Here is a 144,179-nt window from a genome sequence, read left to right as displayed (position 1 = left end):
ATATAGCCAGGTTCTGAACTGGGATGGTGCAGTGAGCTAAAAAAAGGTGTTGGATCTAGCCCTGATCTCTTGACTGGGTGAGAGTATTCTGCTTAATTCAGAAACTCTGTCCATCACCACCCCTTGTTGTTAAATATTTTGTCCACCCTAAGCGTGGAAGGGTATACTCAGATGTGAATCCCTTGCTCATTGCACCATCAGGATTCAAGCAAGCCGGGCCGACGACGGCTGAAATGCCAGAAACCGGTCCCGGGCAGCTTGTTTCCTTCCCAGTGTAAGAATTGGCTTGGTAGTTTGGTTTGCCCTGTTCCCATCATGCACTGGGACAGGAACAGACTAATTTGCATATAGCCAGGTTCTGAACTGGGATGGTGCAGTGAGCTAAAAAACGGTGTTGGATCTAGCTCTGATCTCTTGACTGGGTGAGAGTATTCTGCTTAATTCAGAAACTCTGTCCATCACCACCCCTTGTTGTTAAATATTTTGTCCACCCTAAGCGTGGAAGGGTATACTCAGATGTGAGTCCCTTGCTCATTGCACCATCAGGATTCAAGCAAGCCGGGCCGACGACGGCTGAAATGCCAGAAACCGGTCCCCGGAAGCTTGTTTCCTTCCCAGTGTAAGAATTGGCTTGGTAGTTTGGTTTGCCCTGTTCCCATCATGCACTGGGACAGGAACAGACTAATTTGCATATAGCCAGGTTCTGAACTGGGATGGTGCAGTGAGCTAAAAAACAGTGTTGGATCTAGCCCTGATCTCTTGACTGGGTGAGAGTATTCTGCTTAATTCAGAAACTCTGTCCATCACCACCCCTTGTTGTTAAATATTTTGTCCACCCTAAGCGTGGAAAGGTATACTCAGATGTGAGTCCCTTGCTCATTGCACCATCAGGATTCAAGCAAGCCGGGCCGACGACGGCTGAAATGCCAGAAACCGGTCCCCGGAAGCTTGTTTCCTTCCCAGTGTAAGAATTGGCTTGGTAGTTTGGTTTGCCCTGTTCCAATCATGCACTGGGACAGGAACAGAATAATTTGCATATAGCCAGGTTCTGAACTGGGATGGTGCAGTGAGCTAAAAAAAGGTGTTGGATCTAGCCCTGATCTCTTGACTGGGTGAGAGTATTCTGCTTAATTCAGAAACTCTGTCCATCACCACCCCTTGTTGTTAAATATTTTGTCCACCCTAAGCGTGGAAGGGTATACTCAGATGTGAATCCCTTGCTCATTGCACCATCAGGATTCAAGCAAGCCGGGCCGACGACGGCTGAAATGCCAGAAACCGGTCCCGGGCAGCTTGTTTCCTTCCCAGTGTAAGAATTGGCTTGGTAGTTTGGTTTGCCCTGTTCCCATCATGCACTGGGACAGGAACAGACTAATTTGCATATAGCCAGGTTCTGAACTGGGATGGTGCAGTGAGCTAAAAAACGGTGTTGGATCTAGCTCTGATCTCTTGACTGGGTGAGAGTATTCTGCTTAATTCAGAAACTCTGTCCATCACCACCCCTTGTTGTTAAATATTTTGTCCACCCTAAGCGTGGAAGGGTATACTCAGATGTGAGTCCCTTGCTCATTGCACCATCAGGATTCAAGCAAGCCGGGCCGACGACGGCTGAAATGCCAGAAACCGGTCCCCGGAAGCTTGTTTCCTTCCCAGTGTAAGAATTGGCTTGGTAGTTTGGTTTGCCCTGTTCCCATCATGCACTGGGACAGGAACAGACTAATTTGCATATAGCCAGGTTCTGAACTGGGATGGTGCAGTGAGCTAAAAAACAGTGTTGGATCTAGCCCTGATCTCTTGACTGGGTGAGAGTATTCTGCTTAATTCAGAAACTCTGTCCATCACCACCCCTTGTTGTTAAATATTTTGTCCACCCTAAGCGTGGAAAGGTATACTCAGATGTGAGTCCCTTGCTCATTGCACCATCAGGATTCAAGCAAGCCGGGCCGACGACGGCTGAAATGCCAGAAACCGGTCCCCGGAAGCTTGTTTCCTTCCCAGTGTAAGAATTGGCTTGGTAGTTTGGTTTGCCCTGTTCCAATCATGCACTGGGACAGGAACAGACTAATTTGCATATAGCCAGGTTCTGAACTGGGATGGTGCAGTGAGCTAAAAAAAGGTGTTGGATCTAGCCCTGATCTCTTGACTGGGTGAGAGTATTCTGCTTAATTCAGAAACTCTGTCCATCACCACCCCTTGTTGTTAAATATTTTGTCCACCCTAAGCGTGGAAGGGTATACTCAGATGTGAATCCCTTGCTCATTGCACCATCAGGATTCAAGCAAGCCGGGCCGACGACGGCTGAAATGCCAGAAACCGGTCCCGGGCAGCTTGTTTCCTTCCCAGTGTAAGAATTGGCTTGGTAGTTTGGTTTGCCCTGTTCCCATCATGCCCTGGGACAGGAACAGACTAATTTGCATATAGCCAGGTTCTGAACTGGGATGGTGCAGTGAGCTAAAAAACGGTGTTGGATCTAGCTCTGATCTCTTGACTGGGTGAGAGTATTCTGCTTAATTCAGAAACTCTGTCCATCACCACCCCTTGTTGTTAAATAGATAGATAGATAGGCAGATAGACAGACAGACAGACAGACAGACAGACAGACAGACAGACAGAAAGACAGAAAGACAGACAAACAGTTAGATGGCTAGATAGATAGATAGATAGATAGATAGATAGATAGATAGATAGATAGATAGATAGATAGATAGATAGATAGATAGATAGATAGATAGATAGATAGATAGATAGATAGATAGATAGATAGATAGATAGATAGATAGATAGATAGATAGACGGACCGATGGACCAACAGACAGACAGAAAGACAGACAAACAGTTAGATGGCTAGATAGACAGACAGACAAACAGACAATTAACTAGCTAGATAGACAGACAGACAAACAGACAGACAGTTAGATGGATAGACAGACAGACAGACAGACAGTTAGATGGCTAGATAGACAGACAGACAGACAGACAAACAGTTAGATGGCTAGACAGCTAGATGGCTAGACAGACAGACAAACAGTTAGATGGCTAGACAGACAGACAGACAGACAAACAGTTAGATGGCTAGACAGCTAGATGGCTAGACAGAAAGACAGACAGACAAACAGTTAGATGGCTAGATAGACAGACAGACAGACAAACAGACAAACAGTTAGAAGGCTAGATAGACAGACAGACAGACAAACAGTTAGATGGCTAGATAGATAGACAGACAGACAAACAGTTATATGGCTAGATAGATAGACAGACAGACAAACAGTTAGATGGCTAGATAGATAGACAGACGGACAAACAGTTAGATGGCTAGATAGACAGACAGACAGACAAACAGTTAGATGGCTAGATAGATAGAGAGACAGACAGACAGACAAACAGTTAGATGGCTAGATAGATAGATAGGCAGATAGACAGACAGACAGACAGACAGAAAGACAGAAAGACAGTTAGATGGCTAGACAGACAGACAGACAGTTAGATGGCTAGACAGACAGCCAGCCAGACAGACAGACAGACAGTTAGATGGCTAGACGGATAGACAGACAGACAGACAGTTAGATGGCTAGACAGACAGACAGACAGACAGTTAGATTGCTAGACAGACATACAGACAGTTAGATGGCTAGGCAGACAGACAGTTAGATGGCTAGACAGACAGACAGACAGTTAGATGGCTAGACAGGCAGACAGACAGACAGACAGTTAGATGGCTAGATAGACAGACAGACAGACAGTTAGATGGCTAGACAGGCAGACAGACAGACAGTTAGATGGCTAGACAGAGAGACAGACAGACAGTTAGATGGCTAGACAGTTAGATGGCTAGACAGACAGACATACAGACAGTTAGATGGCTAGACAGACAGACATACAATTAGATGGCTACACAGACAGACAGACAGTTAGATGGCTAGACAGACAGACAGTTAGATGGCTAGACAGACAGACAGACAGTTAGATGGCTAGACAGACAGACAAACAGTTAGATGGCTAGACAGACAGACAGACAGTTAGATGGCTAGACAGACAGACAGACAGTTAGAAGGCTAGACAGACAGACAGACAGTTAGATGGCTAGACAGACAGCCAGACAGACAGACAAACAGGTATATGGCTAGATAGATAGACAGACAGACAAACAGTTAGATGGCTAGATAGATAGACAGACGGACAGACAAACAGTTCGATGGCTAGATAGATAGACAGGCAGATAGACAGACAGACAGACAGTTAGATGGCTAGACAGACAGGCAGTTAGATGGCTAGACAGAAAGATAGACAGTTAGATGGCTAGACAGACAGACAGTTAAATGGCTAGACAGACAGACAGTTAGATGGCTAGACAGACAGACAGACAGTTAAATGGCTAGACAGACAGTTAGATGGCTAGACAGACAGACAGACAGTTAGTTGGCTAGACAGACAGACAGACAAACAGTTAGATGGCTAGATAGGTAGACAGACAGACAAACATTTAGATGGCTAGATAGATAGACAGACGGACAAACAGTTAGATGGCTAGATAGACAGACAGACAGACAGACAAACAGTTTGATGGCTAGATAGATAGAGAGACAGACAGACAGTTAGATGGATAGATAGATAGATAGATAGATAGATAGATAGATAGATAGATAGATAGATAGATAGATAGATAGATAGATAGATAGATAGATAGATAGATAGATAGATAGATAGATAGATAGACAGACAGACAGACAGACAGACAGACAGAAAGACAGCCAAACAGTTAGATGGCTAGATAGACAGACAGACAGACAATTACATAGCTAGATAGACAGACAGGCAAACAGACAGACAGACAGTTAGATGGATAGACAGACAGACAGACAGACAGTTAGATGGCTAGCTAGACAGACAGGCAGACAGACAAACAGTTAGATGGCTAGACAGACAGACAGACAGTTAGATGGCTAGACAGACAGACAGACAGACAGTTAGAAGGCTAGACAGACAGACAGACAGTTAGATGGCTAGACAGACAGCCAGACAGACAGACAAACAGTTATATGGCTAGATAGATAGACAGACAGACAAACAGTTAGATGGCTAGATAGATAGACAGACGGACAGACAAACAGTTCGATGGCTAGATAGATAGACAGGCAGATAGACAGACAGACAGACAGTTAGATGGCTAGACAGACAGGCAGTTAGATGGCTAGACAGAAAGATAGACAGTTAGATGGCTAGACAGACAGACAGTTAAATGGCTAGACAGAGAGACAGACAGACAGTTAGATGGCTAGACAGTTAGATGGCTAGACAGGCAGACAGACAGACAGTTAGATGGCTAGACAGAGAGACAGACAGACAGTTAGATGGCTAGACAGTTAGATGGCTAGACAGACAGACATACAGACAGTTAGATGGCTAGACAGACAGACATACAATTAGATGGCTACACAGACAGACAGACAGTTAGATGGCTAGACAGACAGACAGTTAGATGGCTAGACAGACAGACAGACAGTTAGATGGCTAGACAGACAGACAAACAGTTAGATGGCTAGACAGACAGACAGTTAGATGGCTAGACAGACAGACAGACAGACAGTTAGATGGCTAGCTAGACAGACAGGCAGACAGACAAACAGTTAGATGGCTAGATAGATAGACAGACAGACAAACAGTTAGATGGCTGGATAGATAGGCAGATAGACAGACAGACAGTTAGATGGCTAGACAGACAGGCAGTTAGATGGCTAGACAGACAGACAGACAGTTAGATGGCTAGACAGACAGACAGTTAGATGGCTAGACAGACAGACAGTTAGATGGCTAGACAGACAGACAGTTAGATGGCTAGACAGACAGACAGACAGACAGACAGTTAGATGGCTAGACAGACAGACAGACAGTTAGATGGCCAGACAGACAGACAGTTAGATGGCTAGACAGACAGTTAGATGGCTAGACAGACAGACAGACAGTTAGATGGCTAGACAGACAGACAGACAGACAGCTAGATGGCTAGACAGACAGACAGACAGTTAGATGGCTAGACAGACAGACAGACAGACAGTTAGATAGCTAGACAGACAGACAGACAGTTAGATGGCTAGACAGACAGACAGTTAGATGGCCAGACAGACAGTTAGATGGCTAGACAGATAGACAGACAGACAGTTAGATGGGTAGACAGACAGACAGTTAAATGGCTAGACAGACAGACAGTTAGATGGCTAGATAGACAAACAGACAGACAGTTAGTTGGCTAGACAGACAGACTGTTAGATGGCTATAGAGACAGACAGTTAGATGGCTAGACAGACAGACAGTTAGATGGCTAGACAGACAGACAGTTAGATGGCTAGACAGACAGACAGTTAGATGGCTAGACAGACAGACAGTTAGATGGCTAGACAGACAGACAGTTAGATGGCTAGACAGACAGACAGTTAGATGGCTAGACAGACAGACAGACAAACAGTTAGATGGCTAGATAGACAGACAGACAGACAAACAGACAAACAGTTAGAAGGCTAGATAGACAGACAGATAGACAAACAGTTAGATGGCTAGATAGATAGACAGACAAACAGTTATATGGCTAGATAGATAGACAGACAGACAAACAGTTAGATGGCTAGATAGATAGACAGACGGATAAACAGTTAGATGGCTAGATAGACAGACAGACAGACAAACAGTTAGATGGCTAGATAGATAGAGAGACAGACAGACAGACAAACAGTTAGATGGCTAGATAGATAGATAGGCAGATAGACAGACAGACAGACAGAAAGACAGAAAGACAGTTAGATGGCTAGACAGACAGACAGACAGTTAGATGGCTAGACAGACAGCCAGCCAGACAGACAGACAGACAGTTAGATGGCTAGACAGATAGACAGACAGACAGACAGTTAGATGGCTAGACAGACAGACAGACAGACAGTTAGATTGCTAGACATACAGACAGTTAGATGGCTAGGCAGACAGACAGTTAGATGGCTAGACAGACAGACAGACAGTTAGATGGCTAGACAGGCAGACAGACAGACAGACAGTTAGATGGCTAGATAGACAGACAGACAGTTAGATGGCTAGACAGGCAGGCAGACAGACAGTTAGATGGCTAGACAGAGAGACAGACAGACAGTTAGATGGCTAGACAGTTAGATGGCTAGACAGACAGACAGACAGACAGTTAGATGGCTAGACAGACAGACATACAGTTAGATGGCTACACAGACAGACAGACAGTTAGATGGCTAGACAGACAGACAGTTAGATGGCTAGACAGACAGACAGACAGTTAGATGGCTTTACAGACAGACAGACAGACAAACAGTTAGATGGCTAGACAGACAGACAGACAGTTAGATGGCTAGACAGACAGACAGACAGACAGTTAGAAGGCTAGACAGACAGACAGACAGACAGTTAGATGGCTAGACAGACAGCCAGACAGACAGACAAACAGTTATATGGCTAGATAGATAGACAGACAGACAAACAGTTAGATGGCTAGATAGATAGACAGACGGACAGACAAACAGTTCGATGGCTAGATAGATAGACAGGCAGATAGACAGACAGACAGACAGTTAGATGGCTAGACAGACAGGCAGTTAGATGGCTAGACAGAAAGAAAGACAGTTAGATGGCTAGACAGACAGACAGGTAAATGGCTAGACAGACAGACAGTTAGATGGCTAGACAGACAGACAGACAGTTAAATGGCTAGACAGACAGTTAGATGGCTAGACAGACAGACAGACAGTTAGTTGGCTAGACAGACAGACAGACAAACAGTTAGATGGCTAGATAGATAGACAGACAGACAAACATTTAGATGGCTAGATAGATAGATAGATAGATAGATAGATAGATAGATAGATAGATAGATAGATAGATAGATAGATAGATAGATAGATAGATAGATAGATAGATAGATAGATAGATAGATAGATAAATAGATAGATAGATAGATAGATAGATAGATAGGCAGACAGACAGACAGACAGACAGACAGACAGAAAGACAGCCAAACAGTTAGATGGCTAGATAGACAGACAGACAGACAATTACATAGCTAGATAGACAGACAGACAAACAGACAGACAGACAGTTAGATGGATAGACAGACAGACAGACAGTTAGATGGCTAGATAGACAGACAGACAGACAGACAAACAGTTAGATGGCTAGATAGATAGACAGACAGACAAACAGTTAGATGGCTGGATAGATAGGCAGATAGACAGACAGACAGTTAGATGGCTAGACAGACAGGCAGTTAGATGGCTAGACAGACAGGCAGTTAGATGGCTAGACAGAAAGAAAGACAGTTAGATGGCTAGACAGACAGACAGTTAAATGGCTAGACAGACAGACAGTTAGATGGCTAGACAGACAGACAGACAGTTAAATGGCTAGACAGACAGTTAGATGGCTAGACAGACAGACAGACAGTTAGTTGGCTAGACAGACAGACAGACAAACAGTTAGATGGCTAGATAGATAGACAGACAGACAAACATTTAGATGGCTAGATAGATAGACAGACGGACAAACAGTTAGATGGCTAGATAGACAGACAGACAGACAAACAGTTTGATGGCTAGATAGATAGAGAGACAGACAGACAGACAAACAGTTAGATGGATAGATAGATAGATAGATAGATAGATAGATAGATAGATAGATAGATAGATAGATAGATAGATAGATAGATAGATAGATAGATAGATAGATAGATAGATAGATAGATAGATAGATAGATAGATAGATAGATAGATAGATAGATAGATAGATAGGCAGACAGACAGACAGACAGACAGAAAGACAGCCAAACAGTTAGATGGCTAGATAGACAGACAGACAGACAATTACATAGCTAGATAGACAGACAGACAAACAGACAGACAGACAGTTAGATGGATAGACAGACAGACAGACAGTTAGATGGCTAGATAGACAGACAGACAGACAGACAAACAGTTAGATGGCTAGATAGATAGACAGACAGACAAACAGTTAGATGGCTGGATAGATAGGCAGATAGACAGACAGACAGTTAGATGGCTAGACAGACAGGCAGTTAGATGGCTAGACAGACAGACAGACAGTTAGATGGCTAGACAGACAGACAGTTAGATGGCTAGACAGACAGACAGTTAGATGGCTAGACAGACAGACAGACAGTTAGATGGCTAGACAGACAGACAGACAGACAGTTAGATGGCTAGACAGACAGACAGACAGTTAGATGGCCAGACAGACAGACAGTTAGATGGCTAGACAGACAGACAGTTAGATGGCTAGACAGACAGACAGACAGTTAGATGGCTAGACAGACAGACAGACAGACAGACAGCTAGATGGCTAGACAGACAGACAGACAGTTAGATGGCTAGACAGACAGACAGACAGACAGACAGTTAGATAGCTAGACAGACAGACAGACAGTTAGATGGCTAGACAGACAGACAGTTAGATGGCCAGACAGACAGTTAGATGGCTAGACAGATAGACAGACAGACAGTTAGATGGCTAGACAGACAGACAGTTAAATGGCTAGACAGACAGACAGTTAGATGGCTAGATAGACAAACAGACAGACAGTTAGTTGGCTAGACAGACAGACGGTTAGATGGCTATAGAGACAGACAGTTAGATGGCTAGACAGACAGACAGACAGTTAGATGGCTAGACAGACAGACAGTTAGATGGCTAGACAGACAGACAGACAGTTAGATGGCTAGACAGACAGACAGTTAGATGGCTAGACAGACAGACAGTTAGATGGCTAGACAGACAGACAGTTAGATGGCTAGACAGACAGACAGTTAGATGGCTAGACAGACAGACAGACAGTTAGATGGCCAGACAGACAGACAGTTAGATGGCTAGACAGACAGACAGTTAGATGGCTAGACAGACAGACAATTAGATGGCTAGACAGACAGCCAGACAGACAGTTAGATGGCTAGATAGACAGACAGACAGTTAGATGGCTAGACAGACAGACAGTTAAATGGCTAGACAGACAGACAGTTAGATGGCTAGACAGACAAACAGACAGACAGTTAGTTGGCTAGACAGACAGACGGTTAGATGGCTATAGAGACAGACAGTTAGATGGCTAGACAGACAGTTAGATGGCTAGACAGACAGACAGTTAGATGGCTAGACAGACAGACAGTTAGATGGCTAGACAGACAGACAGTTAGATGGCTAGACAGACAGACACTTAGATGGCTAGACAGACAGACAGTTAGATGGCTGGACAGACAGACAGACAGTTAGATGGCTAAACAGACAGACAGTTAGATGGCTAGAAAGACAGTTAGGTGGCTAGACAGACAGATAGACAGTTAGATGGCTAGACAGACAGACAGACAGTTAGATGGCTAGACAGACGGTTAGATGGCTAGACAGACAGACAGACAGTTGGATGGCTAGACAGACAGACAAACAGTTAGATGGCTATACAGACAGACAGAGTTAGATGGCTAGACAGACAGATAGACAAACAGTTAGATGGCAAGACAGACAGACAGTTAGATGGCTAGACAGACAGACAGACAGACAGTTAGATGGCTAGACAGACAGACAGTTAGATGGCTAGACAAACAGTTAGATGGCTAGACAGACAGACAGTTAGATGGCTAGACAGACAGACAGAAAAACAGTTAGATGGCTAGACAGAAAGACAGTTAGATGGCTAGACAGACAGTTAGATGGCTAGACAGACAGACAGTTAGATGGCTAGACAGATAGACAGACAGACAGACAGTTAGATGGCTAGACAGACAGACAGTTAAATGGCTAGACAGACAGACAGTTAGATGGCTAGACAGACAGACAGTTAGATGGCTAGACAGACAGTTAGATGGCTAGACAGACAGACAGACAGTTAGATGGCTAGACAGGAAGACAGACAGACAGTTAGATGGCTGGATAGACAGACAGACAGACAGTTAGATGGCTAGATAGACAGGCAGACAGTTAGATGGCTAGACAGACAGACAGACAGACAGTTAGATGGCTAGACAGACAGACAGTTAGATGGATAGACAGACAGTTAGATGGTTAGACAGACAGACAGACAGTTAGATGGCTAGACAGACATACAGTTAGATGGCTAGACAGACAGACAGACAGTTAGATGGCTAGACAGACAGTTAGATGGCTAGGCAGACAGACAGACAGACAGACAAACAGTTAGATGGCTAGACAGACAGACAGACAGGCAGTTAGATGGCTAGACAGACAGACAGACAGTTAGATGGCTAGACAGACAGACAGACAGTTAGATGGCTAGACAGACAGCCAGACAGACAGACAGACAGTTAGATGGCTAGACAGATAGACACACAGAGAGTTAGATGTCTAGACAGACAGACAGACAGACAGTTAAATGGCTAGACAGACAGACAGACAGTTAGATTGCCAGACAGACAGACAGTTAGTTGGTGAGACAGACAGACAGTTAGATGGCTAGATAGATAGAGAGACAGACAGACAGTTAGATGGCTGGATAGATAGGCAGATAGACAGACAGACAGTTAGATGGCTAGACAGACAGGCAGTTAGATGGCTAGACAGACAGACAGACAGTTAGATGGCTAGACAGACAGACAGTTAGATGGCTAGACAGACAGACAGTTAGATGGCTAGACAGACAGACAGACAGTTAGATGGCTAGACAGACAGACAGACAGTTAGATGGCTAGACAGACAGACAGACAGTTAGATGGCCAGACAGACAGACAGTTAGATGGCTAGACAGACAGACAGTTAGATGGCTAGACAGACAGACAGACAGTTAGATGGCTAGACAGACAGACAGACAGACAGCTAGATGGCTAGACAGACAGACAGACAGTTAGATGGCTAGACAGACAGACAGACAGTTAGATAGCTAGACAGACAGACAGTTAGATGGCTAGACAGACAGACAGTTAGATGGCCAGACAGACAGTTAGATGGCTAGACAGATAGACAGACAGACAGTTAGATGGCTAGACAGACAGTTAAATGGCTAGACAGACAGACAGTTAGATGGCTAGATAGACAAACAGACAGACAGTTAGTTGGCTAGACAGACAGACGGTTAGATGGCTATAGAGACAGACAGTTAGATGGCTAGACAGACAGACAGACAGTTAGATGGCTAGACAGACAGACAGTTAGATGGCTAGACAGACAGACAGACAGTTAGATGGCTAGACAGACAGACAGTTAGATGGCTAGACAGACAGACAGTTAGATGGCTAGACAGACAGACAGTTAGATGGCTAGACAGACAGACAGACAGTTAGATGGCCAGACAGACAGTTAGATGGCTAGACAGACAGACAGTTAGATGGCTAGACAGACAGACAGTTAGATGGCTAGACAGACAGCCAGACAGACAGTTAGATGGCTAGATAGACAGACAGACAGTTAGATGGCTAGACAGACAGACAGTTAAATGGCTAGACAGACAGACAGTTAGATGGCTAGACAGACAAACAGACAGACAGTTAGTTGGCTAGACAGACAGACGGTTAGATGGCTATAGAGACAGACAGTTAGATGGCTAGACAGACAGTTAGATGGCTAGACAGACAGACAGTTAGATGGCTAGACAGACAGACAGACAGTTAGATGGCTAGACAGACAGACAGTTAGATGGCTAGACAGACAGACACTTAGATGGCTAGACAGACAGACAGTTAGATGGCTGGACAGACAGACAGACAGTTAGATGGCTAAACAGACAGACAGTTAGATGGCTAGACAGACAGACAGTTAGATGGCTAGACAGACAGATAGACAGTTAGATGGCTAGACAGACAGACAGACAGTTAGATGGCTAGACAGACGGTTAGATGGCTAGACAGACAGACAGACAGTTGGATGGCTAGACAGACAGACAAACAGTTAGATGGCTATACAGACAGACAGAGTTAGATGGCTAGACAGACAGATAGACAAACAGTTAGATGGCAAGACAGACAGACAGACAGTTAGATGGCTAGACAGACAGACAGACAGACAGTTAGATGGCTAGACAGACAGACAGTTAGATGGCTAGACAAACAGTTAGATGGCTAGACAGACAGACAGTTAGATGGCTAGACAGACAGACAGAAAAACAGTTAGATGGCTAGACAGAAAGACAGTTAGATGGCTAGACAGACAGTTAGATGGCTAGACAGACAGACAGTTAGATGGCTAGACAGATAGACAGACAGACAGACAGTTAGATGGCTAGACAGACAGACAGTTAAATGGCTAGACAGACAGACAGTTAGATGGCTAGACAGACAGACAGTTAGATGGCTAGACAGACAGTTAGATGGCTAGACAGACAGACAGACAGTTAGATGGCTAGACAGGCAGACAGACAGACAGTTAGATGGCTGGATAGACAGACAGACAGACAGTTAGATGGCTAGATAGACAGGCAGACAGTTAGATGGCTAGACAGACAGACAGACAGACAGTTAGATGGCTAGACAGACAGACAGTTAGATGGATAGACATACAGTTAGATGGTTAGACAGACAGACAGACAGTTAGATGGCTAGACAGACAGACATACAGTTAGATGGCTAGACAGACAGACAGTTAGATGGCTAGACAGACAGTTAGATGGCTAGACAGACAGACAGACAGACAGACAAACAGTTAGATGGCTAGACAGACAGACAGGCAGTTAGATGGCTAGACAGACAGACAGACAGTTAGATGGCTAGACAGACAGACAGACAGTTAGATGGCTAGACAGACAGCCAGACAGACAGACAGACAGTTAGATGGCTAGACAGATAGACACACAGAGAGTTAGATGTCTAGACAGACAGACAGACAGACAGTTAAATGGCTAGACAGACAGACAGACAGTTAGATTGCCAGACAGACAGACAGTTAGTTGGCGAGACAGACAGACAGTTAGATGGCTAGATAGATAGAGAGACAGACAGACAGTTAGATGGATAGATAGATAGATAGATAGATAGATAGATAGATAGATAGATAGATAGATAGATAGATAGATAGATAGATAGATAGATAGATAGATAGATAGATAGATAGATAGATAGATAGATAGATAGATAGATAGATAGATAGATAGATAGACGGACCGATGGACCAACAGACAGACAGAAAGACAGACAAACAGTTAGATGGCTAGATAGACAGACAGACAGACAGACAATTAACTAGCTAGATAGACAGACAGACAAACAGACAGACAGTTAGATGGATAGACAGACAGACAGACAGACAGTTAGATGGCTAGATAGACAGACAGACAGACAGACAAACAGTTAGATGGCTAGACAGCTAGATGGCTAGACAGACAGACAGACAGACAAACAGTTAGATGGCTAGACAGACAGACAGACAGACAAACAGTTAGATGGCTAGACAGCTAGATGGCTAGACAGACAGACAGACAAACAGTTAGATGGCTAGATAGACAGACAGACAGACAAACAGACAAACAGTTAGAAGGCTAGATAGACAGACAGACAGACAGACAAACAGTTAGATGGCTAGATAGATAGACAGACAGACAAACAGTTATATGGCTAGATCGATAGACAGACAGACAAACAGTTAGATGGCTAGATAGATAGACAGACGGACAAACAGTTAGATGGCTAGATAGACAGACAGACAGACAAACAGTTAGATGGCTAGATAGATAGAGAGACAGACAGACAGACAAACAGTTAGATGGCTAGATAGATAGATAGGCAGATAGACAGACAGACAGACAGAAAGACAGAAAGACAGTTAGATGGCTAGACAGACAGACAGACAGTTAGATGGCTAGACAGACAGCCAGCCAGACACACAGACAGACAGTTAGATGGCTAGACAGATAGACAGACAGACAGACAGTTAGATGGCTAGACAGACAGACAGACAGACAGTTAGATTGCTAGACAGACATACAGACAGTTAGATGGCTAGGCAGACAGACAGTTAGATGGCTAGACAGACAGACAGACAGTTAGATGGCTAGACAGGCAGACAGACAGACAGACAGTTAGATGGCTAGATAGACAGACAGACAGACAGTTAGATGGCTAGACAGGCAGACAGACAGACAGTTAGATGGCAAGACAGAGAGACAGACAGACAGTTAGATGGCGAAACAGTTAGATGGCTAGACAGACAGACAGACAGTTAGATGGCTAGACAGACAGACATACAGTTAGATGGCTACACAGACAGACAGACAGTTAGATGGCTAGACAGACAGACAGTTAGATGGCTAGACAGACAGACAGACAGTTAGATGGCTAGACAGACAGACAAACAGTTAGATGGCTAGACAGACAGACAGACAGACAGTTAGATGGCTAGACAGACAGACAGACAGACAGTTAGAAGGCTAGACAGACAGACAGACAGTTAGATGGCTAGACAGACAGCCAGACAGACAGACAAACAGTTATATGGCTAGATAGATAGACAGACAGACAAACAGTTAGATGGCTAGATAGATAGACAGACGGACAGACAAACAGTTCGATGGCTAGATAGATAGACAGGCAGATAGACAGACAGACAGACAGTTAGATGGCTAGACAGACAGGCAGTTAGATGGCTAGACAGAAAGAAAGACAGTTAGATGGCTAGACAGACAGACAGTTAAATTGCTAGACAGACAGACAGTTAGATGGCTAGACAGACAGACAGACAGACAGTTAAATGGCTAGACAGACAGTTAGATGGCTAGACAGACAGACAGACAGTTAGTTGGCTAGACAGACAGACAGACAAACAGTTAGATGGCTAGATAGATAGACAGACAGACAAACATTTAGATGGCTAGATAGATAGACAGACGGACAAACAGTTAGATGGCTAGATAGACAGACAGACAGACAGACAAACAGTTTGATGGCTAGATAGATAGAGAGACAGACAGACAGTTAGATGGATAGATAGATAGATAGATAGATAGATAGATAGATAGATAGATAGATAGATAGATAGATAGATAGATAGATAGATAGATAGATAGATAGATAGATAGATAGATAGATAGATAGATAGATAGATAGATAGATAGATAGATAGATAGATAGGCAGACAGACAGACAGACAGACAGACAGAAAGACAGCCAAACAGTTAGATGGCTAGATAGACAGACAGACAGACAATTACATAGCTAGATAGACAGACAGACAAACAGACAGACAGACAGTTAGATGGATAGACAGACAGACAGACAGACAGTTAGATGGCTAGATAGACAGACAGACAGACAGACAAACAGTTAGATGGCTAGATAGATAGACAGACAGACAAACAGTTAGATGGCTGGATAGATAGGCAGATAGACAGACAGACAGTTAGATGGCTAGACAGACAGGCAGTTAGATGGCTAGACAGACAGACAGACAGTTAGATGGCTAGACAGACAGACAGTTAGATGGCTAGACAGACAGACAGTTAGATGGCTAGACAGACAGACAGACAGTTAGATGGCTAGACAGACAGACAGACAGACAGTTAGATGGCTAGACAGACAGACAGACAGTTAGATGGCCAGACAGACAGACAGTTAGATGGCTAGACAGACAGTTAGATGGCTAGACAGACAGACAGACAGTTAGATGGCTAGACAAACAGACAGACAGACAGACAGCTAGATGGCTAGACAGACAGACAGACAGTTAGATGGCTAGACAGACAGACAGTTAGATAGCTAGACAGACAGACAGACAGTTAGATGGCTAGACAGACAGACAGTTAGATGGCCAGACAGACAGTTAGATGGCTAGACAGATAGACAGACAGACAGTTAGATGGCTAGACAGACAGACAGTTAAATGGCTAGACAGACAGACAGTTAGATGGCTAGATAGACAAACAGACAGACAGTTAGTTGGCTAGACAGACAGACGGTTAGATGGCTATAGAGACAGACAGTTAGATGGCTAGACAGACAGACAGACAGTTAGATGGCTAGACAGACAGACAGTTAGATGGCTAGACAGACAGACAGACAGTTAGATGGCTAGACAGACAGACAGTTAGATGGCTAGACAGACAGACAGTTAGATGGCTAGACAGACAGACAGTTAGATGGCTAGACAGACAGACAGTTAGATGGCTAGACAGACAGACAGACAAACAGTTAGATGGCTAGATAGACAGACAGACAGACAAACAGACAAACAGTTAGAAGGCTAGATAGACAGACAGACAGACAAACAGTTAGATGGCTAGATAGATAGACAGACAGACAAACAGTTATATGGCTAGATAGATAGACAGACAGACAAACAGTTAGATGGCTAGATAGATAGACAGACGGACAAACAGTTAGATGGCTAGATAGACAGACAGACAGACAAACAGTTAGATGGCTAGATAGATAGAGAGACAGACAGACAGACAAACAGTTAGATGGCTAGATAGATAGATAGGCAGATAGACAGACAGACTGACAGAAAGACAGAAAGACAGTTAGATGGCTAGACAGACAGACAGACAGTTAGATGGCTAGACAGACAGCCAGCCAGACAGACAGACAGACAGTTAGATGGCTAGACAGATAGACAGACAGACAGACAGTTAGATGGCTAGACAGACAGACAGACAGACAGTTAGATTGCTAGACAGACATACAGACAGTTAGATGGCTAGGCAGACAGACAGTTAGATGGCTAGACACACAGACAGACAGTTAGATGGCTAGACAGGCAGACAGACAGACAGACAGTTAGATGGCTAGATAGACAGACAGACAGACAGTTAGATGGCTAGACAGGCAGGCAGACAGACAGTTAGATGGCTAGACAGAGAGACAGACAGACAGTTAGATGGCTAGACAGTTAGATGGCTAGACAGACAGACAGACAGACAGTTAGATGGCTAGACAGACAGACATACAGTTAGATGGCTACACAGACAGACAGACAGTTAGATGGCTAGACAGACAGACAGTTAGATGGCTAGACAGACAGACAGACAGTTAGATGGCTAGACAGACAGACAGACAGACAAAAAGTTAGATGGCTAGACAGACAGACAGACAGTTAGATGGCTAGACAGACAGACAGACAGACAGTTAGAAGGCTAGACAGACAGACAGACAGACAGTTAGATGGCTAGACAGACAGCCAGACAGACAGACAAACAGTTATATGGCTAGATAGATAGACAGACAGACAAACAGTTAGATGGCTAGATAGATAGACAGACGGACAGACAAACAGTTCGATGGCTAGATAGATAGACAGGCAGATAGACAGACAGACAGACAGTTAGATGGCTAGACAGACAGGCAGTTAGATGGCTAGACAGAAAGAAAGACAGTTAGATGGCTAGACAGACAGACAGTTAAATAGCTAGACAGACAGACAGTTAGATGGCTAGACAGACAGACAGACAGTTAAATGGCTAGACAGACAGTTAGATGGCTAGACAGACAGACAGACAGTTAGTTGGCTAGACAGACAGACAGACAAACAGTTAGATGGCTAGATAGATAGACAGACAGACAAACATTTAGATGGCTAGATAGATAGACAGACGGACAAACAGTTAGATGGCTAGATAGACAGACAGACAGACAGACAAACAGTTTGATGGCTAGATAGATAGAGAGACAGACAGACAGACAAACAGTTAGATGGATAGATAGATAGATAGATAGATAGATAGATAGATAGATAGATAGATAGATAGATAGATAGATAGATAGATAGATAGACAGACAGACAGACAGACAGACAGAAAGACAGCCAAACAGTTACATAGCTAGATAGACAGACAGACAAACAGACAGACAGACAGTTAGATGGATAGACAGACAGACAGACAGACAGTTAGATGGCTAGATAGACAGACAGACAGACAGACAAACAGTTAGATGGCTAGATAGACAGACAGACAAACAGTTAGATGGCTGGATAGATAGGCAGATAGACAGACAGACAGTTAGATGGCTAGACAGACAGGCAGTTAGATGGCTAGACAGACAGACAGACAGTTAGATGGCTAGACAGACAGACAGTTAGATGGCTAGACAGACAGACAGACAGTTAGATGGCTAGACAGACAGACAGACAGACAGTTAGATGGCTAGACAGACAGACAGACAGTTAGATGGCCAGACAGACAGACAGTTAGATGGCTAGACAGACAGACAGTTAGATGGCTAGACAGACAGACAGACAGTTAGATGGCTAGACAGACAGACAGACAGACAGACAGCTAGATGGCTAGACAGACAGACAGACAGTTAGATGGCTAGACAGACAGACAGACAGACAGTTAGATAGCTAGACAGACAGACAGTTAGATGGCTAGACAGACAGACAGTTAGATGGCCAGACAGACAGTTAGATGGCTAGACAGATAGACAGACAGGCAGTTAGATGGCTAGACAGACAGACAGTTAAATGGCTAGACAGACAGACAGTTAGATGGCTAGATAGACAAACAGACAGACAGTTAGTTGGCTAGACAGACAGACGGTTAGATGGCTATAGAGACAGACAGTTAGATGGCTAGACAGACAGACAGACAGTTAGATGGCTAGACAGACAGACAGTTAGATGGCTAGACAGACAGACAGACAGTTAGATGGCTAGACAGACAGACAGTTAGATGGCTAGACAGACAGACAGTTAGATGGCTAGACAGACAGACAGTTAGATGGCTAGACAGACAGACAGTTAGATGGCTAGACAGACAGACAGACAGTTAGATGGCCAGACAGACAGACAGTTAGATGGCTAGACAGACAGACAGTTAGATGGCTAGACAGACAGACAGTTAGATGGCTAGACAGACAGCCAGACAGACAGTTAGATGGCTAGATAGACAGACCGTTAGATGGCTAGACAGACAGACAGTGAAATGGCTAGACAGACAGACAGTTAGATGGCTAGACAGACAAACAGACAGACAGTTAGTTGGCTAGACAGACAGACGGTTAGATGGCTATAGAGACAGATAGTTAGATGGCTAGACAGACAGACAGACAGTTAGATGGCTAGACAGACAGACAGTTAGATGGCTAGACAGACAGACAGACAGTTAGATGGCTAGACAGACAGACAGTTAACTGGCTAGACAGACAGACACTTAGATGGCTAGACAGACAGACAGTTAGATGGCTGGACAGACAGACAGACAGTTAGATGGCTAAACAGACAGACAGTTAGATGGCTAGACAGACAGACAGTTAGATGGCTAGACAGACAGATAGACAGTTAGATGGCTAGACAGACAGACAGTTAGATGGCTAGACAGACGGTTAGATGGCTAGACAGACAGACAGACAGACAGTTAGATGGCTAGATAGACAGACAAACAGTTAGATGGCTATACAGACAGACAGAGTTAGATGGCTAGACAGACAGATAGACAAACAGTTAGATGGCAAGACAGACAGACAGACAGTTAGATGGCTAGACAGACAGACAGACAGACAGTTAGATGGCTAGACAGACAGACAGTTAGATGGCTAGACAAACAGTTAGATGGCTAGACAGACAGACAGTTAGATGGCTAGACAGACAGACAGAAAAACAGTTAGATGGCTAGACAGACAGACAGTTAGATGGCTAGACAGACAGTTAGATGGCTAGGCAGACAGACAGTTAGATGGCTAGACAGACAGACAGTTAAATGGCTAGACAGACAGACAGTTAGATGGCTAGACAGACAGTTAGATGGCTAGACAGACAGACAGACAGTTAGATGGCTAGACAGGCAGTTAGATGGCTAGACAGACAGACAGACAGTTAGATGGCTAGACAGGCAGACAGACAGACAGTTAGATGGCTGGATAGACAGACAGACAGACAGTTAGATGGCTAGATAGACAGGCAGACAGTTAGATGGCTAGACAGACAGACAGACAGACAGTTAGATGGCTAGACAGACAGACAGTTAGATGGATAGACAGACAGTTAGATGGTTAGACAGACAGACAGACAGACAGTTAGATGGCTAGACAGACAGACATACAGTTAGATGGCTAGACAGACAGACAGACAGTTAGATGGCTAGACAGACAGTTAGATGGCTAGACAGACAGACAGACAGACAGACAGACAAACAGTTAGATGGCTAGACAGACAGACAGACAGGCAGTTAGATTGCTAGACAGACAGACAGACAGTTAGATGGCTAGACAGACAGACAGACAGTTAGATGGCTAGACAGACAGCCAGACAGACAGACAGACAGTTAGATGGCTAGACAGATAGACACACAGAGAGTTAGATGTCTAGACAGACAGACAGACAGACAGACAGACAGTTAAATGGCTAGACAGACAGACAGTTAGATTGCCAGACAGACAGACAGTTAGTTGGCGAGACAGACAGACAGTTAGATGGCTAGATAGACAGACAGACAGACAAACAGTTAGATGGCTAGATAGATAGACAGACAGACAAACAGTTATATGGCTAGATAGATAGACAGACAGACAACCAGTTAGATGGCTAGATAGATAGACAGACGGACAAACAGTTAGATGGCTAGATAGACAGACAGACAGACAAACAGTTAGATGGCTAGATAGATAGAGAGACAAACAGACAGACAAACAGTTAGATGCTCATTGCACCATCAGGATTCAAGCAAGCTGGGCCGACGACGGCTGAAATGCCAGAAACCGGTCCCCGGAAGCTTGTTTCCTTCCCAGTGTAAGAATAGGCTTGGTAGTTTGGTTTGCCCTGTTCCCATCATGCACTGGGACAGGAACAGACTAATTTGCATATAGCCAGGTTCTGAACTGGGATGGTGCAGTGAGCTAAAAAACGGTGTTGGATCTAGCCCTGATCTCTTGACTGGGTGAGAGTATTCTGCTTAATTCAGAAACTCTGTCCATCACCACCCCTTGTTGTTAAATATTTTGTCCACCCTAAGCGTGAAAGGGTATACTCAGATGTGAGTCCCTTGCTCATTGCACCATCAGGATTCAAGCAAGCCGGGCCGACGACGGCTGAAATGCCAGAAACCGGTCCCCGGAAGCTTGTTTCCTTCCCAGTGTAAGAATTGGCTTGGTAGTTTGGTTTGCCCTGTTCCCATCATGCACTGGGACAGGAACAGACTAATTTGCATATAGCCAGGTTCTGAACTGGGATGGTGCAGTGAGCTAAAAAACGGTGTTGGATCTAGCCCTGATCTCTTGACTGGGTGAGAGTATTCTGCTTAATTCAGAAACTCTGTCCATCACCACCCCTTGTTGTTAAATATTTTGTCCACCCTAAGCGTGGGAGGGTATACTCAGATGTGAGTCCCTTGCTCATTGCACCATCAGGATTCAAGCAAGCCGGGCCGCCGACGGCTGAAATGCCAGAAACCGGTCCCCGGAAGCTTGTTTCCTTCCCAGTGTAAGAATTGGCTTGGTAGTTTGGTTTGCCCTGTTCCCATCATGCACTGGGACAGGAACAGACTAATTTGCATATAGCCAGGTTCTGAACTGGGATGGTGCAGTGAGCTAAAAAACGGTGTTGGATCTAGCCCTGATCTCTTGACTGGGTGAGAGTATTCTGCTTAATTCAGAAACTCTGTCCATCACCACCCCTTGTTGTTAAATATTTTGTCCACCCTAAGCGTGAAAGGGTATACTCAGATGTGAGTCCCTTGCTCATTGCACCATCAGGATTCAAGCAAGCCGGGCCGACGACGGCTGAAATGCCAGAAACCGGTCCCCGGAAGCTTGTTTCCTTCCCAGTGTAAGAATTGGCTTGGTAGTTTGGTTTGCCCTGTTCCCATCATGCACTGGGACAGGAACAGACTAATTTGCATATAGCCAGGTTCTGAACTGGGATGGTGCAGTGAGCTAAAAAACGGTGTTGGATCTAGCCCTGATCTCTTGACTGGGTGAGAGTATTCTGCTTAATTCAGAAACTCTGTCCATCACCACCCCTTGTTGTTAAATATTTTGTCCACCCTAAGCGTGGAAGGGTATACTCAGATGTGAGTCCCTTGCTCATTGCACCATCAGGATTCAAGCAAGCCGGGCCGACGACGGCTGAAATGCCAGAAACCGGTCCCCGGAAGCTTGTTTCCTTCCCAGTGTAAGAATTGGCTTGGTAGTTTGGTTTGCCCTGTTCCCATCATGCACTGGGACAGGAACAGACCAATTTGCATATAGCCAGGTTCTGAACTGGGATGGTGCAGTGAGCTAAAAAACGGTGTTGGATCTAGCCCTGATCTCTTGACTGGGTGAGAGTATTCTGCTTAATTCAGAAACTCTGTCCATCACCACCCCTTGTTGTTAAATATTTTGTCCACCCTAAGCGTGGAAGGGTATACTCAGATGTGAGTCCCTTGCTCATTGCACCATCAGGATTCAAGCAAGCCGGGCCGACGACGGCTGAAATGCCAGAAAACGGTCCCCGGAAGCTTGTTTCCTTCCCAGTGTAAGAATTGGCTTGGTAGTTTGGTTTGCCCTGTTCCAATCATGCACTGGGAGAGGAACAGACTAATTTGCATATAGCCAGGTTCTGAACTGGGATGGTGCAGTGAGCTAAAAAACGGTGTTGGATCTAGCCCTGATCTCTTGACTGGGTGAGAGTATTCTGCTTATTTCAGAAACTCTGTCCATCACCACCCCTTGTTGTTAAATATTTTGTCCACCCTAAGTGTGGAAGGGTATACTCAGATGTGAGTCCCTTGCTCATTGCACCATCAGGATTCAAGCAAGCCGGGCCGCCGACGGCTGAAATGCCAGAAACCGGTCCCCGGAAGCTTGTTTCCTTCCCAGTGTAAGAATTGGCTTGGTAGTTTGGTTTGCCCTGTTCCCATCATGCACTGGGACAGGAACAGACTAATTTGCATATAGCCAGGTTCTGAACTGGGATGGTGCAGTGAGCTAAAAAAACGGTGTTGGATCTAGCCCTGATCTCTTGACTGGGTGAGAGTATTCTGCTTAATTCAGAAACTCTGTCCATCACCACCCCTTGTTGTTAAATAGATAGATAGATAGGCAGAGAGACAGACAGACAGACAGACAGACAGACAGACAGACAGACAGACAGACAGACAGACAGACAGACAGACAGACAGACAGACAGACAGAAAGACAGAAAGACAGACAAACAGATAGATAGATAGATAGATAGATAGATAGATAGATAGATAGATAGATAGATAGATAGATAGATAGATAGATAGATAGATAGATAGATAGATAGATAGATAGATAGATAGATAGATAGATAGATAGATAGATAGATAGATAGATAGATAGATAGATAGATAGATAGATAGATAGATAGATAGATAGATAGATAGGACCGATGGACCAACAGACAGACAGAAAGACAGACAAACAGTTAGATGGCTAGATAGACAGACAGACAATTAAATAGCTAGATAGACAGACAGACAAACAGACAGACAGTTAGATGGATAGACAGAAAGACAGACAGACAGTTAGATGGCTAGATAGACAGACAGACAAACAGTTAGATGGCTAGATAGATAGACAGACAGACAGACAGACAAACAGTTAGACGGCTAGATAGATAGACAGGCAGATAGACAGACAGACAGACAGACAGTTAGATGGCTAGACAGACAGACAGGCAGTTAGATGGCTAGACAGACAGACAGACAGTTAGATGGCTAGACAGACAGACAGACAGCTAGATGGCTAGACAGACAGACAGACAGACAAACAGTTAGATGGCTAGACAGACAGACAGACAGACAAACAGTTAGATGGCTAGATAGACAGACAGACAGACAGACAAACAGACAAACAGTTAGAAGGCTAGATAGACAGACAGACAGACAAACAGTTAGATGGCTATATAGATAGACAGACAGACAGACAAACAGTTATATGGCTAGATAGATAGACAGACAGACAAACAGTTAGATGGCTAGATAGATAGACAGACGGACAAACAGTTAGATGGCTAGATAGACAGACAGACAGACAAACAGTTAGATGGCTAGATAGATAGAGAGACAGACAGACAGACAAACAGTTAGATGGCTAGATAGATAGATAGGCAGATAGACAGACAGACAGACAGACAGACAGAAAGACAGAAAGATGGCTAGACAGACAGACAGACAGTTAGATGGCTAGACAGACAGACAGCCAGACAGACAGACAGACAGACAGTTAGATGGCTAGACAGATAGACAGACAGGCAGACAGTTAGATGGCTAGACAGACAGACAGACAGACAGTTAGATTGCTAGACAGACAGACAGACAGTTAGATGGCTAGGCAGACAGACAGTTACATGGCTAGACAGACAGACAGACAGTTAGATGGCTAGACAGGCAGACAGACAGACAGACAGTTAGATGGCTAGATAGACAGACAGACAGACAGTTAGATGGCTAGACAGGCAGACAGACAGACAGTTAGATGGCTAGACAGAGAGACAGACAGACAGTTAGATGGCTAGACAGTTAGATGGCTAGACAGACAGACAGACAGACAGTTAGATGGCTAGACAGACAGACATACAGTTAGATGGCTACACAGACAGACAGACAGTTAGATGGCTAGACAGACAGACAGTTAGATGGCTAGACAGACAGACAGACAGTTAGATGGCTAGACAGACAGACAAACAGTTAGATGGCTAGACAGACAGACAGACAGTTAGATGGCTAGACAGACAGACAGACAGACAGACAGTTAGAAGGCTGGACAGACAGACAGACAGACAGTTAGATGGCTAGACAGACAGCCAGAGAGACAGACAAACAGTTATATGGCTAGATAGATAGACAGACAGACAAACAGTTAGATGGCTAGATAGATATACAGACAGACAGACAAACAGTTTGATGGCTAGATAGATAGACAGGCAGATAGACAGACAGACAGACAGTTAGATGGCTAGACAGACAGGCAGTTAGATGGCTAGACAGAATGACAGACAGTTAGATGGCTAGACAGACAGACAGACAGTTAAATGGCTAGACAGACAGACAGACAGTTAGATGGCTAGACAGACAGACAGTTAAATGGCTAGACAGACAGTTAGATGGCTAGACAGACAGACAGACAGTTAGTTGGCTAGACAGACAGACAGACAAACAGTTAGATGGCTAGATAGATAGACAGACAGACAAACAGTTATATGGCTAGATAGATAGACAGACAGACAAACATTTAGATGGCTAGATAGATAGACAGACGGACAAACAGTTAGATGGCTAGATATACAGACAGACAGACAGACAGACAAACAGTTTGATGGCTAGATAGATAGAGAGACAGACAGACAGACAAACAGTTAGATGGATAGATAGATAGATAGATAGATAGATAGATAGATAGATAGATAGATAGATAGATAGATAGATAGATAGATAGATAGATAGATAGATAGATAGATAGATAGATAGATAGATAGATAGATAGATAGATAGATAGATAGGCAGACAGACAGACAGACAGACAGACAGACAGACAGACAGACAGAAAGACAGCCAAACAGTTAGATGGCTAGATAGACAGACAGACAGACAATTACATAGCTAGATAGATAGACAGACAGACAAACAGACAGACAGACAGTTAGATAGATAGACAGGCAGATAGACAGACAGACAGACAGTTAGATGGCTAGACAGACAGGCAGTTAGATGGCTAGACAGAAAGACAGACAGTTAGATGGCTAGACAGACAGACAGACAGTTAAATGGCTAGACAGACAGACAGACAGTTAGATGGCTAGACAGACAGACAGACAGACGGTTAAATGGCTAGACAGACAGACAGACAGTTAGATGGCTAGACAGACAGACAGTTAGTTGGCTAGACAGACAGACAGTTAGATGGCTAGACAGACAGACAGACAGACAGACAAACAGTTTGATGGCTAGATAGATAGAGAGACAGACAGACAGACAAACAGTTAGATGGCTAGATAGATAGATAGATAGATAGATAGATAGATAGATAGATAGATAGATAGATAGATAGATAGATAGATAGATAGATAGATAGATAGATAGATAGATAGATAGATAGATAGATAGATAGATAGATAGATAGATAGATAGATAGATAGATAGATAGATAGATAGAGCTGAAGTTGCATCTAGGCATTAATACACAAGCATTGACAACGACAATGAACCTGCTTATAACTGAAAGTGCCTGTTCAGTGACTGGTGGATTTAGGTGCTCAATAACTCATCTTACACTCACTCTGTCACTCGTTCTTGAAGTTATGCATAAATTCGTTCAGTCACTGGCTCATTCTTGGATTTACCCAGTCCCCCACTGCCAATGAAACACAGAGGCAAAAGCAACATCAATATGCAACATAAACTAAGTAATAAAAGGGGAAAAAATAGACAAATGCTAACTCCTAAAGATGGCGGGAATACACGTGCAATAAAAAAAGGAAAACATTAAACTATGCAGCAGACAACCTTCTTGAAATGGTAATGTGCTTAGTGATCACTATTTTAAAGGTCTGATATGGCTGCCTCTCTCAATGTTTCAAAGCTTTTGGAACCGGAAAACAATGATAAACCATGCACAGTAACATTCCAAGGTGGCCACTGAGTAAACATCACACTGAACAGCCATCGTGGAATTGTATTGTGTAGAGTGTATCATTGTTGTATCAATTTAAGATGACTGGTATATTGCTGCTAAAAGTGGCATCCATCTTAGAACTGTAAAAAATGGTACACTGTGAATAATAACATTTCAAGTTTGCTGACAGGTTCAGAAGCAGTTACCACATTGGATATGGCACACTGCAGATGAAATGGATGGAAAGCAAGCAGCCCAGTAGTCCTGCATGGGGAGCTGTAGGATGGTTTAAAACATACAAAAATCAGAAGTTAAGAAATGACAACAGACCTACATCAGGAGAAAATGGAAACCTAAAGGAGTGGGCCACAGCCCTTGGCACTGAATCACACTACTTTTTAGCTGGATGTGCACGTCATCACTCAAACTACTGTCACTCACAAGGCAATACAGGCAATAGCTGATGTGGGCTGATCTAAAGCCACATTTACAATCTTCTTCCTCGAGGATATGTCAGAGGGGTAACCGGCACCAAGACACCAAAGAATTACAATGGTAATTCTTTGAGCATCCGTGTAATGAAATAACTGTCTAGAGGCTTTATCATGGTGCAATAAAAATCCACTCTTAAAGTCCTATTGGATTTAAAACGTTTTTCCCAATAAATCGACCTGGCCTACTGTCACTGTAATAAGTTGTCATGAGAAATAGCTCAGGACTATGGCATCTGAAATAACTTTTCCCAATGAACAAATCAGGTCTATACCTTCGACCAGCACACCAACTCAGGCCTACTGTAGTGAGCATAGACTTTCCCACAAGGCAGTCATCAGGCATACAGTCATAAAATTACAAATATCCACGAAATCACACTTGGGAAAAAATATATATAGCACTCATAAAAGGCCTAACAAGGATTTTCACTGTGAAAATCATCTATCATGGAGGTTTGGGGGGGTTCTGAGAGGGAAACCAGCACAAAAGCCATTGCTTCCCACGTTAATCTACTAGATTCCATGTAACCAAAAGCATACTGTGTACAGGCCTCTACACAAATGTAACAAAAACTACCCTCAAAGGTCTCCTGGCTTTAACATTTGCTTTCACAATCAATAATTCAGCCATACTACCTTTTCTGTAACCTTTCATAATAAACAGATCAGACCTATGGCATCCTACATAATGTTTGCCAAAGAATCAATAAGGCATATAGCCTTCATCGTTGGTTTGTCATCATAACCAACTTAGGCCTGGGGTAATAATCCTTTCCCTGCTGCTGTCGGCCAATGGCAGCACTACCTCCCCAGTGCTGCCGTCGGCGCCCCACCCGCGCACGAAAACGCCCGCACCGCGGCGGAATTACCACCGCGGTTAACGGGTTAAGCATAAGATTTTGTAAAAAGCAAAACAAGCACACATTTTCAGTACACACAGCCTGCCTATTCAAAAGCTTGCAGAGAAGAACAACTTGTGCGAGGAGCTTACGCCAAGCCGCCTGAAGCAAAGCCTAAAAAGTATCCATCACTTGATAGATGTTTCTAGCCTGGCTACCCGTTCTGTAGATGAGAACAGCCCAGCATCACACAAGGATAGATTATGGGTTCTCTTGAAATAGAGCAAGGCATCCTACATTACCAACCATGCCAACACCACATGTGCCGGTTGTAGACAACTGCTATGGAATGGTGTCAACCGGCAACTGGAAGCCCTCTCAGAGTCAGATGATGTGTTCAAAGCGGGGCTGTTAGTCTCTGACTAAAATGAACGAGGTGTTTTGTTTTCCTAAAACTGACATCCTTAAAATCAGCACTCCACAGAAGCAACAGGCCAGTTAATTTCAAAGCAATAACATAAAATAAAATGTAATAAATATAAATTAAATTAAATATCCAGCAAGAGAGGGCAGGTTGGTGTCTATCCTACTAGAAATATGCCAGTAACACGAATGTCGGAAATTATACCCTGCATTCTGAATCACAAACACTCTGAAAAGTTACCTCTGGTCCCAGGGATGGTTGAAATTTGAACATTTCAGTATTTGTGAGGATTTGATGGCATTTACCCTGGATTTAATAACATCGCGGATACGTACAGGATATGAATACTTTATTCTGATGCATGCTGGTGGATGTATTTCTTTTGGACTGCAATGGCATTTAAGCCACGTGGTTATCTGATATGGTAACTTGCCTCACCTGTGATCAAGGCTTGCCATAGAGCTGAAACTAGTTAGGACTAAAGATTTGGAAATGCTTGTTGCTACTTTTAAGTTTGAGAATAAAACTGTGTTTTTCCTGAGATGAGGCTTTGGCGACTTTGTTTCTTGTAGAATTAAAGTACAGGTGCTCCATTACCTGTTTATAAGTTGAAGCCACCCATCATGGATCCACAGCTCCTTTTAATGGAGTGGAGGGTGGGAGATATATATATATATATGTATATATATATATATATATATATATATATATATATATATTCAATGAAAAAACCATAGGTTATAGACCATATATAGTTAGGGATTTGCATTTACAAAACCATATTTTACTCGCACAAAACCATTGAAATTCCATATATAGTTAGTTGCACTAACTATATATCGCGCACCCGCAATCCACTGCTGATGATGTCACATATTACATCATTCATGACATGGTCAGTGACATCACTGATGACATCACTGATGACATCTCAAATGACATCACTGATGACATCACTGATGACAACATCCAGTGACTGTATGTTTCTGTAAAGTTAAAATATGTCTTACATATTGAAGAATGAGTGGATGTATAAGTGTCTGGATGAAGGATTTAGTAGGTGCATGACTGACTGTATGAGTGAGTGATTAAATGTGTCTCACTGAGTGCATGGGTTAGTGACTAAACTGTCTTAATTTGTGCATCATTATGTCTGTTGTTCTGTAAACTGTTGCATGTGTTGATAAGTAGCTATATGAGTAACTATATGGGTTATTGATTGGTTGCCCAAGTATTTGTATGGGAGACTGAGTGTGTGTGTGGGTGGCTGGGAGGTGTATGACTCTGTGCATAGATGTGTGAGCAGTTGATTCACTAGATGTATGGTTTCAAAAGTGCATGTGGAAACAGCTGTATGGGCGGTTGACTGTGTGCATGAGTGTATTGGTGAGTGAATGGATATCTCAGTGCTACATGTCAAAGTAAGTACATATGTAAAACACAGTACATGTGAGAGTTGACATATATAAATAACTGTGCATAAGAGCCAGTGAATGTGTGAGTGGCTGTATGGATCATTGTGAACTTGTATCAGGGATTGTATAAGAGAGTAAATATGTGTTAGTATATGTTTGAATAAGTAAAGTTTGTATAACTGTATAGTTGAGGAAATGGAGGTGTGATTGATTCTTTGCATGACTGACTAGGTGTGTGAGTAACTCCATGGATGAGTGACAGTCTGTGAGTGTCTGTTTACACTGATTGTATCTAAGGTTATATTAGAGTCTGAAGAGGTTCATCGTATTATCACATGAATTATATCATCAGTGATGTGATCAGTAATGTCAAATGAGATGTCATCAGTGATGTCATCAGTGATGTCATTTGAGATGTCATCAGTGATGTCATCAGTGATGTCATTTGAGATGTCATCAGTGATGTCATCAGTGATGTCATTTGAGATGTCATCAGTGATGTCATCAGTGATGTCACTGACCATGTCATGAATGATGTAATATGTGACATCATCAGCAGTGGATTGCGGGTGCGCGATATATAGTTAGTGCAACTAACTATATATGGAATTTCAATGGTTTTGTGCGAGTAAAATATGGTTTTGTAAATGCAAATCCCTAACTATATATGGTCTATAACCTATGGTTTTTTCATTGAATTTCAATGGTTTTTTAAATGCAAATTTCTAACTATATATGGTCTATAACCTATGGTTTTTTCGGTGAATTTCATTGGTTTTTTAAAAGCTAACATCTGTAGCTGTAAAATGTATTCTTCTTTAAATCCCAAAATATATTTAGATATTTATTGATAATTTTTTTTAATATTTTTTTCTTCGCTTCTAGTTCGCGAACTGGGAAGCTTTCCGTTAGCTCATCTTGATGCTGCGATCTAGTCCGCGAACCGGTCAACGTTACGTTAGCGGAACAGTGACGCGTCGCGGAAGCGCGACGTATCACGTTATCGCGTAATGCGTCTAAGTGCTCCGGACCGCGAACCGGAAGCGATCTGGGACGCGGCGCGCGCCGCGTAACGTAAGCGGAACAGGTCATGTGACTTGTTTATCAAACTTCTCATTGGTTCATTTCACTTTTGGTTTCCAAATGATGTATGACTAGGTCATGTGACCAAAAAATAACACTTTTCATTGGCTCAGAACTTTTGTTTTCCCCAAATCATGTAAACCCCTCCTTATTTCCTCACTCTGACTTTCATCTTGGTGAGAGAAAGACCATTTACCTGAAGTTCCACAATGGCTTCCATTCTTGCTGCAGCTGGTGCACCCCCACCACCACCTCCACCTCCTCATAAGAAGAGAGGACCACCTAGTCAAATTATGACTAACAGAGAGGAGGAAGAGGAGGAAGAAGAAGAAGAGGACAGAGAGGAACAACAATTTGTCGATGAGTTGCCCCGGGTTTCTAAACGAAAAACCAGTTTCATCTGGCAGTTTTTCACCATCCCTCCTGGATCAAAGAAAGTGAATGCAAAATATGCCACCTGCCTCATCTGTGATTACAGATTGTCGAGAGGCACAGAAAAGAAGTACAGTATGGGGAACTATACAATGCATCGTCACATGAGCAGGTGGCATCCCTTGAACTACAGCCGGGCTGAGTTAAGGGATCTTCAAGACAATCCGACGGCAACTCCTGTGGCAAGATCTACCTCCACATTGTCTTTGACGGGAAGAGAGGCACAAGAGACTGTGCCAAACATCCAACCCAACTTCCAGCATATGAAGTTATCTTGTATTTACTGTGGTGCTATGCTGTCATATTTTTGCTCCAGTTGAGCCGTTTTGAAAGCCTGTTTTTTGTTGTCTCCCCTCCATAAAAAACACAAAAAAAACATAAAACAGTTCTAAAAATACAAAAAAATCAAAAAATGTTCAAAAAAAAAAAAAAAAAATATAAAACAACAAAAACAAAAAAAAACAGTTCTTTTCAGAACTACCTCCCCTTTTAAACAAAATTGCTAGAATGTTTATCACTCTGGCAAGCTCTATTTCTTTTGGTTCGCTTCAAGTTCGCTGACCGGTTCGCGAACTTTAAGCGAACTAAAAAAATATTTTTTTTAAAAAAAGAAGAGTTAGTATAAGGGAAGTAAACAGAGAATAATGTAAAAAGAAAGACAGCTAGAGAGAGTAAATGAGAGATAGTGTCAATGACATCATCAGCAGTACATACCTTATAAATATGGCTCAAAACAACCTATGAAGCTCTAGCAGTACATATCCAGAAATGAAATTGATTTCTTAAATCGTTTTTAAAAGCAACATCTCTGTTTCAGCTTACATAACAGACCATAAAATGGGCTCCATGTACCACAATAACTTGTGTTACTGCATGCCAGAATGTTACACCAAATATGCAATTACAATTTCTCAAAGAAACAAATTCTATTTGTATATCACTAGAGACAAAACCACATTTTAAAAACACAGCTTTCTTCATCATTTTCTCCTTAAATCATACTATTCTCTATCTAAATTAAATAAATCTTTTCTCACCTTAGCAAATATTTTTTGAGTTTTGAAAACAGTCTGAGAAATACACCAAATTGTCTTCAGCAGAAGAAAAAGGATGCACTCCAAAGGCTGCAGCTATTGAAAGCACAGAAATACAGATATTCTTTTCACATATCTCTCATATTAGCCAATCATACCTCTTCCCTCACTTTTTTCAAATCAAAACCCTTCCCCCCTCTGCCCTGTCTGCCTTGTTTCCATAGCAACCACCTCCTGGAAGACCTCTCATGTTTGCAAATTCACACAACAATGTTTCAATTGAACTCTGAACTCTCACTGCACCTGCGTATCCAGTGCAATCTTTCATTAAATGTTTCTTCCTTGACCATTCAAATTACATCTTTCAAAGAACACATCCATGCACCCTAACTTTCTGTTTTCAGAAATGGAAATGCACCAATCACTGCTAATGAATCATTAGCATTGTAAATCCACAGTTTTTTTTCTTTAGAAACTCCTACTGTTTCAACTGCCCTTTCATTACCACACTTCATCTGACTGCAGAACAACCTTCTCCCACCATGTTTAAGGTCTGGATTGTTGGACATAGTTACATCCACTGGGCTCAAAGGTATGCTGAAAGCAGAAATTTACCTAACCTCAATTTACAAGATGTGGAAATTAAGTGGTTGGGCCAAAGAGGATTAAAATGTCACCAATTGATACCATTGGTGAAAACCTTTATGCATTTGCCTAAACCTGACCTGTTAATAGTGCACTGTGGAGGTAATGATTTGGGCACTTTGACAGGGGTAGGTCTGGAAATGCTTTTAAAGGACACCTTTGAGCAATTAATGGCACTTTTTCCTCAAACTGCCTTGGTATATTCCAATATATGCCAAAGACAGAAATGGAGGTGGTCCAACCAATTTTGTCCACAAATTGAGAAAGCGAGGAAGCATGTAAACAAATCTGTTTCAGCTTACATGAGAGACCATGGAATGGGCTCTCTGTACAACAATAACTTGCGTTACTACATGCAAGATATCTACAGAGGAGATGGAGTTCACTTCTCAGATGAGGGCAACAGAATTTTCATTCTGAATTTAAGACTGTGCATTGGTACCTACTTATAAGTACCTAAATGTACCATAAACCCAAAAGCTCTTCTCAGAGCTACCCTACATCTGATCACTCACAATTATTATTTTTCTCTAACTTTTTTCACTAATTTTCCACAAAATTCGCTCCCCGGAGCGCTACCCGGTTCGCTAACCGAAAGCTAACCTCGCGGAATTTTTTTTTCCGCACATATAAGCCTCCTCAGCCACGCTCAGAAAACCTAGGGGGTCAAGATAAGTCTACCATGACCCCTTCTACCCATTCTAAACATTATTTGCCCTCCATCTTGTATCTTAATGCGAACGAAACACAAAATGGTGGACTCCCGTGACGCTTAAGGTTCGCTAACCGGGCAGCTTCCCGGAAAGCGGTCCTAAAAAAAGGCGGGAAAGTAATTTACAGAAAAACGACTAGAGACACTCTCACCAAATATAGATTAGCTCATACTACATAACAATCCCTTCCATTCTCACAAATTTCATTGAAATTCCATTTAGCCATTTAGCCTGTAGACCTCTCCAAGTACCGTGAGGTAAATTACTTCACAAAACACATCTGAATTGTTGGAATTGACAACCAATGAAAATGTTACTTTCATTTTCTACTTTTATTACCTGACATTTAATTGGTTATATACCTGTATATATATAAAGGGAGAGAAGGAAACACAGCCATTTTGACTACTACTTCTTGTTGTACCTCCTATTTCAATAGCTTCAAAAAACTTCAACTTCTTTGTGAAGGTAAGTTATAATTTAATATATTGTGCACTATGACTTAATATAGTAGACTTTTTCTGCTAGATATACACTATCCCTCTGTAGTAGTAATGTATTTAGATAGACTTCTCTGTTATAGTTATCAATGGAGTAAGGCTTGTCTTGGTTAAATCACATACACTTTTTTATAGTCCTATTTCCACTCTCATACTATACACTGCCAAAAGATAAATTCACTGATAAAAACTGCCTATCTAAAATTAATCCCAACAGTGCCCTATCTCTACTAATATATATTTTTTTAATCCAAATTTCAGGCAAAATGGAAGGCGAGCAGCAAGTTTCTTTTGAGATGGACCTGGAAGAGAGCAGCCAGGAATTAATTGAACCAATTGACATGGAATTTATGGATGAAAGCTTGGATAATGAACTGCTGCAATGTGTCCAAGCAGTAGATCTCCTCCTTGCAAATGAGGACATTTTGCAACCTCACAGATTGCAAACAATATTTCAAGAAAATAATGACATTTCAGACACTGAAATGTTAGAAAGTTTAATAAATTATGAAAAAGAATCAAAATAAAAAAAACGCTTTAAAAAAAAGAAAACAAAAAAAACAAGAAAAACAACAAACAATTAACATACAGTATTAGAAAAGTCTTTCATTCTTTTATCCATAAAGTTCGCTGCCCAGAAAGCTATCCGGTTCGCGAACTTGGCGCTTACCACGCAAAAAAAAATTTTTTTTTTTGGACCCTCCTAGGCCCTTTTAAAACCTCCACATAAAACCTAGGGGGTCAACGAGGATCTACTATGCCCCCTTATGGTAATTTCCCCCTTTGTTTTGGCCTCCTCTTGTCTCTCGATCCTACCGAGAGACAAGATGGCGGCCGCTCCGGACTGTTTAGAATGTTGACAGACACCGGAGGGCCAATCAGCTTCTCATCGCAAAGTTCCGTTACGCGAAAGGTTCGCTAACCGGATAGCTGCCCGGAGCGCTGTTACAGATATATATCTTGATTTAAACGTTAATTTCTCAAAATCCACTGAAGCACATATATTGAGACCTAGCAAAGGCACATCAGGCTAACAGTCCCTACAATTTTGCCAAGTTTCGTGAAAATCCATTCAGCCGTTCGGGCTAAAAGTGAGTCCAACCGCCCTATGGAAATTAACATGGGAAAAAGGCGTTTTGGGACCCCCCTTTTTTCTCGGCCCCCCCTCCACAAAACCCCCCCAAATTTTCAAGGGCTGCTCAGAAACAAAATGTGCCATTTTCCTGAAAATTTCAGCCAATTCCGTCCACAAACGCAAAAGTTATTAGGCATAGAATTTTCAGAAATCCCATAGGGAAAAAATCCTAACTATATATACCTACTGGCGACCGCCAGTAGGTAATATATATATATATATATATATATATATATATATATATATATATATATGTGTATATATATATATACACACACACACACAAAGCTATACCTCTCTGAAGAGCTCTAATTAGAGAGAAACACTGTGTCAGGGATTGCTTTTATTCATTTCAAGTTGGCTTGGTTGGTATTTTACCAATTCGAAGCTGTAATACTGTGCTTGGAGTGATAAATGTTTTTTGTCATTTTACAGCTCAGCAAGGACAGCACTGTGCTAGTCCTATGCTTAAAAACTTTGCTGTAGAAATGGCAAATACTTTGTCCATTTCTATCTCGGCGTGGATAGCACTGTGCTAATCCTATGCTTAAATACTGATAGAAAAGCAGACATTTGAGGTGAGCAGATCTAGAGTGTCGCTGGTGTTGAGAGTGGTCTATACAGGAGCTGCTTTCCACCTAAAACTGAGAACTATCCAGAGTTCTCTGCTTCTTTTTTGCATAATTTATTCGTCACTCTATGCCTGAAAGGGAATTTCTTTGATTGATATATATATGTGACCAAGAGCAAGTGGTGCCCGAAACGCGTAACTAGGAAGCAATAATAAAAACTTGAATTTGCCTGCAGTTCCAGTGGTTCGTGGTTCTTTTCGTCGCTGAAGCAGTGGGCAATTTGTGCTGCGAGCGTACAAGGGATCGTGTGGATTTTATATATACATTCCAAGGGACCCATGGAGAGTGGCATGCATGCTGGCAGAGCAAACCAGCAAATTATTATTTGAATACACCACCATCAGCGCGCTCTCAGAGTGAAAACAATCCAGTCCGAAATAGATGTGTTAGAAGTTGTTTAATGCACAACGCATTTTGGCTGAAACAGAAAACAGTTTCCGACCGGAAGTTGTAAGTCTTTAAAATATAGGTACTGTGGCAGCCATCTTTGAATGTGTGTACACCCAATGTGGTATGGTATTACAATCCATAAGACACGCACACACCCGATTGTGTAGATTCGTAAACCTCGGGGTTTACGAATCTACACAGTCCCCGCGTACAAGAACCCAGATCCACATTTATTAGAACAATGGGCAGAATACAGTGCAGCATAATGTAAAGGGATGCTTGACATCCTTGTAAAGTTTACATGGAGCGACCGAGAAAAAGCTCTGGAGGAGATAGCGAGTCTAGAATAGGAACTCTCTAAGGATGCTGACAAAAGCAAACAAGAGGAACTGAGGGAACAGAAGAAAAAACGACTACAAAAGTATGAATTGAAAATACTGCAAAGAAAGCAGGAGATGGCTAGACAGACAGACAGACAGACAGACAGTTAGATGGCTAGACAGACAGACAGACAGACAGACAGACAGTTAGATGGCTAGACAGACAGACAGACAGACAGTTAGATGGCTAGACAGAAAGGCAGACATGTGGAACAGGAGCCCATATTACTATCGATGCCCAGGCTGCTGGCGCAAGTCGCCTCTTAGTTCCCATTCTGAATAGTTACCAAATAAAGAGACGGGCGCTGGGAACAGGAATCACAAGAACAGAGTTTATTACTCATGAGGAGAGCCTGTCATTTCAGACACGAAACAAGATGTCATCGGGAGATGCTCTAACAAGTGAGCTGAAAGATCGTCTTTTATACCTTACAGAACACTTAGCATTACAATCACAACATTGTGAAACACGGAAAAGACATCCCCATGATCCTCGTGTCAATCCTACCCCACATGTGTTCACAATAGGGACCCTTGACCTGCTGATAAGAGGGGAAGGCAATCACGCAGCTGAGTGTTCCGTCAACTTGTTAGGATGTGTGCGCCTGATCATAGCCCAGGGGGTGGGGTGGCCAGGATCAATAGTGGGTCCTTTGAAGAGGAGTGATTCCATACAATAAGCAGTAAACAGTATCTCCTGGCTTAGGCGATGACCTCAGACATGTGTGGACAGTCAGTCCCGGAGGGAGGGTTTACTAACAGAGGGGTTATTCATGAAAGGAAAGGAGGTGCTGGTCAGGCGCGGCCGTGACTCCCAAGGACAGGGTCTTGCAGAAGAAGAAGGTTTATGACTTGCCCGTGTGAGGGAGAAGGGGAGGGGGGAAGCCAGGGTGTGCACAGGGACAGAGTCGCACAGAGAGAGGTCTTATGACCCGTACATGAGAGAGCGGGGGCAGTCAGGTGCAGCTGGGGAGGGCTATGTCAGCTGAGGCGAAGGATGCCTCTTCAAGAGGAAACGGGGGGTTTGCGTGGGTCAAGCAGAAGGGTTGCCTTTCATGGCAGGGTCGCGCAGAGGGAGAGGGTTTCATGGTCTATGCATGTGAGAGAGGGGGGGGTTCAAATACGCGCAGAAGGGAAGCCGGTGATTCTAATGAGCGTGAAAAAGGCCAGGGTGCCTAGAATGGCTGTCATGTACATATGGGTACGGGCTTTTGCTGGCAGAGTGATGCGGTCAATAATTTATGGTATTCATGGTGCCCACAGGGAGAGGAGTGGGAAAGAAAAGGGGAAATGAACGTTGCTTATGTACATCAATATTTCGAATTTTCTACAGTCGCCCCTTTTTACATAGCAAAGTTCATATTCGTAATCGATGAGGGTACATATAAACAGGTGCGGTCGCAGAATTAGCATTTGTCAATACTAGCATATGGCATATAATCATGGACAGTTGATGTATTTGGCAGAATGCAGCACATAGGAGATTGCATTTGTCGAGTTCCTATCATTTCAAAGCACTACATAGCATAAATGTTTCTGACTTAAAAATGTGATCAATGAACATTTTGACCAAGTAGTTGAGGGCGGAATTCAGTTCAATACACAAGGTCTCTTAGTCACAGTGTCTTTTTAGCAGCGAGCCATCACTGGTAGGCTCTAGTCCGTGTCCTTTCGTTGGCGCTGTTGAGCACCGGCGGTGGAGCTATAGGTCCAGCTCGGGTCCATCCTTACGCGTTGCAGGGTGCGGTCAGTCCTCTGCTGTTAGACCACAGTCCTGTCCCCTAACCAATCCTTTTAGTGGCGCCTTATGCTCGGCACCCATATTCCTGCGGCATACCCCATTTCCACCTGGATGCTGTTCTTCCTTTCGACAAGAAGTCATGTGGAAAAGAGGGTGTGTGGTTTCGATAGTCGATGGGAGTGAGAGGGCGGAGTGGGGGCAGATTTTCCTGGGACACACCAAAGGGACCAAGGGAGCAAATGATAACAAGCAAGCAAGCCCATCAACCGGGCTTGAAGAGGGGGACGGAAGCTTCAGGCACGTGTGGGTAGGCGGACAGAGGGCTTCAGGGCAGCCTTTCATCCTTTCGTTTACCACATTGGAGAGTGCTGCCTCGTCCCGTATTCCTGTCGTGCTGGGGCTCCACCTTTGGTCGAGGTCGCATGTGTCCCATGATCTGCGGCCAGGCTGTGTGTCACGTCCGACCCTTCTCCTCCGGTGATCGTGAATCTTTGAATAGGTACAAAACAAGCTTTTAGAGAACTGGCAGAAGAAGACATCTATGCACGTGAATTCCTCCCTCAATCCTACGCACTTGGGAGATACGCTCATCGGTCACAGTCAGAGGTCTATTACCAAGCAGTGCATATGTCGGCATTCCTACTGAGTTCATGCCAAGTTTATTCATCGTCCCATTTATAACTCAAATGGGGTAAAAATAAGGTTCCCATCAACTGTGCATTTCATCAAATTCAACATTTCGGAACATTTCCCTTCAAGGCTGGCTAACCTTGTCAAACAGGGCAGGGGCGCTACCATCAAGAGTCAGGTAAAACAGGTTTTTCTCGAGGGACGACAGTTACTCATGGTCATCATGTTTATCTCCGGGACAGCAGCTGGGGTCTATCAAATGGGGCGGGGATGCTTCGGGCGCTCGCGCTTGGGTGCAAAAGGGGGTGGGGCAATCTGGGCATTGGGGGTCAATCTAGACGTTGGCGTTCGTCTCTGATGAACAGAAAAATTAAGGTGCCATTGACATACAGTTCCCCTATAAAAGGCCAGATTGGGGGACCTTAGTCATCTTACCTGTCCTTTCCTTCTCAGCCAATTCGAGTTCATTCATTTTGCAGGAAGGAGAGGTAGTAATATGGCGAGATACAATCATTTTAGTTACGGTCAATTTCGCTGAACACCTTCGCGTTCAATAAGTATCCAATCAGACTGGTGCCAGCGAGGCACGATTTTACCATAAAAAGGAAGAGGAAATAGGGAGACTCTCGTAGAGAGTGAGAGTCGTCCGCAATCTAAACGAGCCATTTGGTACACGTATGACATGTAGAGAGAGAGAGATAGAGACAGACAGACAGAGACAGAGACAGACAGATATAGGAAAAAGGGAGAAAGATAGAGAAAGAGAGAGACGTGTACAAAAATAGGTCATTTAGTGCGTTCACAACACAGAACAACAGGGGGTCAGGTGACAGAGAGACGCAACAGAGGGAGAACATAAACCCCTATAGTACACACACACACACTCAGACGAAGGAAGACAGTACATGTATTACATATATATAAGACATTCACGACAAAACAGAAAACAATTGTTGGCCAACAAGATCTATTTTTATATCCTACGTATCTTTACTATCCTATTTATCTACGTGCTTAGCTCTTTTTACCCTTCCCTCCTTTTCCCTCTCGCTTGTTATCTCTGCGAGCGTTCTCAATAGCCAATACTTACACCTCGGTTAGTCGATCAGAAATTAACCCGGTCACGCTATTTACCCATGGTTGGATCTTAAACCATTTTTCAGTTTCTTCCTTTGGTGGGAAGTTCTCCAGGCTGAGGCAACAGAGGGTATTGATCAGGAGAATAGTCAGACAGCTTGGTTACATCTATAAGAGGGTGAGAAGGAGGTGGTACATTTCGAACATCAACAACGTTTCTAACTTCCCAGACGGGTGGTGCCGTGGTAACCCTTACCCACACACTTTTCTTTGTCCTTTCCCTACCTAGTCAAACGTCTAGTTACATTATCTAACGTATTATTTCTAGTCAATTTTCGTCATACAGTACCCGTCAAGTTTCTATGTCAGTCCATCCTCCCAGTCGCTATGTTCTAAGGAGGAACAGTCATGTTTTAAGTCTACGTCTTTTTTAAAAACTTATCGTCATAAGGACTATGCACATATTCCCTCCTTCCCTTTTCGTCGGTGGTTCGATCATCGCTCTCCCACACTTCAGCCGACGTTCTGACGTGACCTGCAGAAGGGAGGAGAAAGAAGGGGTGGGGGGCAGCATTCAAAGCACATCAGCATGCAGTAGTCCGAAAATGTTTTTTCCTACCACATACTCGACCTATCTCCACGCACTGTATTTCTTTACCATCTCGGCGTTTAAGCCCAGAGGGACCAGTAATGTCAGATAGATAATCATCGACGATCTGCGTATCTACATGAGTTACTTGGTCGTAACCCCTTTTGTTGGGTGCAAGGGTGGCGGTCAGGTGGCATTTCTGTGGTGTCGTTTAAGGGCGTCTAAAACACTTTTCCGGCTGCCTGTGACACATAATGTAGCTGCTAAATATCGGGCCCTTTTTAACCTTCAGCCTTAATCATACTTATTCTTTGCTCACAGTAGTAATACATTCAAAACTCATTAATGCAACCGCTACAATTATACTTTCTTTTTCAAAATACCTTTAATAAAAAGTGTTGATGTACAAATACGGGCCTACAACCCAGTGGACCGGCCACGGAGCAGACTGGAACTGTACATAAGAAGAACGAAGTTGGTGGCAGTTCATTGCATAAAGTGCAGCAGTGCAATAAAATCGTATTAAACTTCCCTACAGAGCAAGCATGATGCATGTCAAGAAGTCAGTTTTTCAATTAATTCATTAATTCATTATCCAAATGCTCATTCACTGTCTAAATTACACCAATTCATTTTCCAAATCAAAATTAGTACCCACCCTAAGTCAGTTCATTGTCCAAACATATGATCAATATCTGTATTGCTTTCTTCTCTAAGCACATAATCACTATCCATCTTATCGACTTTCATTGCCCAAAAAGGCACACGTATCTCAGAGCATCAAGATTCGAGCAATCCGGGTGAACAGGGAGTTTTGAAAGTTTTGTTTCGTGTATCAGCGCCATTTTGGGCGAGGTCAGGCAGGTTCCAGCATAGTCAGAATGTCTCCAACGACTCGTGGTTGGACCAGAACCTTCCGTGGGTAGTTCAAAAAGTTTTGCGCAATGTGGTAACAGTCTAACAATATGGACCATCAGTCAAAAGAGGGGGGAGGGCGGCAACAATTTTTTCTACCGGGTCATTCCGGTGTTCCACCGGAACTGAACAAGTCTGTGCCTTGGCTGTATTTTAGCCATTTCCAAACTGAGGCTGGCGCTGGCAGGAGTGCGCCGATGTCGCGGTTCCCAGTGAGGGGGACGGGGGCGCCCATGCGGAGGGGTCGGGGGGCCCCCCGGCTCTCATAGAATCTTCAAAGTTGAGGAGAGAAGGCATGGGGCGTGTGCCCGTCCCGGGCGAAAGACCGCTTTTCGATGTGGACCCTCTTTAAGCAAGAGAGTTGGGGTGTCGTTGGAAGCCTCCACCTGGAGGGAGGTGGGGGAGGGTCGTTCGCGCCGCCTCCCCCTTCCAGCGACCCCGCGCCGTTCTTCGGCTCCAGCGCTTCGGTATTGGCCGTGCCGGCTATTGAAGATGGGGGGGGGGTCGGTGGCTGAGGCAAGACATCCCCCCCCTTGACATGTGGCGGGACTACCTGCAACTGTCCAGGCGTTGCCGTGTGGCTGGACTACCTATCACTCTCAAGCGTTGACATGTGGCGGGACTACCTGTAATTTTCAGGCGTGGTCATGTGGCGGGACTATCTGCAACTCTCAGGGTTGTCCGACCTCGCCTTGGCTCCGGTCCTCGTCGATGGCCAGATCAGGCAAGAGAGGGGGGTGGGGGGTGGTCGGTGGCCGAGGCAAGACAGCTCCCCCCCCCCGTGGCCTGCAGGGCAGCAGAAGAGGGGAAAGGGAGAGACCTCCACGATTCCTCGGGCCGTCCACCCTACAGCCTCCCCTTCCGACTGCGGCCAGCCGAGCCCTGCACGCATCGAGGCCTCGCCTTCCGGATGGGCGTAACCGCGGACCTGTTGCACTTCGGGAGCTTCCAGAATGGGGGTAGGTACCTATTGATTTGTATCTATTTCATGTGACCGTTATTTGGGCGTGGTGGGCAATGAGGCAGACATGTTTGGGGCAGGAATAGGCAATGGAGCCTAGCTACCTCGTGGCTGCCTAGGTGTCAAGCTTGTCTTCCCTCGCCATTTTTATGTTTCTTATTGCGGGTTATTTCTAACGTTTCTTATTTTATTTTTAGCGAAGTTGATAACTCATCAGTGGCCTACTGATTTCGCTCAACTCTTTTTCTTGTATTTTTATGCCATAACCTATTATAAGCTATAGCGACTAGTCCACACTTAATGAACATGTCCTTATTAGGTGTGCCCTCCAGTGGAGCTGGATGGTTCATCTCTAATAAGCGGTCCGGGCTAAACAGGCTACCAATCAGTGGGGAGAAGATAGGCATGACGGATTACAACGGGGACAAAAGTCTGCACTACCTATCTTATCACGGCGGGCAAAGACTAGACAGAATATTTCTATTCTCCGTTGTTTGCAGGCGGTGAATACCTCAAAAGAACCAATACCGAACACTTAAAGTACGGTCAATCAAACAATCAGTGGGGAGAATAAGTGGGTGCGAAAAGGTTTGCGTTACCCACTCTTTCTCTACCTGCAAAGAGAGACCTTGTTCTTCCCTGTTTGCAGACAAAGAATCTCCAGACAATAATCCACGAACGACAGTTCGGGAAACAGTGGGGGAGGAAGATAGGCACGACGGATTACAACGGGGACAAAAGTCTGCGTTACCTATCCTTCACTGCTTGCAAAGGTAGAGCCTGTTGTTTCTCCGTTTGCAGACGGTGAATCTCCAGAGGTACCAACAAAAGAGTAATACTAGTATTATCCAAATCAAACAATCATTTCACAATTTTTCGCATTTACGCGACCTTACCCGGACCGGACCGTGTGGGCAGTTCTTCGCCTTCCTCCTTCCAGCGCCCGATCGTTCTCTTACTCCATGATTTTACCGCAGCAGTCCTGTGGGATTCCAGTCAGGACAGTAGGTCACTCGAGAGAGGTCCGTTCAGAATCGGTGAAGTTCATTCAATCGGCAGCCGGACGAGGGCCCTCTCAAGGCAGGTATACTCCGATCGATTAGATGTTCACCTCATCGTCTGGATCTCTCTTACTGGACCTTATGTCACTGATGGACCCCGCGTTGGGACGCCAATTGTGGAACAGGAGCCCATATTACTATCGATGCCCAGGCTGCTGGCGCAAGTCGCCTCTTAGTTCCCATTCTGAATAGTTACCAAATAAAGAGACGGGCGCTGGGAACAGGAATCACAAGAACAGAGTTTATTACTCATGAGGAGAGCCTGTCATTTCAGACACGAAACAAGATGTCATCGGGAGATGCTCTAACAAGTGAGCTGAAAGATCGTCTTTTATACCTTACAGAACACTTAGCATTACAATCACAACATTGTGAAACACGGAAAAGACATCCCCATGATCCTCGTGTCAATCCTACCCCACATGTGTTCACAATAGGGACCCTTGACCTGCTGATAAGAGGGGAAGGCAATCACGCAGCTGAGTGTTCCGTCAACTTGTTAGGATGTGTGCGCCTGATCATAGCCCAGGGGGTGGGGTGGCCAGGATCAATAGTGGGTCCTTTGAAGAGGAGTGATTCCATACAATAAGCAGTAAACAGTATCTCCTGGCTTAGGCGATGACCTCAGACATGTGTGGACAGTCAGTCCCGGAGGGAGGGTTTACTAACAGAGGGGTTATTCATGAAAGGAAAGGAGGTGCTGGTCAGGCGCGGCCGTGACTCCCAAGGACAGGGTCTTGCAGAAGAAGAAGGTTTATGACTTGCCCGTGTGAGGGAGAAGGGGAGGGGGGAAGCCAGGGTGTGCACAGGGACAGAGTCGCACAGAGAGAGGTCTTATGACCCGTACATGAGAGAGCGGGGGCAGTCAGGTGCAGCTGGGGAGGGCTATGTCAGCTGAGGCGAAGGATGCCTCTTCAAGAGGAAATGGGGGGTTTGCGTGGGTCAAGCAGAAGGGTTGCCTTTCATGGCAGGGTCGCGCAGAGGGAGAGGGTTTCATGGTCTATGCATGTGAGAGAGGGGGGGGGGGGTTCAAATACGCGCAGAAGGGAAGCCGGTGATTCTAATGAGCGGGAAAAAGGCCAGGGTGCCTAGAATGGCTGTCATGTACATATGGGTACGGGCTTTTGCTGGCAGAGTGATGCGGTCAATAATTTATGGTATTCATGGTGCCCACAGGGAGAGGAGTGGGAAAGAAAAGGGGAAATGAACGTTGCTTATGTACATCAATATTTCTAATTTTCTACGGACAGACAGTTAGATGGCTAGACAGACAGACAGACAGTTAGATGGCTAGACAGACAGACAGACAGACAGCTAGATGGCTAGACAGACAGACAGTTAGCTGGCTAGACAGACAGACAGACAGACGGTTAGATGGCTAGACAGACAGTTAGATGGCTAGACAGACAGAAAGAGAGTTAGATGGCTAGACAGACAGACAGACAGACAGTTAGATGACTAGACAGACAGACAGACAGACAGTTAGATGGCTAGACAGACAGACAGACAGGCAGACAGTTAGATGGATAGACAGACAGACAGTTAGATGGCTAGACAGACAGACATCCTTGTAAAGTTTGCATGGAGCAACCGAGAAAAAGCTCTGGAGGAGATAGCGAGTCTAGAATAGGAACTCTCTAAGGATGCTGACAAAAGCAAACAAGAGGAACTGAGGGAACAGAAGAAAAAACGACTACAAAAGTATGAATTGAAAATACTGCAAAGAAAGCAGGAGATGGCTAGACAGACAGACAGACAGACAGTTAGATGGCTAGACAGACAGACAGACAGACATTTAGATGGCCAGACAGACAGACAGTTAGATGGCTAGACAGACAGGCAGACAGACAGTTATATGGCTAGACAGACAGACAGACAGTTAGATGGCTAGACAGACAGACAGACAGACAGTTAGATGGCTAGACAGACAGACAGTTAGATGGCTAGACAGACAGACAGACGGTTAGATGGCTAGACAGACAGACAGACAGTTAGATGGCTAGACAGACAGACAGACAGACAGTTGGATGGCTAGACAGACAGACAGACAGACAGTTAGATGGCTAGACAGACAGACAGACAGTTAGATGGCTAGACAGACAGACAGGCAGACAGTTAGATGGCTAGACAGACAGACAGTTAGATGGCTAGACAGACAGACAGACAGACAGATGGCTAGACAGACAGACAGACAGTTAGATGGCTAGACAGACAGACAGTTAGATAGCCAGACAGACAGACAGTTAGATGGCCAGACAGACAGACAGACAGTTAGATGGCTAGACAGACAGACAGACAGATGGCTAGACAGACAGACAGACAGACAGTTAGATGGCCAGACAGACAGTTAGATGGCCAGACAGACAGACAGTTAGATGGCTAGACAGAGAGAGAGTTAGATGGCTAGACAGACACACAGACAGTTAGATGGCTAGACAGACAGACAGTTAGATGGCTAGACAGACAGACAGTTAGATGGCTAGACAGACAGACAGACAAACAGTTAGATGGCTAGACAGACAGTTAGATGGCTAGACAGACAGACAGACAGTTAGATGGCTAGACAGACAGTTAGATGGCTAGACAGACAGACAGGCAGACAGTTAGATGGCTAGACAGACAGACAGACAGACGGTTAGATGGCTAGACAGACAGACAGACAGTTATATGGCTAGACAGACAGACAGACAGACAGATAGTTGGATGGCTAGACAGACAGACAGACAGACAGTCAGTTAGATGGCTAGACAGACAGACAGACAGTTAGATGGCTAGACAGACAGACAGACAGGCAGACAGTTAGATGGCTAGACAGACAGTTAGATGGCTAGACAGACAGACAGACAGTTAGATGGCTAGACAGACAGACAGTTAGATGGCTAGACAGACAGACAGTTAGATAGCCAGACAGACAGTTAGATGGCCAGACAGACAGACAGACAGACAGTTAGATGGCTAGACAGACAGACAGATGGCTAGACAGACAGACAGACAGACAGTTAGATGGTCAGACAGACAGACAGTTAGATGGCCAGACAGACAGACAGACAATTAGATGGCTAGACAGAGAGAGAGTTAGATGGCTAGACAGACAGACAGACAGTTAGATGGCTAGACAGACAGACAGGCAGTTAGATGGCTAGACAGACAGACAGTTAGATGGCTAGACAGACAGACAAACAGTTAGATGGCTAGACAGACAGACAGTTAGATGGCTAGACAGACATTTAGATGGCTAGACAGACAGTTAGATGGCTAGACAGACAGACAGTTAGATGGCTAGACAGACAGACAGTTAGATGGCTAGACAGACAGACAGACAGTTAGATGGCTAGACAGACAGACAGACAGGCAGACAGTTAGATGGCTAGACAGACAGTTAGATGGCTAGACAGACAGACAGACAGTTAGATGGCTAGACAGACAGACAGTTAGATGGCTAGACAGACAGACAGTTAGATAGCCAGACAGACAGTTAGATGGCCAGACAGACAGACAGACAGACAGTTAGATGGCTAGACAGACAGACAGGTGGCTAGACAGACAGACAGACAGACAGTTAGATGGTCAGACAGACAGACAGTTAGATGGCCAGACAGACAGACAGACAATTAGATGGCTAGACAGAGAGAGAGTTAGATGGCTAGACAGACAGACAGAAAGACAGTTAGATGGCTAGACAGACAGACAGGCAGTTAGATGGCTAGACAGACAGACAGTTAGATGGCTAGACAGACAGACAAACAGTTAGATGGCTAGACAGACAGACAGTTAGATGGCTAGACAGACAGACAGACATTTAGATGGCTAGACAGACAGTTAGATGGCTAGACAGACAGACAGTTAGATGGCTAGACAGACAGACAGTTAGATGGCTAGACAGACAGACAGACAGTTAGATGGCTAGACAGACAGACAGATAGATACATAGATAGATACATAGATAGATACATAGATAGATAGATAGATACATAGATAGATAGATACATAGATAGATACATAGATAGATAGATAGAGTTGAAGTTGCATCTAGGCATTAATAAACAAGCATTGACAACGACAATGAACCTGCTTATAACTGAAAGTGCCTGTTCAGTGACTGGTGGATTTAGGTGCTCAATAACTCATCTTACACTCACTCTGTCACTCGTTCTTGAAGTTATGCATAAATTCATTCAGCCACTGGCTCATTCTTGGATTTACCCAGTCCCCCGCTGCCAATGAAACACAGAGGCAAAAGCAGCATCAATATGCAACATAAACTAAGTAATAAAAGGGCAAAAAATAGATAAATGCTAACTCCTAAAGATGGCGGGAATACACGTGCAATAAAAAAAGGAAAACATTAACTCCTTCGCTGCGGCCGCAATTCCGCCGCAGCACTGGGGGCGAGCGGTGCTCGCATGCTCGTGACGGAGCCGCTCCGTCACGAGCCACGGTTACGCTGTGCTCATGACGGAGCGGTTCCGTCATGGCCCCACCCGCTTAATAGAACACGCCGCGCAGGCGCGGCGGCAGGGCCATGACGGAACCGCTCCGTCATGAGCACAGCGCAACCGCGGCTCATGACGGAGCAGCTCCGTCATGAGCATACAAGGGGTTAAACTATGCAGCAGACAACCATCTTGAAATGGTAATGTGCTTAGTGATCCCTATTTTAAAGGTCTGATATGGCTGCCACTTTCAATGTTTCAAAGCTTTTGGAACCGGAAAACAATGATAAACCATGCACAGTAACATTCCAAGGTGGCCACTGAGTAAACATCACACTGACCAGCCATTGTGGAATTGTATTGTGTAGAGTGTATCATTGTTGTATCAATTTAAGATGACTGGTATATTGCTGCTAAAAGTGGCAGCCATCTTAGAACTGTAAAATATAGTACACTGTGAATATAAACATTTCAAGTTTGCTGACAGGTTCAGAAGCAGTTACCACGTTGGATATGGCACACTGCAGAGGAAATGGATGGAAAGCAAGCAGCCCAGTAGTCCTCCATGGGGAGCTGTAGGATGGTTTAAAACATACAAAAATCAGAAGTTAAGAAATGACAACAGACCTATAAAAGGAGAAAATGGAAACCTAAAGGAGTGGGCCACAGCCCTTGGGACTGAATCACACTACTTTTTAGCTGGATGTGCACGTCATCACTCAAACTACTGTCACTCACAGGGCAATACAGGCAATGGCTGAAGTGGGCTGATTTATAGCCACATTTAACATCCTCTTCCTCGAGGATATGTCAGAGGGGCAACCGGCACCAAGACACCAAAGAATTACAATGGTAATTCTTTGAGCATCCGTGTAATGAAATACCTGTCTAGAGGCTTTATCATGGTGCAATAAAAATCCACTCTTAAAGGCCTATTGGCTTTAAAACGTTTTTCACATTAAATCGACCTGGCCTACTGTCACTGTAATAAGTTGTCATGAGAAATAGCTCAGGACTATGGCATCTGAAATAACTTTTCCCAATGAACAAATCAGGTCTATAACTTCGACCAGCACACCAACTCAGGCCTACTGTAGTGAGCATAGACTTTCCCACAAGGCAGTCATCAGGCATACAGTCATAAAATTACAAATATCCACGAAATCACACTGTGTTGGCAGCATCAAACCCTTTCCTCGCATCAATATTGTGGTGGAAACGCTATATTGATGATGTTTTACTAATCTGGAGAGGTAGCACTGACACTGTGCTTCAATTCCACGAGTGGCTGAATGCACAAAATGAATTCTTACGGTTCACCATCGAGACCAGCAAGGACAGAATTGCTTTCCTGGATCTCTCCATTTATACCACACAAACTGGTTTAGAAACTGAACTCTACCGTAAGCCCATGGCAAGGAATTCACTTCTTCTATACGAAAGCCAACATCCTAAGTCCTTGCGAGACAACCTGCCTGTGGGCCAATTCTTGCGCCTGAGGCGTAACTGTTCCACCACAGAAACTTTCAATACCCATGCCAGTGCTTTATCACAGCAACTGATACACAGACATTACCCTAAGAAGTTGATAAAGCGGTCATGGAAACGGGCGGCGAACAATAATAGGGAGGCATTACTTGAAGTCTCTACTAAGGAACCCCCGCAAGATCGATTAACTCTGGTCAGTACCTTCAACACCAAGTCTAATAGTGTGCAGAAAATCATAAGACGACATTGGCGGATACTCAACAGTGGAAAAGAGAAGATTGAATATCCCCTTTTTGCGTTCAAGAGAGCCAGCAGTTTGAGAGACTGTCTAGTACATACTCGACCTCGAGAACAAGTCATAGAGACAATTAGGGACCCTATGGGACCTACCTGCAATCAAAGGGCATCACCCGTGTGGTACTTGCTCGATGTGTGCCCTGACTTGCAGTGTCACTAGCATAGACATCGGTACCACTAGACCATGGGAATTGCGACAATTCTCCAATTGCAATAGTGAGAACTGTATCTACCAAATCACATGCCCTTGTAATGAAAAATACATTGGGATGACGACAAGGAAAGTAAGGACACGCATGTTAGAGCTCAAAAGCACTTTCCGGTGTAAGAAGAACATCTCAAAGCTGACACAACACTTCTTGGAGAAGAACCATGGAGAAACAGACTTCACATGGACTGTACTTGAGAAACCTTTCATACCATCACATGTCACAGACGTGACAAGTTTTCTTTTTCGGAAGGAACAAAAATGGGTGTTTAAACTACGTACAGATATACGGGGACTGAATGATGACATCCCCTGGCTGAGTCTGAAGTGAACCTGTGATTACCTTTAAAACTCCAATTATAACAACTGCATATAGACAATTAGATACTATCGGCATTGTATATAAGCAGGATCAGTACTTCAACTCTATTCCTTGTAGTAAACGCTTGGTTTTCTGAGTGGGGAATGCACTACATATAGTACTTATGGTCTCCTGTGCAATATAATAGATGCCACTATGGTGTGACACATAGCATCCACACTTGTGACACATGGAGAGGTGATGATACACTAGGTTTTTTTGAATGCCCTTTACTGTCCCCACTGATTTAACAGTCCCCATGATAACAAAGGACTGATGAAATAAAGGAACAAGGAATTTTCCCCTCGAGGGGTAATCTTTTTAAAGAGGTTCTGTGCCCGTGTTAACCTCAGGCCCCTATCCCTGTTTGCAGCCTTGATCACACCACATCACATTTACTTCAGAACTACAGGAGAGACAGTGATGACATCATCTTGTAGTCCTAACAACTCTCGCGATATCTCCGAGACTTAATCTTTCAGTGTTCCAGGTCATTTTGTCCTTGAATTGTGACTTCTAGGAAACTTAGCACACATTGAGTATGACAAACACGTCTGCTGATGTTCACAAGTAATGTGAGGGTGTGCTTGGAGTCTATGGCTGATGCGCTGCATGACGTTACTAAAACCAGGTTGAACCGGTTTTTGGCTCTGTGACACTAGGTTGGAGATGGCGGTGATCTTTATATGCACTGTTGAATTGTGCAATAATTTGGGCACGATCCCACCTTTTTTTGCTCAATAAATTGCCGAAATGAAATGATAACACACGTAATCGGACTACAAAAATGGACGCCATTACGTCATTTTGTAGTCTAAGGTATTATCGCGAGATCACGCGATAACGGCTCTTCGCTGATCGGTTCGCTCTGTGTAATTGTTTGAGTTTTTCATCAAACATACACCTAAGACGCTATATGCATGAATCTCTGACATCGCATACCAGATATTACTAAGCCAGAAATATAATAGAGAGACAGCGCTATGCACATGCTGTCTAACCTGATTGGTGGAGAGACCACCTTGTGACCATTAAAAAGGAAGGCTTTAGCTCGGTTCTTTGCCTCCCCCTGTCTCAGCCATTGCCAGAGACAACGCCGGACAGATAAGGAGCCCCTTCTTGGGCCTCTTTAGATTTTTCTTTACAAGCCTCTGTAACACACTGTTTTTTGACAGATGTACAGAGAGATACTGATCACTGCTGGTGTTTAGTGATCTCTTTAGCAAACAACCAATGTTTTATGTGAGGAGTAGTTGATGGGATTTTGCGGGGTGATGTCCCAGACAGCAAGGTCTCAGTAACATAAGTTTTTTTAAAGCAAGGGGGAGTAAATTCACTGGTACATGTAGGAATTAGGATTGCCTTGGATTAATCAGTCCTGCAGCCTATATTTAGTTCCAGTGTACTTTCCTCTTTCAGAGCGGGGTCTCACTACGCCTGAGCCAGGTCCAGGACGAGGTGAGGTCTCTTCCCCGGGCACACTGGGTGAGTAATTATATGTACTGAAGTTAGACATATATTTAAGACAAATCTAGTCCTTTGCTTACAGATGGTTTTCTCTGTGTTTTATTTTGTTTCTTCCTCTACAGATTTAATAGAATTACCAGGTGTCATGGAGGAGTGAAGCTACAGTATTTGGAGACTTATATCCTTTACTGTTTAAATTATATCACAGTATTTTTTCATTTGAGTTTTGCACCAACACTATTTTCGCAGTCGCATTATTATGAGAACAGAGGCCCTGATGAAAGCCTAGGGTCAAATTCCCGTTAAGGCTGAAACATGTTGGCCCCTATGCAGATATTTGTTAAACTGCAGGTGTATTGTTTTGCGCTGTTCCTTGTTTTTAGTCAGGAAGAGGTCTTGGTAGAATAAAAATTGGAATGAGATTCTCTATCCTATTTTAATATTTCACACACTTTTCTTTTTGCACTGCACTTACCCGTCTTATCAGATTCTTATGGTTGTCCAAGTGTTGGCATGTGCAAACTATGAGTCCGTAGATGGTACTATATTGTCTCAATGATCTAGAGACACTAGACCTAGGACGGAGGACCACATGAGAATCTTGATCATACATGATATTGATGGGAATCCAATATAGCTATTCACTTTGCTAACACAGGGTTAACCATCTTCTGGATGACGCCTTGAGCTAGTACTCTTACCAATCTGCGGTTGAGACAATAGCTCTATTCCTGATAAATGACTCAGATGTTAGACCCATAGGTTTTCTAGGTTGCTCGGATTCTGGTATATGGGGGATAAAACCTATGCAGGTCTTTAAATGTCCCTCAGGCCCTCCCCAATGATGTGTGTTATATATAAAAAATATATATAGCACTCATAAAAGGCCTAACAAGGATTTTCACTGTGAAAATCATCTATCATGGAGGTTGGGGGGGTTCTGAGAGGGTAACCAGCACAAACGCCATTGCTTACCACGTTAATCTACTGGATTCCATGTAACCAAAAGCATACTGTGTACAGGCCTCTACACAAATGTAACAAAAACTACCCTCAAAGGTCTCCTCGCTTTAACATTTGCTTTCACAATCAATAATTCAGCCATACTACCTTTTCTGTAACCTTTCATAATAAACAGATCAGACCTATGGCATCCTACATAATGTTTGCCAAAGAATCAATAAGGCATATAGCCTTCATCATTGGTTTGTCATCATAACCAACTTAGGCCTGGGGTATTAACCCTTTCCCTGCTGCCGTCGGCCAATGGCCGACGGCAGCACTACCTCCCCATTGCTGCCGTCGGCCATTGGCCGACGGCGCCCCACCCGCGCACGAAAACGCCCGCACCGCGGCGGAATTACCGCCGCGGTTAACGGGTTAAGCATAAGATTTCGTAAAAAGCAAAACAAGCACTCATTTTCAGTACACACAGCCTGCCTATTCAAAAGCTTGCAGAGAAGAACAACTTGTGCGAGGAGCTTACGCCAAGCCGCCTGAAGCAAAGCATAAAAAGTATCCATCACTTGATAGATGTTTCTAGCCTGGCTACCCGTTTTGTAGATGAGAACAGCCCAGCATCACACAAGGATAGATTATGGGTTCTCTTGAAATAGAGCAAGGCATCCTACATTACCAACCATGCCAACACCACATGTGCCGGCTGTAGACAACTGCTATGGAATGGTGTCAACCGGCAACTGGAAGCCCTCTCAGAGTCAGATGATGTGTTCAAAGCTGGGCTGTTAGTCTCTGACTAAAATGAACGAGGTGTTTTGTTTTCCTAAAACTGACATCCTTAAAATCAGCACTCCACAGAAGCAACAGGCCAGTTAATTTCAAAGCAATAACATAAAATAAAATGTAATAAATATAAATTAAATTAAATATCCAGCAAGAGAGGGCAGGTTGGTGTCTATCCTACTAGAAATATGCCAGTAACACTAATGTCGGAAATTATACCCTGCATTCTGAATCACAAACACTCTGAAAATTTACCTCTGGTCCCAGGGATGGTTGAAATTTGAACATTTCAGTATTTGTGATGATTTGATGGCATTTAACCTGGATTTAATAACATCACGGATATGTACAGGATATGAATACTTTATTCTGATGCATGCTGGTGGATGTAATTCTTTTGGACTGCAATGGCATTTAAGCCACGTGGTTATCTGATATGGTAACTTGCCTCACCTGGGATCAAGGCTTGCCATAGAGCTGAAACTAGTTAGGACTAAAGATTTGGAAATGCTTGTTGCTACTTTTAAGTTTGAGAATAAAACTGTGTTTTTCCTGAGATGAGGCTTTGGCGACTTTGTTTCTTGTAGAATTAAAGTACAGGTGCTCCATTACCTGTTTATAGGTTGAAGCCACCCATCATGGATCCACAGCTCCTTTTAATGGAGTGGAGGGTGGGAGATATATATATATATATATATATATATATATATATATATTTTTTTTTTTTTTTTTTTTTTCAGCAGACACTGAGGGAGCCGTTTCACGCCGAAACGCGTTTGTCTTTGATGGGGTGACGGGGGTCTGTCAATAAACCACGCAAACTACAGCTTCGAGTGCCGTCTGCTTTTCTTGTATACGAGCGAGCGTGCAGAAATATATATATATATATATACACACACACACACACAAAGCTATACCTCTCTGAAGAGCTCTAATTAGAGAGAAACACTGTGTCAGGGATTGCTTTTATTCATTTCAAGTTGGCTTGGTTGGTATTTTACCAATTCAAAGCTGTAATACTGTGCCTGGAGTGATAAATGTTTTTGGTCATTTTACAGCTCAGCAAGGACAGCACTGTGCTAGTCCTATGCTTAAAAACGTTGCTGTAGAAATGGCAAATACTTTGTCCATTTCTATCTCGGCGTGGATAGCACTGTGCTAATACTATGCTTAAATACTGATAGAAAAGCAGACATTTGAGGTGAGCAGATCTAGAGTGTCGCTGGTGTTGAGAGTGCTCTATACAGGAGCTGCTTTCCACCTAAACTTGAGAACTATCCAGAGTTCTCTGCTTCTTTTTTGCATAATTTATTCGTCACTCTATGCCTAAAAGGGAATTTCTTTGATTGATATATATATGTGACCAAGAGCAAGTGGTGCCCGAAACGCGTAACTAGGAAGCAATAATAAAAACTTGAATTTGCCTGCAGTTCCAGTGGTTCGTGGTTCTTTTCGTCGCTGAAGCAGTGGGCAATTTGTGCTGCGAGCGTACAAGGGATCGCGTGGATTTTATATATACATTCCAAGGGACCCATGGAGAGTGGCATGCATGCTGGCAGAGCATACCAGCAAATTAATATTTTGAATACACCACCATCAGCGCTCTCTCAGAGTGAAAACAATCCAGTCCGAAATAGATGTGTTAGAAGTTGTTTAATGCACAACGCGTTTTGGCATAAACAGAAAACAGTTTCCGACCGGAAGTTGTAAGTCTTTAAAATATAGGTACTGTGGCAGCCATCTTTGAATGTGTGTACACCCAATGTGGTATGGTATTACAATCCATAAGACACGCACACACCCGACTGTGTAGATTCGTAAACCTCGGGGTTTACGAATCTACACAGTCCCCGCGTACAAGAACCCAGATCCACATTTATTAGAACAATGGGCAGAATACACTGCAGCATAATGTAATGGGATGCTTGACATCCTTGTAAAGTCTGCATGGAGCGACCGATAAAAAACTCTGGAGGAGATAGCGAGTCTAGAATAGGAACTCTCTAAGGATGCTGACAAAAGCAAACAAGAGGACCTGAGGAAACAGAAGAAAAAACGACTACAAAAGTATGAATTGAAAATACTGCAAAGAAAGCAGGAGAAATTTGAAAGAGATGAACGTGATTACATGCAGGACAGGATTCTGACATTAGCTAAAAAATTCGACGGGCCCGGTAAAGAATTAATTAAGGAACATCCCCCCCCTACCCCCCCCTAGAGGGTTGAGACTTCAGAATCAGAGATTACCGAAAGTGAACAATCAGGAGATGACACAGCAACCGGGCCAAGTGAGAAAGTGAAGATCCCTTTTCACTTGGAGTTCAACCTCTGCCAGACGTGGCTCAGAGGGGGGAAAAGCAAGCCACCCGAAAAAGAAGAAGAACAAGGTGAGGTGGCTGGAAGGGGGAGAGGAAGAGGGAAAGGAACAGCATATGGAATACGCAAGAAGAGGGCCGCAAGATGGTACCATCATTAATCTGACAACTCAGATTTTAACTACAGCAGAAGAATCTGCACTTCGCCTGGGATTAACATTCTGTCCTAACAATCAGATGGAATTCACACAGACCTAGATTGATCTGTTCCAATTTGTCCGGAAAATCAAATTGCACAAGTTTTCCGGAAAATCAAATTGCACAAGTTTTTTAAATTGAAACCATCAATAACTGAAGCACGGCAGTTGAAATCAAAACCGCATATGAAGGACACCGACATCCTTGCAGCACAGGATCTCAGTGTGTTGGAAATGTTGGAGGAATTGTGCACAGAACAAACAAGTGTGGATACCCCAAGTACTGATGTAGTACTAAGAACCCAGAGGGTAGGCATCGAACAAGAAGCACCGATAACTGCCTTATAACCCCGTCGCAATTCAACCCACAAATGCCATATGATGCGATCAACTCCTTTTCTGACGCAGTTCTGAGTGATCTCATCAAGTTTCGAAACAACAATGAATACCAAAGTGTTAAACAAAAAAAGAACTTAACTAGGGAACAAGATACCATACTTTTGAATCTGAGTAAGGATGAGGACATAATATGTAAACCTTCAGATAAATGTGGAAATATTGTGCTGATAACAAGAGAACAATACTGCTGTGAATCATTGCTTCAACTTAATGACATGAGATACTACGAAAGGACTACTAAAGAACGGTATCAGGATAGCATCACCGAGTACCATAGTCTCATCAGTAAGTGGCGTGACAAACTGATGTTAGACACCAAAGAATTTCAATTCTTAAGGAACAGTGATCCAATCATACCTACTCTTTACCAACTCCCTAAAATTCACAAAGACCGAATGGATCCACCAGGGAGGCCAATTGTTTGCTTGAAAGGAGGATTGACTGAGAACATGTCCATGTTTATATATATCTTTCTCTTCCAGATGGTACTGCAACTGACATCATATGTCAAAGACACAAAATACTTCATCATTCAAATGAACAGCATTCAATGGCAACCCACATTTGTACTAATCACCTTAGACATAAACAGTCTGTACACATGTATTGTTCATACGCAGGGCATTGAAGATGTGAACTATTTTCTGAACAAGAGGCCATTGAAATTGATTGAACACAATGTAATGCTGGTCGATTTTATTGAATTCTGTCTGTTACATAACATTTTCTTATTCCAGGGAGAGTTATACAGACAAATCTCCGGAACAGCGTTGGGCACCTGCTTCGCCCCCAGTTATGCAAACTTGTTCGTTGGCTGGTGGGAGGAGCAGGTGGCCCTAGCTGGTGACAGGGCAAAATGGGCCGAATATGTGGTAGTCTGGAAAAGGTATATGGACGACCTCTTCCTTGTATGGAGGGGGTCGGTTGATCAAGCCAATGAGTTCATTCAGGATTTAAACAACAACAATTTAAATCTCAAATTTACCTATGAGATTAGTTCAGTGGCGGTGAACTATTTAGACCTTAGGGTATACATCAAGGAGGGAGTGGTAGAGACAGAACTATATAGGAAACCTACTGCCGGCAATTCCATCTTACATGCCAGCAGCAACCACCCTCCCGAACTGATCAAGAGTATACCTTATGGCGACTCCTTTGCTTAAGGCGAAACTGCTCGAATAACATCGATTTTGAAATAGAAGCCACAAACTGTATAACCAAATTTAGAGCCAGAGGGAACGAGCAAAACCTGCTGACTAGCACATACAAGAAAGTTCAGAAAATTCATAGATCAGAACTTTTGAAGGTGAAGGAAGGAAGCACCACTGGTAAGAGCGTTAATCAAGATAGTGGCCAATTTCTTATGATAACTACATACTCAAATGATGCCAACACATTGAGGAAAATGCTTAAAAGAAATTGGCATATACTCCAGACAGACTCAGTCATAGGGAAGGATATTCCCCCAGCACCATTGATTACATTTCGTAAATCAAGATCACTCAAGGACACTCTGGTCCAGAGTCATCTATCCCCTATTACCCCAAAACCAGGAACACTCAGATAGATGAAAGGCTTCTTTCCCTGTGGGAAATGTAGGGCCTGTGCTAGTAGTAAAAGAATCTTGAACTATAAGCTGAAAACCCACATTTTCCCAAATTTCTAATCTCCCCTCAGTACTTAGTTGGCAGTAGTTTCTGCTTGGTATAAGCGCCGTGATATCCCTCGGGATGAGTGTCGCGCTCTATAAATACCGCAAATAAATAAATAAAAATAATATTCCTGGGTTGAAAAAATAGAAAACCATTGATAAATTCATCACATGTTCAACATCCTATGTTGTATACTGTTTGGAGTGTCCCTGTGGACTGAGATACATAGGGAGCACTATAAACAGTGTCAAAATACGCATACTAGAACATCAATGGGCCATTGCCATCACAGATACGAATTATCCAGTGGCAAGGCACTTTGCCTGTAAACATCAAGGCAACAGAAAGTTGCTGCAGTATTTTGGGGTGGACCATGTGCCAATTATTCTGAGAGGTGGGGGACAGAGTATCAAGATTGCGCAGACTAGAATCGCATTATATAATCGATTTACAGACGAAGGCACCCCATGGGCTAAACAGTGGGGAGGAGCTTGTGGTGCATTTTGGGAGATAATTCCCTGAGATTCCTTGAACCTTGAATATTCGATAACAGTACAGTCACTTATGACCCTTCACTGTTAATATTGCACACTGTATATACAAACCGTCACTTACATGCTTTAAGATTTTTTTAGTCCTTTAAGAAGAAATTTATTTTTTGCATTGGCCGAAACACGGCGAGATCTTTTGGTATTGCGGGATTTGTCCATATGAATTGATGGACGATTGGCATGTCATGAAAAATATGGTCTGTCTTAGACGGAATTGGGCCGATACACGGCCAGATCTGTAAATGGAGGGTTAATTAGTTTAACTCTGGACCCGGGAGAGCAGTCCTGCATAAACCATAGGCAGCGCCGATACACGGCATTGTTTGTGATGAATTACAATATGTTATCATAATGCCTGCGGAAAAATGCACTCATTTTATGTATTGGCATGTATGGGTTGGATATTTAAGATATTGTCGTTTTTATGAATGACTGTTTTGACACAGAAGTAATGTGTTAATGTGAAAGCCATAATACAGACATAATGAAAAGAAGTATGTTAAGATGGCCGCCATGAGACATGCATTGTGATAGGTTCGCACACCGTCATCGAGGTTGTTTGGCGGGTGATGTAAATTAATTTAAAAAGCTTCCTCGCAGTGATTTAAGTTAACACTGACGAAGAAATTTCCAAAACGCGTCTGTTTGGTGAAGTTATTTGCTGAATAAAGACCTACTACGCTACCCCCTGGTAGTGCTTGACATTTTTGAAAAGCAAAGGAAGTCGACGCAGCATTGATATATGTGTGGTTGCAACAATAAACCATCCTTGCTGATTCCTGTGGTCCGTCTCCCTCGTTTGACGGCGTGCGCTGCTGCCTGAAACGCTGCGAAATCCGAGGAGGAGCTTGTATTTCATATTTCATATATATTTATATGTGTGTGTGTGTGTGTGTGTATACATAAAGGGTATATACATATATAGGGTATATACATATATAATAAAGCACTCATCAGCGATATAGAGGCCAACTTCCTCTTGAGTGCCAGTTCTTTCTGAGCTTTGACTTTCTTGTTCCCTTACACTGAGCTTCCCTTTTGGATGCCCTTTCTCCTCTGACTCCCTGTGTGAACCTGGGCTGCTCTGAACCCAATTTTTTATGACTTTGCCATCAGTCCTTGCCAGAGTTCTTAACACATACACTGGAAAGGTTATGATTTCTGGGCCCAGCCAGAGGCCCAAGTGATGCGTCGGTGGCTCCTTTTGAACCTCAGCAATTGGATGCAGACAGCAGTGCCTCCCGCTATTAGAGGAGTTTGCCTGCAATTCATGCAGTAGTATTTTGTTTCTTACTACAATGAGCCAGATATTGGCAATTGCTATTAAGTTGTACTGTTTTCATGAATTTTATGTAACCTTCCTGTAGTAATCAAGCAGAGAATAACATGTGCAACCCAAAGGAGTTTATTCCTCAAGCAAATTACTCCAGCACAGAATATCCTCCAGATCCTGTTCCCAAGTCTCTGGACATGTCTTGCTCTTGTCTCACTCTCCTCACAACACACTCTACCCTACTAACATACCAGCGAACATTTCAACAATATAATCCCACAGCGACCCAGATTCTTAACCCCTTGTATGCTGATGACGGAACCGCTCCGTCATCAGCTGCGGTGGCGCTGTGCTGATGACGGAGCGGTTCCGTCATGGCTCGCCCGCCGCTCATGCGCGGTGTGAATTTCGCGCCTGCACTGAGCTTTCTATTGAGCGGGCGGGGCCATGACGGAACCGCTCCGTTATAAGCACAGCGCAACCGACGCTGGTGACGGAGCGGTTCCGTCACCAGCATGCGCCCGCCGCGCTTCCGCCCTGCCCCCTTAGCACTGCGGCGGAATAGCCGCCGCAGTGAAGGGGTTAAAGTGATACACATAGCGCAGGATAGCAGAACACTACATTTCCCCTTCACCTCAGGTTGCTGTCTCAGGGGAATGTTATAGATAAGCACAGAATTTTCTATTATGCAGAAGCAAATGACTCTATACATACTCGAATATGCACAGTCTAGCTTCTCTATATCATCTTGGATTTTTCCACCTATGCGACAGCGGCAACAGATAGAGCAATGAAGCATCACCCTCATGGGCACATCCTCACTGCCATCTCCCCCATCAATGGAAGGAGGGAGGATGGGGGTGGGGAAAAAAACAATGGACGGATGAAGGATGGGGGTGGGTCAAACAACAATAGAGTGAGGGTGGATGGATGGGGAAACAACAATGGAAGGAGGGTAGGAGGGCAAATGGGGCAAGCAACCGGGTGGGAAAATGGGGGGAGCAACGGGGAGGGTGGGGGCCAGTAACAATGGCAGGAAGGTGGGCAAGTGGTGGGCAGTGGCAACGAAAGGAGGATGAACAGTTGGGACCCAATGTCAACAGAAGGAGGGCAGGCGGGTGGGGGCCAGCGACAATGGAAGGAGGGCAGGTGGCAGACGGCCAGTGACAACAGAAAGAGGGCGGGCAGCTACAGGCCTGCGACAACAGAAGGGCAGGCTGGTGGGGGCCAGCAACAATGGAAGAAGGGTAGGCGGGTAAGGGCCAGCGACAATGGAAGAAGGGCGAATGAGGGGGTCAGTGACAACGGAGAGAGGGTGGGCGAGTGGAGGCCAGTGACAATGGAAGGAGGGCAGGTGGCTAAGGGCCAGCAACAACAAAAGGAAGGCGGGCGACTAAGGGCCAGCGTAAACAGAAGGATGGTGGGAGGCTGGGGGCAACGATAATGGAAAGGGTGGCAAGGAAGGAGAGCAGGCAGGTGGTGGCAAGCAACAACACAGATGGAGGGTGACTGGGGGAAAGCTATATGGTTGAGAGAGGGCAGGTGCGGGCAAGCAATATAGTTGAGGGAGGGTGGGTGGAGCAAGCAATACGGTTGAGGGTGGCAGGTGGGGCAGGAAATATGGGTGATTGCAAGTAATATGGTCGAGAGAGGGCAGGTGGGGGCAGCCCACACGGACAAGGAATGGAGGGCGGGTCAACCCACACGAACCAGGTAGGGCAGGTGGGTGCACCCCACACAGACTGTGTCAACCCACACTGACCAGGGAGAGCAGGTGGGTGCAACCCACACAGACCAGGGAGGGTGTTTGGGGGCAACAAGGGAGGGCAGGGTGGGGGCAACCCACACGGACCAGGGAGGGCGGGTGTCGACAACCCACACGGACCAGGGAGGGAGGTTGAACCAACTCGGACCAGGGAGGGCGGGTGGGGGCACCGATACGACCAGGGAGGGTGGTGGGGTCAACCAGGGAGGGCATGGTGGGAGCAACCCACACGGACCAGGGAGGGCGGGTGAGGTCAACTCACACGGACCAGGGAGGGAGGGTGGGGACAACCCACACGGACCAGGGAGGGAGAGTGAACCCACATGAACCCAGAAGGGAGGGTGGGGGCAACCCACACAGACCAGGGAGGGCAGGTGGGGTCAACCCACACGGACCAGGGATGATGGGTGGGGGCAACCCACAGAACCAGGAAAGGAGGGTAAGGGCAACCCACACAAACCAGGAAGGGAGGGTGGAGGCCACCCACACAGACCAGGGAGGGCAGGTGGGGGCAACCCACACGGACCAGGGAGCGCGGATGGGGGCAACCCACATGGACCAGGGAGGGCAGGTGGGGGCAACCCACATGGACCTGGGAGGGCAGGTGAGGCCAACCCACACGGATGGGTGGGTGCAACCCACACGGACCATGCAACCCTCACGGACCAGGGAGGGTTGGTGGGGGCAACCCATATGGACCACGGAGGGTGGGTGGGGGCAACCCATATGGACCAGGGAGGGTGGGTGGGGGCAACCCACACTGATCAGGGAAGGGAGAGTTGGTGGTGCAACCCACACAGATCAGGGAGGGTGGGTGGGGGCAACCCACTCGTACCAGGGAGGGCAGGTGGGGGAAACCCCACACAGAACAGAGAGGGAGGGTGGGGGCAATTAACACAGCCCTCCAGGTAGGGGCAACCCAGGTGGACCAGGGATGGCACATGAAGCAACCCAAATAAAAATAGCGTGCCCTAGGAGGGTCCGTCCCGCTTAGCACTACCAGATTCCCATTTTCCAGGCAGCACAGCCCAGGGAGGGCGGGTGGGCGGCCAAGCAGCACAGACCAGGGAGTAAGGGTGGGGGCCAAGCACCACGGACCATGGAGGGCAGGTGGGTGTCAATCACCACGAACCAGGAAGGGCAGGTGGTGGGCCAAGCAGCACGGAGCAGGGAGGGCAGGTGGTGGTGCCAAGCAGCACAGGCCAGCGAAGGCAGATAGGGGTCCAAGCAGCACAGACCAGGGGGGCCCAAATAGCACCGGTCAGGGAGGGCAGGAGGGGGCCAAGCTGCACGGCCTGGGAGGGCAGGTGGTGGTCCAAGCTGCATGGACCAGGGCGGGCTGGTGGGGAGCAAAGCGCCACAGACCAATGAAAGAAGGTCGGGGGACAAGCAGCATGGACATGGGAGAGTGGATGGGGGGCCAAGTAGCATGGCCTAGGGAGGGCGGGTGAGGGGCTAAGCTGCACAGACCATGGTCCAAGCGGCAGTGACGAGGGAGGGCAGGTGAGAGACCAAGTAGCATGGACCAGGGATGGCGGGTGGGGGGGGGAAAGAAGCTACATTTGCGGGACTTTTTAATTCCCCACCCCAAATAGTCCTCCTAAGACCCTCTCTGTTACAAGTTTTCTTCTATCTCAACTCTACCAGTGCCAACAAGAGCTTCTTCTGCATAGACACACGAGACAGCATGTCCGACAAGAACATGTGTACATGTGACAGTCAACCATATTGCCTCCCTGGCACTGATTGTGGAGGCCTCACCCCCACAGTTGTGCAGAAATGCAAACTCAGACAGACCAGACGTGCATTCATCCACGAACTAGGCAGCCCAGAACAAGTGTTCACGCGCAGTCTGCCAACAACCTCTGAGTGGTCACACCTGTGGAGACCTAGTAACATGCCTTTTAAGACCAGGGGTGAACGCGTAGGTATTGAAAACATTTACAGGAATCATAGCCGACAGCAACCAACTACACCAGGTAAGTGCCAAACCCATTCCAAGCATACGGATTCCAGAACCCGAACTCTTATCATTCCAAAATTGGAAACGAGAAAGGACAAATGCAAAGCATAAAAAAAAACAAAGAACATAACAACAATGGCTATGGTTTGCAAAAGTAACGTTGGCCTGTATCTCTGTTACGTAGATGTAGAGGTTCCTAAGAAAACAATAAAGTTTGCGCTTCGCTTAACCTGATTTCAACTGCACATGTGAAATGTCCACCTATCAGAGCGCACGCCGTGGCGTCATTAATCATTGGTGAAGCTGTTGTCCATCTCCGCACAACGTGAAGCGTCAGTTCAGAATAGAGCGTCCCGCATGGCTGCAGCCCCCCATCCGACTGAGCGCATTCTTCTATTTTCACGTGACATTTCATAATGAGTTGTATCTTAAAATAGTAAGTCAGGATGAGACCTGTCTCTCGTCAATAATGTTGGGAGTTAATGGTGCAGGGGAGGGCTTAGTGGAAGATGCGCTTCTCCACTCACCAAGAGTTTCTCATTTACGAGCCAATATAATTTCTGCTTCTTTTTTTACTTTTTTATCCCTTCCATAGAAATGTGATATGTTTAGTTTTTGCAAAAGACTTTGATTCAATACCTCCTTTTTGTTCTCTATGTTACATAAAGTCTAACTTAGCGTGCTCACGTGCAGCCTGGCGCAATGAGATTTCGAAAACTTGGTGAACAACTAATTGCAAATGGTGAAACAATTCAATATGTTATGTACTAAATGCCCTCACCTGCATAACTTCCTACCCCTCTGGACATTTCCAAATCAGCAATATTTCAAAGGATGTGACACAGATGACCCACAAAAACTCAAAACATTCCTGATGCCCTGTTAGCCCTACTGCTATTGACCCACCATAAAACATCCTGAAGAGAACAGTGGTTAACAAAGTCGAAACATTTTCTCTTGTGAGCAGCACATAATTTTGTCAAATACTACTCTAATTGAACATAAGTCACAGTATTCTCAGCAAGTGGGGGTTCACCTGAAAATTGTGAGTTTTGTGTCACTTTCAAACTGTAGCAAGAACTAAAAAGTCCAATTTCCATCCAAGAAACAATTTCTTGCTAGTTATTTAGCACTTGCAAATAATATTGTCCGTTTGCAGGCAAAGATAGCTGGGATAAGTGGAAAACACAGTAAATTATTGGTAGATTAAAAAAACAAAGAATCTTCATGCACCCCTAATAGATCACTTGCCAAAGAGATTCTCCAGTAGGATATGTATGCGGGGTTATATCCATGTCTGATGCCATGAAAGCAGCCATTGTGTAGCAGTGCACTGTGTGCGTTTAAGTCTATATTCTCTCGCTCTCTCAGGAGCAGATTTACAAGCCCCTTGCAATACATTTGCGCCGCCATTGCGTCACTTCTGTGATGCAACGGCGGCGTAAACCATGCGCCACGTTGTGACTTATTTACAACGTGATGCATCTAGGCAGATGCGTCGCGTAAAGCACTGCGCCACATGAAACCTGCGTCAGGTTTCATGTGGGCGTTCCATCGCAGGGTGGGCGTTCCATCGCAGGAAAGCCTCATAAAAGTGACGCGGTGAAATCTACAAGATTTCACAGAGTCAGTTTTACGACGCAGCTGCGTCAAACCCTTACGCCTGCTTGAAGCAGGCGTAAGGAGTGACGCACCACATTAAGTATGGGTGTCCCCTGAGCATTGCTGGAGGTGTGTCGTGCTTGCGACACGACTCCAGCAATGCGCTTTCCTTACGCCACAAGATGCAACGTGCATCTGCCTATCCTTGTGCCACGGTGCGCAACATTGTAAATGCGACGCATCTGTGGTGGCGCAAGGGAAGATTTGCGTGTCTCATCTATTCTGACGCATCCCTGCTGATTTGCAGAGATGGGCCAGGCCTTGTAAATATGCCCCTAAATATATAAAAATATTTACATTTATGGCCATGTCTGAACTGGTGTGGCTGAGTGAACTAAAGAATGGTGATGGATTAAACAAAGATCAGTTGACTAAGAGGTGAGTGTTTGATTTGTTCAAACGCTCCGTCCATCATCCCCTTTTGTATCGCTTTGTTCGCCCTAAGTTGGCAGGGTATGCTCAGACGTGAGTCCCTTGCTCACTTGGCCACTGGATTCAAGATAGCTTGGTTGATGAGGATTATGAATCCGAAACCGGTCCCAGGATGCTTGTTTCCGGTCCAGGGAAGACATGGCTTGGCAGTTCGGGCTGGACTGTTCCCATGAGGCACAGGGTCAGACTGATTTGCATATGGCCATGTCTGAACTGGTGTGGCTGAGTGAGCTAAAAAATGGTGATGTATTAAACCCAGATCAGTTGACTGGGGGTGAGTGTTTGATTTGCTCAAACGCTCCGCCCATCATCCCCTTTTGTATTGCTTTGTTCGCCCTAAGTTGGCAGGGTATGCTCAGACGTGAGTCCCTTGCTCACTTGGCCACTGGATTCAAGATAGCCTGGCTGATGAGGATTATGAATCCGAAACCGGTCCCAGGATGCTTGTTTCCGGTCCAGGGAACACATGGCTTGGCAGTTCGGGCTGGACTGTTCCCATGAGGCACAGGGTCAGACTGATTTGCAAATGGCCATGTCTGTACTGGTGTGGCTGAGTGAGCTAAAGAATGGTGATGGATTAAACCCAGATCAGTTGACTGGGGGTGAGTGTTTGATTTGCTCAAACGCTCCATCCATCATCCCATTTTGTATCGCTTTGTTCGCCCTAAATTGGCAGGGTATGTTCAGACGTGAGTCCCTTTTTCACTTGGCCACTGGATTCAAGATAGCCTTGCTGATGAGGATTATGAATCCGAAACCGGTCCCAGGATGCTTGTTTCCGGTCCAGGGAAGACATGGCTTGGCAGTTCGGGCTGGACTGTTCCCATGAGGCACAGGGTCAGACTGATTTGCATATGGCCATGTCTGAACTGGTGTGGCTGAGTGAGCTAAAGAATGGTGATGGATTAAACCCAGATCAGTTGACTGGGGGTGAGTGTTTGATTTGCTCAATCGCTCCGTCCATCATCCCCTTTTGTATCGCTTTGTTCGCCCTAAGTTGGCAGGGTATGCTCAGACGTGAGACCCTTGCTCACTTGGCCACTGGATTCAAGACATCCTGGCTGATGAGGATTATGAATCCGAAACTGGTCCCAGGATGCTTGTTTCCGGTCCAGGGTAGACATGGCTTGGCAGTTCGGGCTGGACTGTTCCCATGAGGCATAGGGTCAGACTGATTTGCATATGGCCATGTCTGAACTGGTGTGGCTGAGTGAGCTAAAGAATGGTGATGGATTAAACCCAGATCAGTTGACTGGGGGTGGGTGTTTGATTTGCTCAAACGCTCCGTCCATCATCCCCTTTTGTATCGCTTTGTTCGCCCTAAATTGGCAGGTTATGCTCAGGCGTGAGTCTCTTGCTCACTTAGCCACTGGATTCAAGATAGCCTGGCTGATGAGGATTATGAATCCGAAACCGGTCCCAGGATGCTTGTTTCCTGTCCAGGGAAGACATGGCTTGGCAGTTCGGGCTGGACTATTCCCATGAGGCACAGGGTCAGACTGATTTGCATATGGCCATGCCTGAACTGGTGTGGCTGAGTGAGCTAAAGAATGGTGATGGATTAAACCCAGATCAGTTGACTGGGGGTGAGTGTTTGATTTGCTCAAACGCTCCGTCCATCATCCCCTTTTGTATCGCTTCGTGGAACTGATATGGCCATTAGATGATGTGATGAGAGTTTTCATAATGAAGAGTGAGATGGGGATGTTGAGATATTTATTATACTTGCTTGGTTACATTAATAAGTTGCCATGTGATATTATGAAGTTTGATTTTCTCACCCGTTTCCAATGAATTGCCATTCAGTAATTAATCATCTTTTCCGTTCGATGACTTATCTGTTAGAAATTTAAACTTTTAGTTTGATGATGAATCAGAGCCGCAGATTGATTGAATTGGGTGCATTTTTTCTCCATATTTGAGAGAAATAGATGTTTTTTTATAAACTACATCTTCCCGCAGGGCTAGCAATCACTGAAAGGGAATAGTGACAATATATATTGAATGGAAATGTGCATTACGTTTTGTAATGAAGACTCAAGTCAAAACACATCATGTTTTTCTGTTGGGGAGTTGTGACAATAAATTATTTTCTGGAAATCTGTTTGTCAGAGTGCTGTCTACTTAATTGGGGAGATACTTAGATAGTAAGATAGATAGATAGACAGATAGATAACACACACACACACACACACACACACACACACACACACACACACACACACACACAGACATGCAGAGTGTGTTATGCTATTTATTGCCACTGCTTAGTGTGGGAAGGCTATGAAGCACAAGATAAAGGTTGTGCTAAAAATTCCCCATACTGCAATAGTGTATTGGTCACATTGCAGAGTAAAAGGGTGTAGAATCAGACACGAAAGTGTGAGAAGATGGAAACAGGGTTCCTTTAAAGGTGCAGCAGTTACTTTTGTTAGCAAGGCCCTGCTAATCATCCCTTCCTGAGCACTGCTGTTTGGTTGATGGTGGGTGTGCATAGGAGTGAAGGAGGTTCTAGTTTGTTGTGTAAACAAAATCCTCTAGGCTGTATCTGGTGCTCATGTAAGCGTTCCAAAATCTGCCGGTCGAGTTTGTGCTATATAAAACTGAAAAAAACAGTGCCAACCTGAGCCTACAGTGGGCCGCCTGTGTGGCCCGACCGCACTGTGTGGATGGGGGCCCATGGCCACAGCGGACGGGCGGGACAGGTTACACGACCGGGAGAGGATTTTAATTACAACGCTCACCTCCTACATACGACGAAGCCACTAACGCCCCCCTGGGAGAGCCAAGATAGACATCAGCTTTTTGTCGAGCATGAAAGCTGGGTGGAGACCTGGGGATTTGTTTTAACACCCCTCCAGCTAATGACACGGGTGGACTTTGGTGCCCAGTACAGGAGCGCGGGAGCATTTAGACCAGGGATCATGTGTGTGCAGCAGTGGTGAAAGCAGGTGCAAATCCTGAAGATGCTTCTCCTTTTGACTGTCTGACTCCTTTTTCCCCTCTTGTTCTTCCTCCGTTGGGTCGGCTCCCTGGTTTTCTTTGGACTTGGCCCCCGTAACTTTTGGACTGGAACTCGTGTGCGCCCCGCCATTTTGGGACCCTCTCCTATTGGTGCTCTTGCCCTGGGTGCATCTTGCCATGTTAAGATGATTTACATCGATGCCCACGACCCGGGTCCGCCATTTTATTGATTCTTGTCCTTTCCTTTGGTCCCTTAGATTGCATCCTGCTGACCTTCAGACATTTCACTTACGCTTAACTGCCTTATCTCTTTCTCCCCCTCAGGTCCCCCTCTCTCCTCTCACCAATCTCAGCCTCCAACTCTTCTCCCCCACATACCGCTCTCTACCCCTTTTTATTTTAATTAAATTTAATTAAAACATTTTTTTCATTTCTCTTTTCCCTCTGTAAATATGTGATATATACTTGTCTAAGCAGAATCGCTGGTAAAATGGAATCCTGAGAACATCTACTATTTGAATATATATGTATATAGAGATAACTCTAACCACTAGTATATGTAGTAGACCTTTGTACTCACTACCATTCCTATGTGATTCTTAGAGTTTATCCATTTGTATCTCTTGCTTGAGTGACTTTACAACTTGTACATTTACATTTTTTTCTATTTGTATCTCTTCCCTGTGTGACTTTAAAACTTGTACATTTATATTTTTTTCCCTTTTGTATCTTTTATGTAACTCATGTAATCCTAAATCCTTATGTATCGCAACTGGTTCTTTTGTAAAGCACTCTGACACCTTCAGGTAATGTTCACGCTATAGAAAATTGCATTAAATAAAAAAATTAAAAAATTAAAAAGTTTCCTGACCAAGCTTCGTGTGCCTGCAGTCCAGTAGCGGCCCGCGGTGAGAGTGCTCCTGGGCGCTGATGTGGGGCAGGGGAGGGGAAGGGTGGAGGGCAGTAAACTACGTATTAGGTCCGAGTAGAGGTAAGTAAACATGTAAATAAATAAAACGAATTTCGTTGCACGCGCTGCATCACCAAACGCAATGCAGCGCGCGCAACGACATTTTGTTTTATTTATTTATATGTTTACTTACCTCTAATCGTCCGCAATCCGTAGTTTACTACCCCCACCCCGTCCCACGTCAGCGCCTGGGAGCACTCCCCCCACGGGCTGCTACTGGCCTGCACAGACAGCCTGAGAGTATGACCAACAGAGAGACTTCAACAGTACAACCCGTCGGCAGGAGTGGACTGATTTGTGCGGACTCTGCCAGTAGCTGACCACATGGTTGGAGGACCAGTGACCGTCAATGGTCAAAGGCTTTCTAGTGGATGATTTACTTGGTTACGATCTATTCCAGAATGTTGTACATGTAATTTAGAATGTGTTTCTTTGAACAATAATAGCCCATGCATGGAGTGTGTGCTGGCTCGGGGTTCAGTGCGCAATGTCAGTTGCTGGTCGTTCGTGACACGCTTCAAGTCGTGGATGAAGCTTTTGCAATAAATAATTATTTTACCATGAAGAGCGCCTCTTGAGTAATGACTGAGTGAATCATTACAGGCTGCTTGTTGTTCAGTTTGTGGGAATACATGGGCCTGATCTGCTAATTTGCTGGAACTACTGCATTCCTCAACCTGCTCCAGGAAAAGGAGGCCCTCACTATCCTGAGAGTCAAGTGTGTAAAGGGTGTATTTCAGTGGTGGCTCCGGAGTGTCGCCCTACTGCTTACAAGCAGTGGGGGAAGAGGAAACAATAACATGATAATAACTTCCAGTTATTATCATGTTATGTTTCCTTTGTGGGCGAGAGGGGGGAGGGGGTGCGGGGCTGCTCTGCTCACGGAGCAGGGAAGGAGCGGAGTGGTTGGCCCACTCAAGTGCGCAATGACTGTTTGGCTGCCCAAAGCATTAATGCGCGCTTCCCTGTTCTCCATTAAGACTGCATTACAGCCTGCAAGGAGAACATGCCCACCCCTACAGCCCCTGGCTGAGCGCCCTGTCACAGAGCTCAGACCAATCACAACACTCCATTGGTGGGTGGGAGCCTGGCTGCCTGCTTCCCGTTGAAGCGGACTCAGGAGAGCAGTCCCACCCCCTCAGATCAACACACCATCCCCGCGCCCCCCCCTACCCAGAGTCATTTGGCACCCTTTTGCAGTCCCATAGTAGGTCAAACCCACAGGACATCAGTGATGAGATACCGCAATCACCACAGTTGAGGCATAGTATTCCCTGCTTGTCCCGTGGCCCCCAAAAAGGTTTTAACTCAGCTATTAAAAGAACTGTAAGAATCTAGAAACTGAGATTACTCTTGAAGGAATCTAAAGTGTTTTCTTGAACTCCCGTCTCCCATGTTTCTGATATCCTTTTATTAACATAGTTCAAAAGCAAAAGGGTGGGTGTTTAAGACGAATCCAAAATCTTTCCTCCTCCTAAGTGCAGTGTGTTAATGATACTATTGGTCTTCTCTTATGAACAGCCAGAGACACCTGCTTAGATCAGGTGATACAAAGTTTATAGTCATTAAGCAAATGGCCAGAGAAGATGAAAGAGGACAGAAAGGAGGCAGAAAGATGACGGTCAATCCCGAAGCCTTAAGGATGCTTGATTTCCAATTTATTATGAGTACTTCACAGACTTTTATTGCAGCTATACTCAGTAGCGGCTGGCAGGGAACGAAGGTCGATGGGGCGTCACGCGGGGGGCATTACAATTAAATTTTTTTAAAGTACTTACGTTCTCACCAGGTCCGCAGCCGCCTCGCCTCCGTCGTGTCATATCTCGTCTCTACGGAACCAGGAAGCTCCCAGGCTCCCTCCCCTGACCAATCACAATGCTGCAATGCAGCGTTGTGATTGCTCTGAGCTCCATAGCTCGGTGCTCAGACGGGACCTGGGAGTGTTTGCATGTTTCTCACCAGGCTGTGTAATGTAGCCTGGTGAGGAACATGTAAAGTGCTCACTGCTTGGGAAGACCCGAGAGGGACATCCAAGCAGTCATGAACACTTTGGAGTGTGCAGCAACCACTCCTCCTCCCGGACGTCATGGGAGCACAGCCCTGCCCAACCTGGCCGGAAAAAAAATATTATAATTACAGAAATAGCTTCTGGTATTATGATTTTCTTTTTTTACACTGCTGAGTGAGCAGTGGGGCGACACTCCTCCGCCTTAGCGGAGGAGCCGCTGCTGGGTATAAACTTGCTGCAATAAAATTCAATACAATCTCAGATTCGAACAGGCTCATCTTCCTTCTCATACAGCAACATGATCAGGAAGGAGGTGGCAACTGGGCGTAAATGGGCTTGAATGAATCACTGTGCCCGCAGATTTTAGCATGTGCTCCTTGAAGGGAGTGACTGGCGATCGCGCAATAAACAGACCACGCAGTGTCAGCGTAAAAGGCCATTTTATTAGACCAGAACTGCGAATCTGTACATAACAATAAATCAACAATAACAGTAACAGCAAACCCCCACTCACACTTCCCCCCCCATTCGTTTCATTCAGTCCGCTTCATCACCAAGCCCTAGAGGCTCCAAACACCTTTCTCTTGCCCGTCAATCACCGTCTTCCAGCCCCCAGTCGTTGCAACATTCCATTCACGCTTCTATCCGTCCTATGCAAACTCCCCCCCCAAGGGATGGGTGTGCCCGCTCTTGACCCCCTTGTCCCTTCGAATCCTGCCTACAGCAGCTCTGGCCTAAACTGGCAACGCTATGGACCGACCCAACAAACCACCTCCAGCTGCCGGGTGGGTGGGTGGCCTTTTGAGCTCCCTCCCGATGGTGCAGGCGCAGAAAAGAGGAAGTTCCCCTCCTCCCCCGCGCTTAAATACCCACCCCCTAACTCCTCCCCTTCCCCTACCTGGCCTATCCCCTGCGCGAAAGACCCCGGGGGAAGACTAGTCTGCGACTCTGCTTTCCCCGGGACCCGGCATCGCGCAATAAACAGACCACGCAGTGTCAGCGTAAAAGGCCATTTTATTAGACCAGAACTGCGAATCTGTACATAACAATAAATCAACAATAACAGTAACAGCAAACCCCCACTCACACTTCCCCCCCCATTCGTGTCATTCACTCCGCTTCATCACCAAGCCCTAGAGGCTCCAAACACCTTTCTCTTGCCCGTCAATCACCGTCTTCCAGCCCCCAGTCGTTGCAACATTCCATTCACGCTTCTATCCGTCCTATGCAAACTCCCCCCCCAAGGGATGGGTGTGCCCGCTCTTGACCCCCTTGTCCCTTCGAATCCTGCCAACCAGTGAACCCCCTGTAGGGCGGTTCACTGCCCCACCCCCCACAGGGCTGCCTGTCCGAATCCCTACCATTCACTCACGGCGACACCAGATAGACTCGTTCCACAACTTGCTCACCACATCCCGCAACTCCATCATGTACCACGCATTGCCCAGCCGAGACAAGTGCACTCCGTCCTCCCTAAAAGCTAATGGCTCCTCCAGTCGAATCCCAGGATGTGCAATGACCTTAACGTCCCTGTCCGCACAGTAGAGTCTCATCGCCCTATTAAGTTTCCTCCGGGCCTTCTCAATGGCCCCATGTTTCACAGCCCCTCTCCACACTTTTCTGGGGACCAGCTCCGTCCAGGCAATGCAGGCCCCCGCCATCCTCGATTTCAAAACTTCCAAATCCCTTTGCATGAGTTGCAGCAATGCCAAACCAGACAGTTGCACCAGGTCATTTTCCCCCAAATGAATGATCAACAAATGCGGGCATCCCCTCTGTGGGACCATCTTCGCGAGCCAGGGCAGTAGTGGCCCCCATCGCATACCGCTCTTTCCCCACCATTTCACCTCGTGCAATTGTCCCTTCAGTCCCAGGTTACGGCCGTAAACCTGCTGGTCCGCATATTTGGAAGCCCAGTGCACGAAGGAGTGCCCAACGATCCAAGTCACCGTCCTACCGCCCGGGCCACCCACGCAACCTACGAAGAAAAAAATGTTAGAACAGGCAACAAAACAGTGCAACCACCAACAAACAAACACCTGCCTGGGACCGATCTACTTCCTCACATACCTCTCACAACAACGCGACTTCCAACGCCCAATCCTCTTAATCCAGTCCCAGGACCAACCCAGGCGGGCCGCCGCAGTCGCAGCCCCAATGCGAAAAGAATGAGTGCCGAAAACAGCCCGTCTATCCCCAAACGCCCCAAAGCCATACGCAACACTGCCAACAGCTGGCCAGCCGTCACTCTCGCACCAGACGCATGGCAAAAAATCTCACCACAGCGCTCACCACCCGTCCCCAAGAATGACATCCACTCCAGAACCGGGCAAACCGCCCCGCCAGACTCATTCAACCATACCCATTTGGCTTTGCCCATTTGATCCGTCTTCGAGCAACCCAGCCAAATCCCCAATCGCCCCGCATCCACGCGCACTTCCTCAAACAACCTACCCGCCCCCGGCCTCGTGCCCAACAGCTCAGACACCCGGAAAGCCCCAAAAAACATCCACACCATGCATAAACGAAAAAGGCCCACCTCAACCGGGTCATAACAGCATTCCGGCAACACCCCAACCAGCCGAACCAACAAGTCAAACGTCACTGCCTCTCGCAGCCGACCTCCCCCAGCCCCCCTCTCCCGACCCCACCCCCGCAACATGCGAGCCAAAACCACATCCTTGGTTGGGTCAAAACCCAAGAACAAAACACAGTAGAAAGAAATTCCTGCCAACTTCCCAGAGATCGTAGCCACAGTCAACCCCCGGTCCATGCAAGCCAACACGTAACCCCTCAGACCTTCCACCACAACCGACTCCCCGCTCACGACACCATCCACTGTCCAGCCCATGAAAGTACTAAATTCAGACCATGCCAGACGATAAGTCCTCCTCGTGGTCGGAGCCAACGAACCCTCCACCAGACCAATCATCCTCATTCCCCCAAGGCCCAGATGCCGGCCGGCAGCTCGGTCTTGCAGGCGTCCGCTCCCGGCGCCAGGTGTCGGAACCGCTGCCACTGCGAACGAGACAAAGCATCCGCAATGTCATTATTCGCCCCAGGGACGTGCTTAGCCCGAAACACCACATTCAGCTGCAGGCACGCCAACATGAACCTACGCAACAGCCGCAGCACTCACAGGTCCCTCACCCTCTGATGATTGACCAGTTCCACCACCGTCATATTGTCGACGTGAAAGAGCACAGACCTATTCCGAAATTCCTCCCCCCACACCACCAGAGCCACCAGCAAAGGAAAAGACTCCAAAAAGGCAATGCTCCTGCCTTGCTTGACCCAGTAGGCCGGCCAGCTCTCCGCACACCACCTTCCATCCCAGAAAACACCAAACCCCGCTGACCCACCTGTGTCAGAGTAAATTTGGCATTGCCAGACCGCCCTCTCTTCGTCAAAATCCAAGGACACCCCATTGAAATCCTGCAAAAAGGTAATCCATGTCCTCAAGTCCGTCCTCACCCCCAAGGAAATCCTCACTCTGTGATGCGGAAGCACTGCCCCCGACATGGCCATGCCGAGCCGCCTGCAGAACGTCCGCCCTGCCCGCACCACCCAATTTCCAATTTAAAACATTTATAGAGCGCAACGTGCACCGTACGGTTTCTTGGCGCTAGTGGAGGGTTCGGCAACAGAGGCAAAATAAAACCTGACGCAGAGAAGAAGGGGAAGTTACACGGAGAAGGCCTGTTTGAAAAGAAACGTTTTTAGGTCTTTGCGGAAAGAAACATAATGAGTGGCAGAACGAAGGTGGTCGGGGAGGGAGTTCCAAAAAGTGGGAGCTAGGGTGGAAAAATTGGTCCCACCCCACTTTTTGCGTTTAAAACGTGGGATTTGAAGGAGAGACTTGGAAGAAGAGCGAAGCTCTCTGGTGGGGACGTATTCTTTTACTAGAGAGGAAATGAAGGCGGGGGCAGTGCCTTGGCGGGCCTGGAAAACCATGCAGCCGGTCTTAAACAGGGAACGTTCCTTTACAGGAAGCCAGTGAAGCTCCCTGAGAAGGGGTGTGGAGTGGTGATAACGTGGGAGACCATAGACCAACCGGGCCGCCTGGTTCTGGACCATCTGGAGCCTCCGCAGGCTGTATGCTGGGATGCCGTAGTAAAGGGCATTGGCATAGTCCAGCCGCGATATCACCAGTGTGGCCATGATCAGCTTAAGTGCCTGGGGGGAAAAGAAGCGGGAGACAGTGCGGATGGTTCGGAGGGTGAGGAAACAGGAGGAGACTACAGAGCTGATTTGTGAATGGAGGGTGAGCTGGTTGTTCATTTTAACACCCAGTGTTTTGACCGTGGTTGAAGGAGTGGGGGCGGAACCAAGGGAGGAGGGCCAGAAGAGAGAGTTCCAGGGACTGGAAGAACCACTGGTGAGAACCAACTCGGTTTTATCCGGGTTCAACTTGAGATGGTTGTGGTTCATCCAGTCCCTGATGAATATCATAGTGGACTGGAAGTTAGAGACAGAGAGGGGAGAGGAGGAAAGGTCAAAGATGAGCTGGAGGTCATCCGCATAGTTGAACACGGTGACCTCCAGCTGCTGAAGTGCGAAAATGAGAGGAAAGATATAAAGGTTGAATAGTAAGGGGGAAAGAGAGGAGCCCTGGGGAACACCACACGTGATGGGGAGTGAGGTGGTCGTGAAGTCTCCTAGCCGGACTGCTTGGGTGCGGTCCCTCAGGAAGGAGGAAAGCCAGACCAGGGCTGATCCCTCAATTCCAGCCGCCTTGACACGGGACAGTAAGATGGTGTGGTCCACCGTGTCAAAGGCGGCGGAGAGATCGAGGAGTACCAGCGCCTGGTGTTTGTTATAATCCATACCCTTCTTGAGGTTGTCTAGGACCGAGACCACAACTGATTCCGTCGAGTGCCTAGGGCGGAAGCCGGCCTGGCGGGAAGCCAGTCCCCCATTAGCCTCTACGTGGGCGCTGAGTACCGCGGTGACATGGCGCTCCAGCACCTTGCCCAAAAAGGGCAGCAGGGAAATGGGGCGGTAGTTGGCTGAGATGGACGGGTCAGCGCCAGGCTTCTTTAAAATGGGCACTATGGTGGCAGATTTAAGCGCAGGGGTCACTACACCCTGGGCTAAGGAGCTATTGAGGAAAGTTAAGGAATCCCAGAAGCTTCTGCACCGCCCGCAAAGGGATCCGCCGTTCCCCCACAGCCCACTCCAGACATGCCAGAATCTCCTTCACCTTGGGCGCAGGCAGGCGCGCCAACCACTGCACCGAGTCCAGTTCAATCCCCAGGAATGTGAGGCAACAGCTGGGACCAGCCGTCTTCTCGGGAGCCAAAGGCACCCCAAACTGCAAGGCCAAAGCCTGGAACCGCGACAGGGCCCTGCCGCAATCCCCGGACTCCGACCTCCGCAGGAAGAGGAAATCGTCCAAGTAGTGGGTGATTGCTCGGCACCCACTGACCCGCACCAGGACCCACTGCAAAAAAGTGCTGAAAAGCTCAAACAGAGCACAGGAGATGGCACACCCCATGGGCAAAACTTTGTCCGCGTAGATGGCACCCCCAAACTGCATACCCAAAAGCGAAAAATCCGCCGGGTGAATAGGCAGGAGACGGAAAGCCGACTTAATGTCACACTTCGCCAACTCCGCACCCGGCCCACAAGTCCTCACCAGGCGGACCGCATCGTCCACCGAGGCATACAGCACTCTCGAGTCTTCTTCTGCAATGAAGTCATTCACCGATCGACCCTCCGGCCATGACAAATGGTGAATCATTCTGAACTCCCCCTCCTCCTTCTTCGGCACCACCCCCAACGGAGAAATGATCAGGTCCGGCAATGGCCAGTCAGTAAACGGGCCAGCCACTCTCCCTTCCGCCACCTCCTTCTCCAACTTTGCAGCGACCACCCCCGGCAACTCTTTCGCAGACCTCAAGCTCTCAGCCTAACGACGCTCCCTGGGACCCTGGTAGCCCACCTGAAAGCCCTCAGTGAACCCCCAGAAGAGCCGCACCGCGGCCTCGCGGTCAGGATAGCACGCGAGCCACGGGGCCATCGCCTCCACCCTAACCGGTGTAGGCGCCCTTCGGACCAGGCTGACCCCGCCCCCTCGCGTTACTCCATTGCTCGGAGGGGGTGGTGAGCGTGAGGCACTGTGTAAGGGCGTGTTTGCCGCCGCACTTCGAGCACTCGTGTTTGAACTTACATGGGTACCTGGAGCAGTACCCCCGATTGTAGCTCCAACACGCCCCCGTGGAGTAACCCCCAGGCTTGGACTGCTGACCTGAAACAATGGTGCTGGGCACTGTTCCACCCCCCGCCCCGCCTTGGGCGGGACGCGGTGGAAAAGACCGATACAACACCAGCAAACCACTGGCAGTGTGGGTAGACGCCGTCGAGTGCGAAGACGCCATCCACTGCATCCAAAGATCCTGGTCTACCTCACCCCAACTCTTCTCTGGATCCGCGCTAACCCTGGCCCGAAACTCCTCGTCGTAGCTTAACCAAGCAAACCCCCCAAACTGCATCTGGGCCTTGCGAATGACGTCCATGTACTTAAACAGCACAATCGCCCGGTCCAGATACTTCTGGCAATAAACACTGGCATAGATCAGGAAAGCCGACGTCCAATTATCCATAGTCACCGGCACTCTAGGCTGCCTCGTCAGCTCCCACTCCTCCTCCTTAGAGCCCTCCTTGGCCTGAACCTCCCGATGAAGTAACTTAAAAACGTCCACAAACTCATGTTTCCATATTTTTTCCCTCATTTTCTCCGACAAATGCGACCCAAGAGGCATAGCCAGCCCCATATAAGGCAGCTTCTTAGGCACCTTCACCCCTTTTTCCTCTTTGCCATCTCCTTTGTCCGTCTGCACCCCCAAAGTGACCGACTTACCATCCACCTTCCTACCATCCGCAGGTGGACCGCCGATGGCTTCTCCCCCTCCCGCACAGAACCGTCCCCCACACCCACCGACCGGCAGGTGCGTTTCCGGCCTTCCCCCCCCTGTGGAGCGTCATCCCAAGCTGCCCACCAGGCTCCCTCACCTGTGAGTGCCGGCGTCCGCACCCGGGGCCTTCCTCTGGACTCCGTCCCTCGGACCGCCACTGATCCGGCCTTCTTCTTCGACCCAGTCTCGACCTGCAACACACCAAGGTCGTTGTCTCCTGCTGCGCCGCCTACGCCTTCCAGGTCATCCCGCACCTCCCCTTCTTCCAACTCCTCACTCTCAGCACTGTAATCCAGCTCAAGCACCGGTTCCAGATCCACACCCTCTCTGACCACCTCCTTCACCGCACGCGTCACACCTTTCTGCACACTCCCTCGTCCATGCATCCCAGAAACGCCACGTGCCGAAGTCGCCCGATCCCTCGGTGGAGGGACAGCTGCCGCGGACTGCCCTACTGCTTCCGGCCTGCGACTCGGAGCCGTGTTGCGCCCCGCAAGGCCCCCCCGGGCTCTGCCGACAACCGCCGACTTTGATCCCCTCCCGCCCCTCAGGTCGCTCGAACCTGAGCGGGCCCCGGCACCATCGGGCCTCAAAGCCACCCCGGCCGTCCCTACTCCGGCCGCACCCCCCGGAGGGGGGGGCGGCCTGCCCTGCCTTCTTCGCCTTAGCCCTCCTGGCCTCTTCCTCCTGCCTCTCCGCCTCCCGTTCCTCCTCAGAGGTGGGGGTGGGCGGACCCTCAATCTCATGGCCCCAAACCGCACCCACCCTGGCACGCGTCGCCTCTGCCCACCTGACCTCCTGAATCTGCTCCAAAATCCGCTCCCGCGGGACCTCTCCTCCCAAGAAACGGAACCCCAGATCTGAGGGGGAGGGGGCGGGCAGTAGCCAAAGAAATCACCCCCCTGGGGAAAGAAACCCACCTGCTGGAAACCTTGCACCCAACCAGGCCCGCCCATGGGAACTAGAGCGGGGGACCCGCTCCGGCCCGCCAAAACCCCGGGCGCCACCGGCCCCAAAACGGCCGGGGTGCCCGCCCTGGAACCCCTGGACAAGTCAATGGGGGTCTCCTCCACTAGCTCCCCCGCCTCCCGCAATGCAACCCCAGGCTCGTCCCCCTGAAAAGCAACACTGGCAAGGTGGCCGACAGGCCCATAGGCCCCACTTCCACCCGGGGACCCAACCAGGACCAGAGCAGGCCCAGCAGGGGCACCCGCCTGCCCCTCCCCCTGCAAGGCGCCGTCCGGCACCGGCAGGGGCCCTTTGGGCGGAAGCGCGGAAGGCGCGGCCCTCACGGCCGATCCCGTGGCCCCAGGCAAAAACTCAAGCGGAGGGAAAGCCCGCGCGGAGGTGCTCCTGCGCTTCCCGCCCCTCGCCGGATCTTTGGGAACACCGACCCCCCCTCCTGACCTCAGACCCCCCCTCAGGGTCCAGCTCGTCCTCCTGGCAGGCGAACACCGCCGCCTTGACCCCGGCCGAGGCAGCACGTGTGCCCCTAGTGGCCCCCACCCACGCCTGTTCCATGACCCCCGGCCTAAGAAGGTCATCCCGGCCGGCCCTCGCAAGCAACAGCAAGGCCTCACGGACCTGCTCCGCAGACACACCAGACATCTTACCTAATCAAAACTGCCTACAAAGCGAAAAAGAAGAAACCCAGCTGCCGTGAAACAGCTCCGAACGAAATCCAACCTAAATTAGCACTAGGCCTCACAGAAACTAGTCCTAACTATCTCCTTTTGAGCTCCCTCCCGATGGTGCCAGGCGCAGAAAAGAGGAAGTTCCCCTCCTCCCCCGCGCTTAAATACCCACCCCCTAACTCCTCCCCTTCCCCTACCTGGCCTATCCCCTGCGCGAAAGACCCCGGGGGAAGACTAATCTGCGACTCTGCTTTCCCCGGGGCCCGGCATTGTGAGTATAAATGCTCTGCAAGATTCTAAAGGCCCGGTCTTCTAACACTGAAAGAGCAAGGAGCTATTCTTTCTTCAGGAGGGCACAAGGAAGATCTCTTTTCGAGAGAACAGTTCTGTTCTCCAAATGCACATTTCATAAAGCTTGTGCTTTTACCTGCCTTTTCCTCTCCTTCAGCCTTATGCCTGCCTTGTTTCCTCCCACTTTGGGTTTGGAACATTCCTACTTTTCACCCTCTTTAGAATCTTGTGTTCACACTGGCATCTGTCTCAGAACGGGGGAGGCGGGAGGGAGGGGATTGATAAATAAAAGAAATAAAAAGAAAAACGTAACTTCACATTCGCCGCCTCTCCTCCATCCTCTTAGATGAAGAGCAGCAGATGGCTGGTAGCACCGGAAGCATTCAGGCTCCCGTATTATCCTAGCCAATCACAACGCTGCATAAGCAGCGTCGTGATTGGTCTGAATGGCCTATTTGGTCACTCAGGCAGTACCTGGGAGTCTGGGCATGTTGTCCATGGGGCTGTGCAACACAGCCCCGTGGAGAACATGCTAAGTGCGCATGAAGGTTTGGCCGGCCCAAAAGGGCCGGCCAAACCGTCATGCGCACTTAGGAGTGCAAACCCCTCCTCACTCTGCTCTGACGTCACAGAGCACAAACTCGCCCGTACCTGGCTCTGAGTCCCACATAGAAAAAAAACATGATAATAACGTCCTGTTATTATCATTTTCTTTTTTGCACTGCTGAATTATCAGTCAGGCGATGCTCTTCCGCCCTAGCGGAGGAGACGCTTTGACAGTCAGGACCTCGTGGTACATCATTGTAGCCTGATGCTTGTGTACCTTTCTCTCTACTTCATCAATGTTATGGTATTTATCCTAGAAATGTGTCTTTGATTTTGACTGCATTTTAAGACGGACCCTAAACCTTAACGGGCCCCATCATGGAGAGGGGCCTGGACCATCGTCACCTAAGGAGCCGCTAGCTAAAGTTAGATACTTATATGTTTCACCACAGAGGACTAAGAGCACAACCTGACTCATTGTTTTCTTGATACCTCACTGCCAATGGCCACCCTCGAATACAACCCTTGTAGATTACTGCTAAGGAAAGTGAAGGAGCCTTGGTCCACTAGTGAAAGGGAAAAGAGATCCACAAAGATACCACATCACCCAGAGAGAGTGACTGAGCTGCTATGATCAGATTTAATGTAACTGAGTCTTTTCATGTTCATCAAATAATTGATTAACCAATCAATCAATCAATCAATCAATCAAGACACTTGTATAGCGCGCTACTCACCCGGAAGGGTCTCAAAGCGCTGGGGGGTGAGGGGTATGTTACTGCTCGAAAAGCCAGGTCTTGAGTTGCTTCCTGAAGGAGAGATGGTCCTGGGTTAGCCGGAGGTGGATGGAGAGAGAGTTCCATGTCTTGACTGCCAGGTAGGAGAAGGATCTTCTGCCGGCGGTGGCTCTGCAAATGCGTGGAACAGCGGCGAGGGCGAGGCTGGTCGACCGTAGTTGGCGGGTGGGCGTGTAGAAGGTCAGGCGGTTGTTGAGGTACTTGGGGCCCAGGTCGTGGAGAGCCTTGTGTGCGTGGGTGAGGAGTCTGAACGTGATCATCTTGCTGACGAGGAGTCAGTGCAGGTCCCTCAGGGGGCCGGAGATGGGGTTGTGTCGGGGGATGTCCAGGAGGAGTCGTGCGGAGGCGTTCCGGATGCGATTTCTGAAGTTTGGCTGTGGTTCCGGCATAGAGGGTGTTTCCATAGTCCAGTCGGCTGGTGACGAGCGCCTGGGTGACCGTCTTCCAGGTTTCGGTGGGGATCCATCGGAAGATCTTTCAGAGCATGCGCAGGGTGTTGAAGCACGATGATGAGACGGCGTTGACTTGTCGGGTCATCGAGAGGGAGGAGTCCAGGATGAAGCCCAGGTTACGTGCGTGGTCCGTTGGCTTGGGAGTGGTGCCCAGGCAGGGGGCTACCAGGAGTCGTCCCAGGCAGAGGGAGATGATCCTAGGATAAGAACTTCCGTCTTGTCTGAGTTCAGTTTCGGGCGGCTGTTCTTCATCCACTCGGCAACGTCTTTCAACCCTTCGTGTAGGCTGGCTCTGGCGGTGGCCGTGTCTTTGGTGAGGGAGAGGATCAGCTGTGTGTCGTTGGCGTAGGAGATGATGTTGAGGTTGTGTTTGCGTGCGATGGCTGCGAGGGGGCTCATGTAGACGTTGAAGAGGGTGGGGCTGAGTGATGATCCCTGTGGTACGCCGCAGATGACTTCGGTGGCCTTGGATCTGAACGGGGGGAGGCGGACTCTCTGGGTTCTTCCGGCGAGGAACAAGATGATCCACTCCAGTGCCTTCTCTTGGATTCCGTTGTTGCTGAGGCGTTGCACTAGGGTGCGGTGGCAGAGAGTGTCGAACGCTGCGGAGAGGTCCAGTGGTTGGCGCGGAAGCCGGATTGCGAGGGATTCGTTCGTCTCGAGGAAGGCGGCAAGCTGTCTGTTGACGGTCTTCTTGATGACTTTGGCAGGAAAAGGGAGGAGCGAGATGGGGCGGACGTTCTTGAGGTCGGTGGGGTCCGCTGTTGGTTTCTTCAGGAGGGCACTGAGCTTGGCGTGCTTCCATTAACCTATTTGTTGACCCCTCCATATCAGATAGCTGTAGTGCATGTGTGTATTGAGTTCCAAATGGGTATGCCCTACTGAGTCAGCTACAAAAATTAGATGTCAATACTCTTCAGAGAATGGCAGCAAGCCTGCAGAGTAAGATAGGAGTCAATATAGTGTGTATATGTGTGTGGACTAAGGTAAGTGTGTCTGTGTGTGCAGTGAACTCATATAGCCACCGGAGACACTGTGGAGTATATTTACAAACCTGTATCACCACAGGAACGTCACTTTCAAAGACATTCCCGTGGCGCTAGGGGCTTCGCCTTATTTACAAGGCAGCATTAAGCCACTTGACGTGGCTTAACGCTGCCTTGTATATAAGGCACCCTTTCACGCTATACTGAGCGTGAAAGGGGTGGGCAATCATTGTTGTGGTGGTCGTTCCGCAGCAACACCCATTGATTTTAATGCTGCCCCATATTTACAATGGTGGCGTGAATATGGCGCAGTGCCAAAATTAAGACCTGGCCTTAACATGGCAAAACGAGGAGAAATGCTTTATTTCTCCTCTTTTTTGATGTTTCTATGTGTGCTGCATTGTGCAGAACACATAGAAACAACAAAATGCCTTGAATTATTGTTTATGTCCAGGAAGGGGCCCCTTCCTGTACATAAACATTTAAAAAATGATGATTTGCAACTTCTATGTGTGCGTCATTTGTGATTGTTTATGTGCAGGAAGGGACACCTTCCAGCACATAAACAATCATTCCCTCAACGCACACACCCTTGCACATGGTGCAAGTATGCCTGCGTTGGCCCTACTCAGCCCAATTTAGTTCCAGCGCTAGGGGAAACACAGGGATGTGTCGTATCTTTGTAAATACGGTGCATCCCAGCATTTTCAGCATGGAGAAGCGTGGCATTAGCATTGTTTGCTTATGCTTCTCCATTCTGTTGTAAAGATGCCCCTAAGTGTAATATATTGAATAGCTCCAGAGATTGTCTGCACACACCACAAATACTTCAGCACACAACACTAGGACATGACTCTGCTCCTGCAACCCAGAAATGCCACCTAAGGGAGTGGGTGTCACGGGTAGGGGAAAACTACAATATTAGCATGTGTTTGTAAGCAGCTGAAGCAAGTTGAAGTGGCTAATAAGATTCTTACCCGTGGAGCTGTTGACGAGGACCTATATTTGTTTACTTCTTAGTGGCATAAAATGAGTGCTCATATATGTAAAGTAGCAATCCTAGGCAATCAACACAATCAATAGTACATAGATAGCACAATAAGTACAGAAAAATATGCAATATATGGAGAAATTAGGCAAAAAAATAGTCTAGTCCCTAAGGTAATATTACAATTCATATGAGCCCTTAGTGAAACATTAGGATTGTATTATTTTCCTTTTTTCTTCTCTGTTTTTTCTTCCGCCCTTTCCTCTATCTTTGTAAGGGTAAAATGCTAGCATTGTTATTTTCATTCAAGAATTGATTATGGGAATGTGGCATGTGACTGCTTCACTAAAGCTGAATCTCATGTTCTCAATCTTTATGTTTTGCACTCCTGCTATAATGATGGGCACTCAAATATGTGTTATTGTATAATATGCATATATGATATTAGATAGAAATTTAGGTGTTGTCTTACCAAAGTGCATATCGCCATTAGAATTGTTTATTAATTGTTGAATGTGGATTACCAATTTAGGATTTGTTTTTATTTATGGAAATGATGTAGTTGTGTTAATTTGATATATCTTTTTAAACATTTCTCCCCTAGAATACTGTGGCTATTCCTGAAGAAGGCGTTTGTGGAACGCTGAAACGCGCGTCGGATACACTATTGTGATTAATCTGCCACTTGTTCCTTTTAAATATTTTATGATTGTCCACTATAAAATAATTTTATGTATTATAATGGAATATTGTTATGAATTATGTGATTTGATTTTATGCCAATTAAAAATTGGTTATTTTTGCACTTTGGTATTATATATTTTTTTGCCTAGTTTCTCCATATATTGCATATTTTTCTGTACTTATTGTGCTATCTATGTACTATTGATCATGTTGATTGCCTAGGATTGTTACTTTACATATATTATTTCCCTGTCCTAGGAATCATTTTATTCATGGTTCAGGGGGTCCTTGTTTATTTCAATTATAAAATGAGTGTTCTTCATCAACTGATGGTCCACCAGTAGAAGGTAAGAGGGGTTTCCAAGGTCCATTTGTTTTACAGGCTGGTACGAATAGATATGGGTTTTTGCCAAGTCATGAGAGCTGTGCAGCTCCTAGCCTATGGCAGCACCGCCTAGAATAAAACTATAATAATGGCAACAGCTACTGTCTCGCTTGGGCCTGCTGGCTTATACGGGAAGCACTCTTGGTACATCTGCAGTAAGAGGTCTTTGTATCAACCAATCCCCATCAGAACTTAAAATGAATGTTATCGAGGATCATTATGCAATGAGTGAGTATGGGGTCAGTTTTTCAATATGAGTTTCATTGTTTTGCGTCAAGTCTTCCATGTGTGTATCCGTCTGGCAGTCTTCAGTGTCTGGGTCATGGGTACTCACAAACTTTCTCTCGGGGGCTAAATTTACAGTGTGGTTTAAAGCCGAGGGCCGCACCGGTGGAGACGGGGTCAGTGGGGGAGGGGGAAGGGGCTAGAAAGAAAAAAACTGTGACCATGAAGTTGAACACAGGCCCCTGCAGCTGACGCGTTCATCCACTGAGCCAACAGACCAGCATACACACACATCTCTCGTTCTCTCTCTCTCTCTCTCCCTATCTCTCCCTCCCTCTCCCTGTCTCCCTCCTTCTATCTCTCTCTCTCGCTCCCTCCTTCCCTCTATCTCTTTCTCCCTCTGTCTCTCTCCCTCTGTGTCTCTCTGTCTTACCTCTCTTTCTCTCTCTGTATCCCTCCCTCTCTTTCCTTCCCTCTCTCCGTCTCCCTCCATCTGTCTCCCTCTATCTGTGTCCCACTGTCCATCTCCCTCTGTCTCCCTCCCTCCGTCTGCCCTCTGTCTGTCTCCCTCTGTCTGTCTTCATCCCTCCCTCTGTCTCCCTCCCTCCCTCTGTCTCCCTCCCTCATTCCCTCTGTCTCCCTCCCTCCCTCCCTCCCTCTGTCTCCCTTCCTCCCTCTGTCTGTCTCCTCCCTCCCTCTGTCTGTCTCACTCCCTCTGTCTCCCTCTGTCTTTCTGTCTCCCACCCTCTGTCTGTCTGTCTCCCTCCCTCTGTCTGTCTCCCTCCCTCTGTCTGTCTCCCTCTGTCTGTCCCCCTCCCTCCCTCTGTCTGTCTCCCTCCCTCTGTCTATCTCCCTCTGTCTCTCTCCCTCCCTCTATCCCCCTCTTTCTGTCTGTCTCCCTCCCTTTGTCTGTCTCCCTGTCTGTCTCCCTCTCTCCCTTTGTCTGTCTCCCTCTCTCCCTCTGTCTGTCTCCCTCTGTCTGTCTCTCTCAGTCTGTCTCCATCCCTCCCTATGTCTGTCTCCCTCTCTTCCTCTGTCTCTCTCTGTCTGTCTCTCTCTCTGTCTGTCTGTCTCTCTGTCTGTCTCTATAGCTTTCTGTCTCTATCGCTGTCTGTCTCTATCGCTGTCTGTCTCTACCTCTATCTGTCTCTGCCTCTATCTGTCTCTGTCTGTCCCTGTCTCTGACCCTATCTAGCTCTGTCTGTCCCTCTCTCTATCTGTCTCAGCCTCTATCTGTCTCTATATGTCTTTATCTGTCTCTATCTCTATCTGTCTCACCTCACCCGGCTCTCACTCCCTGCTGCCCTCCCACCTCACCGGGCTCTCACTCACTTGCGCCCTCCCACCTCACCGGGCTCTCACTCACTGCTGCCCTCCCACCTCCCACACCCGCCGGGCTCCCACTCCATGCTCTGCCCTCCCACCTCCCTTACCCGGGCTCTCACTCCCTGCTCTGCCCTCCCACCTCGCAGGGCTCTCACTCCCTGCTCTGCCCTCCCACCTCACCGGGCTCTCACTCACTGCTGCCCTCCCACCTCACCTGGCTCTCACTCCCTGCTCTGCCCTCCCAACCTCCCTCGCCCGGGCTCTCACTCCCTGCTCTGCCCTGCCCTCCCACCTCCCTCACCCGAGCTCTCACTCCCTGCTCTGCCCTCCCACCTCACCCGGCTCTCAGTTCCTGCTGTCCTCCCCCCTCTCCCCTGTGTGTCAGCCTGGCTGACACAGCCTCCCAGGCACCCCAGTACTTCACAGGTCTTTAAACGACCATTTGTTTGTTAATGAGGCTTTGTTCACCTCTTAGCGCCCCTGCAGCTTCATTCTTGACTGTGGCTGGAATCGCCCGGCCCCCACAGAGCAGTCTCTCTGTTTACGCACTGCTGCTCCCCGAGGTGTTTGCTGAAGTTAAAAAAAAAGACGCAGGTGCGATGTGTCTCTAACTCCGCGGGCCACCACTGAAGGCATTTGGGGCCGCCACTGGCCCGCGGGCCGTACTTTGAGTACCCCTGGTCTGGGTCATTCTTTGCAATAGGTCCAGGCATCGCCATTTGTACCATGAGTAACATCCGTCTATGGGCTGACTCTTCCAAATCGAACTCTATGGTAAGCCTAGTTACTTTCAGTTAGACAACTTTACTTTGTGTATTGAATAAGCACATAAGCATAAGGTTAAGACCACACATCTTGGATTATTTACTAGACCTTGGATGGTATTTTTGAGATAGTTTGCCATTACAGAAGAACCGCACAGACGAAGATAAGAAACCATAGCACAATTATTAAAAAGCGATCTAATGGACTGTATTGTGGCTGCACTCTCATCTATACCCAAAGCAACATCTTGAATGCATGATGGTATTCCGCATGCGTTCAGGACGCATGCGTTCAGAACGCCATCTTCAGTAAAAACGCATCTTTAGGACGTCTTTGTTCAGCCTGCAAGTCGTTTTAACGACTTGCCTTAGGGTGGTGCTGGATGTCGGAATAGTTTCATTTACTATTCCAACTCCAGTCTGCGCATCAGTAGGGAAGGTGTTGGACTTTAAATCCAACACCATTTCACCAATGCGGCCCCTAAAAGCAAGTCTTTGTTACGACTTTCGTGCTGAACGAATACATGCTAATGCCGCATTCATGCTATTCCCGGTGCTGTGTTGGCACAGCGTAATTCCGGCTTGGTCCGAAAGGACGTTTCCCTAAAATCTTGCCAATTTGTTTAACTCATCTGTTGTCTCAACTGAGAATGATTCATTTGTAGATCTGGCTATTATGAGGATCCTTTGATTGTGTTAACACTATAAGTGTCATTTGTTTAGTAATAGGGGCTCTTCATCCATTGGTCTATTGTGTCACTCATATTTTTCTTTCGACTTCAAGAGCATGGGGCAATGGGTCAGCCCACTTCAGCAATTGGCTAACTTCACTGTGAGTGATGGCATTCTGCTTTTTCACGAGTAGCACACCCTCACCCAGGGCCAGCCGACTGCCACGGACTATTATGTGTGATTTGTGAGACAAAAAATATTTTTACTTTGAGCCACATATTTTTTGGGGATGGCTGGATGACAGTCTGGCAGGTCTCTTAACAATAGCTTTTTTGCAAAATCCATGACAAAACAAAACAAGCATGCGTGGCTTGGCGGGCGAAGATGGCGGTCGCAGCCTTGTAGAGCTCCCGCCGGCCCGGACTTAATTCGATCATTTATCCTGACCCCCGAGCCCACTGTTGGTACCCAGTGATTGCTTTCGATCTAGTGAAGTCTCCTGTCTACTTTGGTGTGTCGATCCTGCATTTCTTCCCTTCCTGCGATCGGAGGGAGGCGGCGGCGGAGTGCGGCCTGGTGGCCGGCCGGAGACCGGGGTCCTCGAGTTTCGCGACGCCTGGTGGCAGTTGCGACCTGGCGGATGCGGGTGGCATCCGCTACGCATCCCTTGGCTCACTTCTTTGGCCGCGATCGTCTGGAGATCGGGACGGTGCCAACAGCTCCTACCCATCGGCTCACCCCCTGGGTGACCAACGAGCGGTGGCGGTGAGGCGTGGCCCCGCGACAGTCTGGAGACGGGGTTCCTTGTGCCCCGAGGCGGCCGGTGACGGACTGGTGGACGGTAGTGGCATCCGATCTGCCTCTCCTGGCCCGGCCCGCTGGATACGGCTGCCCACAGACCACGGACCCACAGATTCTTCCTTTTGTACCTTGGACGGCTGCTTGTGGGGACGAGTGCAGGTGCGGCCTGTCCCGCCGGGGTGACGCCGGGACCTCGATTTCCGCGACACCCGATCACGGCGGCCGGCCCACATTCCTCTCTGGGGCCCCATCTGGGCCGTCCCGCTCAGGACTTGTGACAGTGCCCGAAGGTTCGAGGGTGGTGTCCGCCCTGCCCAGCGCTTGCCATGACCAGGGACAGAGGAGGTGGCCCGCCTAAACATGGCCCCATCGATAAATTCACCGGGACGAGTGGTGGCGCCGGGGCGGCCGGTGGCGGCGGCGGCCCCGGGCCGGACAATGCAGCTATACTGGCGGCCATCACCCAATCCCAAGACATGCTCGATGCCAAGATTGGAGCGGTTGGGGCGGATGTCACGCTCCTGCGCCAGGACCTCCGCAATGCGGTGGAGCGGATCGCTGGGGCTGAGACCCGTATCACGGAGACTGAGGCGGACATTGGTGGCCTAAAGAAGCGACTGGCGGAGGTGGAGAGCGTCCAAAAGACACTGGCGGCCCGCGTGGAAGATGCAGAAGGGCGCGCGCGGCGCAACAACCTCCGCTTCATTGGCTTTCCAGAGCGGTGCGAGAAGGACAACATTGAGCGGTTCCTAACCGGGTGGCTGGAGAGCTGGCTCCCCGAAGGGGCACTGTCTACGTGCTTCGTGATTGAGAGGGCCGACAGGGCTCTGACCCAGCGGCCACCGGAGGGTGAGCGCCCACGGCCAGTTATCGCTCGCCTGCTGAACTATCATGACCGGGATGTTATCCTGCGGGAGGCGAGGAACAAGGGCTCACTCGCCTTCGAGAATCATACTATCATGATTTTCCCGGACTACACGAAGATGGTGCAGCAACAGAGGCAATCCTTCATGGACGCTAAGGCTAAGCTTAGGGGCCTCAAGCTCCAATACTCGCTCCTGTATCCGGCTCGCCTGCGAGTAATATATCAGTCTCGGACCCATTTCTTCGATTCGCCGGAGGAGGTGTTCCGCTGGACCGATGAGGCGGTGCGACTCAGGCCCCATGCCCAGCCGGGGCTGGACCCGGGCAGGTCCCAGGGATCGTCGCCGGAGCGGACGGATCGCCCGAACAGGAAGGGCCGCCATCGGAGGTCTCGCTCCAAGAAAAGATCGGCTTCCGCCAGTGCATCGCAATCGGGTGGTGCCAGGGACTCGGAACACTCCGATGCGGGCAGCTGAACATTGCTGGGCCTACACGCACTTTGTATGCTGCATACTGAACTGCTCTGCTTTGGCTGGTGAGACTGTTTCATTCTGTCCTTGATGTGCCAGTCGGTTCCCATGTGAAGACTTCAGTTATTGCCATGGGGACGCAGTGGGGCTCGGAGGGTACCATTTGTGGGCCTCAGACCCTCACGGATGTGAGTGTTGTTGGGGGGGTGGTGTGTGTGTGTCATTGTGGGGTTGTTGGGATCCATTGGTATGGCGGGCCCTGGGTCCTCTGTTTTGGACCCGGGTCTCTCCATGCCGCGACAGATACTTCAATGTTTTCTGAGGTATTGGGGTGGTGGGTGTGGGGCGTGGGGGGGAGTTCTGGTGTTGCACTTGTTGGGGGGGTTCTGGGTTGGGAAGGGGGCGCTGAGTTTGCGGGCTGGGGGGGTGGGTCCACACATGTCTGAGGCTTTGATTCTTGTCGATTTGCGGGTTGCACCAGGGTGGGAGGGAGGGCCGGATTCTGGACTGTGTATTGACAATGGCTGATACTGCGCTTATGTCTCCTTCAAAGACCCTGCGGGTGGTGACATGGAATGTGCGGGGTATCCTGGATAAGATCAAGCGTGGGGCTGTGCTGCGGTGGGGGAAGAGGGAGATGGTGGATGTACTCCTGCTCCAGGAAACTCACATGCTGGGCTCCAAGGCCCTTAGCCTTCAGAGGTTCGGTTATCAACAGGTCTATCATGCTGGCTTTACGAGGGGATCACGGGGGGTGGCCATATTGATACATCGTAGGGTGGCCTATGTCCATGAGAAGCAATGGATTGATCCTCAGGGCAGGTTTGTCTTTGTTAAAGGCCTACTGGGTTCCGAGCCGGTGGTTTTTGGAAGTGTTTACGCCCCTCCCCCCCTGCAATGGGCATTGTCTGAGCGGCTGTTTGCGTTGTGGGACGAAATCCCAGAGGTCCTGACCGTGGTGGGGGGTGATTGGAATGAGGTCATGGATGTGGGCCTGGACCGCCTGAGGCGAGCGCATGTAGTGTCTGACCCCCCCCCCGCGGCTGCTCCCACCCGATTGTGTGCGACTGTGCGTAGTCTGGGCTGGATTGATGTGTGGCGGCATTTTCATCCCGCAGTGCAGGCCTTCACGTATGTATCGGCGGTGCATGGGTCCTTCTCGAGACTCGACTATCTGTTTGTACCGGGTGCCTGTCTGAGCCGTGTCAGGGACGCCACGATACTCCCCAGGGGCCTCTCGGATCATTCCCCTGTCCTGGCCACCGTGACCCTCCCCTCTAAACGGCAACCCTTTCGCTGGCGTATGTCCGCCTGGCAGCTGCAGCGGCCGGAGCACGTGACGCATTTACGCGAAGAGATCGATCACTTCTGGCGCGAAAACTTGGTGGGGGGTGTCGATGCCATTGTTGTGTGGGAGGCGCTGAAGCCTACGATCCGGGGCATTGATATAACTTGGTGTGCGGCCGCTCGGCGGGAGCGTCGGGAGGCCATTGTGACTGCCGCGGCCCGCGTGGAGGAGCTAGAGCAGCGTGGTCGACTCGGGGGTGACGAGGGCGTCGTGCGACAGCTCCTGCAGGCCCAGCAGACGTATTCCTCGGTCCTGTATGAGGAGGCCCGACAGGCGTGGCTCGCCACGCGCAGCAGGGTGTACCAGTGGGGCGATAAGTCCTGCACCATGCTACATAGGCTTTGCCAGGCGACTTTCCAGCCCCTAGAGCTGCCCGGCCTCGGTCATGACCGACCCGGATCGGTTGGCGGCTAGCTTTGCCCGCTACTACGAGGCACAATACGCTCCTCGTGACCCCTTGGTGGAGGGCGAGATTGCCTCATACTTGGACGACCTGCTCCCGCAGGCAGTCCCGGAGGAGACTAGAACGGCCTTGGAGGCCCCGCTTACGTCCGAGGAACTTGGGGAGGCCCTTGGCCAGTTGAATACTGGGAAGGCGCCCGGCCCGAGCGGTTATCCTGCCGAATTTTATAAAAAGTTCCATGTCCAGCTGGGACCCCACTTTCGCAACGCCCTGGAGGCAGCGCGGACTAGAGGTGAGCTGCCACCTGACTGGCGTCATGCCGAGATTGTAGTCTTTTTGAAGCCAGGCAGGGCGCCGGACCGGCACGACTCTTACAGGCCGATCTCCCTCCTCAATATCGAGGCCAAGATTTTGGCGAAAGCCCTGGCGAACCGCCTTCTGCCCCACATCGCCGACCTGGTCCACCCTGACCAGGCCGGGTTCATGCCGCGCAGGGCCACCCGGCATAATATCCGGCGGGCGCAGGCAGCGATCGACGCCATGGGTGCTAGGGATGAACAGGCCGCACTCCTCCTTGCGGACATGGACCGGGCCTTTGATTCGGTGAGTTGGGCGTATTTGTTCACCTTGTTGGCCCGCCTCAATCTAGGGCCTGTCTTCTTGTCCTATATCCGTCTCTTATACACCAATGTTACGGCGTCAGTCAGTGTAGCCGGTGCGGTCTCAGGGCGCTTCCAAATCGGACGTGGTACTCGGCAGGGTTGCCCGCTGTCCCCCTATCTGTTCGCCCTGGCCATGGAGCCCCTGGCGTCGCGGATACGAATGGATGCCCATCTACGTGGCTTTGTCTGGAACGATACCCTAACAGATAGGATCGCACTCTATGCAGACGACGTCCTCCTGTTCCTTACCGATCTGCGGCGCTCGGGCCCTCGAGTTTTGGAGATCATGCGGGGGTTTGGCGAAGTCTCGGGGCTTCACCTTAATCTGTCTAAATCGACCCTGTGGATTTTACATGGCGGAGTGGTTGCCGACCCTTGGGCCGCCGACCTGCGCGTGGCGACGGACGGCCTGAAGTATCTGGGTGTCTTCCTCTCGACCTCGCGAGCCGTGGCCTGGACGCGCAGTGTCTTGCCGGTGTGGGAACGGGTCCAGACTGATGTCAAAACATGGTCAAGGATGCCCCTTACAATCTTTGGGAGGTCGGCCATCTTTAAGATGGTGGCGCTACCGAGGCTGTTATACCAACTCCAACACTTCCCGCACCCTATTGGCATGGAGTGGTTCCGCCAGGTGAACTCTGTGCTGAGCCGCTTCCTGTGGGATGGCGGTGCAGCCAGGGTGGCCCTGAGGACGTGCTTTCTGTCCACATACTGTGGTGGTTTGGCCACATCCGACCTCCTCTCCTACTACCAGGCGTCACACCTACTTGTCCTTAATGACTGGTGGTACGGGGATAGGAGTGACCCGGCCTATGCCCTGGAGAGACATCTCATGGGAGATCGTACGCTCCACACCATTCTTTATTCGGCCCGTATACGCCGTGGGTTGCCGTCGGTAACTAAAGTGGTCTTTGCAGTGTGGCGGCAGTCTCTGCGCCGCATGGGTTGGTGGGGCAAATTAACGGCGGAAACGCCGCTGTGGCACAACGGCATGCTCCCGGAACTGGCGGCCCTGGCCGGGTTCGAGGGTTGGGAGGCTATTGGAATTACACAACTGGGCCAGGTCGTATCAGGCGCCACCCTCAAGTCCTTTGAGAAACTCCGTGTGGAGTTCCAGATGCCTCAGTCCCAGTTCTTCCGTTACCTACAGCTGAGGCATGCCCTTGCCCCGAGCATTGCCGGCCTCGACTCCCTGCAGGAGTTCAGCCCAATTGAGGCGAAAGTGTTTATGGGAGACTTGGGAGACAAGAAGGTCTCTAGGATCTATCAGTCACTTGTCATTCACTGCTCATCCACTCTCAGCTCCCTTCTGGAGGCGTGGGAGGTAGACGTGGGCGCCCTGGATGAGGACGATTGGAGTGAGGCGCTGGAATCCCCGCGCGGCACCGCTATTGCGGTTCGGCTCCGCCTGATACAATTCAAATACCTGCATCGTGCCTATTATACACGTGAACGTCTGTGGAAGGCTGGTTTGATTGCGTCATCGGAGTGCCTGCGCTGTGGGGAAGTGCCTGGCTCCCTGCTGCATACGGTGTGGTCGTGTGGTCGCCTGGCTGGATTCTGGAGGGGCGTATGGAGTTGCCTGGCTGAGGTCCTGGGCTGGGATCTTCCTCGAACCCACCGGCTAGGCCTGCTGCACATTATGGAAGGGGTTGGGGGCAACATGTATAAGCGTCATCTGTTGCTCCTGGGCCTGGTGGTTGCTAAGCGTGACCTGGCTCGGGCCTGGAAATCTGTGAGGGCCCCCCCCCCTGTCTGCATGGAAGGCTGGGCTGGACTACTTTATGGGTCTTGAAAAACCGGTCTTTGAGGCGCGGGGCTGCCCACGCAAACATTTCAAGATCTGGAAGCGGTGGGCCGACTACCGTGGCCTGTCCTTGGGCAAAGATGCTTAATAACTATATAGGTTAGACCGGTTACTGTTCCATTTATTGATTAATGATATAGCTACATAATTAATGCTGTAGATATATTAGCAAAGTGAAGGACTGGGCTATTCTAAGGCCCAGCGGTGCCAGGGTACAACACCTGAAACCTTCGTGGGTTACCTGTTCCGGCGTACAAATCACAGAGACATGGGACACTTCCTTCGGCGTCAAAGATCAGCGTTTATTTACTGCAGGGATACAGAAATCGCAAGAAGTACACAACGTGTAGGTTCTGAGAGACTGCTTCGAATTGCAAAAGTGGATCGCTCCTTTTATACACATTTTCATCATTGCACAACATGGCGAACAAAAGGTTACAACTCAGTTCCCACAGTAAATTTCAAAAGGGTTGCTTTCATGTATTCAGGAGCCCGGAAGCACAAGTTACTACTTGTGTAACGATATATCTGTAAGAGACATTAGTTAGTGATAGATTCCTTACCTTAGAATATCCCCAGGCGTCAGACTGGATCCGGAAATTTTTGCGTAGCAATACCCCTGCGCGCTGGTAGGCGTCGTCTGCGGCTCCGCGTCCGTCGTCGGCGTCGTGAGCGCCGGGATGACGTCATCGGAGTATATAGACGGCGCCCATGCGCGCTGACGTCAGTTCTGATAACACAGCTTTTCCGCGCCAGATACGCAGAGCCATGATAGAACTAACACTGGTGCCATGAAACTAGGGCCCTGAAAGGGGATGACCTTAACCCTAAATATCGGTTCGCAGAACGGGGAGGATGGGAGGGCGGTAAGGAATCTATCACTAACTAATGTCTCTTACAGATATATCGTTACACAAGTAGTAACTTGTGCATCTGAAAGAGACACGTTAGTGATAGATTCCTTACCTTAGAATAGATACCCCAGCAATACCAACCCCGGTGGTGGGTCTGCGAACCAATATCACACCAGAAAGTCCTGGAGGACGGAACGGCCAAAGAAGCCATCCCTCCAGACTTGACTGTCCAGGCAGTAGTGTCTCGCGAACGTGTGCAGCGAGGCCCACGTGGCTGCCTGACAGATGTCCTGCAGGGGGACACCGCGGCCCAGGGCAGTTGTCGTTGCCGTGGCCCGAGTGGAGTGAGCCCGCAATCCAGCCGGGGGCTCCTTCCTCGCAATGGAGTAGCATGCTTGGATGCACAAGATGATCCACCTGGAGATGGTCCTCTTGTGTACAGCCTTTCCCTTCTTCGCGCCCACGTAACCAACAAAGAGTTGGTCATCCACCCGGAATTGGCGAGTGCGGTCTAGGTAGTAGGAGAGCGCACGTTTTGGATCCAGACGGTGGAGCCTCTCCTCCTCTTTCGAGGGATGCGGAGGCGGAAAGAAGGTGGGCAAGGTGATGGACTGCCCGATGTGGAAGGCCGTGACAACCTTGGGCAGAAAGGAAGGCCGTGTACGCAACACCACCTTATCAGGATGAACAGACAGGAAAGGTGGAGAAGAAGAAAGAGCCTGGAGCTCACTCACCCTCCTGGCAGAGGTGATGGCAACCAGGAAGGCCGTCTTCAGAGTAAGGAGACGAAGAGGACAGTTATGAAGTGGCTCAAAGGGAGCACACATCAGATAGGTGAGAACAAGATTCAAGTCCCACTGGGGCATCACGAAGGGAACAGGAGGGAACATGTGCGTGATGCCCTTCAGAAATCTACTCACTATAGGGGACTTGAACAAGGAAGGCTGATCTGGTAGCCTCAAGAAGGCTGAAAGAGCAGAAAGGTACCCTTTAAGAGTGCCCAGAGCAGAGCCCTGCTGGGCAAGGGAAAGAAGAAAGAGCAGCACTTCCGAAAGGGGTGCAGAGAGGGGATCCACAGCCTTTGCTGCGCACCATGCCACAAATCTATTCCACCGGCAGGCGTATACCGACTTCGTGGAGGGACGCCTGGCTGCTAGAATGATGTCACAGACTTCGGGAGGCAAGTCAAATGGCCTCAACTGCCGCCGCTCAATCTCCAAGCTTGTAGGTGGAGACTGGACAGGTTCGGGTGCAGGACCGTCCCCTGCTGCTGCGACAGAAGGTCCTCCCGAAGAGGCAGACGAATCGGGGGATCGACTGACATGCTGAGTAGCTCGGGATACCAGTATCTTCGTGCCCAGTCCGGAGCCACAAGGACGACCTGGGCCCGGTCGCGCCTGATCTTCTTCAGCACTCTGGGCAGAAGTGGTATAGGCGGAAAGGCGTACAACAGGCCGCAGCTCCACTCGCGACGAAAAGCGTCTCCGAGCGAGTGCCGCCTTGGAAACTCCAACGCGCAGAACTGCTGACATTGCACGTTCTCTTCTGTGGCGAATAGATCTAACCAAGGCTCTCCCCACTGTCGAAAGAGACCTTGCGCCACGTCCGAGTTCAGACGCCATTCGTGATCCATCATGCACCGGCGGCTGAGTTCGTCCGCCCTGGCATTCAGAGAGCCTGCCAGGTGTTGAACCACCAGGGTCACGCCCTGATGTTCCAGCCACTGCCAGAGGCGCAGAGCCTCCTGGCAAAGGGTCCACGACCCCACACCGCCCTGTTTGTTGCAGTACCACATGGCGGTGGTGTTGTCGGTGAACACTTGCACCACGCTCCCCCTGACAGAGGGGAGGAATGCCTTCAGTGCAAGACGAATCGCCCGCAGCTCCAGAAGGTTGATGTGGAGCCGGGACTCCGCCGGAGACCAGAGGCCTCTGATCTCCGCCTCTCCCATGTGGCCTCCCCAGCCCTGGAGGGACGCGTCCGTCACAACTACGTGCTCCGGCTGGGGTAGAGAGAGGGGTCTGCCACTGACCCAGTCGCGGTCCGTGAGCCACCACTGCAGTTGCTTCGCAGTGCCCTCCGAGATCAGGACATGATCGGACAGGTTGCCCTGATGCTGGGCCCACTGAAACTTCAGGTCCCACTGCAGAGCCCGCATCCGCCACCTGGCGTGACGCACCAGAAGGATGCAGGAGGCCATCAGTCCCAGAAGCCGCAGCGTCAACCTGACCGAGACCCGGGATAACGGCCTGAAGACAGGAATCAGAGCCTGAATATCCCGAACCCGCTGCTCGGGTGGGTAAACCCGAAACTGCGCCGAGTCGAGAACCGCTCCGATGAAAAGGAGCTTCTGAGAGGGACACAGGTGTGACTTCGGCACATTGATGGAAAACCCCAGCAAGTGCAGGAGGTCGGCCGTAGTCTGGAGGTGGGTGACGACTGTCTGGGGCGAGCCCGCCTTCAACAACCAGTCGTCGAGGTAGGGGAAGACTGACACCCCTTGCCTGCGCAGATGGGCTGCGACCACCGCCATCACTTTCGTGAACACCCGTGGGGCGCTGGTAAGGCCGAAGGGGAGCACGGTAAACTGAAAGTGCTCCAGGCCTACCGTGAACCGCAGGTAACGCCGGTGGGCCGGCAGGACGGGGATGTGGAAATAGGCGTCCTGCAAGTCCAACGCTACCATCCAGTCTCCTGGGTCCAGGGCAGCCAGGACCTGAGCCAAAGTGAGCATCTTGAACTTCTCCGTCCGGAGGAAGCCGTTGACGTTCCGCAGATCCAAGATAGGGCGTAGGCCCCCTTTGCCCTTCTTGGGTACCAGAAAGTAGTGGGAATAACAGCCACGTCCTACTTCTGGCCCAGGAACGCGCTCGATGGCCCTCTTGGCCAAGAGGGCCGAAACCTCCTCTTGCAGAAGTTGCAAGTGATCCCCCGACACACGGTGGTATTGAGGTGGCATGGATGGAGGGGAAGACTCGAAGGGGAGGGAGAAACCCCTTCGGACAATTTGCAGCACACACCTGTCCGAAGTGACTGTATGCCAGTGGGAGAGGTGATGGCGAACCCTGCCTCCCACAGGCGTCACATGGGCCTGAAAACTCGGACTAGGAAGGTTTTGAGGCGGGGGCTGCTGAGGGAGGTGTGGACTGGCCTCGCCGCTGGCCCCGACCACCGCCACGGCGGTTCCCACGGCCGCCACCGCGTTGCTGAACATTCTGCGGCGCGTGGCTGACGGTCCGTGGTGGGGCGCCCCTTCCGTGGCCACGAAAGGAGCGAAAGGCACCCGATTGCTGGCGTGGGGCCGTAAGGCCCAAGGACTTGGCCGTGGCCCTGGAGTCCTTAAAACGTTCCAGCGCATGGTCTGCCTTGTCGCCGAAGAGGCGACGGCCATCAAACGGCATGTCCAGGAGGGTGGCCTGGACATCGGCCGAGAAATTGGCGGACCTCAACCAGGCGTGGCGTCGAACCGCCACCGTCGTTGCCATCGCCCTGCCCAGTGAGTCCGTGGTATCCAGCCCACACCGGATAGAAAAGCGTGCCGCATCTCGGCCGTCCGCAAGGGTTTGGCTGAGTTTAGCCCTGACCTCCTCAGGGCATTGTGGCAGCACCTCCGCAACCGTGTCCCACAGAGTGTGGGTGTAGCGGCCCAAGAGACAGTTGGTGTTCACTGACCGGAGCCCTAGGCTCACAGACGAGAAGACCTTCTTCCCGAACTGCTCATATCTCTTGGATTCCCTGTCGGGCGGGGCCGACGGGAATGCGGTCTGGGAGTTGGAGGCCTGGATGACCAGGCTCTCGGGGGTGGGGTGGGTGGACAAAAAGCAAGGGTCGCCCGGTGCCGGGCGGTAGCGTCTGGCCACGTTCCTATCCACAGGGGGACCTGTGGCGGGCTTGGACCAAGTGCCCAGCAGAACGTCACACAAGGCCTCATTGAACGGCAGAAGGGGCTCCGCGGAGCCGGACTGCTGTTTGAGGACCTCAGTGAGGAGATTAGTCCTCACGGCCGCGACGGGGAGCTCAAGGTTTAGGGCCTTAGCTGCCTTCGTCAACACTACACTGTAAGCAGAACCCGCCTCCGAAGCCACAGTCGGGGGCGACGTAAATCCAGTGTCTGGCGAGGTGTCAATACCACTGGCCTCCCCAAGCTCATATGTCCAGTCCTGATGAGACTGGCAATCACGTGCCAGAGGGTCCTCGGACCCCTCCCATTGCTCCTCGTCACCCGGCTCCCGGAGACCAGGATTAACAGCCAGGGCCTCCTCGTGGAGATAGAACTCTCCGAAGGCCGACGGAATCGGCGCCCAGCGGCGCCCCTCCGACACCTGAGTAGGACCGTAGGAAGCATTGGGGTCGGCAACCACTTCGGCTGCCGGGGACGACACCTGAAGGGACGTCGCCGGCGAGGTCGTAGGGTCGACCGGCGAGGTCCCGGATTCGGAGCCGGATCCAGCGAGGTCGCGCGGCGCCGGGACCGAAGTCGCCAGCGGCGCCGGGGCCGAAGCACCCGACGTCGTCGGGGCCGAAGCGCCCGACCCGGAAGGACCTCCAGACGGAGCCGATCGGCCCGAAGGCGCCACGGGAACCGACTGAGGAGGGAGGGCCCTCATGGCCATGAGGTACCTCTCGACCTCCTCCTGCGACGCGCCGTGCCCAGGGACCCGAAGGTGTGGGGCAGGCGGCGACGCTTGCGACTCCCGCGGAGCCGCGTGGGCGGTGTCGCCCGAATCCCCGGTCGCATCGTGCGAGCGACGGGGCGGGTCGGAGGACCGATGGTGTCGCTCCGACCTCTCATGCCTCTTACCTGAGGACTTGGAACCAGACGATCGGTGTCCACTCCCGGAACGTCGATGACTCCGACCTCGCGACCTGTCCCTCGACCTCCCGTGGGACCGGGACCGGGACCTGGAGCGGCGCGGGGCCGACTGCCTCAGCTCGAGACGCTTGCGGGACCGCTCCCGCCTCCCTTCGACGTCAGGGCCCGGCAGTCGGAGCAGGTTCGATCGTCGTGGTCGAGGCCTAAGCACTTCAGGCACCGGCGATGGGGGTCCGTGACCGACATGAGTCGGCCGCACTTCGAGCAAGGCTTGAACCCGGGCATCCCTGGCACCGATATTCGAGAATCGACTAACTAGAGGATCAAAAAGATCAAAAAAGTTTTCAGTCAAAAAGTGACTGGGGGTAGAGCTTCTTCCGGATCTGCGCTAGCTGGCGCGGAAAAAAGAAGAACTGACGTCAGCGCGCATGGGCGCCGTCTATATACTCCGATGACGTCATCCCGGCGCTCACGACGCCGACGACGGACGCGGAGCCGCAGACGACGCCTACCAGCGCGCAGGGGTATTGCTACGCAAAAATTTCCGGATCCAGTCTGACGCCTGGGGATATTCTAAGGTAAGGAATCTATCACTAACGTGTCTCTTTCAGATCATAATTACAGTAGCATTGCCGGTTCCCAACTGTGAAAGTACGTCATCTCACCATTAGGTACATTCCATTCTGCCTGTAAACGAGTTAGGAAAAGAGACAGAAACAGGTGCAAGGAAGACAAAGATAGACAACAGATTGAAAAAGAGTGTAGGGGGCAATATCGAAAGCATGATTGCAGGATCAAAGGATTCGTGCCTAATGCATGCACGACTGAAACAATAGACCAGCACGGCAAGATGAGCCTCGAGCGGAGCCATCTGCCTTTGCTGTGTCATCCCCCTCGTCATAAAGACACCCTCAAAGGAACATGTGTCTTCCGCCAGAGCTTGGGAATCCCAGGGTCACGAAGCGGACAGTGTCCGTTCGCTGACTACTTGAGGGCAAGAAACAAAATGGATGCCGCATCTAAAATGGAACCCGTGGGTTCAGATGGAGAAACCCACGAATAAGACGAACGGTGCAAAGTAGTGTAGCGAAAACGCGTACACCCACTAAACTCGTCATTTGCGGTTCATAGATACCAAACTCGTCCATATTCGAACAAGTCAAAAACGTCATTACGATTCTTACAGAACCTCAGACGCTCCTTTTGCCCTCATGTAGGCAAGCACTAGTCGAAATCAGAATCGATCTCGATATTCATCAGATCGTTCAGATGTTGCTGCAACATTATTCGATCCATCAATGCTTCTTTGGTAACAGATGGCCGTCTTATACACGTTGTAGCACAGAGGCCACATAAGGCAGGACCACACTGCACGCAAAGACAACAGGTGAACAGAAACGCTACAACAACCCCTACAATCATCAGAATCTTCCAACCCCACGTCGACATCAGGCCCCAAAACCATCCTAGTAGCGTCCAATCAGCTACGTCCACGTGTATGGACTCGGAGATCTTATGCAACTTCGAGATAGCTTGATATACAGTTGGAGCGTTGTCAGGAATGAAAATACAGCAACTCGAATGGATCACCTTGCACACACCACCTCTATCTGCAAGAACAACGTCTAGAACCATACGATTCTGTAACGTCATAAGCCTATCCGCCTGAAGCTCTGCTGTCAGATTACCAAGAGCACTTGCAGTTATGTTAGCAGTCGATTCTACCACACGAGTCAACTGTCTCAGGTTCTTACTATTAACCATAGGTCCCCAAAACGGAAGGAAACCTTTAAAGAAGTCTCCTGCTTCTTGACCGGCAGTGTCCTCTTTGCTAATAACGCCTCTCACAACTCTAGTCTTGTGATAGTCCGAGGCAACCGTGAAAGTCGGTGGCAAAAGATTCGCAATATAACAGGTGCCCGAGAAGTCACGGGGCAACCACGTATATGCGCGATCATAACATACAAAGTAGGTACCCTTGGCAGTCAGGAAAACAGGGGAAGAGAGCATTGGTAAAACATACGTTTCAGTACAAGCACTATTCCCAAGCTGAGCTCGCGGATTTCGACCAAGTCCTTGCAAGCAAAAATTACCGAGGTGGGGTACGATCCAGATCGGAGACGAGCTCTTAAGCTGTCTATCACCCACTGACATACTATACTCAGCCTCACTCAGATCCTTGTATGCTCGCACCTCTTCCTCCGGAATAAGCGATGCATCAAAAATATCTCTATCCAAGTCAGCAATCGCTATTGCCAAAGTCTTATGGTACGGGCCGGGACCAAGGCCTGCTGAGCGTGGCTCTCGATGGGGGTAGGAATCTAGTGCACTACGGAACATAGTTTGGAATGTCGAGCTGACCCCTGGGAGCTGTAAGGAAGAACCAAATACGGAATACCCTTATCCATGGTATGTGGCATTAACCCACACACCCAACAGTTAGTAATATTCATCACCAACTGATGCTGATGTAGGAGCTGGACAAAGGAGTTGTTCATGAATTCCGCACGTCTAACCTGTTCATGTTGGGGCAGAGGATGAAAGGAATGTGGAGAAACAGTGGGAATAGAATTCAGTTTAGGAGAAGAAGTAGGTGAAGTGGAAGGCAAAAACGACTGTATTCCAAAATACACTCCACCTTATGTAATTTCGATCTTTGAGCCGGCATCCTCTCTACTTCCGACAGCTTAGAGAACTCCATCCTCTAAAAACCGTCCGTAACGTTCTTGACGCACTTCGTTCTGAGTAGCGATTATCAATTCCCAGGAGTTCCCAGGAATCGACAAAAGTAACCGACCTAGTGTCAGGAACCTGCTAAACAGAAGGAAGTACCCGCACAGCCCTACGGTCAACGCGGATGAAAGGTTTTCTTAAACAAACAGTCAATTTAATACAAGTCTCCTAGCTGTACAAAAAGAGGATTACACGTGAAAAGAACTCAATAATAAAAGATGCAATTGTTCATAATGTTTGTAGCAACAGTAAGGGGGTATTATGAACTCAAAAACGAAAAAGGGATTTTTTATTAGTCTTTGTCACGTGAACGAAGGAAATATCGACTTCTTCCAGGTCGAGTCCGCTCTTCAAATAACTGTTCAGATGGCAAAACAGTGTTCGATCGTTCTGATGACAGTTCAGACCTCGAATTCTCCAATGCTGACGGTTCAACAGATGTATCTGGCTGCAATCAATTGTCTCCTACAGGTTGAGCATCACTAAACGGCACAAAACGTAGAGGGGTCTCTGTTTCCGTTGCGGCAATTCCAGTTCTGATCCAGTTGTCTGCTGGCAAAGGGATTGGGACTTTCTTGGTGTGGGTGGCATGCACCCAGTTCTTCCTGCCTTCCAACCGAACAGCAGTCCTTGTCGCCAGCAGAACTTGAAATGGTCCCACAAATCTTGGCTCCAGATTACGCTTTCTCCCAAAGTTGCGGGTGACTACCCAGTCACCTGGTTGGAGCCGATGTCCAGGACCCTCTGTCTGTGCCGGTAGAGCTTCAAAGACCTGTTGATGAATTGACCTCAATTTAGCAGTCAGATCATAAAGATAATCAATCAACATTGGATATTCGAGACTATCAAATGCCTTAGGCCTCGGGACTCCCCAAATGTTCGCAGGACGGCCGAACACAATCTCATATGGGCTAAGCCCTACTCGAGAGTGCACAGTCGTCCTAGTCGACAAGAGAGCTAGAGGCAGGGCATCGGGCCATGACAAACCAGTCGTAGCTTGAATCTTAGCAAGTTTCAGTTTTAGAGTGCCATTGTACCCTTCCACTAAACCTGCTGACTGGGGATGATTGGCGCTATGGAATTTCTGTTGTATTCCAAGGCCCTTACACACACTCTTCATCACACTCCCCACAAACTCACTTCCGTTATCCGACCATACGATCCGTGGCATTCCATACCGAGGAAAGTATTCCTTCAGTAGGACTTTCGCTGTGGACAAGGCAGTATTATCTTTAAGAGGATAGGCCTCAATCCATCTGGAGAACGTGCAAACCACAACCAAAACATATTTCAGGTTATTGCACCTCTCCATATGGATGAAGTCCAGTTGGATAACCTCAAAGGGACAGGTAGGAGGAGCAAAATGGCCAGGTGGAGTGGGGGTGCCCTTGCCAGGATTATACATCATACATACCATACAATTCTTAACCACTCTCTCAGCACACTTAGCAATACCATCATTCTTCCATACAGGAGACAACAACTTACATATACCTTTCGCGCTAATATGTGACAAGCCGTGAGCCATAGTCACAACGGCTAGCACATATGCATCCGGTAACATCCACCTCTGACATTCCGACAAATCAACCCAACATCCATGCGCGTCTAACTTTCCCGTGCTTTCTTTCCACTTAGTCTTTTCAGTTTCAGTGGCCTCATTCTGAATAGCTTTCACGCTCTCAACAGTGTCCTCACACATACCAGTCTCCGTCGGCCACCTCACTGAATTCGTAACGTACATTCGGGTTGCAAGATTCTTAGCTGTTTCCTTAGCAATCTCATCCGCAAACGCGTTACCACGACCAACATCATCCGTAACCTTTCGGTGCACGCTGCATTTAATGATTGCCACCTGCTTAGGCAATGTAAGTGCGTCCAAAAGATCGTTCACGAGCTGTCCGTGTTGGATCTTCGTACCATGCAATGTCATAAATCCTCTTTCTCTCCACAATCGACCAAAGCTATGTGCAACGCCAAATGCATATTGACTATCTGTAAACACATTCACTCGCTTTCCTTTAGACAAAACACACGCTCTTGTCAACGCAATCAACTCTGCCGCATGCGCTGAATTCTGACTCAATCTCGCAGTTTCCACAACTGTACTTAACGTCACCACAGCATACGCAGTCGTCACATCACCATTCGGCAACTTGAAACATGAACTATCAACATACAAAGTACCATCGGGATCTGCAAATGGAGTGTTTTTTAGGTCAACACGACCCTTCATTTCTTCTTCGGTTCTTAGATAACAATCATGTGGTGGTACATCATCTGATTCCATATTAGTCGGAAACAGAGTCGCCGGATTCAGCACATTACAACGCTTTATTTGTATTTGACTTGCCAAAAGTGTCAACTCGTAACCAGACAACCTTGCGCTCGTCAAGTGTTGAGTTTTCGTTCGATTCAAGAGAGTGTCAACTGCATGCGGAACCATCACCGTAAGCATATTATCCATGACCAGGCCTGCAGATTGCCGGATGGACACCGCAGCTGCCGCTGTCGCTCTTAGACAACTCGGCAATGCTCTAGTTACTGGGTCCAAGGTCGAGGAAAAATATGCACATGGACGCTGCTTACCGCCAAATTGTTGTGTCAAAACACTCAACGCACAACCCTCTCTCTCGTGAACGTATAGTGTAAACAGCTTACTGTAATCAGGAGTACCTGACACAGGAGCCGAACACAACGCATCACGCAATTCAAAAAAACTTTTCTGACATTCTTCAGTCCATGGCAGAGGAGTCGGAACATCCTTGCACGTGAGGGCTAACAATGGCTTCGCTAGCAATGAAAAATGTGGAATCCATTGCCTGCAGTATGACGTGATACCTAGAAAGGCACGCACATCTCTCTGAGTTGTTGGCACAGTCATTCGAGCGATCGCTGCAATTCTTTCCTGGGTCAACCTTCTTCCCTCCTTTGACAAAAAGTGACCTAGATAGGTTACTTCTTGACAACAATACTGTAGCTTAGAAGGTGACACCTTGTGATGTAAGTCACATAGATGCTGTAACAGCGATACTGTTGCAGTTTTGCAAATCTGCTTAGTGTCAGCAGCCACTAACAGATCATCAACGTACTGAATCAAGGCCGCACCAGCCGGTAACACAAACGCGTCAAGCTGACTCTTAAGGGCTTGGCTGTAGATCAATGGACTCTCACAGTAGCCCTGAGGAGCACGTTTAAACCTGAAGCTGCGACCACCTAATGAGAAGCCGAATAGATCTCTGCTTTCCTCAGCAATCGGAATGCTAAAGAAAGCATTCTTCAGATCGATTACCGAGAACCAAGAGGCAGAGGCTGGAATCAGAGTCAGCAAAGCTGTGATGTCAGGCACCACAGGAAATTGTGGAATCACAATTTTATTTACCTCTCTCAAATCAGTAACAAAACGGTACACAGGAGGTTTGGATGAATCAGTTAATTTCAAAATAGGTAACACAGGACTATTACACATATTTCCCCGAGTTTCCTCAATAACATCCTTTTTGATCAAGTCATAGATGATTGCCAACAGCGCTCGTTCACCATCAAGAGAGATACGATACTGGGGGATACGTGGTAATCGCACATTCGATTTCAATTGGACAACATAAGGTGATATGTCCAACAGGCCCACGTCATTGGGACCTGTTGCCCACAAAGACTCGGGAAGAGAACTCAATTCCGGTGGGAGCTTATCAGTTGACAAGTACATAGGAGAGATCACTCTCTGACCCAATGTAAGCTCCACTCCCGCAGGAGAACAATACAGAGTCGCATATAACCGTTTCAACAAATCCAGGCCCAAAAGATTCTCACCACAACCAGTAGTTAAAATCAAAGGAGCCTCTAGCTCACGCGGCCCAATTGTAAGGGGCAAAGGGCTAGAAACTGGATTGCTAACCGGGGCGCCAGAGAATCCAACGGAAACATTCGTTAAGCCAGACAATGGTGCGCCAGGGAGTTTCGAATGCATGATGGAGATTTTCGCTGCACCAGTGTCCAACAGAAAAGGCTCAACTACGCCCGATGTGGCAACTGCGACGTAAGGCCCTCTCTGATCAACCGGAACTGATACTACTCCCTCTCTTTGTCTGTGGCTGTCCTAGTAATTACCATCATCAATGTCATGCTCGACATAATAGTCGTCCACATGATACTGTGCAGATCTACCTGATGATGAATCGCGCTGATCAAAGCAATTGTTCGAGTCTGACGAAGTAGTAGAACGCTCATTCTGATTTTGAGAGACACCACGACCTCTACCACGAGATGCCTGTTGAGGACCACTACGACCTCCTCGAGCCAAAGCGCCATTATTTCGGTCACGTAAGACCGGACAATTAAACTTCAAATGGCCCTCACCCCTACAATATGCGCATTGATTGTACCCAAGCATAGATCTCGGTGTAGAGGAGTCAGTACGCGACTGAGTCCTAGAAGACTGTGATTGTGACCTATTTTGCTGATGTGAGTCATTTTGATTCGAGCGCGGAGGATACGCTTGCTGTAACAAAACCTTAGTTTTAAGATCCTTCGTTTTCTTATCTGCACGATCACTTTCTTCTTTTTCTCTATTTTTGTAATATTGAGCCGTGGCTAATATTTGAGCAGTGGCAGAAACAGCCCACGAACTTTCGGAATTTTTCAATTTGTTGCTTAGTTCAGGCAACAAATTTGACACAAATTTATCAACAAACAGTCGCTGACCTCCCTCAGTGCTCATGTCCTGACCACTATGATCGATAAATGCCTCCTCGAACCTGGTAAAGAAATCAGAGACACTCTCGTCTTTCTTTTGCTTGCACGCAGACAGTTTATCCCAGTTAACTCTCATTGCGGGCATACGTGTCTTCATAAGTGTAATAATCCTCTGGGGCAGATCCATAATGAGCTGTTCAGGCTTAGCCCCACCAACTTGTCGTCCGTCAGCCGCCGCAAGAGCAGCCCAATCACCACCCAACTCAGCTACGTGATTCTCTTGACGGATTTTTGCCCAAATTGGTTGAGGTACTACGTTACCGAACAACATATCAATATCGGCGAGATTCATAATAGAAGCATCCACTAATTGGGATAACTCCTTATAATAACCTGCCGGATTTTTGCGGGGGTCAGGCAAAGATTGTTTCACCTGCAAAACTTCTGATCGCTTCCATGGGAGGTGTATCCAAACTCTCTGGAAGTGTGGCCAAATTGCAGGGTTAGCAGCGGGATTACCTGGCATCCACACCGGGGGAACTTCTCGCATGGGATACTGGCCAGGTTGTGCCATCCACTCCTCGTTGTCGTCATTAAACAATACTCGAGGTTGCACTGTAGATCTAAAGGATAAGAGACGCTCTAAAGCACGTCGAACATTACCACCCACAATCATACCGTTCGAAAACTGATTCTGGAGTTCAGTCATCTCGGACGGCGCATTGTCTACCTCATCATTATCCCACTCCTCTCGTAAGCATTTACACATTTCCTCAAACACAAATCTTTGTGTGGGCTCATTAAACTGAGAGAACGTGTCAAAAACTATGTGCGGGGTGTACTTAGCAGGATGCCTAATCCATTTACGCGTCATTTTTACTAAAGTCTCACTTTCCCTACCACCAGGAATTTGACTTCGTCTCTGAGAGACATCAGAAACATCAGACCCAAGTATCGGTCCAAATGGAGAGTAAAGATTAGCCACAGCATTAGGTATGCGACTACGGACAGAAGGAGAAGAGGAGAGAAGTACAGGGGCAACAACATGAGAACTGAACGTAGGAGCAGTAGGAGCAATAGGAGTAGCCAAGATAGCAGAAGTAGCAGGAACAACAGACTGAGAAGGTATAGGCAGTGGAGCAGTAGGAAGAAGGGTAGGTAAGGGAGCAGGGACAACTTGAGGAACAAGAGGATTCGGAAGGACAGGACCAACGGCAGGCTGACCAGCAGCTGCCGGAACGACAGGTTGAGGGACAGAAGGAACCACAGGGGCTGTAGTATCCTGTGCGTATGGAGGTGGTGATTTCAGTAGATAGGACAGCAAAGGGTCCTCTACCACTTCCTCTCCCTTTTTATCAGAACTTGACGGTAAAACCGGATAACATTTATCCACCGCCATATGATGCAGTCTAGCAAAAACTTCCTTTTCCTTCTCGTCTTTGTCTCGCTGATACTGTTCTGCATTTCGCATCACCGTAATAATACCTTCTCTCTTATTTTTCTTAAGCTGTTTGATTTCTTTCTGCTTGGCCTCTTTGCGCCATAACCGAAAGGAATCAAACATGGCCGGCCTAGCTTTCCTTTTAAACAATTTTGCTTCAAGATTGTCCAAAATTGCAGTTTTGAAACTACCATGGGGTGGCCAACTAAGGACACCATCATCTTTAGTGTAACGAATCCAATATTCATTATATACGATAGGGCCTACTCCGTGGCGACTATAGAGCTCATAAATCGGAGTTCCGACTGGAGGTATCGGACATGAGTCCTCCAACCGGGAATCCGCACCGCAACATTTAAGGAAACCAAACAAAGTACTACGGCCAGGCATCGTGCACACTAACCGAGTTTACAAACTTCAAGGGTTATCGAATTACGATGTCCTCGCAAAAATGCAAGACCCTCGGTTTTTGGCAATTGCAATCGTCAAATAAAAACTTCAACAACTAAGAACCAACAACTAAGAACCACAAATGCAATGGAACCATGCAAACAACCAAGTTTCAACAACAACAACCAAGGTTTCTGGGAGCGACCCACAAATACTTAACTGAGTGAACAATGGCGTCACCAGGAAGGCCCGTCTATCGTCTCGCTGTACAAAGGACTACGCCAGGCGCCAAAACAGGTCGACAGTCAGGGCATCAGTCCGTCACAGCCGTCAGGAGGCGGGAATCTTCGCGGGAAAAGTCTTCGGGCCACTTATTTCGACAACAGGATCGATGAAGCGGGGTGCACCTTCCCTCGGAGATTTCACACGAAGTTCCTCACGATCGTCGGGCTTTGGACCGGTACTGCTGATGTCGCCCTACATTGGGCGCCAACTGAAGGACTGGGCTATTCTAAGGCCCAGCGGTGCCAGGGTACAACACCTGAAACCTTCGTGGGTTACCTGTTCCGGCGTACAAATCACAGAGACACGAGACACTTCCTTCGGCGTCAAAGATCAGCGTTTATTTACTGCAGGGATACAGAAATCGCAAGAAGTACACAACGTGTAGGTTCTGAGAGACTGCTTCGAATTGCAAAAGTGGATCGCTCCTTTTATACACATTTTCGTCATTGCACAACATGGCGAACAAAAGGTTACAACTCAGTTCCCACAGTAAATTTCAAAAGGGTTGCTTTCATGTATTCAGGAGCCCGGAACATAATTACAGTAGCATTGCCGGTTCCCAACTGTAAAAGTACGTCATCTCACCATTAGGTGCATTCCATTCTGGCTGTAAACGAGTTAGGAAAAGAGACAGAAACAGGTGCAAGGAAGACAAAGATAGACAACAGATTGAAAAAGAGTATAGGGGCAATATCGAAAGCATGATTGCAGGATCAAAGGATTCGTGCCTAATGCATGCACGACTGAAACAATAGACCAGCACGGCAAGATGAGCCTCGAGCGGAGCCATCTGCCTTTGCTGTGTCATCCCCCTCGTCATAAAGACACCCTCAAAGGAACATGTGTCTTCCGCCAGAGCTTGGGAATCCCAGGGTCACGAAGCGGACAGTGTCCGTTCGCTGACTACTTGAGGGCAAGAAACAAAATGGATGCCGTATCTAAAATGGAACCCGTGGGTTCAGATGGAGAAACCCGCGAATAAGACGAACGGTGCAAAGTAGTGTAGCGAATTAGCGTACACCCACTAAACTCGTCATTTGCGGTTCATAGATACCAAACTCGTCCATATTCGAACAAGTCAAAAACGTCATTACGATTCTTACAGAACCTCAAAAGCGATAGGTTAAAATTCATCATACATGGCACAGTTAAACTACAAAATTAGGAAGCCATAGGAGACACAAGTGGGAAGGCTGTGGAGCAGGAAATAATGTTAAATGACAACATATAATGCCCATGTTTGGAACACTCAATCAGATCCCTAGGTCTCACTCGAAGAGGACACTGTGTACAGTAGGTCCTAGATGAAGATGGCTGATCTGCTGGACCCTCTTGATAGGGAAATTAAAGTTCCTTCTGATAAGGGGCGATCTTATTCAAGGATGCGAAGAGGGAAAGAGACCAAATCCCAAAGAGGCGCTGGGAACTTTGATGGTGGCGAGACAATGTCGGGACTAGGGCTCGTTTTGGGGGTACACGCGGGTGGACGGCGTCCACCCACTCTTTTCACAGGGTGGACGGCGTCCACCCTAGCAAGAAGTTGAGCCCCACTCTAAAATTTGCAGAACTCGTCCCGGTGTAAGTTTGAGATACCTGGATTCATTCAGCAGCGCCTGCTTGTTATTTGCTTTCCTTCCCAGCAGCAATGTGAGGACAGGGAGTGGGGGGGGGGGGGGGGGCGGAGTCCTATTTGAGACTCCACCTGGGCCATAAGATAGGCAAACTTAAGGGCCCATTTGGCCTTCTTTGTCCAAGTATCCAGGCTGGGGGCTGCCTGTAGCCTCACACCTAGATGTAAATGTAGAGGAAGGGAAGCAAAAGCAGCAGTTTGTTAACACCTCAAAGGCGCATAAGAGAGGCACGATTTTGACTTTGTTCGGACCCCCGTACCTAATAGATATTCATGCACTGTAAGAATGTCAGATGCGTTACTCTGTCCTAGTGCAGAATAACAATTTAAATACCAGTATTTTTTATATATGTTTTACAGCGCTATTCATCACAATGCCGGGTGCCGGATCACTTTACCGCAAGCATACATATTATATTGTCAATAAATCACAAAAGTTTGTAAATCATTGTACAGGATGTGCTACATAAGACAGTGATGGTTACTGGGTGTAGGAGTCACATATCATCCTTTATAGCTCACTGCTATACTAGAAGGATTACAATGCAACTGCATGTAACAAAAGGATCTCTGTGTTCAAAGCAGTAACCTACTTACCTATCTACATAAAATAAGATCTGCTATCTGCATGTTACATGATGTGCTTTGCAAGAGGCGCATTAGCCCTGTATGCTACTTTAAGTCAAAATTAGTACTAGACAAAAACAGATAGTTCCATCAAATGGGTTAACCACCAGGCAGCAAAAGCAATCACATGTACATGGAAAGGTGCTGCACATGGAATATTAAATCTGGTGGGGTAGGCTGGCAGCAGAGTTTGTTTTTCAATCCTTGGGTAAAGGAACCTGTTGCTCCTTGATGTCACTTCCTGTGATGTCACTTCCTGCAATGCCGCGGGCCGTGATGTCACTTCCTGTGATACTAACTAACTTGGAGAGTCCCCCACTTCTTTTTTTAGGACTTATGCCCTGGTCGGGACTGAGTTGAGGTGTGGCAACAATGGTTTATGCAACAAAGGTGGTGCCAGTAGCCTCAGGAACTTGTGCATGTCAGCAACTCCCCTTTTTCCAAAAGCAATGCCGGCTCCCGCACGAGACGGGCAGCTGGCTGGGACCGCAGTATATTGGGGCTACCACTGAGGTCCCCAACATGAGGTGAGGCTCCGGGGGATGGGGGTCGCCGGGCCTGAAGTGACCCAGGAGGGGGGCCACTCGGCCCCCCTCAGTTTATTTAAAAAAAAATTAATTGCCAAACCCTGGGGAATGGGGTTCCTGGGGCCAAAAATGGCCTGGAAGGGGGGCTGCTTGGCCCTCCTCCCTTTAAAAAAAAAGGAATGGCCAAGCCCCGGGGAAGGTGTCCCCGGGTCCCAAATTGGCATCAGTAGGGGGGCCACTTGGCCCACACTACAATAAAAAAAAAGGCTATGTATGCCCCAGGGAATGGGGTCCCCGGGGCCGAAAGTGGCCCAGGGAAAGGGGGCCTCGCGGCTCCCCACCTATAAAAAAGTTTCTAAAAAAAAGAAACCGGCAACTCCCGGAGGCCACTTCCCCTCTCTGCAAACGCGCGCTCTGGGTTGCGGTATAAAGTCCTTGTCTCTACTGAAGGTCCCTGGGGCCAACTAGGCCACCAGGGACTTCCAGTAAGCCCCCACCCTGGGATTGCTGAAAGGTGGTATGAGGCCACGTCCCTTTTTACACCACTCTGCAAACGCGCCTCTTGGCGCACTGCTGGTGGGGTGATGAGGTCCCCTTGTGTCCTGAGGACCTCAGGACTAAAGTGGACTTCATCCCCCAAGCAGTAGTGCGCCAGGACGCCCGTTTGCAGAGTGATGTAAAAAGGGGGCGTGGCCTCTGACCACTCTCAGCAATCCAGCTGTGTGGGGCTTTTTAGGGGTAAAAAGAGGGCTAGTTGGTCCTCTAGGGACCCTCAGGAGGCAAGGTGACTTAATTCCCCAACCAAGAGTGTGCCAGGAGCCGCGTTTGCACTGTGGTGGAGAAAGGGGGTCGGGCTGTGTACGCCTCTCAGCAATCCCACTGTGTGGGGCTTACTGGAGGTACAGGTACGCTGGTTGACCCCTAAGGACCCCCAGCAGCGAAGGGGACTACACTCCTAGAGCGTGCCAGGGAGCGCGTTTGCAGAGTGGTGGGCAAAGGGGGCTTGGCCTGCTATGAAAACTTAGCAATCCTGCTTTGCGGGAGCTACTGGAGGTAATAGGAGGGGTAGTTGGCCCCCAAGGATGTCCTTGGGAGGCAACTACCCCTCCTATTACCTCCAGTAAGTCTCACGCAGTGGGATTGCTTAGGGGCTTTGGGAGGCCACCCTCCCTTTCACCACCACACTGCAAACGCCCATCCAAGCACACTACGGGTTGGGGGATGAAGTCCACTTTACTCATAGGAGACTATGTGGGCCAAGTACCTGTAAGTCCTACGCAGAGGAAATCTAAAGCGCTGGTCGGAGGCCCAGCCCCCTTTCTACACCACTCTGCAAATGTGACTACTAGTTAAAGAAGCATTTGCAATGAAATAGATCTCACATTTGCAAGAGTTAGAGCTATTTGCGTTGTAAATGTAAAAGTTTTCTACGAATGTTTTTGGGAGTGGACTGGATGTATGTTGTGTGTAGTGGACAACAACATCCTAGACCCATCCCAGTCCGGATTCAGACAAAACCACAGCACCGAGACAGCCCTCATCGCGGCCACAGATGACATCAGGCGCCAACTAGACAACGGCGATACTTCTGCCCTCATTCTCCTGGACCTGTCAGCCGCCTTGGACACGGTCTGCCACCGCACACTAAGAACACGCCTCCAAGAAGCCGGAATCCAGAAGAAGGCCCTGGACTGGACCACGTCCTTCCTCTCCGGCAGAACCCAGCGAGTCCGCCTCCCACCCTTCCGCTCCGAAGCCACTGACATCATCTGCGGCGCACCCAAAGGCTAAGCCCTCAGCCCGACCCTGTTCAACGTCTATATGGCCCCCCTCGCACAAGTGGCCCGCCAGCACAACCTGAACATCATCTCATACGCCGACAATACCCAGCTCATCCTCTCCCTCACCAAAGACCCACACATCACCAAAACCAACCTCCACAAGGGAATAAAGGCTGTTGCTTAGTGGATGAGAAATAGCCGCCTGAAGCTGAACTCAGACAAGACGGAAGTCCTCATCCTTGGCCCCACCACCTCTGCGTGGGACGACTCCTGGTGACTGCCCACTCTGGAAACAGCTCCAACACCGACGGACCACGCACGCAACCTAGGATTCATCCTTGACTCCTCCCTCTCCATGTCAAAACAGGTCAGCGCCATCTCCTTCTCCTGCTACAACACCCTCCGCATGCTTCGCAGGATCTACAAGTGGATCCCGACCGAAACCAGAAGAACGGTGACCCAAGCCATTGTCAGCAGCAGGCTGGACTACGGCAACGTACTCTATGCAGGAATCCCGGCCAAGCACCTGTGACGTCTACAACGCATCCAAAACGCCTCTGCCCGGCTGATCCTCAACATCCCCTGCCGCAGCCACACCTCCTCTCACCTGAGAGACCTGCACTGGCTCCCCGTCAACAAGAGGATCACCTTCAAGCTCCTCACCCACGCACACAAAGCTCTCCACAACACCGGACCAGCCTACCTGAACAACAGACTCAACTTCTACACCTCCGCTAGCCAGCTCCGCTCAGCCAGGCTCTCCCTCGCCGCCGTCCCGCGCATTCAACGAGCAACCTCCGGTGGCAGATCCTTCTCCTTCCTCGCCGCCAAGACCTGGAACACCCTCCCTACCCATCTGCGGCAGACCCAAGACCTGCTATACAGGGAATTTTTATTGGATACCCTCAATAGAGTGAGGAAAATAGCAAGAAAAACTCTTCTCACTACTGAGAAAAGGAGAAAGAAAAATTAGGTCAATGACGGAAAAAACTGTTTCAGGATGATCACTACCTTTTCAGATAATGCCAAAGATTTAAGATCAATTATGAAACGTAATTGGCACATCTTGAAAGCAGACAACACAATTGGAGGAGACATTCCAGCTGCCCCTTTGATCACCTTTCGAAGGGCACGATCAATAAAAGACAACCTGGTGCGACGCCATCTGGATGCAGAGAGCAAGAAACTAGGAACCCTAAGGGAGCTTAAGGGTTTTTATTCGTGCAGTAAATGTAAGGCCTGTGTGAACAGCAAACACACATTGTCGTATGAGGTGGCTGGTCTACCGAGAGCTAAGACCATCACAAAATTTCTCACATGCCATACCAACTATGTGGTATATTACCCCACGCCTTACCCGCCATATGCTTCAATGCCCTCTGGCAGATGTTCCTCTAGAGCTCCATACACGACATTGCTTCTGACTAACTGTGACCCTCTTGCTGGGACGGCTATGACACGTATACATTATTATGCACACCTCTGCTCACCTAGTATGCCACACCAGATCACCACCACTTATTCTGCTATGTAGACATGAATTGCCTCTTAGTTACTACATTGTTGGGACGTTTTGTTAAGCTGTTCTGGACATCAAAGGAGAAAGAAATTTTTCCCCCCCAAAAAAAACATTGTTCTACTGCTGCTCAAACAAAAACTATGTGGTATATTGCCTACAGTGCCCTTGTGGCTTATGCTACATAGGTAGTACCCTTCATTCCATGAAAATTAGAATCCTGGAACATATGAGTGCAATAGCGAAAGCTGATGTCAACTACCCAGTAGCTAGACATTTTGCTGAGAAACACAACAGCAATAAGGACCTATTTTGGTATTATGGGTTAGACCAGGTTCCATCACACATAAGAGGGGGAGACAGAGTCAGGAAACTCCGAAGGCTGGAATCGAGATGTATAATAGATCTGGGAACTAAGGGCCAGATGTAGGTAAATTAGATTTACCGATTTTTAATTACCGATTCGATAATTAAAAATCGGTAAATCTAAAGGGTGGATATGTAGGTATTTCCAGATGTGGAAATACCGAATCTGTAACAATCAGTAATTACCGATTCTGTAAATACAGAATCGGTATTTCCCATTGATTCCTATGGGCTTTGAAGCCCATAGGAATCAATGGGAAATACCGATTCTGTATTTCAAGAATCGGTAAATACCGAATTTTGCAAGGGTGCAGGGGTTGTCACTTTGACACCCTCTGGCACCCCACGAATAGGCATGTGCGCCATGTGGCACACAGACATGCCCTAAGGCATGTCTGTCTGTCACATGGCTAGGTGTGCATGCACACATGTGCATGCACACCTGAATTCGGTATTTTACCACACAATAGGATTGTGTGGTAAAATACCGATTTTGTAGGGCCTTTGGGACTCAGAAGAGTCCCACCTACATCTGAGATTTACTGAATCGGTAAAAATACCGATTCGGTATTTTACAGAATCGGTAAATTTATTAATTTACCGAATCGGTGAATTTACTGATTCTGTAAAATTGTGCCCCTACATGCCAATTCTTGTATACCGGTCAGTAACGGACAAAAATTCCGATTTTCGGCCGTTACCGACCGACCGACCTACATCGGGCCCTAAGACTCCAAATTGACTAAATATGAGTGAGGAGATGACAGTTCATTTAGGAGACTAGAGAAACTGTGATTTTGTATTTAATGTCTTGAATGTTATCTGTTAAAGTATTTATGATTGTAGGTCACATTTTTTAATTTGATGTTGTGGTACATTCAGTAGGATTCGCCGATACACGGCTTAATCATTAGTGTACATGATAACTCTAGCCGATACACGGTATGAATGAGTATGAAAACATTACATTGTTTTTCATTGAATAACCGGCACAAAGTTTAAAGTGGTTTTGTGAGTCTGTTTGGTGAACGTTGATTAAAACAAGTGATTTACTTGAAAATCATGTCACTGTTACCATCAAGGTAAATCGATAAAGTTGCATTGTACAGTGCTAAGATGGCCGCCACTGAATGAACTTGTTAGTCCTTCTATGATTTTCATGACAGTTGTAATCATGTGACCGCTATGTTGCCAAGCTTAAAAAGAGTATGCTTCAATGGCGTTTAATTGATGAAATACTAGACTAAGCCATAGGCAAAACGTGTAATTTTTCATGTTCTGCGCCCGAAATGATGAAATAAACCTATGATGGCTATAGCATAACCCAGTGAGTGCCTCTTTCTGGACCTTAAATTGGTGGGAAACTGAGCATTATATATAAATATCAATGTCAATGATTCCAACCTCATCTTTAGTGCTGATATCAGTAAGACCGACATCAGCTTCTTAGATGTGCAAGTGAGCATAGTCAACAGTATTATAACAACAAGCCTGTACAGAAAGAGCACAGCAGGCAATACTATATTGCACGCTCATAGCTTTCACCCGGGTCATACTATCAGATCCATCCCCAATGGGGAGTTCCTTAGAATACACAGGACGTGTAGTTCACTTGAACAAAGGGATTTCCATCAATCGGAAGCTATGAGAAGGTTGGAAGCTAGGGGTTACAAGTCTAGTGCCCTCAGATTAGCGATGAACAATGCCAACAAACTAGACAGAACAAGTCTCCTGCAGGCCCCATCCAATGCTATGTCCACAGTTGAAAACCATGAGGGTAACAGCAATGCTCTAAGATTGATAACTGGTTTCAGCCGGCAGGCAAGTCAAATTTCCAAATTAATCAGAAGGCAGTGGTCGGTTATACTTACTGACCCTATTCTGAAAGAGATTATGCCCAACAAACCAGAAGTGACCTACAGGCGGGCGTACAGCATGAGAAATGCTTTAGTGTCCAGTTCACCTGAAACAGCAAAAAAGGAAGATTGGTTGTGCAAATTTGGCACCAACACAAAATCATACACGACACCATTTGATGACAAACCTATCAATATAAAGGCCCACTATACTTGCAAAACTGAGTTAGCAGTATATGTACTCACGTGCTCGTGTAATTTGAGGTACGTTGGTAGCACGAAACTACCAGTGCACCAACATATTCTACAGCACCTGAGAGCAATAGTGAACTGTGACAAAAGTTATCCAGTAGCCCGCCATTTCGACCAATTTCACAACAGAAATCTATCCAATCTGAGCTATTTTGTAATAGATGCGGTTAGAACCAGCAGGAAAGGTGGGGACTATGAAAAACAACTAAGACAGATGGAGTCCCTGTACATAGTTCGCCTCAACACTAAGATCCCGGGAGGTTTGAACATGGGAGAAGATTTGAGCACCTTTCTTTAAATTATGGCATTTGTGTCACTTTGTCATATCATTTGGGCTAATCTACAGATTTAGTCCGGCTGCCCTTCTTGTATAGCTTTTAACATCTTGTTGCTAAATGATAGTTGCTTTTTTCTTTTCCCTACATACCACTGTAACCATTGAAAGCTAATTACTCCATTTTATTGTCACTCCATAGGGAAGTCGATAGTCTGTGGCAGGGACTAATGGCTTCACCATGTGATAAACTATATATACCATCCTGTGTTACAAGTGAGCAATAATGGAACTTTATGCGTTAGCATATTTTAATGTAACTGAAACGGTTTAGTTAATGAATTTTGTTTCCCATACCCACTGATGTCTTCCTGTTTATTCAAGTAGGACATCCCAGCACTCCCTCACCTTTAATAATTTTATTTGTATTCTTGCTAGCGGTATAGTAATACATTATTTTCAACTTGTTATATATCGATTGTGCCCAAGCATTGATCCCCATCTCAATTGTATGAACCCAGTGAAAAGAACGTAATAACAGAAGACATGACATGCCAAGTATTGAGGTTGTGATACCCTATGGAATCTCTATTCTTTAAAATTTTGTTTTTAAAAATAATGACAACTGTAAGCAGAGGCATAAGTGACCAATTGTAAGGAATTGATTTTAAATTTGTGTATATATATGAAATACCAATATTGGATTGTAATCGTATTTGTACGGGTAATATGTTGCGTATTTGCACAGAAAATAATCTTGCGTATTTGCACAGTTAACATTTGCACAGTAACGGTATTTATGCACTTGCACTTTAAATCAGATTATTCCTTTCATTCATATGCCTTTGTCGTCAATAGTAACCAATGATTCCAAGAAATTGCTATTACCTCAAATCACTGAATAACAAAGTCGTGTTATGTATGAATATAACTTTGCACCATTCCAAAATGGCCGAACTAATAGCAACGTATATTAACAATGGGTCCTTACTATAGTCCTCTTTTTAGTTCACTGGACTGCTTGAGGAGGTTTTGGCGCGATGTTGCAATTAACCAATGTATTATTTAAATGAATTGTGTACCGCTTACCCGCTGACAGTGAGCAAGGGCGTTCACGCCCGAAACGCGTCTGTTTGGCAGTGTGTTGCACCTCTGCACTTTAAATGCAATAAAGGAAGAAGAATATCCTAAGTAAGTCTGGCTGTGGATTTATTCACCTGTGTCTGCGCACTGGGTTTGGTGCGAAAGGCGTCGCACAAACTTTCCGGTTGGAATTTATATATATATATATATATATATATATATATATATATATATATATATATATATATAAACATATTTAAACTTTTTAGAAACACTCAGTCACTGGATGATGTCATCAGTGATGTCATTTGAGATGTCATCAGTGATTTCACTGACCATGTCATAAGTGATGTAATATGTGATGTCATCAGGAGTGCATTGCGGGGACTAACTGTAACAGCCGAATTTCTCTACTTTTGTACAAGTGAAATGTCCAACTAACTATAACGTCCCTGAAACCTATGGTTTTTCAATAAATATATATATATATATATATATATATATATATATATATATATATATATATATATATATATATATATATATATATATATGTTACCTACTGGCGGTCGCCAGTAGGTAGTTATAGTTAGGATAATTTTCAATGTTAAATCTCAACATTCTATTTTGAATAACTTTGGCGCCGGTTGACGAATCTGCCTGAAATTTTCAGGAAAATGGTCTCATGGCGGTCCGGTCCTTCCCTGAAAGTTTGGGGGGGATTCGTCAAGCGGGGGCCGAGATAAAAGGGGGGTCCCAAAACGCGTTTTCCCCATGTTAATTTCCATAGGGCGGTCGATTTCACTTTTAGCCCGAACGGCTGAATGGATTTCCACCAAACTTGGCAAAATTGTAGGGACTGGTAGCCCGATGTGCCTTTGCTATGTCTCAAGATATGTGCTCCAGTGGATTTTGAGTAATTAAGGTTCAAAAAAATATATATATCTATAGCAGCGCTCCGGTAAGCGCACCGGTACGCGCACCGGGCGCGTCACGCGACTTGCGCGGAGAAAGCTGATTGGCTCTGGGGGGTCTGTAAACATTCTAAACAGTCCGGAGCGGCTTGTGTCTCGTTAGGATCGAGACACAAGAGGTGGCCAAAACAAAGGGGGAAATGACCATAAGGGGGCAGAGTAGACCCCCCTTGACCCCCTAGGTTTGATGTGGGGGCCATAAAAGGGCCCCACGGGGCAAAAAAAAAATAAAAAAAAATTTTGATTTTCGCGGGGTGAGCGCCCGGTACGCGCACCGGGCGCGTCACGCGACTTGCGCGGAGAAAGCTGATTGGCTCTGGGGGGTCTGTAAACATTCTAAACAGTCCGGAGCGGCCGCCATCTTGTGTCTCGGTAGGATCGAGACACAAGAGGTGGCCAAAACAAAGGGAGAAATGACCATAAGGGGGCAGAGTAGACCCCCCTTGACCCCCTAGGTTTGATATGGGGGCCATAAAAGGGCCCCACGGGGCAAAAAAAAAATAAAAAATGTTTTTGATTTTCGCGGGGTGAGCGCCCGGTACGCGCACCGGTAAGCGTACCGGGGAGTGTACCATGGGGAAAAAGAATGACAGTTTTAAAAGTAGCTGATTAGAAAAAAAAATGTTTAGTTGTTTTTTTTATATATACACATACATATATATAAATGCATATGCACATATATATATGCATATATGTCTATATGTGTGCGTGTAGAGAGAGGTAGAGAGGTAGAGGTGTAGAGGTAGAGAGGTAGAGAGGTAGAGAGTAGAGAGTGAGTAATAGAGAGTAGAGAGTGAGTAGTAGAGAGTAGTAGAGAGCAGTAGAGAGAGTAGCAGAGTGAGTAGTAGAGAGTAGTAGAGTGAATAGTAGAGTGAGTAGTAGAGAGTAGTAGAGAGTGAGTAGTAGAGACTGAGTAGTAGAGAGTAGTAGAGAGTAAGTAGTAGAGTGAGTAGTAGAGAGCAGTAGAGAGTGAGTAGTAGAGAGTGGGAGAGAGTAAGTAGTAGAGAGTAGTGGAGAATATTCCAAAGTTTGGCACAGCACCACTTTCACAATGAGTCCAATCAAATCATATCACTTAGAGTACTTATTGAAGCGCTGAATCTTGGTGTATATTCAAATGCTTTTATTTTCCTTAAGTTTATGTACCACAGCCAGCCGAAACGTTTCATTCTGTACAACAGAACTTCTTCAGGGCGTTCTTATTTCCTTCAAGTTATGTCGGTATCCCGTTGTCATATAACTAGATATTTCTTCCAAATGTTAGACGAGACATAAGTATATTCTTATTAAAAGTGACTAGGTATCAATTTTACCCACACAATTCGGGCAGACTTGAGTAATTTATAGCATCCTCAAAGTCAGTCTTTCAAAAATTCCAAAGTATAGGACATGATAATCCAAATCCAAATGTTTCTCAAGAAAAGTCATTTACAATCGTTCGGAATATCGGTGTTTGGGCAGATATGATCCAGGGACCCCCAGTATGCAAGGGGAATTAGTCCCCCCTCTGCAAAGGCGCCAGTGGCCTGCATTGCAGAGAGGTGTAACAAGGGTGTGGCCTCATTACACTTCTCTGCAATGCAGCTCCCTCGTGCATACTGGAGGCTCCTGGTGGACTAGTTGACCCCAGGGACCCCCAGTATGCAAGGGGAATTAGTTCCCCCTCTTCAAACATGCACGGGGGCTGCGTTGCAGAGAGGTGTAAAAAGGGTTGTGGCTTCATTACACCTCTCTGCAATGCAGTCCCCTGGCGCATACTGGAGATTCCTGGTGGGCTTTCAGGTCTTATATAGTTAGGAATTAGCATTAAAAAAACCTTTGAAATTCACTGAAAAAACCACAGGTTTCACACCAGTTATAGTTAGGAATTAGCATTTAAAAAACCTTTGAAATTCACTGAAAAAACCATAGGTTTCACACCAGTTATAGTTAGGAATTAGCATTTAAAAAACCTATTAAATTCACTGACAAAACCAGTTATAGTTAGCTGGAAATTTTACTGATATAAAACCAATGAAATTCCACGTTATAGTTAGTTGGACTCACTATAACTTGCGCGTGCAATGCACTGCTGATGACGTCACATATTACATCACTCATGACATGGTCAGTGACATCACTCATGACATCACTGATGACACCATCCTTGTGACATAGTGACAGACCTCCTTTCACTGTAATGTAACCCTTGAAACACATATTCAAAAATAGAAACTGAAATTTTTAAAAAAATGGAGATACCCATATCAGTTACAACAAGCAATTCAGTAATTCCACCATCTATATGCACATCCAGTCATTCACCAACAGTTCTATATAGTCACTCATACATATACTCACTTATCATATGAAGTGATACACCTATACATCCTGTTACACACCGACAGTCATCCAAAAGTTACTCACACACATACTCACACGTGCAAATAAACTATTGAACATCCATTTATTTGAATATAGAGTTATACACACACTTCCACCTTACTTGTATTGAAAATTACACATATTTATTCTCTTAAACAATCACTTATAGAAACACATACTTATTTAAACAGGAACTCTTACAATCTCTTACTCTCACATATACTCACTTATATACATCAATATTCACATATACTAGATTAAAACATATGTAGTTACTGATAAAGACACTAGTGAGACAGTCATTCACTCACTAACAAACACATATACACACTCATCCATCCATACAGTCCTGCACATATGCTGTCTTCAAAACACATACAAACAGCGAGTCAGTCACTCATGCATCTATGTGCTAAGTAATACCCCCACCAAACCATATAGACACTCATACTGATACTAAGAGAAACATCTAATAACCCATATACATACGCATGTAGCTACTTACCAACACATGTAGCCACTTATACACAAAGTGAAACAATAATATATATATTTAAATATTTAAACATTACTCACTAATATTTATTTTTCAGAAAGACACATATTCACTGGATGGTGTCATCAGTGATGTCATGAGTGATGTCACTGACCATGTCATGAGTGATGTAATATGTGACGTCATCAGCAGTGCATTGCACGCGCAAGTTATAGTGAGTCCAACTAACTATAACGTGGAATTTCATTGGTTTTATATCAGTAAAATTTCCAGCTAACTATAACTGGTTTTGTCAGTGAATTTAATAGGTTTTTTAAATGCTAATTCCTAACTTTAACTGGTGTGAAACCTATGGTTTTTTCAGTGAATATATATATATATATATATATATATATAGTCACTCGATAGTTAGGGTCACCAGAGGTAGGAATTCCTCAGAACTTTGCACCCGTTTGACTAATCTGCACAAAACTTTGCATAACCATTGCACCTGTTACATTGGTGAATGATTGAAAGTTTGGCGGTGCTTGGTGATGGGGGTGCAAATAGAAAAAAAATTGGGGTCCCAAAACAAATTTACTCCAATACATTTTACACAGACTTTTGTATTTCAAGCAATGGATGAAAAACTTAAATTTCACAGCAATGTGCATTTACCTATGTAGATGATTCTTTTTGCCATTGCAAATGATGTTATGAAGTGGTTATGAAGTTATAAGGGACAACAACCTAGTGATATCTGTGTAGCACAATACTACTAAAAGTAGCAAGGAAGCCCAAAAAAATAACTCAACTGTATATGTAAAGTTTCAGATTTAGTACATTAACAACTGACAGACCCATTTATGGTCACATGCTAATTTAAACCTACAAAGAAATGATTACCAAATAGAATTTATCTTAATCTACATCAGTATTCTATGCCTCACAAAATAAATGTGTGCCAAACAAAAGCCTTCTTCCTAATGTACCCCTGTGTAACAAAATGAAAAAGTGACCTAGAAGTGAGCTGCACAAACTAAAGCTATTTTAGGAAAAAAAATATTCTCAATTTTTGTGTCAACAAGACTGACTTTGGGCTTCATATATAGCACAACCCTACTAAAAGAGGAAAGCCCAAAAAACAAACTAGACTGCATATGTAAAGTTTAAGAATTACTATATGAACAACTAAAAGACACATTATTATGTAAACAAATGTATAACAAAAACAATAGACTAAAAGAAAGAAAGAACATTAAATCGGATTGCCACTCTGTATTTATGGTTAGTATTACCACAGGTAGAAATTCCTTGGCTTTTAGCTCCCTAAAGCTTTCAACTGGTTTGACGGATCACCGCAAAACTTTACAGCCCTTTAGCATTTTCTGCATTTTGAGATGATGTTAATGTTTTGTGGTGAATCATTAAGTGGGTGCACAGATAACAATGGGGTCCCAAACTAATTTTTCCGCAATGCATTTTCCATAGACTATTGTATTTAGCAGAGCGCGAAAATGGCTGGACGGATGTGCATGACATTTGGCAGGATTACAAATTATGCTGCAGAGATGATTCTTTTTGGGTACTGCAGTTAAATAGGGTAAGTATTTTTTTAGGTTATAAGGCATTTAAACATAGTGATATGTGTCACGGTGGTACTTTCATGGAATTTTGTGAAACTACCACAGTATATGGCCATATGTTTTTTTAAAATACGTAAAAATACATGAATACATTTCTGTACTTATTTTCACTTTAATAAAGTGGTAATAGGTAGGGGCCTACTACTTAAGGCCCTAACAGGGAATACAGCCAAAGTGTAGTAAAAACAATTCCCAATTATATACTGGCTTGCCCAATTATATACTGGCTTTTCATCGCCATGTACCATGGTACACTGCAAAGTTACTGCGATATACCATGGCCCACATTATAACTAATAGCTGTATTATTGGACTGGGGTACCCTTGCATAATCCATGGTGTTGCATGGGCAACGCAATACTTAAATCAGTTTACTAAGCAACTCAAGGTCACCATGGCTGTGCCTACGTTGATTGGTAAATCTGGATAAATGCAAGGCAGCACAATTAGTTGTTTTGCCTTAGTCTGCACACCATAATCTACATTGCTGCTAAGTTTCACATACATCCTTACACCACCCACTGACCTTCACTCCACTATTCCACTCTATGCCACTCCATTCTGTGCCTCTGCACTGTATGAGATTCCACTCTGGCACCCCACTATACGCTATTACACCGTACGCAACTTCACTGTATGCCACTACACTCTACACTCTTACACTACGCAACTCCACTGTACGCAGCTCCAGTCTACGTCACTTCACTGTACACAACTCCACCGTACACTACTCCTCTATATGCTATTCCACTGTTCGTCACTCCACTTTACGGTACTCCACTGTATGCCACTCCACTCTACAACACTCCACTGTATGCTATTCCACTGTCTACCATTCCACTGTACCCTACTTCACTCTACACAATTCCAGTGTATGGCACTCCACTCTACAACACTTCATTCTATGCTATTCCATTGAATGCCTCTCCAAACTATGCCACTCCACTGTATGCTCTTACACTCTATCTGACTCCACTGTACACCACTCTAGTCTACACCACTTCACTGTGCACCGATCCACTATACACTACTCCATTATACACTATTACACTCTACGCCACTCCACTGTATACCAGTCCACTCTAAGCTATTACACTGTACGCAACTCCACTCTATGCCATTTTAATGTACACCACTCCACTGTATATGCTAATTCACTCTAGGCCATTCCACTGTACACCACTCCACTCTATGCTATTCCACTGCATGCCACTCCACTGTACAACACCCCAATGTATGCTGTTACACTGTATGCTACTCCACTCTATGCCAGTCCAGTGTATGCCACTTCTCTGTACACCACTCAATTCTATGCTGTTCCATTGATACCAAGTCCTTGTAAGCCACTCAACTGTACGCTATTACACCCTGCCCCACTCCAGTCTACACTACGTGACTGTACGCCACTGCACAGTACCCTACTCCACTATACACTATTCCACTGTATATAACTCCACTCAACGCTATTTCACTATATGCCACTCCACTATACCCTACTCCACTCTAGGCGGCTCCAGTGTACACCACTCCACTGCACTCCACATCACTCCATTCTATGCTTGTCCATTGGACACCACTCCACTATATGCTATTCCACTCTACCCCACTCCATTGTACGCCACTCCAGACTACACCACTCCACTGTATGACACTCCGGTCTTTGCTATTCTGCTCTATGCTATCCTATTCTATGTCAATCCACTGTACTCCACTCTGTGCTATTCCACTGTACGCCACTCCACTCTATGCTATCACACTGGAAGCAACTTCACTCATTGCAACTCTACTGTATGGTATTCAATTCTGCCCCACTTCACTGTATGCTACTCCACTGTATACTCCTACACTCTACCCCACCACACTATACACTACTCCAGCGTACACCACCTCACTATATGCTACTACACAGTACACTACTACACTATACGATATTGCACTCTATGCCACTCCACTGTACATCACTCCATGCCATTCCACTGTACACCACTCCACTCTATGCTATTCCACTGCATGCCACTCCACTGTACAACAACCCACTGTATGCCACTCCACTCTATGCCAGTCCAGTGTATACCACTTCTCTGTACACCACTCTATTCTATGCTATTCCATTGATACCGCTTCATTATATGCTTGTCCATTGGACACTACTCCACTATATGCTATTCCACTCTTCCCCACTCCACTGTACGCCACTCCAGATTACACCACTCCACTGTATGACACTTCGGTCTATGCTATTCTTCTCTATGCTATCCTACTCTATACCACTTCACTGTACTCCACTCTGTGCTCTTCCACTGTACGCCACTCCACTCTTACACTCTACCCCACCACACTATACACTACTCCAGCGTACACCACCTCACTATATGTTACTACACAGTACGCTACTACACTATACAATATTGCACTCAATGCCACTCCACTGTACATCACTCCAGGCCATTCCACTGAACACCACTCCACTCTATGCTATTCCATTGCATGCCACTTCACTGTACAACATCGCATTGTATGCTACTACACTGTATGCTACTCCTCTCTATGCCAGTCCAGTGTATACCACTTCTCTGTACACCACTCTATTCTACGCTATTCCATTGATACCACTTCCTTGTATGCCACTCCACTGTATGCTATTACACCCTACCCCACTCCAGGCCACACTACTTGACTACGCCACTGCACAGTATGCTACTCCACTATACCCTATTCCACTGTTTACAACTCCACTCAACGCTATTTCACTATATGCCACTTCACTATACCCTACTCCATTCTATGTGGCTCCAGTGTTCACCACTCCACTCCACACCACTCCATTCTATGTTTGTCCATTGGACACCACGCCACCAAATGCTATTCCACTCTACCCCACTCCACTGTACGCCACTCCAGACTACACCACTCCACTGTATGACACTCCAGTCTATGCTATTCTGCACTATGCTATCTTACTCTACGCCACTCCACGGTACTCCACTCTGCAACTCTGCTGTATGTTATTCAATTCCGCCCCACTTCACTGTATGCTACTCCACTGTATACTCTTACACTCTACCCCACCACACTATACACTAACACAGTACTCTACTTATAAGAAGTCACTCCAATGTATAAGTTTCCTCAACTCTACACTAAGTCACTTCAATGTAAGCCAACCTAGTTTAATCAAATCCATTGTACCCTACTCCACTCGATGCCACTCCACTTTTACACCAATCCACTCTACGCTATTCCACTCTCTGCCACTCCACTCTTCTACACTCTACTGTATGGTAATTCACTGTACACCACTAAAGAGTACCCCGCTCCACTCGCTGGTCCCTTGTTTGACACTCTCCTCCACTCTATAAAAGTCTACCATACTTTATAGCACTCTCCAACATTCTACGCCCCTCTGTACCCCGTACACTCCACGTCACTCTATGCCCATACACTCCTTTGTACAACACTCTATTTTACTATTCAATACTTTTCTATATGACACTGCACTCAATTCTACTGTATGCCAAATCACTCTGGAACACTTATGCCACTCTACTCTACAATAGTCTACATCACTTTCCAATACCATATGATCTACCATTATACTTCTGTACAACACAGTACTCCATTTAATGACACTTTACTGTACGCTACACCACTCCACTTTACTGCACGCCACTATAGTCTACGACACACCACTCCACTCTATGACACTTTACTACACTCTACACTACCCCATTCCAGTGTACTCCACTCCAGTATACACTGCTCTACTACACTCTACACCACTGTTCCACACTCCTCTCTACGCTGCTCCACTGTCTGACACTATTCCACTGTATGCAAATTCACTCTACAACACTGTACTACACTGTATGACATTCTTCTCCACTATATGCCCATCCACTCTAGGTCACTGTACTATACTGTATGACATTTGATGACACACCACTCAATTTCTCTCTATGATGCGCCACTCCACTATATAACACAACACTCTACTCCACTGTATTCTACAACACTCCACTTGACAATAGTCCATTCTACTTCACCCTACTCCACTCTAGAACACTCTACTCTACTCTATGACAGTCTACAACACCCTACTCTACTATTCAACATACAGGCCACTGTACAACTTGTTGCTACAATCTATGATACTTGACTCCACTACATGAACACCATGCCACTACACTATATAACTATTCACTGCACTGTACAATACACCACTACACTCTGCTCTACTCCACTCTATTACAATCTACAATACTCCACGACAATAGACTTAATACCACTCTCCTCCACTGTACTTTACACTATGCCACATAACAACCCCCCTCTCACTGCACAGGACTCTACGATTTGAAACACATTTTTAATTAAACAAAATTAAAAACCATTGAAATTCTATGGGGAAAAAAAGTTAAAGCTTAACTACAGTTAGGAAAACTTTTTTCCCTACACAAACCAAGCTTAAACTACACAACTTTACAAATTCTACAGTTATAGTCATAACTTTCATTTACAATGCATCCACTACATTAAAAAATAATAAGTAGCTTCTCTACTTTTTTCAACTTGCTAACCAGACAGCATTAACTATAACTCACTACTAAATAATGATACTCCACTATACAACACTACACTATACGAGATTCTCTGCCACTCTACTGCACTCTACAACACTAAACTGTATGTCACTCTACTCCACTGAACTCCAATCTATGCCACTACACTCTACAACACTCTGTTACACTCTATGCCTTTCTACTTGATCACACTTCACTCCACCATACTCCATTTCACAACATTCCAGTCCATGGCACTCCACTGTACAAAATGCAACTCAACTTTTCGACACACCACTCCACTCTATGATACTCCACAGCACAACTCACCACTCTACTCCACTGTATAACATTTAAATCCACTGTACGCTACATCAGTTCACTCTGCTTGACTCCAGTCTATTCCACTCTACAATGCTCCACTCTTTGACACTAGACTCTGTGACACTCTCCTTACTGCACTGTACTCCACTTCAAGACACTCCAGTGAATGACACTCCACACTGCGATATGAAACGCATATTTATTAAAAAATAAAAACCTTTCCCATACAATGAAAAAAACTAAGGTTAACAATTATTTATAGTTAAAAATACTTTATGTATGCTTTCTATACAAACCCCTGTTAAAATACGCAAACATTACAAATTATAAGTTATAATAATTATAACTACAATTTATAATTTATGCACCACCTTCAAATAACTATAAGTCCAACACCTCCGAAAACAGTTTCATCATCTCACTCACCACACATTAACTATAACTAGGGCTCCTGGTGTTTATGGTATTTCTTTTTTTGACATTTCCGTCTGTATTTATCCATATTTCTTTTTTGTCAACTGTATCTGTATTTATCTATATTTATTATGGGTTTTGTGTAAAAAATAAAGCTAAAACTGGTATATGTCCACATTTATTTAACCAATGAATATGCAGTCATGCTTGAGTGCCTGTCAGGTTTCAGTGGTATGAACACCCGCAGAAGATAAATCAATGCACTTAAATGAAAATATGCCCATTTCAGTATCAGCCTTGTGCATATCTACTACTTTATAACCCTCTTACCTTTCAATTCACACAGTTATTGGCCTGGCAGTAATGGCAAAGTGTATTTAAAATCACTCAAAAAGCACCCAGTTTCTGTTATTATCCACATTTAAAAATAAATACAGACAATAACATAAATGGTTTTCTGTCTGGATTTATCTGTAAAAATCAGTAAAAACGGGAAACAGGGAGCCTTAACTATAACTCATGCATTTTCCATGCACTGGTTATACCCTTGCATACTAACTCACATATAGCAAGTGAAATCATAGAATTCACAACACTAATACCTTCTCAAATGACATAATTTGTCACAACACGGTGCATGGTAGAGTGGCAAGTTATAGTTAGTGTTGTGTGGGTAGCGAGCTGAAAAGAGTGTGTAACAAGGTGCGCTACTTACAATAATTTGAAGGTGGTGGATAAATTGTAAATGAAAGTTATAACTGTAGAATTAGCCTTTGTGCAGTTTATACTTGTTTTGCATAGGAAAAAAAGTTTTCCTAACTGTAACTAAGCGTTATCCTTGTCTTTTCATTGAATATGAATATATACATATACCAAATATACGCATTGCAAACAAGAATATCAAGCAACACAGAAAGAATCAAAAACCATTATCTGTGCTAAGTAAACATGCCTTGCTTTCTAAATGTAACTGGATGACAGGGAAAAATATGATTTCATTTACACCTACTCAACGGTGCAAAGCCTTTGTGCTTCCATCTACAATCACCAGGGCAGGTATCCTCAGCACATGAACTCTCCATCACTTACCCTCACCAGCTGGGTCTGAGACGAGAGGCTCAATGCAATCCTTGACAAAACTAAACAAAGGTCATAGTTGATTCACTGTGTAAGCTGTAGGCAGAGGCTATGCTCTCGGGATGGGGAGTTCAACAGGCAGAGTGCAGTCCTCCACCCTCTCTCTAGGTAGAATTCAAGAAGGGAAAGACAAGCTGTTATGGTATCAGATTCTGTGGTAGGGTGCATTGTAGGATTGTGACAGCAATCCCATTAGAGGTTAAACATGACTAAATAAGATTTCTTAGGGGGAGAAGAGTAGAAAGTTGAGCAAGGTAATAAAAAATACTGAGTTGGTTGAGTGAAGTGGCAACTAGCAACCTAGAGTGTGAATGTGGATTGAGGAAATCTATCTATTATTTGAGGAGCAAGAGAGAGTCAGCAATTAAGGCCTCTGTATAAGTGTGGAAAAGATGCAAATGATCAAAACGGGGAGGTCACCCAGCGGATGCTAACAGCTAAGCCATAAGCATTCCGGATAGGACTATGGAGGAACTAGGGTGTCTTAAAAGGTGCCAAGCTACTTGGCTTAGTCTTACAAAGTGAGCAAAAGGTTTCTCTCAAAAAAACAATAAAAGTATTAAAAATCGCGCGTAGACCTATTTAAAATAAACAATGGGTTTGCTTTTGCAAAAAAAAGACTAACTGGTATAATTACTAGAAGGGTGCCCCATGCCCACCTGTTTCAACTTAAATAAGGACATGTCTGCCCTGCCTAGCTGTCAGTGACAGATCCAGGCCTTGAGGAAGTAAAGTGTTTTGGAGTGGTTTTCTCCTCTTGTGGTGGTCTCACACAGTTTTGTAAGAGCCTAAGTGGAGGACCTTCAGCAGTCCCTACTAGCTGATTAGGCCAGGTGCTGAACTGCAGTGGTCTGCTGCAGCTGACAGTTTGTTCTGCCGCATCTCAACTGGGATGAGGACTGTGGTGATCTGCGCCCAAGAGGCCTGCTGCTCTTCATCTGCTGCTCAGGTTCCCTTTTATGGTTCCTGGTGCAAAAGAACAGCAGCAGATACTTTTAAAGAAGTAACGAGTAAGCAAGTCCACATTAGCACAAAGACACCCCTCAAATGGGGATTATCATTCAGCGGTGACTTGAAGATAAAGCAGCACTCCGCCAGATGATGGGGGATGGAAACACCTATGCTCCCAGTAGACCATTCAGCAGCTCTATGTAGATGTTAAACCGATGAGCCATGCCACATGCCATTAAAATGTGCTGGGGGGGTCGGGGAAGTTTTTAGGGCTTGAGGGGGGGTTGGTTGGTTTTCAGGGCTTTAGGGAGGGTGGGGTCGTTTTTAGGGCTTCGGGGGCCAGGAATGTTATAAGGGTTCAGGGGTGCGGGTTGGTTTTTAGAAAGGAGAGGGTAGTTTTTGGTCTCAGGGGCAGAGATCAGGATACTTTTTTGGGCTAGGGCAAGGGTAGTTTTTAGGACTCAGTGGAGGGCAAGGTAGTTATTAGGGCTTAGGGATGGGTGGGGTAGTTTTTATGCCTTGGGGATGCAAGGAAGTTTTTAGGTTTTGGGGGAGAGGGTTGATTTTTAGGAGGGGGAGGGGGGTAGTTTTAGGTCTCAGGGTGGGGGGGGCAGGGGTCGGTGGGGATGAGACTTACCTGAGAAGTCTTAACCACGCATATGTCTTTGCCATTCATGACTTAACAAGGCATATTTAATTGTAAACGCATGTGTAGTAAAGGCATATGCATGGTCAAGACTTGCATCAAAACTTGTGTGGTTAAGACCGCGTGGAACTGGAATGAATGGTAAACGCATGCGTGGTTCTGTCACACAATCCCTTAGGGCTGATCATATCAAAAGCCACTGAGTGATTCAGAAGGATAAGCAATGATGCAGCTCCAGCTCATGCTTTGCATCATCCACCACCTGAATGGTAGCTGTAAGGAAACCAGCTTTTTGCAGGTTTGCTCCCACTTTTTGCCCCCATGTCGACAGCTAGATTCTGGTGTAGGAGCCATGAAATATCCAATTGGCATAGCCCAACTTACTTGTAAGTCCCTAGTATATGGTACCAGGGATACCAAGGACCTGTAAGCTGAGGTGTCTCTTGTGGGCTGCAGCACTGGTTGTACCACTACGGGTGCAATAAGATAAAACATGGCTCATAGTCTGCGGCTGCAGACTGGAAGTGCAATTTAAAACTGCCAGCTCGACTATGCCATTTAAAGTAATGGCAAAGCCCAAACCTCCCTTTTTAATATATGTAAGTCACCCTTAAGGTAGGACGAATAAGCCCTAAGGCAGGGTGCTGTATGTTACATGTTCTAGCTGTAAAAACCCTATATTGTTGTTTTTACTTTGGAAAAGCTAGTAGTCCCATTGGCAAGTACAAAGTTACAGGCTGACATCGAAGCCCTGCTTACTTTTGAATGGGACTACTAACGTTGTAAGATATCAAAAGAATCAATACATTAAATCCGATTTAATGGTTAAACCTAATTTAATATCTCTGGTGGGCAACATGCTACTTTAAAAGTTGCCCAAAGCTTCCAGTTCCTGTTTAGTTATATTTGGGGTCTGTCCTCCAGACAGCTTTCTGCCCTCCTAGAGAGAATTGTTTATGACTCACGGTAAAGGACACAATAGATGCCAGCACTGCAGGGAGATGTTACCTCCTTCCTGCATGAAGCCACCCATTCTTGGCCCTAAAGGCGAGCTTCAAGGCAGAAGCCACCTTTGAAGGGCCAATGGGTGACACTTGGTAGAAGAGCTACTCCATTGTCTATGTAGGCAGGCTTGCACTAGGGATAGGGATGGGGAAACCAGTTGCCAAACCGTTTTCCAGGGGTGTATAGCCCACTTGGTAGCCAAAACTCTTGGTTCGGCTAGGGAGCTATGGACGCTGAGAGAGGGGTTCTGCCTTGTTGGAAGTGGGCAGAATGGTTAATCCTGGGATAGCCAGATGCTGCACTTCCCAAGAATTTGTCATCAGGAGAGAGGGAACCTGGTAGCCCATTGGCTACTAACTACATCCTAGCCTGAGGTCATTTTCTGAGCATAAATAGGGCGCTTCTGTCACCCATACCTCAGCTTGCGACTGGACTAGAAAAAGAACCAAAGGAGAACTGCCCTCCTGCGCTGATGGACTGCACCTGCTGAACCTGGTGGCTAGCATAGTAGAGGGACTGTGTCTGCTGGGTTCTGCTTGTGGAAAAGACGTCTCTGGAGCCCATCCGAAGCAAAGAAACTCCAATCGTCAGTTAGCTAACATTCTGTTCAAATCACAGTGCCACACCAGCTGAGAAGCCTGCTGGGGCAAGTTGGGAGCCCAGAATCTCTAGACCGTCACCAACCACTGCCGTGCATCACCAGAGACCAGGACCCATCACTCAAAGTCGTACCCAAGTTCACTGAGCTAGGAGAGTCATCGGAGTTCAGTTTGGTCGCCCAGAAGCCAAGTTATCACCCTGGAAGGATGTGGCTTTAACTGCGAAACCGGACAACTTGTAGTCCAGGGGCAACTGGACTTCTACCAGCACCAAGAGGACTTCAAGTGGTGTCAACCCTGTTACCAGGATAGCCTCACCTCCTTTGTGGGCTGAGGAGTACCTGCAGGAAGTCCCCCATTGACTGCATTGCATGCACAGAATCCTTGAGTATCCTTCATCCTTTGCCTCAGGCCTACTTCCATAGGAAAGTGGATAAAGTGGTTGGAACTGCATGAAGACGGCTTCACATGTTGAGGTAACAGTTTCTTAACTTTGCTGGTCCTCCTCAGTGGCTCCCTAGAGGAATTGGTCACTTAAAGTGACTAAGTGATGCAATGCAACCAGTCCAACTTTTTGTTGAAAGAGTTTCTAAATGTGTTTTTTATTTTTATTTAAATTGTTTTTATTGGATCGGATACAGCCACAAAAAAAATTAGACAATTGCAGTTTAACAACCGTACACAATACTGGATTACATGGAATATTCAGCAATACATAGTATTAAAATCATCCCTATATTGTCAATATGTTCTGGCTGAGGAGGTAATAATAATAATAATAATAATAATTAAGTCCATTTGTAAAGCGCCCTGGTTACACTAATGCCAGTGTGTCCCCGCGCTGCGGTAAATTCAGCCAGAAATCAAAGCTGAAGTCATACCTGACATATCCTTGAGGAAAGAGAAATGTTTTTAATTTTTTCCTAAAGCATCTTTCCTGGGTCTCCATCTGGAGCTCCATCGGGAGGGCATTCCATTGTTTAGCCGCCAGTAGTCGAAAGGATCGGCCACCCATCCTGGCCTTTTGAATAGCAGGAACACGTACCAAACCTACCCCACCCGACCTCAGCTGACGTGAAGGAATATGCGGGGAAACGAGTTCAGCTAGGTACAAAGGGGCCTTTCCCTGCAGAATCCGGTGGCAGACGCAGAGCGCTTTAAAGGCGACTCTTTCTTTAATCGTGAGGCAGTGAAGCGCCGCCCGAGCTGCCCTGGCAGATGACCTTCTTGGGCGCCTCAGAATGAGGCGGGCGGCTGCATTCTGCACTCCCTGCAGACGCAGCAGGCATCTTGCTGGTGCGTCTAGATACAGAGTGTTGCCATAATCTAGGCGTAAAGTCACCAGCGCGTGGACCAGCGTCTTCCTAGCCGCCATGGGTAGTAGGTCCAAGGTATTTCGCAGGACCTTCAAAATCCCGAAGCACGTGCAGGCCACCCGCCTAGTTTGGTAGTCGAAGGAAAGGCTAGGATCCAGCCAGACTCCCAGATTTTTTTTGCCTGTGCACATGGCGTAGGTGTCACCCCCAGGTCCTGGGGCCACCATGCCGATGACCACACAGTTGGGGCCCGCCCCACCACCAGCACCTCCGTCTTGTCGCCATTCAGCCTCAAGCAGTTATCAGCCATCCATGCAGCCAATTCTTGCATGCATGCCCTGAAGCTGATGGCGGCCGACTCCGGTGCCTGGGTTGGGGAGACCACCAGCTGTGTGTCATCGGCATAGGATAAGACCCTGTTCCCAAACCCCTCCGCAATCTCTACCACGGGTGCAGCATAGATATTAAACAGGGTAGGGCTCAGGGTCGATCCCTGCGGCACTCCCTGGTTCAACTTGATGACCCGGGAGTAGTGTTTGCCATGTCTCACTTGGAAGCACCGCCCGACAAGAAAGATTTTAACCAGTCCAAGGCACTACCAGACACCCCACCTTTCTTCAAGCATTGCAGCAAAGTGTGGTGAGCTACAGTATCAAAGCCGGCGCTTAGATCTAGCAGGATTAAGGCCGCCGTTTGACCAGCATCCACAAATTGTCTGATGGACTCAGTGGCAAAAAGCAGAGCCGATTCAGTCGAATATCTGGCTCGAAAGCCGGACTGGGTCGGGTGAAGAAGATCATGTTCCTCAATGTTGGCCGTTAGCTGTACACTCACCACTTTTTCAGCCACCTTAGCGAAGTATAGGGGTATGGATTTGAACCGCAAGGGGCTTAGGCGGTGGTATGCTGCCTGTGGTCCGGGGACTCCGAAGTGGAAGATTGATCAGCGGGCAAATGTGTCCGAGTATGGAGAAGGGTGCCCAGATATCTCTGGGGCGTGAAGTGAGGGGGTGTAAGTTAGCATATTCTCCCACCATTCTTTCGCAATGGCTACGCAGTGCCACCTCCCTCTTACCCAGTAGCAGGGCCATTGAGACTAAACGGTGCGATGCTTGGGGCACATCATATGTATATCCCAGTAAGGCCACTAAAGAGTCCAGGGTTATGGGGTGTCCAGCCATGGCAAATATATGTGTGAATACAGCAGCCCAGTATGGGGAGATTTTTGGGTAGGTCCAAGTTACGTGTGTAAAGTCTGCTCCCAGAGCGTGACATTTCAAGCAGTTATCTGGTCTTGAATTATCAAATCTGGCAGTATCTACCGAGGAGAGATAGGCTTGATGTACAAACTTAAAATGTAATAGTCTATGCCTCTGGTTAATAGATATGTTTCTAATCTGCGCACAATAGTAGCTCCATATCTGATCTGTAGGTGGTGTACCCAATTCCTACACCCATTTACCCTGAACTCGTTTGGGTTTTTAAAAGTCTTATTTGTTGAATTTGCCAATGCGTGTTCGCAGTTGAGTGAAATGCTTTGATTGACCATAATTTGTAAATTCTATATCTCTGGAACCCTCCAGTGGAAACTTTTTCGTTGTGGAGTCTAAAAATGCAGTCTATTATTATAAATTGGAGTTGGATTGCTTAAGTATCTCGTTGAATTCATCTTTGATTGTTTTGGTGCTGTTTAAATGCTTTACACGTGTTCCTTTGTGTAAGCTCAGCGCTACAGCTACCCCGGGTTGAGCTTCAGGTTTAATAAACAAAATATACTGGCCCTGAAGGGGTTGGTAAGTGTATTACACAGTGAGGTCACACAACCACACCATATAATACAGCCCATGTTCTCACAGTAGCAGTCTTGGTGTTGCACTAGGAGTGGAAGTCTTTGTGATAGATGCAAAGAAGGTGCTGAGAAGAAAATTGAATTAAAGCTGAAGTGCTTCATATATCTTACTTTGGAACATTTGTGTTAATTGCTTCACAATGGCAAAATGCTTCTGTGGTTGTAGGGTTTCACTTTGACCCTGATGGATGGTCCAACAACCCTCCAGGAGAGCAGAGAACCATCTACCCCATTTATAAGTATCTCACCTGATTGGTGGGTATCACTGTTCAGTGAAGGAAGCCATTGCTACAATGGCTCAATTCACAGCACTTAGTTTTTTCCAAATGGGCACCATTTTTTCAAGTGTCTGCTCAGAAAAAAAAATTTGTTTAGAGAAAACAGATTACCAAAGTTGTAATTTATTTCTCAAAACAAAAATATATAAGTGGCCATATACCCAAGGAGATTTCTTCCTGTACCAGGGGGCCATTTTAACTTTTTACTATCCCCATCCCCGCTACACAGATGATGGACAGGGAAAATCACTGAGGGTTTCCCATCTTTTCAGTGGGACCATTGTCTCTATGACCTTGCCTACCCTTAGTGGACGGGTCACTAGATCAGGCGTTTAGCCTCGAAAAGCCAGCAGCGGCTTACTGGTGCAGACCTGGGGCTTTCCAGAGTCTAAATAGAGTGGCGAAAACAGCAAGTTTTGGGGATGGGGTGAGCATGAGCACAGCCAATTTATGCCCGTGCTCCAGCACTCCCGAATTTAATTAGGCCTTAGTTTCTGGCAGACTTAATGCCTCTTAGCTTCTCTGTCATCACTGACAGGGGTGGTTTATCCACTAAGGCGGAGGAGCGTTGCCCCACTGCTTCTCACAGTGTGAGAAAGCTAAAACATAAAATGGTAATAACTTTTGTTAATTACCATTTTATGTTTCTTTCCACATTGCAAGTGGGCCCTGGGCAGAGCTGCCAGGGCAGGGCAGGAGACGTTTGCCCACTCCTGAGTACGCATGACTGGTTTGGTCAGCTCTCTCTGGCCGCCCACACAAGTCATGCACACTCGGCACTTCGTAATGCAGGCTGTATTGCACAGGCCCGGACTGGCCGTTGCGGGCACCGGGCAATCCCCCGGTGGGCCGCATGGTTGGGGGCCGGTTTTGGGCCCCTGGGGCCGTTTTTGTTACAGGGCCGTTTTTGCTGCAAAAACGACCCTGTAACTAAAAACGGCCGAAAACCGGCCCTGGCACAGAGCGCGGTCGCCCCCTCCCTTGGAGGGGGGGGGGGGGGGGGGGGGGGGTTCGCGAGCACTTTGCCAGGGCCGGTTCTGGTTCCCAGTCCGGCCCTGGTATTGCAGCCTACATGGAGAACATGCAATCCTCTACAGCCCCTGGCTGGGCGGCATCCCGACCAATCACAGTGCTCCACTGAAGCATTGTGATTGGCTTAGGGGAGGGGAGGGAGGCTTCCTGTCCCTACCAGAGGCTCGAAAGCAGGAGCAGACCGAGCAGTGAAGACACGGGACCCGGGCCAGCAGAAAGGTAGTTTGAAAAAAATGTATTATTGAATGCGCGTGACCCCCGCATCCTCTCACGACCCTTCTCCCCTCACCCCCCCCAGCCCCCCCAACCCCACGTGACCCAGCACCTGCCCGCCCTACCCGTGAGTCCTGCCGGCCGCAACTGAACACTGATGTTAAATAAAATCTCCAATGCCAAGCGACTTTTGGAAATGTTTATTAACAATAGGGAAATATATCTTTGAATCACTGATACCAGTGACAAAAGGATCCTTCAGCGCTCCTAATGAGCATAAGCTGCAAAAGGAGTGGAGGCATACATTTTCAGTCTTTATTTACAGGGCATCAATGGAGATCATGTGATTCTGAAGTCATGAGAAAGTACACAAACGACCTTCAAATTGATAAAGAAATGTAAATTCTAACTGCTAAGCAAGCTAATCAGAAATGTCTTGCTTTAAGTGGCAGGTATGGAAACTAGGCTTTGCACATCATAGGTAGAACTTGTAGGCATGGTCAGTAGGAGCAGAAAGATGGCTGCAAATGTTACACTAAGAACAAACAAGTTGATATCACTCTAATGATGCATGCCCACTCCCAATAGGGATTGACCATATGTCTTCTTTTGCTGAACTTTCTTAGAAACAACTTAGGGCCTGATTTAGTGATTGGCCGATGGGTACTCAGTTACAAATCTGACGGATATCCCGTCTGCCTTATTACATGTTAAATAGGATATGATGCACTTAGGTGGACGGGATAAGTGCCAAGTTTGTGATGGAGTAACCTGTCCGCCAAACTCTAAGGCACTTAGTCTGTAGATGGAGTTTGATGCACAATCGCTGGATACATTCCAGTAACTGCTGCTTCTAAATTTAGCCTAGAAGTAGTCTTTGGAGTATGGTGAAAGAACAAAACACCCACAGGGAAGTGTATTCATAGCTTAGGTTCTAATTCTAGCGTTGACTCTTGAGTGGAAATTGTATCCCTCAAAACTATTTTTTGTTTACAAGTGCACTGCTATATTGTTTTTAGGTCTCGCCTGGCGTTAGCAGCGCGCATGCGCTGCTATCGCCAAGAGATGGCTTTTTGGAATCAATACGGTTCCAGAAGTCGTGTCTCAGCTCCGCCTGTAATTTTGATTGGCGTGCATCGTTCGTTGTCATTCATTATGCCGAACAGAGTTTGTTGATTGGACCACAGGGTATTTAGTCCCTCCTGCTTGCCATCCTGTCTTCTTTTGGCCCCGCCCACCGGGACTGGATCTTTTACTGGCGGCGTGACACTGTTTCCCTCATTAATTGGTGTAGGCACTTTGTTTTTTCATTAAAGAGAATGCTTTTGCGCAATGGCAACACCTTATTTATTTTTGCCTCGCGCTTTCACTTAAAGTGAAAGCGCAATGCAAATGTAAACAAGCGGTTGCCTTGTAAAAGGGTGGCTAGACAACCAGTGACCAAAGACCCTTTTGTGTTGCCTGGCGGTGTCGCCTCTATTACCCACAGAATATTAATCAATGAAGAAGCAGGCGCTGGAGACTGAAAGGCAGGAAACGAGGGTTTATTCTCTCCGGAGGAGAACACATCAATTCGGACAGCAAGTATCGTCACGAGGTGCTCTACCCGCATCTCTGAGGCCTGGCCTCTTATACACAGGTTTATTGCTTTATTACATGAAACACATATTTGTCAATACTTTGATGTACGGAAAAGCATGCTAGGAATCCCCGCTTCAAGCCCGTTCCCACACGTTTACAGTTGAAATCCCCACCCCGGTCACAACAGGTGATGATTATCGCGCAGCTGGACATTCCGCCGATTCACGGAATGTGTGGAGTTGATCGGATCTCATGGGGTGAAGGGTGGTCGATCGACTCGAGGGTCCTTTGATAGGGGGAAGCTTCCTACTGTACGGGGGTGTGATAAACAGTATCCGCAGGGCCAGGTGGCGGCCTGGGAACAAGGGAGACAAACGGGCACACAGGAAAAGGGGGTTTGTATCAAAGGACTTGGGACCATGAAAGGGATGAAGGAGGTGTCGCGCTGGGAACAGGATGGGAATCCGAGGCAGAGCTGCGCTGAAGAGGGGTTTATGACCCGAGGCATATGAGAGCGAGGGGGTTGTCAACATGCGGGGGATGCCTGCGGGGCTAAGAGAGAGTGAGAGACGCGCTGGCTATCAGCGAGGGGCAGAGGGGCCATGGTGCTCAAAATGGCTTCCGCTTACGCGCAAGGCATGTGAGAGCGGGAGTGATCAGTGCGTGGGGGTGTTTCTGAGGGTGAAGAGCCGGGCTGGGGGTCAGGGGTGTGCAGAGGGTGGTTCTGATCAGGGCAGCTAAAGTGGTGGGTGTGTGCGACAAAGAGTGTGGCATCGGGGCAAAAGGGAAGATGGCGCCGATAATGTTCACCAAACCGTATTAATTTTCCACAGTCCTCCCTTTAACATTTCTAAGACATCTTGCTGGCCTATTTCCTATCTATGTCTACTGTGGTGGTCATAAGTAAGGAAGTGATAACCCAGGTGAAGGAACTGTACATAAACATCACATTTTTAAAATCTTTTCATCTTAGTGGGCGGGCTCATCGTTAAGCTCGTTGCAGGAAAGTCATAGTAATGCAATATCAGACAAAAATTATGTAGTGAGAGCGTTGGGTACAGATCATAGATGCTTATAGTCATTTGGAATGGGAACTGATAGGTTACCACGTAAGTAAGTTCTTTTTGTACTCGGTCGGAGCATAGTCAATTCAATGGTGGTTGGGAGAGAAATGAGACATAGTAAAAACAATAATCAGGGTTTCCAGTGTCTTATGGTCGTGGACCATTATTAGTGAGTTCTCAGCATTCTTTGTCGTCTTCTGTTGGCACTGTTGAGCACCTGCATTACAATTCGTTCTTTAGTAGGAATGTCCATGTGGGTTGAGCCATTGGAGGTCTGCGGGCAGGAGTGTGTCTTTGTTTCGTTTTGCCAGACCTCGTGGGAGAAATACGTTACGGTTTTGGAGCAGGTGCATTTTCTTCCATAACCCAGAGCATGGTCATTAGGCGAAGACAGAAAAAGGATTGTGATTAAGAGTGCAATTGTCTTTGAGCTGTGGAGTCTGTCTGTCCTTGGGTCTCTGTAGTGGGTATTTCCTGTTGCTTCCATCATCTTCAAGGTGCTCGGTAGCGGGCAGAACCACATACTTCGTTTAGCTTCTCTTTGGGGTGACCCTTGGTGGTGTTTAGGTCACCGTTCTGAGATTTAACACAGTTTGTGGTCTACTTAGTCGGAGCTCCCTCCCTTTTGGCGCAGGAAATACCCTTCTCTGGATGGTACAGTAGGATTTAGAGGATTTTGAAAGTTCAGGTGGAGGGAGGGGGGTGTGTGAGTAGTCCTTATGGTAGGTCGGAGGAGGAGGGGATGGAGCAGGGCCAGATCGGGAACAGACCAGGGGGACGGAAAATTTAGACAGGCGGGTTCATAACCAGGTTCAGAGAGCGGGGACTTTTCGGCACATGTCGATCATAAAGCAGGGGCCTCAGGTCAGCCCTTTC

Source organism: Lissotriton vulgaris, chromosome 3_1 (genome assembly GCF_964263255.1).
Source record: "Lissotriton vulgaris chromosome 3_1, aLisVul1.2, whole genome shotgun sequence".
Classification (NCBI taxonomy): Eukaryota; Metazoa; Chordata; class Amphibia; order Caudata; family Salamandridae; genus Lissotriton; species Lissotriton vulgaris.
This window is presented reverse-complemented; position numbering follows the sequence as displayed.